The 111,290-nt window shown below is 41.8% G+C and overlaps 1 protein-coding gene across 1 annotated transcript; it reads right to left on the minus strand.

The window, feature by feature from the left end:
- Nucleotides 1-27,018: 27,018 nt before the first annotated feature.
- On the minus strand, nt 27,019-86,402 carry LOC144517448 (uncharacterized). The gene is made up of 4 exons (XM_078249579.1): nt 85,901-86,402; nt 46,119-46,148; nt 28,286-28,393; nt 27,019-27,100 (listed from the first exon to the last, which is right to left on the minus strand). The coding sequence occupies exons 1-4, from the start codon at nt 86,182-86,184 to the stop codon at nt 27,019-27,021; spliced, it is 504 nt and encodes a 167-aa protein (XP_078105705.1). The 5' UTR covers nt 86,185-86,402.
- Nucleotides 86,403-111,290: the final 24,888 nt, after the last annotated feature.

The following is a 111,290-nucleotide window of genomic DNA, read 5'->3' on the forward strand; positions in this document are numbered from 1 at the left end:
GATTCTGTAATATGAAAACAACTTCATCAGATTGATTCAGGTTGAAGGGAAAACAACGGAAGCAGGTGTTTGCAGGGAGGATATATCCATTACTCCTTTACAAAGAGAAGACAAGAAGGAATGTGTTTGTAGCCGTGTTCACAGCGATCAGTCAACAGATTGTATGGGCTTTAAATTGAAGCACGATTCACCAGTGGCCAAGGTCAATTGCAAGAACAGCATCATCTTGAGAGGATCTAATCCAGTTTGGCCTTGACTCCTGCCCTGTGGCACTCATGGACTCTTGGTGAGCGATGAGAAGCATCATTGCTTGCCCAGTAACCCTGTCAAACTATCAATCTGGCCTTAGAGGGTGCTCAGAGAACGAGGAATGGTCTTCTTTCATCCACGGATGAACCCTTCACCCCTCCACAGCCAGATGAGCACGGGTAAACAAGATAAGACACTACAATATGCTAAAACGCACCAGTATTACCACTTGTGTTTGCTTAACCCCAGGCCTTAAACAGTCATAGCTTAGCAACTGTTACTAGGCATGGCAGGCTTGTAAAGCTTTGGATTTCTCAACGTACTAAAGTGTTGTGCATAGTAAGAGCAATACTGAGGGCCAGATGTAACGCTTTTGCGCCCACTTCAGGCGTATTTGTTTCGCAACGTGCACGTAGAAGCATGGCGAGGTATGTACAAACAGGCCGCACTGAGGTAAAAGCGCAGACTGCCTGTCGCAGGAACTGAAAATGGCAAATTACGCTTTTCCGTGTCATGCATATGCATTCACAGGAGGCTGAAGGGGAAAGTGGGAGTTTCCCATAAAGTGATGGGAGGGGAAGCGTAAAGTGCGCCTAAATATGTATTCCGCGGTATGTAAAAAAACAGTCATAGCATCAGCAGTGGGGATATGGCAAATCCGAAAATACAAATAAAAAATCATTAAAATCATGAACTCAAGTGTCATTATGAAACAAATAAAACAAACACAATGACTGCGCTTTAACATCAGCAACATCCAATCCAATCACTCCTTCTCGTGGCTGCTTGCACTTAACATGAATTTCAAAACTCTGCACCAAAATTATTTATTATTTTTATTCAGAAACTCCTTCCTACATACATTGCAAAACGCTTTGTTTGCATCACGTAAAAACTGCACTAATCCAGGGGTATTTTCCTACCCAGTCCTGCCGGTACCTGCAGAGACGTTTTTCCTTTTTAGCTACATGTTCATCGGGTCCCGGGACACCAGCCTGAGCCTCAATTTCAACAATGAATGAATGAATGAATGAATGAATGAAAAATAGCGTGTTATCAAAAGTCGCGCCTAACAGCCTACGTAGGGCCTACGTACTGTTGCAGCCAATGAGCAGCCGACGGGAGCTGGCTGCAGGACGACAGTTTTTAATGTTCTATCAGACTATAACTACTCGTGAGTCTGCTCTTGAAACTTTGCTCTAATTTTCAGGACAATTAGGGCAGGATTCGGGATTCGGGACAACTGCTTGGATTTTGGGACTGTCCGGAATTTTTCGGGACGTCCAGTCACCCTAACTTCGTCCACAGCAATCCCACCAATCGGTCCCGAAAGGTCCCAGTTAGAGAGTTAATGCCGTAAACATATTCTTTGTAAATCTTTGCAATCATTCCCCGAAAGAACCAAGCAGGCCTGCCTTGCCGCACGGTCCAAATTTTCTTCAAAACGTGCAATTTTCAGCGTGTAGCTTGCTAGCTCGAAGATTGTTTTTTCCCGAAGACAACGGAGTTAAGCAACGGCAACAACATCACCAGCGGCTTTCTAGACTTTACAAATGTTAACCGGCCCGAAAGATTATTTCTGAAAGTGAAAGGAGTCATTTTTGCAGGGGGGTTGTGATGCTCAAAAAAATTTATCCACTGATTTACAGACGTCTTTTTCGCCATTTAAATCCATGGGGAAAAGTGTTTTTTGGGCCTTCCAAATATAGTAATTCAATAGTTCAATAGAAACCTGTGCTCAAACAAAAAGAGGTCTCACTATATGCATAATATTATAGCTGCTGTGGATCAAAACAAGTTATTTAGAAGTAGGTTAATGAATGCAGAACATTAGAAACAGTTTCCTCTTTTCCTCTCTGATTATTACTATAGATGTCAGAGCTGTGCTGGGAATGAACCAAGCACGCCATCATTTTGTTCGTCCTCTCTGCTCAAACAGAAACACACACATTGATGTATCTCCTCTGATTCATTATTTTATGCACTCCTAAACCAGACCATAAACAGTGTTATAAATCTGTGGGTAACTTCTGCATTCTTCTCTTGGACACTTCTGCAGCTCTCAGTAATCAGGCAAAGTAGCTCCCAAAATCCTCATATTGAAGAGATAATGCAATCAAAAGTCACAGCACACAGGCTTCTAACTTTAACACGTTTAATGAAAAAGATAGACACTTCAAAACGACAGACAAATCAAACCAGATTGCTTCTCTTGTCTGACCATTCACAACAACCCGTTCTCATTACCAACTCATCAAATAGTGACGCTTGTTCAGTGGCTCTCAGCATCAGATGCCGACGCAAAAATCACCCTTTAGCTTCTGTATGGAATGCACTGGGGATAACAGCAGCATAGACAGTTAAAAGAAAAAGGACCAACAGATCCTGTTGCTCTGGATGGAGACCACTGAAGTATATTGGAAACACTTTTCCGGTGATGGCTGAGCGTTACTGAGCAGCCTCCAACTGAGCTTGAAGACGTAGATGTGACGTGAGCAACCTGTCTGAAAGTTGGAAGTTTTCTGGTAGCTTCACGAACTAAATAAAACGTATTAAAAATAAAATATTAAAGTTAAAGTCACATTCCAATTTAAATAGTTTTATTAATAAATAATAATGTTCACAATTAAATAGGCCCTGCTGGACTGGCTGCCTGCACGTACCGATTACAGGTGGATTTAATTTAGCTGACGCGTTCATCCAAAGCGACTTCCAATAAGTGCAGTCAACGATGACAGTACAAACTCCACATCCTGTGGAATGTAGTAGGACCTATGTCATAGGTAACGTTAGCTTACACTAGCAGCTAGCATAAAGGGCTAAAGCATTAGTTCGGATTCACCAAAGTCACAATAACACAAACTAAACTTAGAGGCAGCGTTGGATTGGGCATTGAGAACCGATTCCTACTTGGAATCGTTTCAAAAATGACGATTCCAGTAGAATTGTTTCTTTATTGGAATCGTTTGGAATCGTTTATAGGATTTGGTTTCAAATCCGATCATTGCTTCCCACTTTAATATGCACAAGTTTTGGTTTCCGAAGCGGCCAAGAACTTGTTGTGTTGCACTTGCAGCCTTGGAGCACAGTAAGCAGCGCTTTAGTGTGACTTTATTTTCCACTGAAAAAGCCCTGTAAAACTGCAACCCACCATTGAATCAAAATAAAACTTTCCTCTTATTTGTGAAAATAGGCATGTGACCCGTTTCAACTCCACCCCTCAAAGAATCGGAATCGAGAATCGATCAGAACCGGAATTGAAAGGAAGCATTGGAATCAGAATTGTTAAAATCCAAACGATGCCCAACCCTAAGGCAGCGGTGGAGCAGCAACTCCTGTGTTCTGCATTATTAATTTTTTTTTAGATTTAGTCTGGTGGCTTTGTAGAGAGCTGCCCTGTATTTCACTGTTGGCTTGAAGGAGCATCTTAAGCAACAGGGAGAGCAGTTATCATCCCAGCACTCAGCCATAAGCGAGAATAACTGCTGACAGCCACTGTATTGTTTAACTGCAATGAACTGCTGAACAGCTGGGGTCTGTTGCTTGTCCAGACATCCCACAATGCAAAGCCTACATGATAAACTAATATTCCTCCAGAGAAAACAGTGTGCACAGTGTGTAGTGATAACGCAGTTATTATCCAAGTATTAGCATGACTGTGATGTCAATACATTTTCCATTGTACTACAGCCTAGATAGGGCTCGTTCTACTCATTGTATTCTGTTGAACTTTCTGTTTTTCTGTAAATTTCCAATGCTGTGAGCGCCACATACCAAGTTCTACCTCCATATGTATGTGTTGTGACAGAAATCTCTGCTTAAACATTACTTTAAAACTGCAGTGGTCAAAGCAAGTGGCTAATACGCCGATTTGGAAATTAAAACCTCCGCTAAGGACTTAAAGTAATTGCAAAGCTGCATTCATAATCATTCAACCAAGGTGGAAGTGGGCTGGAACATTTCGGAAAACTGCTCCGGCACCTGTGTAGTGCAGTGTTGAGTGTGAAGCTGATCAGAGGAGCGGTTCTCGACAAAGCTGCAAGCAGCAATCGTCCGACCCGCTCCAAACGGTCACAACCCGAAAGGAGACTGCACTAGTTATCAGAAAGATGGGACTAAAGGATCCGTGGCAAAACCGCGAGGTAGGAATAGAGCAAAGAGGCAAACCGCAGCTCAGAAACGTTCTGGAATTGGTTGCGCCCATGGTTGCGCCTTGAAAGGTCATTTGCAACTAGGTCAAAGTTGAAATAATTTGAAATATGAGCGCAGCGAACGGCAGCAATTCCACGGATGCGTGACGCAAAGAGTAGCGCTGTGCCTAGTTGGGCGGCACGGCTCTCTCCATAGGAAAACAACGGAACAGCCAGCGCAGAGCAGTTCATGTGTAGGCGGCTTAATGGTGCATTCCATTTGTACTCACAAGTTGGAATTTCCGAGTTTTTAGTCGAGATGGGAAATCGGAGAACCTCACAGTACCCTGAGAAAGCCGACCTCGAAATCCAACATGGCTGCTCCGTGCATCAACAGTAGTGAAAGCTGTAGTAATATACAGTTTATTAGCACTTCTATCTTATTTGTGTATCATTAAACCAGTCTTAAACACAGTCCTGTCCAACTTCTATCTGTGGACATGTTGTTATGCTGTTTGTATGCACAAAAAAACTGCCTAATGCGTTGTTATCAACTGGTATTGCTAACAATGGCTAACCTGGATAGAGCAAACCCCACAGTGAAATCTGACTTGATTTAATGGAACGTGATGTCATTCCCAGCTCCAGCTTCCAGCTTCCGAGGTAAATATAACGCACTATAAGAGGACCAATCCAGCCGGCAGGAGGGTACCTAAAGTGGTCTACTTTAAACAGGGGGACCAGAGTGTGGAAGCCACAAGAAAGTTCAGCTCAAGTGCAAACTCTCCACGTAACTTTCTTCACATCTCTGGCTTGCACTCCCCTACCTCCTCTCTCTCTCACACACATACACACACCTACACTATACCTGATGGCAGACTGCCAATACTGCTGTTTGGTACTCTGCTAACGGAGGGAACGATAGTATCTTCCAATAAGACTGAGGGTTCATTTTCATTCCATCACGCAGATAGCAAATTGAGGCCAGTGCGGGGCTAATATTGTACATTACCTGCCATGAAATGTGCTATTTACTTCTGCTCTATATCAGTCTTTCTCCAACAGCAGTCATTGTCTTTCACAAGTAATTTAATTTTAGATTAATTTCATGAGTCATTTTGGAAACACAATTTTTTATTGTGGTTAAGAATCTGCCGTGTCTCTTCTCTCTAGAATAGATATTATTGAATTTTAGACAATGGATTCACATTACAAAAGAAGGCCGTGGTTTGTATTTATATCTTATGAAATGAAAAATAAATTATATTGCCTATAGTGAGGCTGTGTGTGTGTTTATACAGGTGAGTACTTAAATTCAGACGATTTGTTCCTCCAACATCTGTAAATGAACACAAAACCAGACATACTGAATCACTGAATAAAATCAGCAACACGGTCTCCCTCCCAGCGCTTAAAAAAAAAAACGATGCTTGGTCAGGTGCTAATTTTTGACACTGGGTCGGGACCGATATGGTTTAATTTTTCAATTGGGACACAAACACCAGTGCCCTGGGTAAAAAGTCCTCTGTTGTTTGACTCATCCACCACCCCAACCTGCCTCCTTAAAGGTGCAGTAGGTAAGACTTACATTCTTACGTTCTGTCATATCTGCTGAAACTGACCCTATGTTCCAGTAGAACTACATGAAGCTGGTCAAAAAATCCAGCTCCTCTGGCTCCACCTACAGCCTGTAGTGGGATTTGTAAAAATCCACAGCTCCCTGTTCAGATGCACCAATCAGGGCCACGTGTCTGCGTGTCAATCACTGCTCATGCACACGCATTCATTCTCCCTTGTGGGGGGAGGGGCTTAGGAGACCGTTTTGGGCTTTAGCAGAAGAGGGACTGAGAAGTTGTTGATGTTCAAATGTTTTGGCTAAGTCCTGGATCTTCACAATCCTTCCTACAGCACCTTTAAGGCCAATTTATGCTTCTGCGTTAAATTGACGCTGTTGGTCCGTACGTAGGTACGTGGAGATACGGACCCTACGCCGGACCCTGCACCGTAGCCTGACATGCACATCTCAAAAAATGTAACACGTTGCGGCAACAAGTGCGATTGGTCCGCTTGGCCATGGCCCCCTACACAACTACACATCCCCCTACATTTCGGGTTCTCCTTCTCCATAAACAAGGAGAGGGTTACCTTTTCCTGCTACAGCTTTTTGAGACACTTTGTTTCTCTACCTATGACTATAGAGTCGCTCGTTGCCACGCCCTACCACACACTCCCCATGCACACACACATGCCAGCCCTGCTATTCTCTTAAGAGATAGGCTGGAAGGAAGCAGCCACACCAGTGCACAAGTATATACTTCAGGCCACTTACGTCGCTACATTGAAAGCTCTGACTAAAGCCCACGCAGAAGCATAAATCCGCCTTTATGCAGAGTATTTCATACTACTTGCTGCCGTTGTTGTTGACTACATCATCTTACAGCGCTGCAGTTGAGCTGCTGCTCTGCGAGGGGCATTGCATACAGACGCTAAAGGGTGATTTTAGAATGAAAACGGGTTGAAATCAGAGATGTGTGCAGTATATCAGAGGTCTGTAACCAAGCTTAATGTTCACTGCTTTTCCACATATACTGACGAAAAGGTGACCTGGCTAACGACAATGGACACATTACACATTTTTCTTTCCATTTCACTTCTGCACTGGAACATGCCCACACTTCTTGCAAGTCTCGAGAGTCTAGAGAAGAGCTTGGGGCTGAGAAACCAACCGTACAGTATGTGTGTGTGGTTACAGTTTGTCCAGAAGCTAGAGATGATTCCTCTCCCGACAGGGTGGGAACATGATGTTAATATTGCCCCCACACACATAGTACACACACACACAGCTCCTCAGCTGTGCCACTCTGCCTGCTGGACGCTTCACCCTTAATGCTGCTGAATCAAGTCTGCCGCACTCAAGCTCACAGCCTGTCATGTCAGGAGATGGTTAAAGGAACTTAAAACGTGTTGTTTTTTAAAAACATGATCCATTCCTCGCATGTTTGAAGCCTGCCTAAAATATGACGATGTTTTGGATATACTCACTCATAGGCGTAATTTACAGGGGGGGATAGGGGGGAGACATCTTAATGCTGACATTTTTCCCTCTTTCATTTGGAAATCCCAGACAGGATTACACGTGTGGTTATTGAATTAGAGGGACATGGCAATGACATTTTTGCTGCACTATACAAATCTATCACTACACCCTGTGCATTTAATGGATAAAGGTTGATAGCGTGAGAGCCTGAGAGCCTAAATGATGGGAAAGAAGAGGACTGAGGCAGATAAAGAGTGTGCCGTGGCAGCAGTACAGCAGCAGAGCAGAACTTCATCACATTCCTTCTCAGTTTTAATATGAAGTGAACATGGAAACCAGCTGTCAGACTGCCGGCAAGATTTTTGTTGTTGTCTGAACTCGACACTACAGTGACATCTCCGCTTTACACGTCACATCGTATTACGATTTCGCACTTAACCTGTTAAAGACAAATACATATAGCTATGTGATAAGAATATACTAATTTACCAGAAAGATAGTAAAGCAGTAGTACAGTATATGTGCCCAGAATAGTCTCGGGAAGGAACTCGTTTTGGTGGAACATTTGCACCCCGCAAAAGAAAACGCCACATACAATATTCAATGAAGTTAACTGATCAATACAGTAACGTGAGCTATTTAAATTACCAGACTGCTCTCATGAAGTGGCGTACGTATGACACGCCAATCCGTACGCCATTATTGGCGTGTTATCAAGACGCATACTGGCTTTATAGCGTGTTTATCAACGCTGTTTGGCCTCCATTGACTTACATTACCTTGCAAGTGTGTGTGAATTGATGCCGTAGCGAGTAGTGTGAAAGGGCGAAAATCCGCATAGAGAGGTTAGTCGGGGGGGAGGATGGGTCAAACACAGGACTTACACCCAGGAGACCGGGGGTCGTGTCCCGCGTGTCACAGTTCCTAAACTCAACCGTCACTTTGTTCTTTCACTAAAGCCAACCCCATTATTCTTTTCCTAAACCCAACCCAACCTGCGTGTGACGTTTCCTAAACTCAACCATCGCTTTGTTCTCGCGATAACACGCCACGTGGCGTTATGGTATGTTTACGTCCGCTGTATACAGCGTAAACACGCAGATCTGTATACAGCGTAGACATACACGCAGATAGCTCAAAATGCGTACAGATAACACGCCACTTGGCTTAAGAAAGTGGGCGTATGTTGTCAAGTTGAAATTAGCTTGATACATTAGCTTGTACTTCCATTAATCCAGACTAGCCCAGACCCTAACCCAACGCTTTTTAGCTTTTTTGTTGAAAACAGCTGCCTGCCGCAGCTGGAAACGAGGTTGACGAGAGCAATTACTGTTTAACCTTTATAAAAAAAATGAAAAATAACAAGATAAATAATAAATCAACCTTTGAGTTTTTTTTTTTGTGAAAATACAGTTCCTGGATTACCACATAGATTTAAAGAAAGTAAGTAAAGCATGTTTGAAGAAAGAGAAACAAGCCAAAAAAAAGAGTTAAAGCTGCAGGCAGGACACAAGACTTAATGTGACTATTATCTGGGTCTAGAGATAAATGTGAAATATTGATAAACATCCATTTCTTCAGTGTTGGACTTCAAATTAAATAGCAGCCGTTGCTCCTCAGGCTCTGCCAGCCCACCTGGGCTGAGCCGCTCTCTGGGAATGATCCACAGTAATGAAACTGTATTATTTAGTTTATAAAGAACTAATTGACTTGAAAAGTACAGTCTCACTCGCACTTTTCACTTACGCTGTACCAAAACCATGTTTGTTTTTTTTCATTTCATTTTCTGCTGCTTTATTAAAGGACTCATCATTACCTCACTGTTTCTACTCAACTTTATTTTTTCTGTCTCCATACTTGAGTTCTCAAACTACACTTACTTTCTGTAACCATGGCTACAACTGATCAAATATCCCAACATGGCAGTGATGGGGTTTTTAAACCACCCTCGGCACTAGCGCTTCAGGGGTTCATGCAATCTTTGCATGAATTTGGAAGACCGTAAAGATGTTCCCATTGCATGTTAGAGCCTAAACTAAGGCTACATTTACATTAAGAGTCTTTGATACAGACGTTCTTTGTAAATGTCAAATCATTTGCATTACACAGCTTGGATGTGGTGTGTGTTTACACACCCATGCAGTTATGTGACGCACATATACTGCCCACAGAGTAACCAAGGATGACATTTCAACAGACACACGCCAACATACAGCACAGTCAAAGAATGTAGATGTTGTTTTTGTTAAATAATGCGCTGGTTTATATTTAAAGCAATAAAACATTAATTTAATGCAAAACCGTACACACAAACAAGAAAAAAGCAGCATTTTTATGTTTCAGCTTATATTAGCCTACATCTATAGTATCTATATCCATAGTCTATATCGACAACGTTTCATTAACGGGATTGTTCCGGTGCTGCCGGAGGTTCCACAGGATGTTCCTAATTTTCGGCCAGATTCCCCTTACCTTCTGCTTTCTTTGAGTTGGCATTCTAAACCCCGGTTGATTCGGCAAACATCCTCAGAGCTAGAACCGACAATCAAATTCTATTTATCTTTTCTTTTGAGTAAAATTCTCATCACACAATTGACAGCCATTTTAATTCCAGAGCTTGCCTCCCTACGTGCACATGTTCCACCAAAAAAAGTCGAAAGCTATTCGAGGCTATTTCTCAGAGGCACCGTCGCTAAGGCCGCGACGCTGTAACTGCGCGCCCAAGACAATTGTGATTGGTTTAAAGAAATGCCAATAAACTAGCCAGACCCTCCTCTGCAGCACTGTGGAGGAAGGTCTGGCACTGCGTGACTAACCTGCTGCTGACTCTGCTAGCTAGCCAGCTGGTCGGTCAAGTTTTTAAATGTACACATCAGAGCAAACACAGATGATAAGGTGAAGATGGTTATCCGCTATCCGATGGCTAACCTATGGCTACCCGAAACCCAGAGAGAAATGTTTTGGGTATACTCACTCATAGGCGTAATTTACAGGGGGGGATAGGGGGGGAGACAACACCCCCCCCCCCCCCCAAAAAAACAAATCACAACTGGGCTTTTTCCCAAGTTGTTGTTGCTTTTTAAGATTTTCATTGCTTATTTCAACATTTTCATTGCTTTTTTGTCAGCTTTTCCTTATGTTTTTGTCGCTTTTTTCAATACATGCAGACAACCTCCCTCGATAGTTGGAGATCTCAACACCCCCAATGTTAAACCCAAAGTTACGCCCTTGTACACACTCAACACCATAATATCAAATGTACTTAACTAACCAACGTATGGTCTCATTGGCCAGAAACTGTGTGCTTTTAAACTTTATGTTAAATTGTATGTGATGGTGTTTGAATCACCTGTGATTTACCTGTATCTTTAGATCAATGGGATTGGATGATTTGATTGGTTGTTGAATAATTGGGACCCAACTTCCAGCTGTAGTAGTGGCACTGCCCTTGTATGTAAATAACTGAATGGACCCTGATTATTTCAAACCCTCTGAAAAAGGCTTTGTGCGGAAACGCGTAAGCGTTGATCTATTCTGATGTAAGCCTAATCAAACAAGTGAAATAAGAGTATTTTGTCCTCCTTAACTTGGAAAACCTGAGATGTGGTACCTTTTCTCCACTTTTTGGAACACGCTATTCAACTGTGACTCTTTTCCTGTGTGCCAATCTGTCGCAACATTCTGCTTTATAATGAATTATGCACTTGTTTAAGGAGCTGATGGGATTACATTTCACTGGAATTGTACCTCCTATGATTTCATGTGACAAATACAAATTGATTGATTGAAATAGTTGGGTCTACATAATATTTATGCAAACACAAGTCAGTTTTATTTCTGTAATTTTTCTAAGTAAATTTTTTAACATTTTGTTCCTTCATTTAAGAGTCCATTAAACCAATTGTAAGCCCCTTACTGTATTAACAATGACATGCAAATTCCTGACAGGGAAGCATGACTAGTGAAAGGCCTGTTGACAGTGAGTGAGTGAGTGGAGCAAACATGTGACGCTGCATGGTGGCGGTCAGTCATTAGCTGATTACAACTGCACCAGTTAATCTGATGCCATGCTAGGCCACTACCCCCTTTGGCATGAATTAACCTCCAGAGTTGTGGCAGAGGCATGGATCGATTAGATCTTGCACACACAATCACACAGATTACAAGGAAAAACTGAAAAAAGAAAAACGTGTACTGTGAATCGGTTCCAAGAAACTGAAGTCAACCCAGATCCACCAATCTCAGCATGCTTCCGTGTGTGTGTGTGTGTGTGTGTGTGTGTGTGTGTGTGTGTGTGTGTGTGTGTATGTATATGGCTGTGAATGCTTACTGTGTGTGTAGGAGGGGGGTGTATGTTGTTTTCCCTTAGGCACCAGAGGGGTGAACTATCAATCTATCAATTACAGCTTGATGCAGCCCCTTCTCTCCACCCTGGGGGCACAGCGAGGCACACTTTAGTGAGATCAACACCTCCTCTCCCAGAGATCTGAGGTGATTCCTGCCTTAAAACGCCTCCCGCGAATGGGAGGCGGGTGGAGCGCGTTACTGCTGCAGCTACAGCACATCAATATGTAAAGCCCAAGCAGCTGCTTGTTCGTTCTCTCCTCCCTCTGAAATATCCACGTCTTTTGTTGGGGAACAAAGTGTTGTTTTAATAAGATGCGAAAATGCAAAAATGCAAACGTGATAAATAGAATAACCTATATAGAGCTTCCTCTTGTACCTAAGATATACATTTTGAATGTGTACCCTTCAAAAATTAAGAAAGATATATACTGTTATAGGTATGTGCATCCCGCAAGCCAAAGGGCTTATTGCGCTTCATCGCACAAGTATTTTAATTACATAAAAATACTTTTCTTCCAATTTTAGTTCAATGAAAAGACTTGTGACGAAGGTCCAGAGAGGCCAAAACGTTACGTTTCTTCAATAAATGGAGATGCTGTAGCAAGAGAACAGTGTGGGAGTTTTCTTTTTTAAGTCTAAAGAAAATAAATCGACCAAGAATCAATGGGTTGGACAAACGTAATGGCATCATGTGTGGTATTGGAAAAGATAACTTATATATTGAGAAATGAACAGAAAGATTTTGAGGAAATCTGGAAACCCTTTATCACATTCCTCGAAAGTGCAGGCATCAGAGATACCCTAACATAAGGCCAATATCCTATTTTCTCTTTTATATAACCACCCTAGAGACGGGAATGGCTTTGGGAGTGCTGTTTTACTTTGACATTATTGTATTATTGTGATATTGCGAAGTGTCTATAGCACGTGTCAAACTCAAGGCGAGGGGCAAAATCGAGACCCTCGCAGATTTTGATCCGGCCCGCATATCAATTTAGGTTTTTTTCCCCACGTTTTTGCCACTTTTTTCAATGTTTCTGACGCTTTTTACGATTGCTTTCCAAAGTTTTTGTCATTTATTTTCTACCTTTTTGGCTAACAAACTTTTTTGCCGACTATTTTAGGGCTTTATGTTGACCACACTCTAAGTGAAAAGACTATATAAGACATGCAAAGATATTTGACTTTTTTCAAAATAAAAGCATGTCAATAAACTACACGTCTGGCTCTTAATGTGATTCTCATTTTCCAGTGTGGCCCTCAGTAAAACTGAGTTTGACACCCCTGGTCTATGGAGTGGGACGGGGGGGGGGGGATATGGTTCAATGTTGTTGTTGGTACTACTAATAAAACTAATAAACAGTGTTAACAAAAAAAAGATGATACAATGCAGGCTTCAGTGGCTCCATCATCTTGCAATGCAGATAGATCCTCATTAAAATGTGTGTGGAGGCCATAGGATGCAAGCATCTGAATGGTAATTCATAGCTAAGATTCTTCATGTTTTTTTTTCACTTTGAATAGAAACATTACTCCTACGTGCCAGGCGTTGGCGTCCTCTCTCCTGAGGGCCAGTTAGGCACGGGGCTCCATGTGACTGATACTGAGGGGATGCGCTGGCTGCCTCCCAGTCACTCGCCAGCTGTCTCTCATCCCACATCATCCACTAACACACACAGCCAAAAGGAAGACGCACCGTCCCTTCAGCCACTGGCTTTCCTGAGGGTGAAGGAGCAGACTACGGTCCTTTGTGAGTATTGGCCTTGTGAGGGAGCGTGGGTAAAAAATGCTGCCATAAAGAAATTAATTAAGCCTGCAATTATTTTTTTATTGTATTTTCATTGAATTGAGTTTTAGTTTGCATTTATTCTGTTTTATTTTCAACATAAATTGAGTTTTACTTTGCAGTTATTCTGTTTTATTTTCACCACAAATTGAGTTTAAGTGACCTGGTGAGGTTTCACTATAAGCCCCCGTTGGGATTCTGACCTCTCCAGCACACACTCTTTCTCTTTCCATGGTTGTGTTTTATGGTGTTTTGTTTTGTATTTTCATAAATGTAAGCAAATCAATAAATCAAATTGAGCGGCTGCGACCGCACATGGTGAGTAAGCAAGTAGCGGTGGGAATCCCCAGAGGAATGATTCAATATTACCACGATACTTATGTCACAATACGATATTATCACGATACTTATGTCACAATACGATAATACCATGATACTTATGTCACAATACGAAATTTCCACGATACTTAGGTCACAATACGATAATACCATGATACTTATGTCACAATACGATATTATCACGATACTTATGTAAGCAAGTAGCGGTGGGAATCCCCAGAGGAATGATACGATACTTATGTCACAAAATGATACTACCATGAAACTTATGTCACAGTACAATATTATCACGATACTTATGTCACAATACGAAATTATCGTGATACTTATGTTACAATATGGTACTACCATGATACTTATGTCACAATACGATATCACGTTACTTATGTCACAATACAATATTATCACGATACTTATGTCACAATACGAAATTATCGTTATACTTATGTTACAATATGATACTACCATGACACTTATGTCACAATACGATATCACGTTACTTATGTCACAATACAATATTATCACGATACTTATGTCACAATACGAAATTATCGTTATACTTATGTTACAATATGATACTACCATGATACTTATGTCACAATACAATATCACGTTACTTATGTCACAATACGATATTATCATGATACTTATGTCACATTACGTCCGTGTACGGACACAGTATTGCCACGGAAAATATTGCGATATTATGCTGTATTGATTTTCCTCACACCTCTGTAAGCCAGAGAGAGAAGTGTGTTTCTTCCAGGTCCAGAAAATTACGCAACATGCAGATACACAGACGTGCTATTGTACAGCATCACGGGTAAATCCCTACTCCTGGTAAGCACTTTTGAGTTTAATGAATCAGAAAGGACACAGGGGTTCATATTTGAAAGGAAATTACTTATTTTATCATCTGATGTGAGGCTGCCCATCCTACAACAGAGCCACAAAAGTTGCAATGAAGTGGTAATTAGAACCTTTGAGCAAATGTCAAATATTTATTTTTCTACTTTCTTTATGCACAGTGTAACGTAAAAGACTGTACAGGATCTAGGGGCTTGAAATGGAACTGGCCTCATCAGTGACAGCCAAAAGGACAAAAGGTCTGAGGCTTTGTAAAAAAAAAAAAAAGTTCCAACGCCCCAAAAACTATGGCCAAAGACAAAGGTGGATAAAGTCGTTCGGCCGTGTGGAAAAGGTCATTTTGGCAGGGGTTGGGTCTAATGTCAGATTTCATATTAAGAATTTTGTTCGGAGGGAGAAAGAGAATTGCTTTACTTTAATTCACAATGTGCCACGATGTGTTAAATTGCTCCCATGTCCGAAAATAACAGCCCTTCACACTGAAACACACACCCTTGTTATTAGGGCCGGCTCGTACTGAACCTAGGCATTTTCCGTCAGTAGGAGAGACGTGTGTGTACATCTGTGAGTGTGTGTGTGTGTGTGTGTGTGTGTGTGTGTGTGTGTGTGTGTGTGTGTGTGAGGGGGGTGGGGTTGGGAGTGAAGCTGTTTCAGGAACTATTGCACCCTTCCCTCCTGCTGATAAAAACAATCAATCACTAATTACTTTCGACACAAAGCAACACAACACAGATATGATCAAGCTCTATGACACCTAAATACAACTCTAGCTGAGGGAGATTTTGACTCGAGTTTGAGACTCGGACTCGAGTCACCCATAGTGACTTCAGACTTGACTTGAGACTCGTCCTCAAAAGACTTCGGACTCGACCTCGAGATGCGGGACTCGTGAACAATCTTAAATTTTTAGGAAACGTCTGATGAGCTGAATGTTATTCCCCTTCCTGCATAACCTATGACCTACCTACATAATACGTAACGTATCAGCTGTGCGCGGCCACACGTGAGAAAGAACAACAAATATGTCGACAGCAACGGCAGCCATTCATCAGAATCTTTGGCTTTAAAAACTTCATACAAAGCCCAAACAAAAGAAGCGCTGAACGCAAAATATGTGGACTCTATAGCTGAGAGACTTGAGACTTGACTTGGACTCTAGCGCAGAGATTTGAGACTTGACTTGGACTCTAGCTGAGAGACTCGGATTTGACTGGGACTTATGCGCAGATATTTTAGATTTTACTTGGACCCTAGCTCAGAGACTTGAGATTTTACATAGACTAGCTGAGGGACTTGACTTGGACTCTAGCGCAGAGACTTGAGACTTGACTTAGACTCTAGCTCAGAGATTTGAGACTTGACTTAGACTCTAGCTCAGAGATTTGAGATGTGACTTAGGCTCTGCTGCAGGCAGCTACGCATAACATAATAGGTGTTGGAAAAGGTGGAGCCCATGACCTTTTGTCAAAAAGGGCAGACAGCAGAGCAGCACCAGTAATACTATTAACCCTGAATTAACTAATGAACTTACCCCCATTGATGTCTCTCCATGTCGGCTGTTTCTTTCGGCTGCTCCGAGGGCAGCAATCAAGCTTTTATTTGCACATACACTAGTCCTGCTGCATGATTGCCTGATTCCATGGCAATGACTTTTCCACTGAGCATGCTTAGGTTCAATAGTCATTTATTTTTTATTTTTCAAGTGCATTTTATAGACAAGAATACCACTTTCTAATGATGCATTTTAACCTTCACAGCTACAAAACGACTTAACAAAATACAGACTGGCAGCTAAAGGCTTAATCAGCATTGTGTGAACTCGTTTAGCAAGGGCTCAAATGTAACAAACATTCATTTATACGTACATGTTCCGCAATCTGGTTTTAAAACAAGTTGATGATTGCCTGCAAAGTGAAAAAAAAAAAGAAGCAAAGTAAACCCCACCCCAGTGGCACAAAAGCTGTCGTCTTGGCAATAGCCTTGATTTATTACAACAATTAAACTAATGAGTACAAATTAACATGGTAATTTGTTGATGCTGAAATGTGACAAGTCGTACCTTAATGAATGTGTTAATTTGAAGCAGCCACTGCTGATGTTGTCAGTTACAAGGTGCCACCGTGGAAACAAGTTCAAAGAATACATCCTCAAAATGAGTGATTTGTATATTAATTACTCACCGATTCTCTGTTCACTGTGGAGGAATGCGACAATGACAACGTTTTCTTCATGAATTCAAGGCAACACTCGGTGAGTAAATAATATACAAATGGTCATTTTGAGGCTAAGGTATTCCTTTAATGACTTCCTTGCTTCATTGTTGGTGTTTTTAGAATAGGTATAGTTTTGTGAATTACGAGTTTTATTCCATATATGGCAACTGGCTGTATCTGAGACACTCACTCACATTCATCAACTTCAAAACTTGCAACTCTACACTACAGAGTTTAGGATCACTTGATCTCCAGCCAATCCCTCTCATGGGAAGAGCTGGCAGGGATGCAGCGAATGACCGCTATAAAGAAAAACAAAGCTTTTAATCAGTGCAACAATATTGTTCTCAGGTTCAATGTGGGTATAGTCAGAGTGAAGAAAGGAGACATTAGAGGAAACTTGCCTCTGTATATCTAGCTGACTGCTGGCTGCTATACGTTTTACACGCTATGTTTAGAGAAGGACTGGGGCTCGGGTTGTTGATGCTAACCACATTCAACAACAGCAAATACCACGCTGCATTTGGACAATCTCTGGCCATCCCCCAGCATCACAGAAAATAACACACAGAGAAATGCCTGCAGAAACATCCAATATGTTGTTCTGTTCCAAAAGCTGTGCTGAAACCGAGTAAGTGAATACTCTGGGATTACATTTCACCCTGTATCCTCCCAGATGGCACCTAATCTCAAATTACAAACTGCTTCCAGACAGCCGGGGAAATGAAAAGTCCCGGAACTTGGACTGATGCTGAGAGTAGTTCTCTTTACCCACCTTTAAGAATCACCATTGCCAAGAAACACTGAAAAACTTTCTTTTACAGTCTTCAAACCATATCAGTAAAAGACTGCCCTCATAATATCAGTCAAAGAGGCTCCTCCAGTTACAAGTACTCACTTAATTTCTATCTTTTGGGCTTCATAACGTGATATTCATTCTTTTATGTTGTCATTTTGTGTGTCTTGTGTGTTCTTTTTTGTATATGAATTCAACACACTCATAAACGGGTTCGTATGATATCATACGAAACGTGCCAAGGGACGACTGCAGTTTAAAAGCTACACTCTAGTACAGTGGATCAAATGGTGACATCTGTGTTTTAAACTGTGCATGGTCCCTTTTAAAGAAATAAAATAAGAATGAATGGATATTTCAGAGAGAACATTGCTTTCTCTATAACACCCATGTACAAAACAGAGCAGAAAACAGCAACACAAGTTCACAAGAAAGTAACCACCTCCGTCTAATCATCTTTTCAGTTAGTTATTGCCTTCATTGTCAGCTTCAAGGTAGTCTGGATCAACGGAAGTACATTTCCAGAATAAAGCCTGACATCCGGCGCTCGGCTCACACGCAGGATGTCCACTCTCTGCGTTTTGCCGTTCTCAAAATCCCCTCACCACGGGAAACAACAAGCTTTGAGCTAGCAAGCTACACGATTAAAAAAGCAAGTTTTACAGAACATTTGCAATCGAGGAACAAGGCAGGCCTGCTTGGTTCTTTCGGGGGAATGATTTTAAATATTTAAAAAGAATATGTTTACGGCATTTCCTCTCTAACTGGGAGGAGATTGCTGTGGACAAAGTACACGCGGCGATACACTGGTAAGATCAAATGAGGTCTAACCATGTATCAAGCTAATTTAAATAGCTCACGTTACTGTACTGTGTGATCAGTTAACTTCAGTTAATATTGTATTGGGATTGGTTTAAAGTAATGCAAACAACCCAGAGCGTTTTTTTCTCCTATCCCAGAATGCATTTGCGGTGTGGAGATTGGTCTGGCAATGCGAGACCAGCTTCACGGCAATAACTGTACAAACGAGGCAGCTAATTCACCGTGGGTGGTGAACATATTGTGACAGAAACACCAGCTGGGCGTTTGTAAAAAATCTAGTAAGCAACACATTGCGGCATTTGATTTCAACATGCTCTTTTGATGTGGAGCAGTTTCTAGCTCATCTGTTAGGTACTGATGAGGATAATTCAGGGGGATCAATGTCACTGCTGCTGCTGGCCAGCAGTGAAGCTCACTCTGCAAACACCCTCACATTTTTCAGCAATGCCAAGCCCTGGCCTAAAGAGCCTATTTCAACCCTGAGAACTCCCAAGAGGAGCGCAGAAAAACTATCCGGCAGAGCCAAATTCCCGATCGATTGGCTTCTGCACATCACAGAGACAGAGACAGAGCGAGGGTTAGGAGGAGGAGGCCAGACGGGACGGGAGCTGCTTGGTGGGCTTAACTGAAAGATGATCACAATGATGACGAGAAAGGGACTGATTCCATCCAGCACAAATCTGTATAATCGGGAGGATCACTTCAGGGGAGAAAACACACTCAAACCCAATCTCTCCGCTCACTTTCATCTCCTCTGAGTGATGGCTATCAACAAATGAGCTATTCAACGGAGCGTGTAAAACTTTGAACCATGGAACAATGCTTTAGTCGGGATCTGTAGTGATACTAAACTGTACAGGAAATTGGATTCTGCTGAGGTGAGTGCAAAAAATGACAAAAAAGCAGGACTTAGTATGAGTGAGCCCAAACTTTAGTTCACATGAGCATTCATTAAACAGAATTAAATCTCATGCAAAACACATCAACCAATAAGACATATGCAACCTCTGTTCATTGGAGCTTCTAAATGTAATGCAGTGAAGGTTCACAAAAGTCACTGTTCAGATCTGATCGCGGTTTTGAGTGATGGATCGGAGCTATTTTCGGATCAGCACAAAAAAGGAGGCGCAATATTTATTTTTTTGTTAAATGCTTTCCATTTGTTACTGAAAGAACTGTCATAAAACACAGCTCGTTCAAGCGGGGAAAACAAAGGACTTTTTTCTAAACTTAACTAGTCGTTTTGGTGCCTAAACTTAGCTGTCGTCGCCGCATAAAGCTCACTTTTTGTCACCTAAACTTAACCGTATTGTCCGCTGAAACGTGCGGCAGCTCGCAGTGCTCTGTACCCGCCTCGAAGCTCCGTATTCTCGGGTAACTCAACCACCAAACTGCCGCTGATACAACGGAGCTGTAGCCGGCGTCACGGCTTTTCAAAGTTCCTCCGCTCCTCCAGCAGCCATGACTGTCTCTATCAACTGATTTTAACCTGCTCCGTTCACGCGAACATACAACTGATTTTAACATGTTCACTTCAACAGAAAACTGCGTTTCCTGTATCTTTTAACGGCAACCCTCCATAGAGATTTATCAGCCTACTTTAAGTAACAGCAACAGTAAAAAATTATTTCACACTAATGTTATGGTTAAACTTTGCAATTGATACGCTGTTCACATGCATTCTGAATTGTGAGTGTTGATCCGTAGGGACCACGGCTCAACTATGGTCTGTTACACCACTAATGAAGGTTATGACAGCAGTATCTGCACAGCAAGCAATAGGGACTCAAACTAGCTAAACTAAACTAGTTTTTAAATATATATTTATTATATTTAATATAATAAAAATATATTATGAATGTTTAAAAAGAAAGGGCCTAGTACTTTTTCCAGTTTAGTACAAATACAGGGCCCAATTGCCTCTATTTGAGATTGAATGGTAAAAAATATTATTTTCTGATAAAAAAAGACTTGACAGAATAATCAAATAATCAACCATGAAGAATCAAGGGTCACATGGCCTTAAGCTTTGCATTCTTCTGCACAAGGACAAACACTGCATAGCCAATCTGTTGGTTTTCACAGATGAGTATACTGAAGTGCAATAAAAATAAATAAATAAATAAAATAGCCTGAATGGTGGTGTAGAGTGAAGTCCTGTGGAGTGTGGTTGTGAAACAAAGAGAAACATAGCTTTCATTCTTTGCAAAACTATTTTAGAGCCCCAGAAGTAGGCACAGAAAGAACCATTATGTAAATAATCTGGGCATTTATCTATGTGGATCCAGCTCTTAACGGAGCAGCAATATGTCCTCCAGAAACTCCCAGCGGGGTCCTGCTGGCAAGCACAGTCTCCCAGTGGGGCTGAGGATTGGACCTCACACATCCACACTCGGTAGGCTGCATCATGGGGCCGTCGGCCGAGCTCACACATACTCATGCGTTCTCTCATGGCCCATGGAAAGTTAATTGACTGCCTTTTGGAGGCGACAAGCCCGTGATAGTGATGAATTAGTGCTTCTTCCCATCATTGCCAGAGCGCTAAAGTCTGCTTGGTCCGTCACAAATCAAACCTGCTCCCATATAGGGAGGAGAGTACAGGATTTTGGAGATGTGGAGGGAAATTAACAGACAAGGAGCCAATAATTGAGGTAACACAAACAAACCCAATAGTGGAAATCAAGAATGCTTGTTAGTTTCTCTGACTTTAAGAGCCCAAACAAAGCAGCCGTTCCAGTGAGGATGTGGGGAGATAATGATGCAACTGCAACAGAGCAATTATCTAATATCCTTTATTTTATTCTGATGGAAAAAAACAGGAATCTTAGCTATACAAATGGGGGAACGGAGTTCGTTTACCTTTTGTCTGCTAAACTCAACTGCAACGGCCACTGAAAGGACAATCATCTCGAGGAGCCCTGTACCCGGCTCACAGTCACCTTCTCTCAGCAAGTTAACTCTACAGACCTACAGTTAGAAATGCAATAAACTTTGCAATGTCTTCAAAAATATAACTGAGATTCTGCATTTAGTTGCAATGGACGGGTCCCCAAGGAGTCCAGCTCCATCCCGGGCGGCGCGCACGATGACTAACAGCTGACGTTGCAAGAGGAAACAGAAGCGAGCATAAATGGCTTAACCCAGCGTCTTTCCTGCCAACGCCCACTCTCTTGTCAACAAGATGGACGACATGACACTGCTGATTGCCGACCACTGCATGGATAGCTGCGTTATGGTAGTCTCACATTGCCAGACTTCCTCCACAGTGCTGCTCAGGAAGGTCTGGCTAGTCTACACAGCATTCCGGGATGGGAGAAAAACGTGCTCTGGTTTATTGCCATTTCTTTAAACCAATCACAATGGTCCTGGAAGGCGCCGGACGCTGCAAAATAGCCTCAGAAAGGAGCTGGTTTTGGTGGAACATGTGTACGTTCTAGGGATGCACCGAATTCAGATTTTTAGGGTTCGGCCGAATACCGAGTCCACTGGTTAAGATTCTGCAGAATCTTCAGCTCGCGAGCTTCAGTTCCAATGAGACAACCTGTAGGGGGACCGAAGCTGGAAAAGTTGCACAGTATGCCTTTAAATGTAGTTTGATATTACTTTATATGTCTTCATACAAAAATAAAAACTTTTGCAACTAAAAACTGCAAAAGTGCCAAGCTTTGGCCAGCTTTCAAATACATTTAATGCAAGTATAAAACTGTTAAATAAAAAGAGCTTTTACATTTCGCTTTAAAGTGCTGTACTCAGATCAAACAAAAAAGAATGCTAAATGTGGTTTAAGGTTTAATACTTCAGCTACCAGGTTGACTGTTGAAATGTGAACTCGACTGGGCACATTGAACTTCCTAAAATTAGGCCCTTTCTTTTTAGAACTGTGGCAACTACAGTCCATTCAACAGAACTTTTGTGATGTGTCACAATCACATAATGGATACACATTTAGGTGTATGTGTGTGTGTGTGTGTGTGTGTGTGTGTGTGTAACCAGTTCATAGTCCACCACTGGCTGGAATCTGTACATTCTTTTGCAGAAACAGAAGCTGGTCTACGTGTTTTGGAGTGAGCATGCTCCGCTGTACAGTTACAATGTCTCCCGGCAGTTGAGAACACTCTCTGACGCAACGGTGGGAGTTTAGAGCACTGAAAGAGAGTGCGTTGGTTGACTGGCACGTTAGAAGGAGGTACTTTAGGTTGTTGTTCGTCGACGTCTTTAATGTTAATCTCTGGGTGATGCCGTACCATGTGAGTTCTCAAGTTTGTGGTGTTTCCAAAACACTTAACTTTCGCTTTGCAAAGCCTGCACATAGCATGATTATCTATCAAGTTCCGTCTTCCCCTCGAGGTTATGAAAGCCGAAATGTGTCCAAACTCTCGCCTTCAATGAGGATGGAGCGTTCTCTTAATACAGCCATGGGATGGAGCAGGTTGAATAATTCTTTCTGTGAGGTTTGCCATTGTTTGTGCCGACTAAACTACTTCTGCTGCACTCCTTCTTCTTCTGATTATGGCAAGAGTGCCCCAGTGTCAGTGTGAATTTGACGCAGCGCCATCTATGGGAATGGCGAGGTAATGTCATTTCAGGAAAATAGTGTAAAAAATATATATATATATATATATATATATATATATATATATATATATATATATATATATATATATATATATATAAATTGATTTTGGAATTCTATGAATCGATTTTGAATCTCGATTCACATTTGAATAGATTTTTTTGCTTACACCAAAACTCTTTAAAGTTGTTTTCATTTTCACATTGCTTAGATTAGAAAACAGTGTTGTGACTCAAAAACCAAGTACTGTAGGGAGTTAGGAAAATACCGTTGGTAAAGAAAACACAAGTGATGTCCTTTACCAGTGCTATAAAGTAGATGTGCTCAGTAAAAGCCACGCACTCTGGTGAAGGAGAACGTACTTCTGCCGACACCTGCTTGCGTTCAAATGAATGCAACTGGGGCAGAGTATTCAAGGAAATCTATAAATATTCCCCCAGCTCCTATGACTGGCATTGTGGTTATTTATAAATCCCATCCAGCTGAATGTGCCGAATGCTGCGTCACAATCCCAAACAATCATACAGATGCAACTAACAATCAGCAACCTTTTTTCAGCTCTAGCACCATGCAGAAAATTGAACATGATTTTAATTACAAACAAAACAATGGCTGCTTCCAAGACAGAAATGAGACAGTGTCTTCATAATCAGGCGCTGTTGGTGCAGAGACAACTAAATCTCAAGTCAAGTATTGTGAATGACTACAATGCAATCTCAGAGCAGGCCGGTAATGACACGTTTTTTTTTTTTTAAATGCAGGGATGACAAGTGTTGGTGCAACAGAGCTAGAGAAAGTACAGAATGGAAACATAAGCCACTGACAAGTTCAATGATGTAGGGCTACAATTTGGGAGGGGGCGGAAACATCAGTGAGCCAGTCGACATCAAAGTGTGCCGAGATGAAATGAAGGCACAGTCGACTGAGTGGTGTGAGGCTAACTTTGCCCCTACACAGCCTGCATGCTGATCACACAGACTGCCACTCCCATTCCATTTCAGAGGCAAAGCAGCGCAGCCATTTGTCAAGGGTATTGTGGTTTGAGTAAACCAGCCACTCACTATGCATCTCAGCACAAAATAATACCATCGTGAGCCAGGGGCAAATTAATATTTCGTTGCATCAGGCAGTCCGTGGACTGAATTAAGCAACTTTGGACTGACGGCAGGTTTTTTGTCTCTCGAAAAAGGCCGCCAAAAAAGGTGAAAAACTGCTTATTTCTTACTTTATCCTAATAAAGTCACAAGCTGACAGCACACTTATGAGCTTATGATCTTTTGCACCCTGAAACAGATGCAAAGTTATACCAAACCAAATCTAAGGAATAAGCAATTTGTTGGAAGCGTTCTTCATCCAACACTGTGCATATTTTACAATCATACAAAAGATATCTGAGACCTGAGAACAAATGCAGATATAATGGGAACAGAGCAATATGCATTGTCAATATGCACAAAGGCATCAATAACCATGCAGACTGGAAAACAATAAGCAGCTTATCCCCCTTTCTACACTCTTACTTCTCAAGACGTTTTGCAGAGGGCCAAAGAATAGCAGAATGAACAGATGAGGCAATTTAATTTCACCAACGTCATTGTAAAAGACCAATAACTGCATTAGAGGTTGGTGTTGTTGTGACTACCTTGGGCAACACCACAGACGTGGTCAGACTTCATTAAACATGCAAAGCTGACTCCCTCCAAGTCAAGAGCAAAGACAAACAGGAACAAATTAGCATATTTGCTTTTCTAAATTAACAACAGTACTGAGAGCGAGAGACGCAGATGTTGAGGGCCCAACTCAGATAAACATGGTTAACAAGAAGACATGGCTGTAGAACCTGTCAGACAAAGACGTTTTCCAGCTGAGGAAGAAAGTTCTGGCCTAGGGATTCAACTTTACAGGGGTATTTGAGGAGGTCTTCACGGGTCCACTCGGTCTTGAGGAACCGAGATCTGACCCAGGACCTGAATTGGAACCAAAGTCTCTCTATTAGAGTGTGTTTGTGTCAACTGCTTTTTAGATTGGGTCTAATTTTTCTCGGAAATATTTGGATCAGGATTCCCTTCCGATTGGGCCTCTCCCATCCCAGTATTTGATCAGCTGCTACATAATCAGTCATCCAAGACAACATCGATTGAGTATGTCATGAGAACTTACACAGAACACACATAATGTAAATATTACGTGGCAATAAAGTGACATATTTGGTTTTTTAAAACGAAACATACATGTTTTCTGAAGTGCTCTTTACTTATGAGGATCATAATACAACAACACGAAGGCTGCTGTCCGAAACAATAGACAGTACAGACGGCAAACTTTATTCCTACTTTTAACCTTGACAAAGGCAGCATTTACCAGAGACACTCTTTCCATAAAAGCCCTAGACATTTAACCTACCCTGCTTACTGTTTACCAGAGTAAATTAAAGTGTCGCATCCACACCTTTCTGACATCGGAATTGGATTTGCATTTGACAATATTGAAACATTCCGAAAGTGACAATGCAACAAATATTTTACTGTAAGTGTCTGGAACTTAGCGCCACCCAAGACGACTGTGCCTGCTATAAAGAAATGCAGACAACCCAGAGGATTTTTTCCCCCCTCCTATCCCAAACTGTATCTGTGGTGTAGCCAGACCTTACTCCACAGCGCTGGGGAGATAGGTCTGGCAGTGCGAGACTAGAATCACCATGAATCCTTTTCCTTAAAGTTCTATAAAAGTTGTTTTAAAGTGAACTGAGCAATGTAATAATGTCTAGTAAAAAGCAGGATCACCATGAATCTGCACGTACCTGATTATAAAGTCCAAAAGTGGAGAGTGTTCTTATCTCTTGCTGTTACCTTTTTCCTGCTGCTGACACATTTAATCTTATATCTGCCAAATATAAAAGCCCAATAATCTGTCTCCTAAGCGGCTTCAATGTACAGCGGCATATTGCTTCCCAGTGTGATTTTAGCTGCAGCAGTGTGTCACTTCCTCCTGTGCGTCTCAGGGGTTTAAACATAATTGCATTCATTATCCAATCTACACAACTACGGTACCTCCTATTGTAAGTTCCAGCGTGACCCAAACGTCATTCAGTACACAACTCCCTGGGCAACTGTAATTGACGTGCACTTGTTCTTCATGTTCTTTGGAAAATACTTCCTAATAGAGTTGGACAGCTCAAGACCTCACTGTAATCACAAGTGTTTTGCACTGGTTCTTTCTACTCTCTTTGTCTCCACAGCTAATTAGAAACAATAAACATGGTGAACAAACACTACTCATTAGGGCTTTCACTATATTCTTCCTCCCCTGGCTTTTAAAAGCCTATAGAGCGAGATTTTTGTATCTCTCTTCCCCCCACAAACCTGCCTTTAGCATTGCTCTCAAGCTCATTGCTGGATACTTGACAGATACAGTGAGCACGGCGTCAAGAATAAAAACTCCTTTGAAATTGCCATGAAGCTTTTGAAGCCTATGTCCCACTGCTCAACGCTCTCAGGGTTTTCATCTCTCCCCCATCTCTCCTCATTTGCAAAGGAGCTCTCAGGGCCTCGCGCTGTAATGAACTCCAAGGAAAGCGAATCCACAGAAAGGACATTGACAGCCAGGCAGGGCATTACTGTACTGTATGTGCCGCAAGTTGCTTTATGCAAACACACTGCTCGCAATAATCTACACAGTTATTGCAGTGCAGCAGGACTTGTTACTCATTTTCTAAGACTAGTGCAGTGCCTGCTCGGAAGGGGCCGATTGCTTGGTTCCCAGTAATTGTTTAGTATTTAGTTTTTCACTTTATCTAACTATAAGTGCGGCTCAATCACACGCAGCGCATCTAGAGATTAAGCATGTCGCCTTTTTTCATCTAGTTGTCACACATCCAGGTAGCGATGTGGCCCGGGCGGGGGAAGCAGGGAGCCGGGCTCAGCCTGCTGGGGAAGCCAATCCTAAACAGCGTGCAGAACGATCAGAGCGATGTGCACAACCGCCGGCAACAAAAAAACATGCTGGAGAGCCAAAGAGCTTGGGCGTTCATCTATCTCAGGGGTGTCAAACATACGGCCTGCCAAAGGGTCCAATCAGGCCCACTGGATGACGTTGCAAAGTGTGAAAATTGCAGAGAAGTAATGAATTCCAATTACAAATGTACCACTTTAATCTCAGAGAATATCCAAGTTCTTTTTCTGTAAATTTACGACTTTAATCTCCGAAATTCTGAGTTTTTTCTCAGAATATTACCCTTCTCTCCCGGGTCCGTAACATTAATTTTATTCCTACAATGGCCTTAGAACGCTGTCGGAGCAGAAACAACTTGCATTTGCCAACATCAAGCTGACAAGAAACTCTGTGGCAGATACAGTTTCTGATCTTTCTGGAGAGGTTTACTGGTCTGACCCACTTGAGATCAAATTAGGGGGATGTGTCCCATGAACTAAAATGAGTTTGACACCCCTGATCTAACATGTTTGTGTACGATTAATTTCATCATTTGCATGTAGGGTAAACAGCAATCAGTTTTTGGCAGATGACCGCCTTTTGGCACGATACCGGTAGCCGGTGAACCGCAATCAATGAGCTTTTTAGGGATGCAGCAAACTGCCCGCCCCCGCTGCTGTGCTGCGCCTGCGGGAGACACACACGCACGCATAGATTCCTTGATTTATAGTTATAGATATATACAGAATATAGATAGATATAGATATCCTTCAACTCTTTCACAACCAAGACAGTGGGAATTTGAAGGAAGAGATATGTCATCACGGGGGGGGGGGTGTTCTGCCAGCTCTATCCCAGAAAGTAGTCTGTTCCCATACTGTGTTTATACAGTACTTCATGTCTGTGGTTGGGATGAGTGTTGTTCATTTTCTATCTGAGTGGGTTTGGTGGCTGAGGAGGCCACCCACCAGCGTGTACACAGTAGGCGCTGGAAGTCTTCACGAGGAAAAGGAAAAGCTTGACAGACAAAGAAACACTCAACAAATTAGACGTTTTATCAGGCTTATAAACAGAGTGATACTGCAAACTAGCATCAGGACAGAACTGTTGTAATGAGATAGTCTGTCAGGAAATGGGCTTAGCAAGTTGTGGTCTGATGGAGAAAAGGTGACTTCAATAAAAACCCTTTGATTTACCCAAAAGATGCAGACTTCCATTTGCGACAGGGGTAACTTCTTCTATATGGAGGGGCAATAAGGTTTAGAGGGATCTCTGAGACTTCTACGGGCAATGAGGCGTGTCGCCTGCAACATAAAAAAAGAGAGGCACATTGAAGCGGTTCATAAAGCACATTTCATCACAGTTCAAGAAAACATAGTGGCATATTTTCATATGTGGTTGATAGACGATGATAGAGTGATGATAGACGATGTTTCTGTCGCAGCATGAAAGGCGCCGTACTGTATACCAGAGAGGGGGGGCGTTAGCATGCTAACTCCCACTGAGCTTAACGTTGCATTTGGCAGAAAGAGAGATTACTGTTGTCCACTGCCTGCAGCATTTAAATGCCTTTAAATCAGGGGCGGGAACTCATATATATGTGCATTATCACAACGGGCTGAATCAGCACACAGAGCTCAGTGCCAGGTAGGGAGCAGAGGGAGGACGAGGACGAGAGAAAGAGATGAGGGACATGATCAGAATGTACCAGGCTGAGTGCAATGTGAGACAACAACAGAGGCTGTGGAGAACAGATATGAACAGGAAGGAAACGCACGACAAGAGGAAGGAGATGAGAAATTGTTTTGGTTATCTAACTTGTTAGCATAATGACCTTCCCGAGTTCAAGTCTTTGAAACTCTGCAATGGCAAACAAGACATGGTCATCATTTAACAGGTAAATTATAGTGTTGCACAACTAGGGTTGGAAACCAAAACCCGGTTCTAAATGAGAACAGATTCCAAAATGCCAAGAACTGGGTATGCATAAAAACCGGACGGCGCTGCGCATTTAGCTGCGTCTTGTTTTTGAGTCAGACCCAACAATTAAAGCTGGGTACCTTCCTCCACAGCGCTGCGGAGGAAGGTCTGGCTAGTCCACACAGCATTCCGGGATGGGAGAAAAACGTGCTCTGGTGTATTGACATTTCTGTAAACCAATCACAATCGTCTTTTTGGTGGCGCCGAGCACCGGGCAGAGCCACGGTGCCGCTGCAAAATAGTCTCGAGAAGGAACTTGTTTTGGTTTAACATCGTGTACGTTCAAAGGTTGTTTTAGTATTGCAACAGAAAACTCAGATTGGACAGATAGTCCAGCTAGCCGTCTGGATTGAGATTGGATGACACACTTGACTGTCCTGCTGTTACAGACGTGAACTAACCACAGGCAGCTGCCTCCTTCATGGACTCACTTTTAGGACAACAATACAATATTTACTGACATCACAAAGTCTTTCACGATACAATTTCGATTCAATTCAATTGAGGAGCTTGCGACCGATATGACACGATACATAAGCCCATTTAACACAATCAGCTACATTTAAATACAGTATATGTACAAAAAGCAACTTAAATATGAATTGACAAAACACAATGGATATTTGCCGTTATTTTGTGCCATTAATAAAAACTATTTTTCTGGCCAGGCCTGTACAATTATAGGGGAAACTGTGTTAAATAAAGCACCTTGTCATTGAACCATCCTCACAGTGAGGACTGATGCCGACTGGTACACCAGATAATGTGCTGACTCCGGACGACTTTGGCCTCCTTGCAGAGCATCTTTCCCAACATTACTGAAGTGTTCTGTGTTCTTTTTAAGGGAGAAAAAAAGGCCGTCCTTGCAAAGTCATTCCCCTCTAATAGATTTTTATTTTTTTCAAACATGTTCTCTTCTAATAGCAGCAATGACAGCGCCTGTGTCTGATCGGCACGCAACAATCAAAACAATCACAGAGAAGACAGAGGCATTTTCTGCTATTATCAGAAGAGCTCTGCAGGCAGCAGAACTAACGGTAAATGTTCACTCAGATGATCACAACTGTCTGGGACTTCCCCGCTTGTCAACTGGGAATTAAGGAGCATTTAAGTCGGTCTTGATGAACTCATAAACCTTCAAGGTGGACAGCCCAGGGAGCATTAACTTCAAGAGGGTGGGTAAAGACGGATATAAAAACGAGCATGGAAGAGATCCCTCTAATTAGCCCGAGATAAGAACAAGACGGGACTGTAGTTGAGGGAAAAAAAACAAGGTTCTACCTCAAAGGGATGACGATTTTGGAGATGAATACATGACCCTCTCGCCATCAGGCAGTGGCACTTTGGCCAACCCATCCAAGAGGCCCCTAGTTATTTTAACATTTTGTGATTTATCAGGATAGTACAGGCTTTTTGGTTTTTTTACTACCACATCATATTTAGATTAAAAAGAGTTTCATGTTCCAGTGCTCCCTAGTGAACAACTTTAAAGTCATTATCTGCACCATTGTCCCATGAATAAATTGTTTTGCTCGACTACTTTCATAATCAAACACTGTATGAACTTAATAACAGGATCCAACACTTCCATAAATGGCTACAACCATATTTAGCTGCAATATGAATGTAGCCAAAGTAAATTAAAAAGCACAAGTGGCTCTCACTGATTAATATATTAAATATCAGTTTTGTTTTCATTATATTTCTATATCATTTTTTATATTGTATCATGGATCATATATTATAACTTTTTTAAACAGCTTCTTTTCGATATAAATATTAACATCCAAAAATAAAAGTATAAAAGTATGGGGAAGTGACCAGTGTAGTCTAATGTATACTATTATAGTGGGTGTACTGTAGCTTACTGTATATTTGCCAGAATCTGCCTTTGGGGGAGGAAGGGGGCATATCATAGTGGGGGGGCCTAGGTGTCTTCCCCCAGGAAAGTTTTAAGCATCAACGACTTCATTTCCTGCATTCTGATGCACTTTAATGCACCAATTTAAAATACCTTTATTCAGTCTATAGATGTTAAGAAAAAAGCACAGATGACAATTCAAAATGTATCAAAAATATAATGGAAATTAGCCTATGTTGTTACGTGTCATTGGTCATTTTTAAGTGGGTAGCCTATATAGAAATCCTGGAGCTTACTATCACGTAGACTACACCAATGGAAGTGATATTGATAAGATAAGCGTTGTGATTTACGTAAAACAGCGTCAGCTTTTTTTGCCAGCTTTCCTTCCTGCATTTTGCCTGTAAAATTGTGTCTGTGTTCTTCATATTTATGTAGAATTATAGTTTGCTCTTCTTATGTAAAATATGCGGCTCTGGTAGATGTTTGCGATTGGTCGTGCTGTGCAAACCCCGCCTCTTTTATGTGAACGCGCGCGTCGCTGGATTGGGAAACCCTGGGTTGACTGAACTAGTTGTTAACCACCGTCGTGACACAGCTGATGTGGGACCGCGGTTGTTAGGGTTAGTGAAGCCGGATAACTGAAAGAAATCCAGGGCACGTTGATCTTGATTCGTAGTACAGGCCTCTGAGGAACGGACATGCGTTTCCAAAGGTAAAAGTCTTTCGTTTGCGCGGGGAAGGCAGCTCCGCTCACTGGCTTGAAAGCGCTGTGTTTTATAACCCGCCCATCCACCCTGATCTCCTCCCTATGCAGTCCACAGCATTCTTATCAAGGGGGTAAGCTTCGCTTCAGAGCTCAAACCTCCTATGGCGCCATTTTGATGCTACCAAACGATCACCCGACGTTAGCATCCCATTGACTGCCATTCATTTTGGCGTCACTTTGACAGAGAATACCTTTACATCTGAAGCGTTTAAAGACTCTATTTGTCCGTTGTTTATTTCTAAAGAAACACGACAATGTACAAAAGGCTCCATTACCTTGTAGCTCACGTTATGGCTCCGTAGTAGACGTTTTTGTAAAAATAGGCTAACGTTTGTGTCATAACCACGAGACTTACTGTCTCATAGTAGAGGAATTACCGTATAGTACAGGAGAAGCTTGCAGGCAGTTTGGACTCACATTAGCTGTTTAAGTTTAATTACTAATGTTAAATATCATTTTAGTGATCAATAATTAGCCTGTGCCTATGTTATCTCCTTACATATACCTACGCTCTCCGTCTCTGCTAGATTGGGAATGATTGAGATTTCTCTTAGCACAGCTACCAGAAGACTTCCAACTTTCAGACAGGTTGCTCACGTCACATCTACGTCTTCAAGCTCAGTTGGAGGCTGCTCAGTAACGCTCAGCCATCACCGGAAAAGCAACGGGATCTGTTGGTTCATTATATACTGTCTATGATTCTTATACAGCAGCAGTCAATGTGGTGCATACTAAATATGTTTGAAATTAGTTAATGTCCCAAATATAAAAACATGATCTAACAACCAGGTCCTGTAGTTGCCCTCATAAACCCTTGAACTCATTGCAAAGTGATGCAGCTTGTGATGGGAAGACCCTGTGTCAAATGTAAATCTAACAGCAGCATGCCATATGGATAAACGTGCCCCGAGGACAAGTGGGTTGTGCTCTTTGGCGACCCAGAGCTGACAGTAATAATCTCTCATCCATGGAGGTTAAGTCCTGGGTGGAGAATTCCCGCTGCCTGCCTTATAAGCTTCCTGTTATCACTGGAGTGCAGGTTCTCTGCTTACATAATGCCAATCTCCAAACACTCTGGCTCACAAAACTTCTTAACTGTCAGAGGGCTGGCAAAGTGATTTCAAGGACTAATTGAGCTTAATAGTAGTGCTGGAAAACACACACGTACGCACACACACACACACACACACACACACACAAACAGACACAGACACACACGCACACAGGAAATGCCCACTGCTACAGAAATTTCTCACCTATACAAGTTCTCACCTATTATGCTTTTGTGTTTTTTCCCTTTCCTTGTGTTTTAGTTTTTTGTTCATTAAAAGGTCTGCAAAGTTAAAAAAAAGCACAAAGTCCATCCCAAAGGGAGTTGTCTCTCCCACAGAAAACACATTCTCCTGAACAGCCTGAACCCCTAGTTTGAATTCCAGCCTTATGTCCGTAATTTGTTTACGTCACTATGGGACACTTTGCAAAATGCTCACCTAGTGGCTAGTTTGGCACACTCTCAAACAAAGCTCTTCGGAGCGTAGGCCAGGACGAGTTTGTTTAGTGGTACCACTGTTCGAGCGTCTTCTCAACATGGGCATACAGCAGGATTCACTTCAAAACTGAAGCTCAGGATGGATCGATACCAGCTGTCTGTGACCCAACTTCAAACTTGGAAACTGTACGTTTTGCCACTTTCATGTTGTTTTACTGATTATTTTGGCAGGTTTGCCTGTTGAAGTTAACGTTAGCCGTTGCGCAGCTAATGTTTAGATTGTAGACCCACAGGCCGGAGAAATGTTTCAGCATTATGTAATACTGAGAGTAGTCTCACATTGCCAGACCTTCCTCCACAGCGAAGCAGAGGAGGGTCTGGCTGGTCCACACAGCATTCCGGGATGGGAGAAAAACGTTCTCTGGTTTATTGGCATTTCTTCAAACCAATCACAATCATCATGGGCGTTGCTAAGCTCCGTACGGAGCCCTGGTACCACTTGTTTTGGTGTAACATATGTGAGTTCAAAGGTTGTTTTAGTCGTGCAACAGAAAACTCAGATTGGACAGATAGTCTAGCTAGATTTACCCTGCAGAGATCTGAGGAGCAGTTAACCATAGTCTTCACAAATCCACCGGAGGTTAGAACGTGGCTAACTGTTTTTTCATGTTCCTTTTTGTGAAATGTTGTACTGCAGCAACAAAGACGCTGTTTTCAAGTTTTGGCTGCAATGATGTTACAGCAGTGTTATTTAATAAAGCATCAATAAAGTTACCGTTTATTACATCAATTGAATGTTTTAACATTTTATCTTTCCATTCTTTAACAGACTGACAATGTTAAAATCATGTTATGTTCTCTGTACGGAACGCCATCGATCGCCTGTACGGAACACAGTTAACCCCTCGGATCTTCTGTACACAGACGAATAAGTTAATTTCTCCCACTTTTCTCAAAAATGATTGGTCCACAAGACATTAATCAAAGTTTAAACCAATCAACGGTAGCGAGTAGTATGAAAGACGGAAGTCTGGAGGTTGGTTGGGGTGGTGGACGGGTCAAACAACACAGGACTTTCACCCAGGAGACCGGAGTTTGTGTCCCATTGTTGTGCCGCGTCACTTAAATGTACATTTTGTAATCCACAATCTTTCCCTAACCCTAACTGTCCTGCGTGTGACTTATACGTGCATATTTTTATTTTTTAAGATTTTTGTGTGGCATTTTTAAGCCTTTATTGTTGATAGGACAGCTTAGAATTGGAAGGGATGAGAGAGGGGAATGACATGCAGCAAAGGGCCGCAGGTTGGACCCGAATCTGCGGCCGCTGCGTAGAGGACCGAGCCTCTGCATATGGGCGCGCCCATAAACATAATTTTGTTTTAGCCCCACCCACAATGTTTCCCCACACTAAAGGGGTTTTACCCTGCACGTTCCCCAAGGGGTCTTAACCCAGAGCCTTAAAAAGTGACGCCAAAGGGGTCCTGACCCAAAAATTGCAAAAATGCAAATCCCCTGTTCTCCATACGTGGGCAATGGTACATGTATTTACTTGCAGTAACACTAATATGCATAAACTACACTGTGAAAGGAATGATTTTCCAAATAAAAACAAAATTAAAAAAGAAAAATGATGCCTTGTAGTCCCGACCAAGAGCGTGGACAAAATGACACCAAGGGCTCCTGATCGATCGTGAGTATTTGACGAGTTGGGAGTAAGAATGTGTTGCAAAAGCAGCTTCCAGAAGAGGAAGAGATAAACACAAACACAGGGAGTGTCTGCGCCACGCTACAACACACAGCACTAAGCTAGTGTCCCAGGGACAAAACACACACACACCTCTTTACTTCCTCCTGATGGATGAGTAGCGTGTACTTCCGTCAGTTATGTAACACAGAGTCTGCCGTGTACTGTGTTTCTCACAAAGCAGGGTAAAGCGCTTTCGCTTTATATGTAATGTCAAAATCCAAATCTTTCTCTTTCGGCTAAACAGGCTGCGTCGTGCCCCAGACCCTGCTCATGGTATAACTTAACCAAAGAGAGGGACATATTTGTCTAATGTTGGATATCCTAAGCTTCTCTTTTTCATATTAGTCTATTTTTTTTTCAACTAAGCCAGGAAAATTCAAGGAACAACGAGCCTTTGCTTTTGCACAAACAGAATTACAGGGCATTAACGAGTCCTGAAAGTTGTCGTGCACTGATTATGACAAGATCAAACCATTATTTTCTCCAAAGGAGAACATTAAACAATGACTTCAAAGTGGTAATCAGAGAGAATTGAACATTGCATGACATTATTATGTTGACAGAATCCAATTAACCTTTGCTGCTCCAGTGTGAGGCCTTTGGAAATCAGGGTCCCTCCCTCTATCCTCTATCATTCTCTCCATCTCATTTCTCTCATCAGCATCACATCAATGAAGACTAGAGCGAGAGATATTTATAGGCAGTAGTAAATACAAAGATTTCATTATTGATGCTCAGCTCTTACCATGTAATGAGGCTTGCTTAAAAAAAAGGAGACTAGCTCGCGATTAATTATTGCAGTTTTTCACACCTTTGAGTGCTGGCATTTGCATTACAGGGAAGGCTTTGTGTCATCGGGCCACTTTACCACGTTTTGCTGTGCATTATCACCACCACCACAGGCTTTGTGCTGATAGGCTCAATGAACAACTTCACAGTGCGTTCGTGGCCTATATCTCCTTATCCCCTAGGAGCAGATCAAGGAATGGAAAACAAACACAGGCCTTGTAACACATAAGCATAATCAGGAACGTGGGCCAATCTGGCTCTACATTTCCTAAAGGATAGGCTACCATCCTGTAAGGGAACGCTGAACAAAACAGGTTGTGGCATAGTCTCAATTGCCGATTCTTCTGTCGTCAACAAACTGCTAATTTGCATTTGAAGGACATGTAAATGCTGCATGGATTACAATCACTGGCAAGGTCTTTTTCACTCTAAGAATTAACATCCTTTGGGCTTAGTAACAACATTGTTCATAACAGTGACATGTTGAATGTAACAATGATGATTAGTGGATTCATCTGTGCAGAGTTCAGCTTTTGGTGATCTTTGACATGAATTTTGTGCAGCTGACCAATTGCAAACTGTTGAAATGGTTGTAAGGCAAGCAAGGGTTAGGTCATGTTATATGTATAACACCATCCTATTTTCTAAAAATCCAGCTCAGTTGGAGTACTCCAACTGCTCCACAAAAGAGATCCAAACATGGTTTGCAGTCAGTCATAAAACAGGAGGAAGGTTGTGGAGATTTTGAACACTAACAGGGTTTTTCCTGACTCAGATTGGGCCTGTGGCGGGGGAGGGGGGGGGACTACGCAAGACAGAAAGCATGCGGTTGTTTGGTAAATTGCTAATGAATATGAATTTCCGGCGACACCTGAACAATCCCGGAAGTGGAACGTCGTCGAAATAGACTAGGTGCTGGGCAACATACAATATTTTTTTCAGACCTTGTTTGCTGAAAAAGCTTCTTGCTGTGGCTGGAAACAAATTGATAAGAGCATTTGTGGACTATTAAACTAAAGCAATGAGCTAAAAGAGGGTAAAAGACTCTGTAGAAATGAGTGGCACAACCACAATGAGCTCCATCACACCATCTGGGTAGCTTCATTTCATAGTTAATGTCTGTTGCAGACACTTCTCTGACAGTGTGGTAAAACAATTAAAGAGGAGCCTGAATAGCTGGTGCACAGTAAAGCTGTCAATCTTACTCTATAATACCATTTAATTATCATTTTTGTGCTGGTGATTTTCCTTTGAGGGCTGGCTTAAACCTCTTTGAGGGGGCGCCTAAAATTTCAAATTAGAGCCTTGTTTTCATCAAATAGCTTCGGTATAGTACATTTAGAACCGTACGCAACTTATATGGACTTGTACCAAAACACCATCACAGCAGAGAGTACTCTTAAATGTAGGCAGGTTGTTATTAGATGGTAAGAGCAGCAGACAGCCAAGTGCTAAGAAATGAGCAGAAACACCTTTTTATTCCTCTCTGCTCCATCCAGCTCTCGCTGTATTTCCTCTTCACCGACGTGGCAGAGGGACGTCTGCGAATCGCAGACTGCAGTGTTTCAAGCTCCATCTTTTAGTATTGGGTCAGTGTGCTAGGTATTAAGGAACAAAATGATTGTAAAAATTTACCAAGAATATGTTTACTGCATTTCCTCTCTAACTGGGACGTTTTGGGACCAATTGGTGGGATCGCTGTGGACGAAGTACACACGGTGATACACTGGTAAGAGCAAATGAGGTTTAACCATGTATCCAGCTAAATTAAATGGCTCACGTTACTGTACTGTTTAAACAGTTTCATTTAATATTGTATGAGGCGTTTTCTTTTGCGGGGTGCAACTGTTCCACCAAAACAAGTTCCTTCCAGAGACTATTTAGCAGAGCCACCGTCGCTGCGTCCGGAGCTTAGCGCCACCCAAGACGATTGGGATTGGTTTAAAGAAATGCAAACAACCCAGAGCGTTTTTTTCTCCTATGCCAGAATGTATCTGTGGTGTAGCCAGACCTTGCTCCACAGCGCTGTGAAAGATAGGTCTGGCAATGGGAGACTTCTATGCAAATGAATGCAGTTCAGGGAATCTAACAAGGTCTTTGACTTGTAGTGAGAACCTTTAGTGTATAAGTTAGATGTTTCTATCATGTGTTGTTCTTGACTGCATCACCCTGATTAGCACTGAAACAGAGCAGAGTTAAATGCATCTTATTCTCGGTTAGCCCTGGGGAATTTTCTTACATAGGTATGTTGGTGCATATCACAACAGCCACATAACCACTGGCCGCTACAGACCAGTTAACCTTGGCATGCTCCTTCTCACAGAATGCCAGCACCGTAACATTACAGCTGGAATGGTTTAAAACGGGATGCAACCCAAATGTGGGTTGATGTGTTACAGCAGCCAACATGCCTGGTTCATCTCTCACCCGTGAGTCGAAAAGAGAGCAGGAGGCCAGAAGGGGAAGGGGAGGTGAAGGGTTGTCTGGTGAAGGCTCCTGGCCTAGTCACATTAAATGTATGCCCTTCATCTGATAATAAAGTTGTTCAATAATCAGTGTTCTTGATGTGTGTGTAATTTTCTTTTGATACATACAAAATGCCTATAGATTACAGTGACGTGATTATTTCCTGTAATATGCTGCCTGGAGAATGCCCCTTTTCAAGCCCCTGGAGGATTTTTAGGCACTTATCCCTCAAATTTCCAATTGCAAATGATATATTGCATCTTTTAAATTTTTGCATGTGTCTATAAAGAAACAAAAGGGTTAAAGCCCTGCCAAGCCCCAGCTAAATGACATACACAACTGATACTGTATTGTGGGCCCATATGTACAAAACTTCAACACACACACACACACACACCCTGTCTAGGGTTAAAGGTGCCCTGCCACACAAAACCGTTTTACTTGCATTTTTTTTAAATATGTTAGATCCATATGTGTTTGTGTTATGTCGTGAACGTGAAAATGAACTGCTACCTCCTCTGTCAGCTCTAGCCACTGAAAAGAAATAAACGGAGAAATCAGGCCAATCACAAAAGCTGGTCAGTCTGACGTGGTGTTGCCTGAGCTCATTACTATTCATGACCTCACCCAGTTGCGCTGGGTAAAGGATGCTGATAGCCAGGCTCTCATTGGCTAGCTGTTAACCAATCAGAGTCAAGCAGCTTAGCTTGGCTTAGTTGAATATTAATAAGAACTGGCACAAATCGAGCTGTCTTTTTGCAGGCTTTCTATACCACGCTAGAATGGCTTGAAACAAGGTAACCAAGGCAGTTTTTCCACAAAAAATGTTACAGAGTCCATGTTAGAACTTCAGACATTACCACAAAGTAATGAAATACATGTAGCAGGGCACCTTTAAACCAATATATTGATTTTCTGTTATGTTAGACCAATAGTCGTCTTACCACTTGTATCAGATATCGTATTGGCCAATCAGTGTTCTCATATATACAATCTGTTGGACATACGGCTGAAAATGAAAGACATCCGGCGGAATTTCCGGTGACACTTGAACAATCCCGGAAGTGGAACGTCGTCGAAATGCTGGGCAACATACAATATTTTTTATCAGACCTTGTTTGCTGAAAAAGCTTCTTGCTGTGGCTGGAAACAAATTGATAAGAGCATGTGTGGACTATTAAACTAAAACAATTAGCTAAAAGAGGGTAAAAGGCTCTGTAGAAATGAGTGGCACAACCACAATGAGCTCCATCACACCATCTGGGTAGCTTCATTTCATAGTTAATGTCTTTCACAGTTGCAGACTCGTCATAGACATAATTTGAAACTGGGAAAATTTGAAGTTGGAAAAAAGGTAATGAATTGCAATATATCGCAGAATATTGCAATATGTTTAAAATTGCAATGATATTGTATTGTGACATAAGTATCGTGATAATATCGTATCGTGAGGCCTCTGGTGATTCCCACCCCTAGCTAACAGTGGTCGATTAGCACAATGACATGTTAGAAAGCACAGTCCAAACGGTTTGTCATAAACTAAGTAACAATAGTGTTAGCTACGATGCTAACAGCATTAATAACTAAGCCAAATGGTAATAAGCAACCTGTTTCTTGCAGATTGTCACATTACTGAGAATACAGCTATTTGAAGGTAATATATGAAGTAGAAGCTAACTCTGACAGCTGTAGGGCAGCTAACATAAACTTTAGCTAGCTGTCTCCATGAAGCTCCCAGCTAAGCTAACGTTAGTATAACTCGCGATGCAGTTAGGAAACAAGAATGAGCTAACTAATGTTAACATAAGCACTTTGGCTCGGTGGATGTCGATTTTAAAGTCATGTTGAAACTATTTCCTGTCCTTCCGATATCCAGCCGAAGCCTGTCACTCCACCCTGTACTAACGTTACCCAGTACGTAACGTTAGCTTAGACCTCACAATGCCTTGTGTTTCTCACTACCGCTAACTTATTGTTCATAAGACGTGACATGAGTGACACATGCAGGTAGGCCAAGGCGAGAAGAGGGAGATTAGCTAATGTTAGCCAACATATTTATAAAAAAAATTCACATTTAAATAGTAATTTCAGCATTCGAATAGTATTGATTTTTTTACTATTCAAATTATATTCAACTTTCGGTATTCTTTCCAACAGCCCTAGTGCACAGTATATTATTGTTGTTGCTGGATATTAATGTTGTTTCTATACCTCATCATGTAAAAAACATTAAAAGTTTGGGAATACTAAACCATTTGACTGCAGGTCATAGGCCTCCTCACATGCATTATTAGTGAGCGTTGCTATTTTACATTCCCAACAAAGGCAACAAACAAAATTAGTTTGTTACTTGGGGCTCTCATTAAATAGCCATGAAGAGGTAGTAGGAGTTTTAGCGAGCCTTGTGTGAAAGCAATGAGAAAGGGAACAACAGCAAATGTCAAGATCAAAATGAAGGAATAAGGAGCAGCCTAATTTCCATACAGTGCATTACAGAAATTATGTAAAATGATAAAAAAACAATTTGTCTTTTTAAGAAATGTCACAACAAAAACCTGAAAAACAGACCAGAGACTTTGAATGGAAAGGAAAATCCTAGCAGTGTATTGCAAATACAACTAGCAGTGTTGGAAAGAGTACTGAAACCCTGTTAGTGTAGCGCGTGATCAAACCGCATATATGCATTTAATAAACCTTAAGGGGTATAGTTTTGTTGCTTCGGGTACCAAAATCCAAAACTACAGTAATTGATTTATTACAGAGCTGCGAAGATGAATCCATTAGTTCTCAACTATTAAACTAATCTGCAACTATTTTGATGATTGATTAATCGGTTTGAGACATTTTGTATTTAAAAAAAAAAAAAAAGTGCTTTGGCTAGCTAGCTACCTACCTAGCTACGTCCATGAAAACGCAGGTATTATCATACAATGACACAGTGTAAGCTGTAAGCCAACATACACAAATAAATCTTAAAACTAGGATTGTCATAGCCCACGCCATTTAATGTTGCAGTTCCAAAATTTTAATTGTTCTTTATTGTGGATGATATATTTCCCTCCTGCCCTGACTACTCCTGAATACCTATTCTGCACATGCCTGTATTGTCATAGAATAGCGTTTTGAACACCAAATAGAAAGGTTTTATCATAGACAGTATAAAAGAGTTTTATTCATCATTTATTTATACAAATATTTGCTATGTAAAGATATACAGCTTGTAGACATGCAAACAAAAAAATATGAGCATCATTTGCATGTTGATTAACTTAACTCTGCTGTACTGCTCTTTTTTATTTTTATTTTTAATACATACTGTGTATATATAGTTATAGTCATATTGTTTATATTCTAATACGATTTTCTTAACGTTCTTATATTTAGAGATTGTGTGACATGCACCTACAACACCAAAACAAATTCCTTGTACGTGTAAAAAAAAACGTACTTGGCAATAAAGCTTTTCTGATTCTGACTGATGTACAATTTTAATGTCAACATTACGAATGAAGCTTCAAACTATTCGGTACAGCCCTATGCCAGTATACTATATATTAAAAAAGTAGTTGGCTGGTGAAACTGTCACAGTGGCAGTTAGATTCTGTAATTTGCCAAGTTATGTAGCTAATGGACAAAAGAGTAATTTTTCTGTCAGCAGTTACCCCTCACTGAATTTAAAGCTTCAGTCTGGAGTCATCAGTATGCTGTTCTATAGTTTCAATTAAACACCACCGCAATAAAAATGATCTTGTCCAAGAGATCTCAGTTGCAGAGTCTGGGTGTCTCACACAGGGTTGAGCAGTGGAGTGGAAGAGTACAGCCAACAGTCATCTCTTTGGACCTAAGGGTGATTACTACCAGCTACCACACGCAGACCCCCCCACCCGACTCAATTCCCCACACTGTCCGCTCCTTAAGTGGGGCTACTGTTTAGAGCCAAGCTAATTCTATTTCTCCAGCACTATGAACGGTTTTTTCTGTTATTGCACTTCCATCCATATCCTTCCAAAACCAAAGCTCATGAGAGTTTATCCTTGACCTGATAAAGAGAGAGAGGTTTTACTTTGTCAACAATTCAATTCTTTAATTCTTTCATATTTCAGCGGCTGATGAATCTTTGGCTGTGGTTTCACAGTGCCTGTGTCTTCACAGAATTATGCTCTCTGCACAAGACCTTAAGTTACTGCTGGGTAAATGTACAGTAATATCACACACACTTCTGAATGACCACTAATATACCTTATCAAGCCAATATCATATATACAGTGATACCATAGACTGTAAGACTGTAATAAAGGAGGTAGCAGCCGTGATGTCACCCATTGATTTGTGGACTGCCGTTTTGAAGCCTTGAGTTTGGCAATTTGGCCGTCGCCATCTTGGTTTTTTGTTAGCCTACCTGACGTGACGATTATTGTCGAGAGGGTGGAGCAGGGGAGGATGACGCAGCCAAGCCAGTGTTGTTTATGGTTGCAATGGAGCTAAACTAAGTTAAACGGTAGAGAGGGAAGTTGCGACCCCTATTTGAAGCGAGTCATCCAGCAGGTCCATCAGCAAACCTTCCCTTAAGTTACCAGCTAACGCTAGCGGTAGCTTGCTAGCTTGGTTGACAGAACGCTGATATTTTTAAGGTTACCGAAATTTTCTAATTAACTTTGATAAAGTGTCAAAGGAAGTCAAAGTTTAAGATGAACACAAGAACAACAGCCAAAAACAAGTTCAGTTCTATGTTAATGTCCACAGTGCCATGGTTAGCTTTGCTAAGCCTCTGTCCTGATTGACAGGTCCTAAAGCATCCCCTGCTTTATCATTTATTTTAAAATAAATGGGACAATAATTTACTAAATGAACATCATGCTGTATTGAAGAAGACTTGAATCTAGCAATTGAGACCATAATCCCGTTAGGAAAATGTTTATTGAGGTAATAAATCAAGTGAGAAGTGTGGTCATTTCCCCATAGACTTCTATAGAAACGGACTTATTTTTTGAGCCAGTGGAGTCGCCCCCTGCTGGAAATGAGATAGAATGCAGGTTTAAAGGGGCTTCCACATTGGCTTCACTCTTCAGACCCAGAAGCTCCGTCCATTATTTTTACAGTCTATGATCAATAGACCGTTGGGGGCCAGTTGTTCGTTTCATTGGTTCTTTAAAACTACTTCTCTAGATAACAATTTCCATAAATGCAAAGACCAAACTGCTGTTTGCCATCTCCAGTTTTTCATTTGTCACTGATAAGTCCACTTTTATTTGCTATCAGGCCTGCCAGTTGAAGCATCTATCACTGTGATGAAAGTGTTGTTCTGTCCTGTGATTGACTTTGAAAGCACAAGGTGTCCACAGTATGTAACTCCAGTGTCTCCCAGGGACGGGCCTTCAATTCATCTCGACTCTGACATTTTTCACTTTGTCTCAGGACACATGTGGTGGTCAGAAGCAGAGCCAATGCCACACCAGTCTGCTATTACAGGGCTTGTCGTACAAAAACTATCATGATGGTTTTGCTGACTGAAATGGATTTGCAGATTCAGATCCCAGTGATCATATTCATTATGAATACGTCCTTTCCACCTGGCATTAACACCTGGATGATAGGATTGTAATCATACAAAGCGTAAACACATCAAATCCAGGTGCAAATGTGCCCATGATGCATTAGGGAGTTGGTTATGCAAACAATCACAACAAAGTCTGGTGCAGTGTATTTTTTTCTCCAGATATAAAAGCAAAATAACAAGAAATACAACTCCGAATGCAGATCTAACCATAGGACACAAGAAATCCAGAACCCCTTTCTGAACTTGTTTGTTACCTGTAGCCTGGACAGAAACATTATTCTCAAACTGACTGGTGAAATACTGCTACAGTATACAATCTGCTAAAGCGAGGCTACAATTCTGTTTTCCACAGATGCATTACCAGCTTCATTAGCTGTAGACACAGTCTAAATACAAGACATAACACATTGTGTATACTCGTATACGTCTACCTGTACTCTCTGCTCGGAGGAAGGAGGGCTCTTTGTTGTTCTGTATATTCATTCCGAAGGAAGCTTGGTGGAAAAAAGCTGGAAGAAACTTCCTGCTCGTGTCATGACATCAGATCTGTTTCCATCTTCAAATCCAGACTTAAGATCTGTCTTTTCAACACAGGTGTTTTATCGATACTGCTTTATGTTTCCTTTTAGAGCTGGGCGATATGGAGAAAATCAAATATCAAGATATTTTTGACCAAATATCTCGATATCGATATTGTGGTGATATTGTATGGTTGACATTTGGGGCTTTCACAAAATATTAACAAAATAAGATTTTTGATAAATACAATCTGGTAAGTTCAGAAAATGACATCACTTTACTGTAATGTAGCTTTTAAAACCAGGAAAGGACAACACAATATCCGAAATTAAGACAATATATTGCCCAGCCCTAATTCCTTTAAAATAAATGTGCAAGAAAATAATCAAGCATGAACATTTTTTAATAACTTTTTCTTGAACAGCAACAGCAATGTTTTGGAGAACCCTCACCATCTCCATAGAGTCAGGGTCCGAAATGAACCCTCGGCAAGCGCCAAATGCGGGTACATTTTAAGTTTGGCGAGGAAATCTCAGAGAGCTATCTGCCACATGGCTGGTTAATGTTTGTACCAAAATAGTTCTGTTTTTTTAGTCTTCATTTTGGTGAAGCTGCAGTTACTTTCTTCAGTTCCTCTGCTGTCTACACGTCAGAGCTTCGCTGGGCCGACACACACACATACACACAAATATATACTAACGCAAGCCGACACACGCACCCACCGGACAACCAACCACCATGTCACTTCTGTTTACGGATAGCTAGCGTTTTCTTCAGGCTAATTGATTGGCCAGTATGTGGTGATTTTTGACACGAGTAAGCCAGCAGCAACTTTGTCTCATCCAGAGACCAGACTCCCAAACGGGGGCTCTGTGTCTTTCAGAGGGTCTGAATGAGCAATAATTTAATGCACAGCAGACTATAGGACAGTTAGATCTTTTCGTTTTTTCTTTTCATGTAAGCTAGGTGCCTTAGTTCCACTTCAGGCAAATCTTAATGTAAAGTATACAATGATATTTTATACAACAATGTACTTCGCCCAACATCAATCGGCCGACTTCTCTAATAGGAGCAAAGGAAAGCCTTTCCAACATATTATAACATACACAGTGCCATATTAATATCCATGGTTTGGGAATGAGAAGTTCAATCACATATGGATATTGAGGTGTGTGCATACTTCTGGCGATAAAGTAAATCTATTGTATATATCCACCCATCTATCCATACCCAACACTATATATAAAGTTTACTATTATTATTATTATTGTTATACAGTCAACAGTGCATGACATCTATTAATGTTGCTCTCAGAGGCAATAGTTAAAATATAAGACTTTGAAAAAGAAAGAAAATGACAGATAATGGTGTGAAACAGACATTTTTAAGCTTTAATGATTCTCCACACAGCCCTGCCTCGTCTTATCAAGGCTTGCCTCTCGTAATTGAAGTCATGTAACGTAATAAGATAAGATAAGTACCCTTGACTGTGCAAAGTCAGTGTATTGTGACCTCACAACAAGACATGACCCCCCCGGTTGACAGCCCTGGAGAAAAACAAATACGGGAAAAAGGCATCGAGCAAAGATGAGAATCACAGAGGAGACACTGCAGGATGCTCTGTAAGGTATTGCAGCTTCCTGGTGGAAAACAATAATCTTATCTGGACAGGGAGGAACCGACGGGTGAGGGTGCACAGCAGCGGAAAACCAGAAGGGTATGGAGAAAGCTGATGAGATTTTGTTAGATGACGTGACTGAGAGTAGTGTGGAGAGAAACAATCAAGTCTACGACATGTTTACAGGCAGAAAAATGAGAAGGTGTGTGGAGAAATGTGGGCAGCACGTACCTGACACTTCTCGAACTTTCGCTTTCAGATCTGCAAATGACAAAGATATCCATCAGGAGACGGTAGGAAACCACAAATAGAATACTAAAAAAAACTTTTGCATCTGTTTTGTAGCCTGAATATTGTTGCCCTGTTGAAAAGAAACCTGAGTACAGTTACATACCACCAAAGTGAAATTCATGAAGCTGCACTTCTGAGCAGGTCAAAATGAAACATGAAACTGCATCGGCAGCATAAAAATTACATTTGGCTAAATAACTGTCTCATACATAAGTGAAGGCAGTTCAGCGCAAAAGCTAAGCTGCCAATTAATCTAGTAAAACTGCTTCCTTTGCTTTTCCAGACCAGCAGGTCTAGGACAGTTAAATCCCAGCGGCCGGCCGACCATTAGAATATTCAACACACAAGTTTCTACATTCACACATTTATTTTATAACTTTGCTTAACGCTCATTTAAAAGCAGTTTCAATTGTGCACAATGTTGACTTCAACTGTACCCAGTGGCGGTTTCTCTAGGAGGCCAAAGGAAGCCTGGTCTCCCCATAAAAATATAAAACATAATTTAAAATATATAAACTAAATTTATGATTCCCATGGTTGTGTCTTTTACTGATTTTGCCATTTCCCTTATCAAAACATTCCATTATCATTTTCTTCTTTAGCTGGTAGAGCGAAACAGCGCCCCCTCTGCCACTGTGTGCGCGGTGCAGTCCTGTCGGTGCTCTGTCTAGTGCTCAAAGGAGGCCAGCTGTTCGTGGCATCCCTAAGAGAAAGAAGTAAACCTTTTCAGCCAATCAGATTGTGGCCAGTTTTGACCAAGCTCGACCTTGAATGGTCAATTCACTTCTGGGATTGCTCCGTTGCCGACGGAAATTCCGCCAGATTTCACTCATTTAGGATGGATATCCTTTGCCTTGGGCTTCCTTTATTTCAGCATATAGTAACCTACTATCCGACTATAGTTAACTATTTCTCAGATCTCTGCAGGGTAAATCCAGACAGCTAGCTAGACTATCTGTCCAATCTGAGTTTTCTGTTGCACGACTAAAACTACTTTTGAACGTACACGTTCCACCAAAACAAGTTCCTTCCCGAGGCTATTTTGCAGCGGCACCGTGGCTTTTCCCGGTGCCTAGCAGTGCACCATCCAAGACGATTGTGAATGGTTTAAAAAAATTCCAATAACCAAATCATGTTTTTCTCAGATCCAGGAATGCTGTGTGGACTAGCCGGACCCTCCTCCTCCGCACCGCGGTGGAGGAAGGTCTGGAGAAGCGAGACTAGGTTGAACCTGGCTTCTCACCAATCGCATGCCTCAGACCAGATGCGTAACTTTGGTGACTACACATACGCACCCCTCACTCGCTCTACCACACACTCCCCATGCACACAAACACACACATGCCAGCCCTGCTATTTTCATAAAGAGATCGACGCACACACCAACGCACAACAGTAAACTTCAGGCCACTTATGTAGGCTATCCCGAAAGCTTGTGCGTGGAGCCTCCGCAGAACCATGAATCACGCTTAAGTTATAGCGGCAGGTTTTCACAATGGATGGCGATCTTGAGTATCTTGTAAAAAATTACTTCACTAAACTTGCTTTTGAGCTGTAACTGTTAAACCCACCCAATTAGGCTAATAAACTAATGATTAAAAAAACACAAATGCTTGATCAAGGGCCCCCACACACACACACCACTACACAGACACACATACAAGCAGCGATTTTTTTTAATTTTTGACCAATGATTCACCTAAATGTTTTCTGTTCATACGGTACCACGGACGGCTACTACATCATATCCGTTTTCTGACCGAAAACAGAAAATGCAGAAAACACGTAATGTACTTCTTAACGAATGAAATAAATGTCAGACCGACTGATTGACACGTGATGTGCATTCTTCTTAGAAAACTATTAGTTTTTAGAAATGTCTCATGATTTATTTGATCTAGTGTATTATTCAACTTCAACCAAAAGATCGCAATACTCATTATATCGAGTCGCAATACTATATATTGTATATACATATGTATGTATATACTATAATATAGCTTGCACATTACGTTTTGCATGTAAACTCTTGTTTTGTCTTTAATAAATGCAACATCTTTCCAAAAGTCAATAAGACATCAAGTTAAATAATCGTGATTTCAGTATTGACCAAAATAATTGTGATTATGACGTTTTCCATAATCAAGCAGCCCTTGTACGTCCTGGACTTTAACCTGTCCATTGCACAAACTATATCTCTTAAAGGCGCACTATGCGTTCCTGCATAGTTTCAGCGCGATTTCATTTTTGTCTCAAATCGTAGTCGTCTCTCCTTGATCCGCTAGCTGCCTGCCCCCTGAACACACCGTGAAAACGCCCGGTCTCGGGAGACAACACAGGGGTCATAAACGTCAAACACTAGAGGCTCAGGATAGGCACCAAAATACAACGAACCACGTTCCAGCCAATCACCGACAAGATGGTTGGGGGAGGGGGTGGGGGTTAGTGACAGTCAGTTAGTCATGACAGTTACAGAAACATGAGGGGAGGGGCGAGCTTGCTCTGTTTTGTTTGGAATTTACTTGGAACGTCAACAGAAGTGACGTCATGCAGGAACTCATAGTGCACCTTTAAACTCTTTGCACATCCTGCACTAAACCATAAATCCTTTTTTTTCTTATTGTTCTCATTATGTTACCGTTTCTTTTACATTTATTTCCTTTTAATATGTTTATGTATGCACCATCATAAAGTGATACTTTGCAATCAATCCATTTCTGATTCTTATTCTGTTTTAACCTACTGTATATCAAACCAAAACATTAAGCTGTTTCCCTCAGCTCCACATTTTCTGCTAATCCTAATCCATCTGAGTGGATTTTTTTTTTTTTTCCCAATATGAAATCAACAGCAGTTGGCAGATGCCTTTTTCCCGTATTTTTGTCTCAGTGCATCCGATTTTGTGGGAAACTGGCATATAAACCTCAGCTTAAAACACAGGAAATTACAAACTGGATGAAGCAAAAATGACCTATTTGGTTCTTTAACCCTGGGCAGATGTGCGGCCAGGCGTGTGTGTAATGACAGATGCCAGCATGACTGTGGGTCACCGCAGTTTCTAAAGAATGTCATGTCAGAGCCCAGCGGTCACATAACCGGACAGATCACTTCAATTCACTGGAAAAATGGAGGTGGAAAATCCCATCCGTGAAAGGGCAGGACACTCTGAGGGCAAACTGTCTCTGTCTCACTCAGGAAAATGAAAGGGACTCTATACTCTCTCAGCTGGTCCAACACCAGCTACATTGAATAACCAGCCTTAAGAGGTTTGACTGACACCTTCATTATGCCTATTTTGCAGCGCTACCTTCGCTGCGTCCGGAACTTAGTGCAGCCCAAGACGATTTATGCAAACAACCCAGAGCGATTTTTTTCTCCTGTCCCAGAATGTATCTGTGCTGTAGCCAGACCTTACTGGCCATGCGAGACTAATTATGCCCAGGTATTTAATAACCCAGCACATCCAGCTGATAAGGCTCTCGTCTCGTCTTTCCTTTCTCTCCTTTCAGCAGAAAGTGTCAGCTTTTTGGATCCCAGTGCTAAATACTCAACTAATGTAAGTTTAATCCATCAGCTGTATTGAATTCCGCTCTATCGAGATGGGTGAAACAGACACTGGCAGAGGTGGCGCTTTGTCACCTTCATCCATGCTGCGTTTGTCCAGACAAAGCTACCGAAGCGTAACAAATCCTTAATTAATGGCATAACGGTATCTTGCCTGTACAAAGCTGCTTTGATGATACACTTCTGAACTTTCAATGTTCGACGCTGTCATACGGCTTTCAGATGACACACAGAGCAAAGTGCTCGGGAGGGATGGGTGGAGGGGGGCCATCGGAAGGAGCAAAGTAAGCAAGAACTGATTGAAAACAAGACAACGTGCCCAAAGGAAATCATAAGCTGTCAGTGTGCGTCCAACAAAAAGATGAACCTGTCCTTTGTCAAAAGCAAAATCAATAGTGGATCATAAATAACGAGGCTGCAGCGGGGGGAGCTCGGACTGGAGGTCTTTGGTCCTGTCAGCAGCAACGGGGAGGGAAGGGGAGCATGAGACGCCCGGCAAACTAACCGGCAAAGATGAGCTAGGCACACGCACAGTTGCAGAGATTAAGATTGCTGGCCTGATAAAACCCAGTTAATGATATCATCTGATGATGCAAGATTGCTGAGCTTTTCCCCAGATATTTGGCTCCAGTTACAAAACAAGCCACATTAGGGCCGAAGTGCTGAGCCAGAGTTATCAGTGCTGGGCAATGATGGCAGCAGCTCCAGATGCGCTGTAAGTAGATGCATAAATGAGTTACTGTTAGAGATGGTCCAATATGATTTTGTCCTTCCCGATACTGATTCCAATACTTAAACTTGCGTATTGGCCGATCCCGAATACCAATACGATACTAGCATGTTAAAAAATAAATATATATTTATGATGTTACAAAGAATGAATGCCATCAAACTTTCTTTTATTATTCAGATTGTCAGTCAGTCAAAACGGAAAAATAAACTACTTTAAAGTAGATTTTCTTCGGGGCTAAATTACGTGATATCGGATTGGTGCATAAACTCGAGTACTTGCCGATACCGATAGCAGCATGTTGGGGTGGCAGTAGCTCAGTCTGTAGGGAGTTGGGTTGGGAACCGGAGGGCTGCTGTTGGTGGACTGGTAGCTGGAGAGGTGCCAGTTCACTGCCTGAGCACTGCCAAGGTGGCACCGAACCTCCAACTGCTCTGGGCGCCTGTCGATCGACAGCTGCAGCCCCCCCACTCTGACATCTCTCCATTAGTGCATGAATAGGTAATGAGCATGTATGTGTAATTCAGGCCTGTGTTTAATGTGTATAATAACAACAAAGTGAAAACATTGTAATTCCCCTTGCGGGTTTAACAAAAGTATAAATTATTATTATTATTTGTATGGGAGGCTTTTCCGATACTGGTATCGGAGCGTCTCTAGTTACCGTACATATTGAATGCTGTTGTCTCTAAAGAGTTGCTGTATAATTGTGAATTTATCAATAACAGTAGGACTGCTGGCATTAACTTCCCAGCCAGGTGTCATTAATCCATTGCATAGGAAAGGACAAAATGAGCTCAGCTAATTGAAAGAGCTCCAGTCAAACTTCAAACAATGGAAAACTGTGTAGAAAATATGATGGAAATATTACTACTTCTTTTTTTTAGCAACATTACATTCTCGTCATCTGTCCACACAGATCTGATGTTTTCATTTGCGTGGTGCTATTCTTCGTCTATTCAGCGGTGGCTAAAGCTTGAGTAACATTCAAGTGTGTAAGATTTCATTGCACTTTGTCACATTTCAAAAAAGAAATCTATACACCAACTTCCACCATAGCCAAGGGGAAAGAAGCTGTCTGACCAGTTCCATAGGGATGACTTGTTTGGTAGAAGTTAGCACCACCTTACATTACATTACATGTCATTTAGCTGACGCTTTTATCCAAAGCGACTTACAATTGCTATATATGTCAGAGGTCACACGTCTCTGGAGCAACTAGGGATTAAGTGTCTTGCTCAGGGACACATTGGTTGATGTATCGCAGTGGGAATAGAACCCAGGTCTTCCACAACAAAGGCATGTGTCATATCCACTGCGCCATCACCACCTTAAACTGTTGACAACAATGTCTGTGTATTATTCAGAGTAATGGGAACAGGACATTCATTTCATTTTCTGTCATTTGGTTTAGCCCACCCTTTGAAGTGCAAAGGTTAAAGGCCTCACAGAAGAGAATTCCTGAGACAATTCTTTCCAAAACCGTTACCACTCTTCAGGTTAGGTGACTAAACAGGAAGTACACCCAGTGGGCCCACTTATCCTCAGCCAAAAAAAAAACACTGAGTCACCAACAGCTACATTCCTGCTGTATCCTCCTTCCTGATGGATGGACCCTTATCACCTGACCCGTTTTGTTCAAGCTGAGAGAAGGAGCATGAAAAAGGGCAACCATTAGAGCATGAAAGCGCAGGATGTGACAAACAACGCCCACAACGCCTGACGGTAGTGAAGGGAAAAGGAGGAATCAAGCCATGTAGCCAGAGCAGATGCTTTTAACAGGAGCAAATTAAACAGTGTTAAGGAGTCTTTTGGTATGATATATTAACATAGCAGCTAATAAATCAGCTGTCAACTTGTGTCTAGGAATGTGTCTGAACAGCAAGAGGACACTAATACTAGAGATTAGCACACAACAAGGTTAAGGTCAACACAGATATATGGTTTAAAGCTGTATTAGTTGACTCTTTTTTTGGCCATTTGGGTGCTACAGAAGAAGCTATACACATATTATCACTATTATCAGTAGTAGTAGTCTGGATCGACAAAAGTATATTTCCAGGATTAAGTCATCCGGCGCAATGTCAGGCTTTACGAGCTAGCAAGCTACACGCTGAAATTTGGATTGTGCAACAAGGCAGGCCTGCTTGGTTCTTTTGGGGAATGATTTTAAAGATTTACAAAGAATATGTTTACGGCATTTTCTCTCTAACTGGGATGTTTTGGGACCGATTGGTGGGGATTGCTGTGGACAAAGTACAACAAGTGGATACCAACCCGTTTTCATTCCCAACTTGTCAAATACGGACGCTCGGTCAATGGCCCTTAGTGCAGATATACCGACACAAAAAGCAGAGCAGCATCACTGAAAGAGGCGCTGGAAAATGACATACTGTTAAGAGCGACAGCGATAGCGAGATGTATAAAAGACCGATCTGCGTAAGGAGGCAGGTTGGGGTGGTGGATGGGTCGAATAACACAATAAATAAATTGTGTCCCGTTCTTGTCCCACCCACGATCTTACACTAACCTTTACTAAGTGGTTTTACCCTGCACGTTGAAAAATGACGCCCACTTGCTTAAGCCAAGTGGCGTGTTATCTGTGCGCATTTTGAGCTCTCCACGTGTATGTCTACGCTGTATACAGCGGGCGTAAACATACACGCCACTTGGCCTGTTATCGCGAGAAAGCGACGGTTGACTTTAGGAAACGTGACACACGGGACATGAAGGAAACGTGACACCCCCGGTCTCCTGGGTGTAAGTCCTGTGCTTGACCCATCCTCCACCCCGACTAACCTTCCTATGCGGATTTTCGCTCTTTCATACTACTCGCTACGGCGTCAATTCACACGCAATCGCAAGGTAATGTAAGTAAATGGAGGCCAAACGGCGTTGATAAACACGCAAAAAAACGAGTATGCGTCTTGATAACACGCCAACAATGGCATACGAATTGGCATACATTGTCATACATATGCCACTTCATGAGATCGGTGTGCCAAATCGGTCCCGACCCAGAGCGTCAAAAAGTGACGCCAAGAGTCCCGACCAAGGGCGTCTGAGAAAAAATTACGCCACCTGACCACACGTTGTTTATTGACGCGCTGGTAGTGAGAATGTGTTGGCGATACACTAGTAAGAGAAAATGACGTTTAACCATGTATCAGTTAATTTAATTAGCTCAAACAGATAACTTCATTTAATATTGTATGTGGGGGGGGGGGGGTTTGCAAAAAAAACAAACCTGGTGAGGAATTAAATGTCTGTTTGTAGAAAAGCTGCATTACAAGTATATTACAGCAAATGTGGCTCCCTGACAATCAGCTGGGCTCCAGTAGCTGTCAGTCCAATCATAGCAAGGATTAGTATAATTAACATTTTCTAGACCCCCAGAGTTTTTTAATCAAGTATAAAGTTTTAATCATCACAGATGACTGCAGGGAATTATGGGTCACACGTGCTCAAGCACTTCTCCGGATTACCTTAACCCTCAATCTGGAAACACACTACATCTAGGTTTAAATTACCCACAGTCCATTCTCCGTTGATCTCAAGCTACAATAAAATAGAAGTCAATCAAAAAAAGCCATGAAAGCAAGTTTAAAACATACAGTATTGCATTGACTTGATCCTGGGCGAAGCAGGCAGAGTTACACTCGGACCAAATGTGGAGATTTCCCAGTAGCTGCAAAGGGAATGGCAGAAATCTTGGCTAGCAATGTGGGCAAATGCAAGCCAGGCATGCTGTGATGAACTGGCACGGGGCTGCAGCCAAGCCAATTAAATAATATCAGCCTGACAATAAGTGCTTTTCATTACACGACCTCAAAAAACCCACTGTAACCAAATGTAATCATCTCATAATGCACTGGTTGTAAGAAACCAGGGTCCAAAATTAACTTTTTAGTCTCAGATGTAAACTGAAAGACAACCAGCCAAAGTATTTTTCATAAAATATGTCATAAGAAAATCATAAGATACAATCTCATTGTTTTGGCGTTGCTGTCATAAAAAAAAATCCAATCTCTCTCTATCCCCTTTATCTGTGAAATGCCACTTCTCAGTGAATTTTCTTGTAACCGTGCTCGTTGATCTATACTCTAGCAATGTGCTGCCCAAACTAAAAGAAAGCCTAGCAACTTATTAGTGATCTTGTAGTACAGTACGTCCAGGTATGCAGGATGCCCTGAGGTGAAGTTAGGGCTGGACAATATATCGATATTGGAGGCTAGATATCGTCTTACATTTTGGAAATCATAATATCTTAATATGACACGTAAGCGTATTAATCGTTGTCTTTTCCTGGTTTTAAAGGCTACCGATGTATTTGGTCAAAATATCATGACATTTGATAATCACCCAGCTCTAGTGGAGGTCAGAGCTCTAACAAACCAAGCTGACTGTTGGCCACCGTTAGGATTGCTTTGAGGGTCTGTGACTGACCATCTTCTTTAGTTTTTGTGAGGCAGACATGCATGGTGCGTGTGTGTGTGTGTGTGTGTGTGTGTGTGTGTGTGTGTGTGTGTGTGTGTGTGTGTGTGGCGGTGACACTTCTTTGTGTCGCTGTGTGCGCAAACTGCACGCGGCTCATGTGTGCAGAAGACAACGAGCGGACTTGTTTTACGCGTAGGCGGTGCGCAAAATGCTTAGGCGCATGGAAAACCCTGAAATAATCATGAGAGGGGTTCCCTTTTTTTCGCTTGAGCACCCGCCCACCCCAAAATGTCTGTGCACGGTGCTGGGTAGGATATTTGTTGTGGGAGAAGAAATACAGAATACTGATTTTTATTTCCAATCACTCATAAGTAGAACATATGTCGGATGTCACCTTATTATATATACAGTGCATGCTTTAAGTACGTTCCTCAGTGTGATCACAGACAAGCTATAATGTTATACTTTCAGCACAATGACAGGTGACATAATAGCATATATATATATATACCCTTTTCATTTTCTGAGGTATTATAAAAGCCTGCGGCAGAATTGTCACGATTATGGGTTTCTGTTGTAGTTTTTTTTTCTGTTTTATTGTGTTTCCTTGTTTCACATCTCTTGTTTTCTGTCTTCTGTGTTTTTCCTTGTGTTTGTTTCATGCTTAGTTTCCTGTTTTATTTTGTAGTCTCTCTGTTCTTCCATGTTATGGCTCGTATTACTTCCTGTCATCTGCTTTCCCGCCTGTGTGATTACCTTTCCCCGCCCTTATGTGGTTCACCTGTCTCTCGTTGTCTCCCATCTTTTTGTATTTAAGTTCACTTGTACCTCACCTCTGTTTGAGATCGTCTGTTCCATTGTGTCAGCTTTTAAGCGTTTCCCTGTATTCCTTGTGTTCCTGTTTTTCTGATTCCCTGTGTTTTTGACCATTGCCTGTTTTTGGACTTCTCCTTCTGCCTGTCGTTTTGGATACTGTTACCCGTGAGTTTAATGTGACCATTGCCTGTTTTTGGACATCCCCTTGTCTGTTGTTTTTTAGGAAACTGTTGCTCGTGAGTTTTTGTTGGCGCTCCAAATAAAACTTTTGGAATCCTACTTACCGGAGTCGTGCATTGTGGGTCCACTACCTCTGTGAGCGTGACAGAACGACCTCACCACTAATGAACTCCGCCGACTAAAGTACGGTAAAGGTTTACGCTCCACGATCGCGAGGACAGAAGCTTCATCAGGTAGAAGTAGTTTTGTTCACAATCCAGCAGGAGATGCGTGGTATTTAATATGTGCCAGCATACTGCACAGATATTATTCCTCATTACATCTTTGTCCCCGGGGAAGTCATAACCACATGAAGGGAAAAAAAGATGTGTGGCGCTAGTGGCTGCTACATTAAAGAACACGGCTTATAAAAGTGGATGGATGATCTCAATCTATCATAGCCGTAGCCCACAGATGACTGCATCAACAAATCAACATCAGGCTGCCGGGGTAATGGCAGCAGCTTCACAGAGAGGAATGTGCACGAGACATCAGTTATCTTCTGGGTCTATTTTAATGCGTTTTGTAAGTTAAAAATAAGAGATGTTTGCAGCCGCTGAATTTTGTCATGCATTTTGTGCCATGATGCGCATAGTCTATATCCACGATGTTTCATTTGTGGGATTGCGCCGGTTCGCCGGAAATTGCGCCGGATGTCTGTCTTTTCAGCCGGATGTCCTTTACCTTCCTCTTTGTGTTGGCGTTCTAAACTCTGGTGGATTTCTGAGGACTATGGTTAACTGCTCCTCAGATCTCTGCAAGGTAAATCCAGACAGCTAGCTAGACTCTGTCCAATCTGAGTTTTCTGTTGCATGACTGAAACTACTTTTAAACGTACACATGTTCCACCAAAACAAGTTCCTTCCCGAGGCTATTTTGCAGAGGCACCATTGCTCCATCCAGTGCTTAGCGCTGCCCAAGACAATTGTGATTGGTTTGAAGAAATGACAATAAACCAGAGCATGTTTTTCTCCCATCCAGGAATGCTGTGTGGACTAACCAGACCTTCCTCCGCAGCGCTGTGGAGGAAGGTCTGGCAATGCAAGACTACATTTTAAATAACATACCTATATCACATTGTAACCTCTCCAGTTGGTTACTTACATTAAGACAATAATTCTTTTTAACTACAAGTTTTCTGAAATGTTCTGTTTAAATATGCTGTTACATAGAACACATACACATATAACAGTACGGACAATAAAAGTCAAGGAGAAAGACATGAGGGCATTTTGAATACTGAAAAGTTGCATAGCACACACAGATTTCCAAAAATCCAAAACATATCTCCAAACTGGATTTCTATTTTGCAGCTACATCTCAGTACACTGTGAGCTTGTTTGTTAATGTGTCCAGAGGGCTGGTTAATAATCTATGAAAGGTTTGATTCCTTTGGAGTCATTCAGAGACGCTCGTCTTTCTCTCTCCCCCCCTGCCTCCCCACGCAGCTGACACAAGTCAGAGTTGAGGCAGGATTTTCAAAGCAGTCTTTTCCTGTTGCCTTATCTCCATCTCCTCTCTCTTCCTGTCATTCAGACCCCTTCCAGAGTCACGCTGCAGCGCTGACCTCACTTACTCGGCCATTTCCTGCATTCTGCTTGAACCCTGGGGCACGTTCAGCCAGGACCAAACGTGACAAAACGTTTATTTAAACTGACACGGTAGTTGGAACACTTTTTATTACCACGAGTATACACACACGTCACTGCTGATTGGATAACCTCTCCGACACACCCACCTAACGAGAAAAAAACAGACCTCATAGCAGTGTTGTAGTACTCGAGTTCGGTCTTGCTCTTAAGACCGGTCTCGAGACCACTTTTTAAAAGGTCTCGGTCTCGTCTCGGAATCAACCATATTTTTATTTGGCCTCGTCGCGGATAACAAGGACTCCGGATTTTATTTCAAGACTGGTCAAGACCACGACTGCAGGGATATCACTAAATTGCGCGTTCTTTGTCTAATTCTATGTGTTAACATCATTGCTGTGATTGGAAGTAAAACCTCCTGCTTCAAATGCAACCAATAACTTGACTCATTTCTAATTCTAAATTTGTTACTTTTAACCCCCTCTCCCCGCCCCCCCTTAACGCGCGCTCCCAAGAAACTGAATGCGGAGACAGGAGAAGCTCTGGCTGTCTTGCACTGTTCTGGTCTTGGTCTTGACTCGTTCTCGTCCTGCCTTGGACTTGGTCTTGACTTGGTCTTGCCCTGCCTTGGTCTTGACTCGGTCTTGCCCTGCCTTGGTCTTGGTCTTGATTTGGTCTCAACCCCTTAAAGTCTTGGTCCAGACTTGGTCTAGATACACCCTGGTCTTGGTGATGACTTGGTCTCGGTTTAGGTGGTCTTGACTACAACAATGCCTCAATTAGGGATGCAGCGATTAGCCGATTTCACTATTAACCGCGCTTTAAAATGTCACGGTTAATTAATCGTAAAGGCTCTGCTACACCGAGTGTAAACTGACGGCAAGTTATGTGTAGCAGCGTGTGCAGTTCTTATTAAACCTCCTTGACAACATTAACGTTTGCATTTGCGTACACACACGTCACACAGACGCCATTCCGGTCACCGGGAGTTTTGACTGTCAGAGTGACAGTGGCTCTCCATGGTGGGATAACTTACTGCTGCAATTTATGACATTACATCAAGTTAGCAAACGGCAGGAAAACACGGAGCAGAGCCAGCCCCTGACCTCACAACAGCTGCAGCTGCAACGGGGAATTCAACCCAAGATGTTAAGCCTGCTAGCGACTTTATTGTTTGTTAACGTTGTTAAGCGTTTGTTAGCTTGTTAACGTCACCAATTAGCTAACGTTAGCCTGTTCAATGTTAACGGTAACGTTACAGTTAACAACCAACGAGTCAGAAGCCGACGTTTGCATTTACAGTGAGCGAGCTGACGACAGCATTACGTTCATAGTCAAAACTCCGCAACAGCTCAATCATGTCACTGACGTTACCACTTAACGTTACTTACTTACTCCTCTTAATCCCCTGTGGGACATAAGAGATCTCTCCATCACATTTATTCCTTGGCAACATGCTGCCAATCTCCCTGTGACAGGTGCATCTTGTCTAGCAGCTCCTTAAACTTTTAGACACACCAGCTAGTTTCTAGCCCAAAAAGGGCCAACTTCTTCTTAAGGACAGCACTGTCTTTGTTTGTGGTGTGACTGATTCACCTCTAGTCTCTAATCGTTTCAGATTAATTTAAATAAAAAGGTTGATTGATTAAAAAATCATTTTCAAAACATTCAAAACTGTTATTTGAATTAAATACTGTGTTATTTCTGTTTCTAAAGACAGCAATGAATACAGAACACATTCAAATCTAGAGTGTAATTTCATACATTAGCAGTGAATTATACCATCAAAATCTAGAATCGCTGCATCCCTTGCCTCAATGCTCGTTGTACACCGTTCCGAGGAAACATGCAATTCCTCCCGGAAAGCGTAGAAAACCGCTGCACCATGTCTTGAGATTGAACGTGCCCCTGCTGACTCTACGCCAGCACAGGTGATGTACTACATCAATGTGCAAAAACCTGACTCAGCTTGTTTTTATTCTTGTTTTCTTTTTGAAGTTGTGTCTATGTGTGGCTGAGTTACAATGTCAGCAAGACCAGAATGCACCAGTCATAATAAAAAACTGGCCTTCACAGACAAATATGTTCACAGGCGTGTCACATCTTATGAGCTTGGTGTTATATTGAGGTTCTCAAATGTTTGTGTGTCACAGACTCACAAACAGACATGAGTAAGGGTCAGAGACCTCCATTTAATAGGATTTTGTCTCAGTAAACTCTTTGTGGGGAGAATCCTGTTGGTATACAACAACTGAGAACTTTAACTTTACATATTATGTGGGAGTAAGCCAGTAAATATTGTGATGCAGAATGGATGTTGATGACTGACTACACCCACACTGAAAGCTTGTGTGAATACAAACATGAACACATTATTGTCCGTAACTGCTCATTTTATGAGGCTTCTGAAAAAGCTTCTGAACTCAATTAAAATCTTTTCCAAAGCTTCTTTATTACAAATCCATGATATCATTTTGTGTAAATCAACAAACAACAGCAGCATTAATTAGGCTTACACTGCCTTTCTTTAAAGCTGGCTTCATTAATGGTTTTGGCCATTTGGCGTCAGACAATCTCGAGACGTTAAAGAATACACAAAACTTGAATGTGTCTAAAATCACTCCTTCACTTGCCCACTATTCCCTTTTATAATAGACCGTCAATACTTAGCAGTAAATTGAGATTTCGGAAACGTATGAATCATTTTGCAGCAGCAAAACAGCACAACTGTAATTTCCACATCTATTAAATGTGATGCATTAATTAGTGGGATTGTTCCATTGTGGGATTTTTTGAGGACACCATGTGACTAAATTCTACACAGAGAATGTGAACACTCAAAATAAAAACTGGCAGAGTTGAATACAGTTACTTTCAGACACCACCATAGTTATTAGAGCAATTGTTAAAGGTCCCATGACATGGTGCTCTTTGGATGCTTTTATATAGGCCTTAGTGGTCCCCTAATACTGTATCTGAAGTCTCTTTTATATAGGTCTTAGTGGTCCCCTAATACTGTATCTGAAGTCTCTTTTATATAGGCCTTAGTGGTCCCCTAATACTGTATCTGAAGTCTCTTTTATATAGACCTTAGTGGTCCCCTAATACTGTATCTGAAGTCTCTTTTATATAGACCTTAGTGGTCCCCTAATACTGTATCTGAAGTCTCTTTTATATAGGCCTTAGTGGTCCCCTAATACTGTATCTGAAGTCTCTTTTATATAGACCTTAGTGGTCCCCTAATACTGTATTTGAAGTCTCTTTTATATAGGCCTTAGTGGTCCCCTAATACTGTATCTGAAGTCTCTTTCCCAAAATTCAGCCTTGGTGCAGAATTACAGCCACTAGAGCCAGTCCCACAATGAGCTTTCTTTAGGATGTGCCATTTCTGTGTCTGTAGCTATTGAGGAGGAGAGGGGGGGGGCAAGGTGGAGAGTGGGGGTGTGGCCTTGACCAACTGCCACTTTGCTCGTTTGCAAGCCATGATGTCTCTCTCTTTTTCATGGGGGGGCCAAATTCTCTGGGCGGGCAAAGCAGAGAAAGGGGAGGTAACCTTTCCCCTTATGACGTCATAAAGGGAAGATTCCAGATCGGCCCATCTGAGCTTTCATTTTCTCAAAGGCAGAGCAGGATACCCAGGGCTCGGTTTACACCTATCACCATTTCTAGCCACTGGGGGACCATAGGCAGGGTGGGGGAACTCATATTAATGTTAAAAAACCTCATAAAGTGACATTTTCATGACATGGGACCTTTAAAGGTCCCAATGCTCATTTTCAGGTTCATACTTCTACTAGAACATGTTTAAATGATTCAACGTTCAAAAAACATATTATTTTTGTCATACTTGTCTGTCTGAATATACCTGTATTCACCCTCTGCCTGAAACGCTCTGTTTTAGTGCCTGTCTCTTTAAGCCCCCCCTCCTGAAAAAGGCCGGTCTGCTCTGATTGGTCAGCGTTTCCCGGTCTTCTGCACCTGTCTCTCAGTAGGCTCGTTCGGGATGAGCCAGGTCTGCACAGAATCGATCACTGGCGATCTCCGCCCAATGCATGCCGGTAAGATTTGTGTCTGACTTGATCCCGACTTGCTCTGACGTCATGCACACGTGGGCAACGATAACCTCACGAGATCAAGGTGGCCGCAGTTCTGAGACGCAGGCACCGCAGTTGCTTTTCACCGACTGCAAGACCCAGGCGGACCCAGGGCATGCTGGGAATCGCTCGCCTCTCAGCTGATCTAACAGCTGATTGGTTCAGAATCAACTCAACTAGGGCTGAACGATTTTTGAAAATAATCGAATTGCGATTTTTTTTCAAAAATATTGCGATTGCAATTCAATATGCGATTATTTTTTAAGCTCTTTGTCTTCTGTATTATTCAACAAAGACAAGCAATAAATCATTGTATAGTATGAACAATACAAGATTCTTGTTCTTTCCTGTATGTGATGATGAAATTAGGTGATGCATGAATTTATATGAATGACTTGATTCATAATGAATGAATGATCTTTTATTTACCTACTTCAGTCCCAGTAGTATACTGAGCACTGACCAAGCCTGGTGTAAACATTCATATGAAAGTCAGAAACTAATCACACAAACTAAAGTGCAGATTGCAGAAACTAGACAGTTAAATAAGTAAAAATATAGTATATACAGTATATACAACGGTGTATTTTTTTTTTTACAGTGCACACAGAGGAGCTGCCTCCAGCCCTTCCCAGAGACAGAGAGGCTATCGTTACGTTAGCAGTAGCATGCTGCTGCTGGTCTTGCCCTGGGATTAACTGTACTAATAAAACCGTTGAAACAACGCAGCCACGCTGCTGTGAAAACTCCCCGAACGTCATCTAACAGAGTCTGGTTGTTACCCCTCCCCGCAGCAGTCTCCTCCACTCCATATCTTTATAATTGAGCTAGCTAACTGGGGCTAACCGCTAATCAGAGTTAATCGTTGCTAACCGAGCCTTCAGTTCTGCGTGCCTGTATCCATTAACTGCATGTATGGACTCAAGCCTGAATAAAACCCTTCATTTTATTAAAATGGCTGTAAAAGTTTTAAACTACAACTCAGAGTTGTTTGAATGACAGAAATCTTCTCAAGGTACGGTGTAGCGTTAGCGTGCTAAGTTGATGCTTTCTCTGCGGGTGCAGACTGATTTGCTCTTGCGAGTCACGTGACCAAATCGCAGCCTTTGCGATTAGGAAATCGCGTCTTAACATATCGCGATATCATCGCAAATGCGATTAATTGTTCAGCCCTAAAGTCAACATGATTATGTTTTATATAAACTTTTTATTGATTTTGAATTGGAGGGATTTTAACTGCTATTTGTCTGATTTAAAGGCTTATTCTGTACAGAACACATGTTGTGTGGCTGATAGTTACGTTTAGAAATCAGAGAGACTAAATCTGTTGAGATTACAGATCATCTACAGTGTGGTGTTAATTAAAATCAGCAACAGATCACATGTAGAGCAGTTTGACAGCTACTCTGCCATAATTAAAACAACTGGAGACTGTGTAGGAGCAGCTATATGGGTCTGATAACATTTTATTAAATCAGAATCGGACCATAGTGTTGAAGCCTGAAGGCTGCTGGAAACTGTCCAACTTGACAGCGGATTTTTGTCTCCGCCCCCTACTGCTGCTGCCTGCTCTCGTCCACTTAACAGGCGAGGCGCAGTTCATCTCGAACGAGCCTAGTGTCTCTGCGCCCACATTTCAGCTGGGGAATGACTGCAACGGCACTGTATCCACACTTTCTTCTAGGGCTGGGTTTCGTCAAGGACTTCCTGAATCGATTAGAAGGTCCCGATTCGATACAATAACAATTTTGCTTGAATATAAGAGATTCTCAAAGAACTCATGCAGTTAAGAACTGACCACATCCATGGTGAAAATGCATAATTTAAAAGATCAATTTCTGGATTTTATTAATAAGATATCAGATCACTCAAACAAAGAATCGATTATTTTAACCCAGCCCTACTTTCTACCTAATTATAGTATAGTCACAACCGTACGGGTGTCTTGACGCCTCATTTAAAGTTTCTGAATATGGGCTGTGTGCATTTCTCTGCAGATTGAGTGTTTAGATTTTTCTTTCACAGTATTTACATCGCACTTATGGGCTGCTGGCACTCTGCTGTGTGGCTGCCCACCGTCAGAGGGGAGGTGGGCCTTTGCACGGTCATTAGCAGGTATTCCAAGCAGACAGACAGTCCCAGTGTGAAGCTTTCCCTGAAAGCCTCAGATGAAATGGCACAAATAATGAGGTACATTATCAATCACAGGGAGGGGGCAGCTGGTTCAGTGTATAGGTGCTACACACACTCTCTCTATCTCTGACACGCACATACACACATAGCTTGCGGCGAAGAGAGTTGAGCAGAAGAAAGGCACAGTAGCCTCAGAGCGGAGCCCAGAGATCATTACCCGAGCAGCACTTTTATTCAGCTCATGGCTGCCCTATCAGATTGGAGTATTGAAACCATACGGTGTTCACCCAGAATTAAATAAAAGTAGGAAAAGGTCAATGTCATAGGGATGAATACAGGTGTCGAACCCTCACAGTCAAGAAACAAAGCAGGGTCAAAATGTAATGAGGCAACGCATTCTCATGAACGGGTTGACATACGTACGTACGTATGATATCGTACGAAAATGTATGCACACCAATTCGTATGATATCCTACGAAATAAGGCGAGCCGGCTGGTCACGTGACGCCGACTACAGAGCTCCGTAAGCTATGAGTCGTATCAGCGGCAATAGGTAGTTGAGTTTTACCCAAGAAAACGTTACTGTGGGCCGGCTACAGCGCACGTTGCTAGTTGAGTTTAGGCACCAAGGAAAAAGTTTAGGAAAAAGTAGTAGTAGTAGTTTGGATTAAAACACTCCCGGGAACAAACACGCGTTTCCTGGGTGAAAGTCTTTTGTTTTCCCCTGGAGGCGAACTTTGCTCCACGGCTTCATTTTTTATTTTATTTTTTTTTATTTCTGTGGGTCATCATAATTAGGTACCAGGAAGTACATCAAATAAGGGCGAAACAACAACAATGAAAAAAAGCACATTATTATTACACATACTATGCTTCCCTCAAAACTTATTGATTATACCGACCCACCCTTTCACCTAACCCACCCTACCATCCGCCCACCCCTCCCACCCCCGCCCCCATTTGCCCGCCCACCCCGCACATTGCTGGTCCTCATTCAAGATCCCACACACACACACACACACACACACACCCACACCCACATACACACACACACACACAAGACATGCTCTAGAGGGCATTATACATTTGGCTCCATTGGCTTTTTGTCCTCTGACATTGATCTTTCAATACACAGGTAATACTTCATTAAGGCCTTCCAGTTCTCTATTGAAGGTGCTTCCTTATTTTTCCAGTTTTGCAATATTAGTTTTTTAAAGATAAGAGAGGAAAAAAGTGTCTGTCAGCTAGTTGGATATCTTATTACCTCTATAGCTTGAAAAATACACATTCTTGGAGAGAACATGATTTTTCTGTTAGTATACTTGGATAACCAAATCTCTATGCGCTCCCAAATCTTCTTAATTCCTTTGCAGTACCAAAAGGCGTGCATGAGGGAGTCACCATATAGGTTACATTTTAAACATCTACCGTATCTGATGATGTGTTATCAAACTTTCTTATTTTATCTCTAGTATGATATATTCTTTTATATTTATATACTTATCTTAAACTGTATTAGTACTCCTACACGGTCCAGAGCGTTCTTATACAGCCAATGTGGTGCATACAGCAAAAAATGCGTTGGATACATACCAATTACAGTGCTTCCGTACTATATGTACGAATGTATCATGACAACAGCCTGAATGAGGTATACAAAAAGTGCTAAAATACATGGTTTGTGTGGTTGCAATTTTTACAAGATGCAGTAGTTCATAGATAAGCGTTTATTTAGAAGTGATATAAGTAAATTCCCATATCCAAATATGAGCAGGACATTGTATAAAATATGCCTCCACATTCCCCTGCAGTTTCATTATATTTCCAAGTTACAGGCGTGGACATCCAACAGTCCGAGACGTCTGTCAGTGGTTCCTAGTCAGTTACAGAGAGTGAAGCAGACAGAGGACGAGCAGGAGTGATGCTCTTTGGGATGAACTGAATCTTTAAAGATTGAATCTCTCTTCTCCACAGCAGCTTCAAGAAGGTTTAAAGGTCCAAAGCAGTCTCAAGACAGTCTTGCTCTTATCTTTGTGTCTACATAAGACAGCCTGACTGTACGTATAATATTTGAACAGTTGGCTGAAGATTTTCCTCTACCAAAGTTATGTATATTTCCCTGCCACACCTGTCAATCAAAGCCAGAGTGCCAGAGAGCTGTAATACTGTTATATCTGCTCCTCTGTGTTAAAGCCTGGACACACAGAGCCGATAATCGGCCGTTGGACAGTCTGGCGAGGTCAGTGACTCGAGTCTGTTCAGTGTGTTCCGTGCTGTCGTCCGTCTGAGGAGCCATCGGCCTTCATTTTGGCCGATTTGACTTGTTGAATCGGCGGGGCGGGCACTGCCGGCAGTCGGACTCAAATGACCAGTGAAGCCAATGCTGAAGTGCCTTAAAGCTGCATTCTATCTAATTTCCAGCAGGGGGCGACTCTAATGGCTCCAAAAAGAAGTCTGTTTCTATAGAAGTCTATGAGAAAATGAGCCTACTTCTCACTTGATTTATTACCTCAGTAAACATTTTCATAATAAGTTTATGGTCTCAATCGATAGTTTGAAGTCTTCTTCAATACTACATGATGTTCACTTTGTAAATTTTGTTCCCATTTATTTTAAATAGAGATGCACCGATTCCAATTTTCTAGGCCGATTCCAATTCCCGATTTTCTTTGAGTTAGGCCAGCCGATACCGATTTTAGCCGATTCCGATTTAATTTTTTCAAACCACTTTACAGCACACACAAGTATTTATTTTCTATCTTTTCTTTAATAGAACATTTTGCACGGAACATAGAACATTTTTTGAACAGATAATGGATCACTATAAAATAGAACTATATCAATGAGTCCTGGTGTGGGAAATTCACACACATCTAAAGTGCAACGTTAGAACCATTTCCTTCTTTTCACATCCAACATCCATGTTGCAGGTTAATTCACGAGGTTCCCTACATGTGCGAGAATAGCGCCGACACGCGCTTCACACCGCGAACGGGTACGCGCGACACACGACGGAAAAGTTGAGAAAGGGGAATAAGAGACTGTGCTGTCGCGTCCGTGTGTGCGTGCGTCCTTGAGAACTGTAACTCGTATAACTTCTGTTGTCTGTTAATTGTAGCGTTGACCGGCATGAAATCGGCATATGTCAGACTGACCTGCTGCTCGCCGGTCATGGCCGAGCACGTGAAAACCGGCCAATTCCGGTCACCGGCCGGTCTATCGGTGCATCTCTAATTTTAAAATAGAACGAAAAAGCAGGGGTTGCTTTAGGACCTGTCAATCAGGACAGAGGCTTAGCAATGCTAACCATGCTAACACTGTGGACATTAAATAGACCTGAACTTGTTTCTGGGTGTCCATATTTGCCTCTTAACCTTCTCACTGTGTGTTTTCACTTCATCAAAGTTAATTGGAACATTTTGGTCGCCTAGAAATGTCTTGTTCAGCATTATGCCAACCAAGCTGGCTAGCTACAGCTATCGCTAGCTGGTAAAGTAGCTTCAACCAGCTCGGTGTATTGCCGTACATGCTGACGAACGCCACCAGTACCCGGAGGTCTGCGTTTAACCGCCAGTAAAACTCCACTGGATGACACGCATCAGAAGGGTTGAAAATCGGTGACTGAATCCCTCTTTTGTGTTTAGCTTAGCACGGCACCATTAAAACCATAAAAAACACTGACTTAGACACGTCATCCTCCCAAGCTCCACCGTGGCTCCAGAATACCAACATGGTGACAGCCATAATGCAAACTCCTGGCTTAAAAATGGCACTCCACAAACATCCCTGATGCTACATCCATTTTTTTTCTAGAACCTGAATATGTACCGGTGCAATATTTCAAAAAACAATGTCTGTTTCGTTAAAAGAAAAAGCATACAGTAAGCAAAAATAAAAATGTAAGAGTAATGAGAAGCAAATTGTAATTCCTGAGCTGGCCGTAGCATTTTACCAACAACGTCACAGTATTATGCAACTGTAGCTGTAGGTGCTGCCATAATCCCATCCCTCTGACAGCTAGTGCCTAAATCTAGAGCAGCGGCCTGGACTTATAAGTTCACTGCAGTTCAGACTGGCCAAAGCAGCCCGCCTGTGGTGTGGCGTGGGTACCTTTGGGATTGAAGCCACATCTGTCAACAGAAAGACTGGGGATTGAATAAAACGCCTGACGTCATGACATGACAGGAGATTATAGGAAATGCCTTAGTGTTCTTTCATTTCCTCTCCAGTGTCAAACACATAGATATCCTTCCGCAGTCTGGCTGTGGCTGTAATATTAAAGATATGCAGGTTCTGCACAGTGACATACCGTAAGCAGTGATTTAGCAGAGTTATAAAAGAAAATGTAAATACTGATCAGGGGCGGATTCTTTTCTTTGACAACTATCATTTTTTTCCTAAATGATGTACAGATTTTCAGGCATTCTGTTATCAAATGGCAAATAGTGCATATAGCTACCGTAAAAGAAGCATTCCCCCGGACCCCCCAAGGTTTGGGCTAAGCCACGAATGTTTACAATGTCTGGCGCCGCCCCTGATACACGGTTGGATTTTGATACACAAACCTCCCTGCCACAATTTCAAAAGATCATTTACATTGATTACAGAATTAATGACAGTTGAGCACAACTCCTGGTGGATGTTTAATATGGACTGCTGGAAGTCAATGCTGCACTAAACAATGTTTTTTATTCCAAATGGGTCAAATGCTACATGTAATGCAAAAGGGGTTGTTGTTTTGCTTTTATGGCCTGCAGCTTTACTGTTTCGTGCCCCACTGTATGCTACTTGTCTCAGAACTAAAAAACAGCAGACCATTTTAGCTATTAGCTCAACAACAGAGTCACATTTTGCAGCTGACAGCCATATGTTTTCCTCAGGAGTTAATGGAGTCCGGAGTGAATAATGGACTAATGGGTCATCTGTTGAGTGGCCAGAAACACGACTCCAAATAAATGGTAATGTTGCTACATATCTGCTCGATGTGTAAATAGGGAACTGGTCATTAACACCTGCCATAATGGCTTTGTAAGTTAAATATAATAATATAATATGCAATATGTCATGTTGTGTTTACAGCAAAACAACCACCAAGTGTCCAGGTGTCCATAAGGTGACTAAGACTTCTTTAGATTGGTCAATGTTGAGAACTTGATTAAGTCAGTTTCATAAAGTTTTTTTAATTGCTGATGCAACAACCCACCCCCTTCCAGTCCAGGCTTCGGAAGCTTTCCGCTACTAACCTGAACAACATGTCTAAAATAGCAAACCAAGGCCTTCAATGTTTTTTTGTGTGGCATATAGGGGTGTCACGATTTGATTCTTACAATTTTAAAGGTCATGATTAAACTAAATTTTCAATTTAAACATTTTTTACAACAGGTAAGGCATTTCCAAAATTAGAGCAACTACACAGAGTTGGTACTTTAAAAAACAGTTTCAGTTTCTCAGTTGTTGTTTTTTGGAGGGGGCAGTTGAATGCACCATTACTTTAACGAGGTGTATATGAAGGCACAGTGGAGTCTCATCGGAGCCCACATGCTTTACCTTTGTTATTTGTTTCCATAACTCACTCACGGGGAAGGCAAAATGTTGCCAAACCGGTGACTTCAGGGAAGCAGGAGGGTTTTCCAGTTCTGTTGTTTCTTCGTCATCTCCGACTCCGGCGGAGACATTTTGTAAATAATCAATGCATGAGTGTAATATGTTATAAGCTGCTTGCTAACATTTCAGTCTCTAATGCCTTTTGGGTTAAAGTACCCACAGAATAGCTGAAAGCAAATGCTCAACAAGAGAGCAGAGAACTGACCCACCTTAAAATAATTGTTCAAATTGAAATTAGACCTTCATGTCATCACCACATAACTCTTTAAACCTAAAACATGGATAGTGAACAAGCAATATGGGGTTGATAATCCTCCTTTCTCAGGCTGTCAGATCTCCCTTGATAAATAGCACAGTGAACATAGCTCCATGGAGCGCTACACCATGGAGTCTGGCCTAAACCAAATGATACTCATTAATCAAAGGCTAATTTCACAATGACACAAACAGCAGTGTGGGTAATGTCCAGGATGTTGGGAGGCTAGCTTTTAACTTCATTCCACTAGTCCTGGGCTCAGACCCATCATTGGAAAGCCTCCAGGGACAAGCTTTGATCACATGGCTCCTTGACCTTTGGCTTAAAGAGGCTGTCACTGGTGCAGCTCATTTGCAAGCTGAAATTTACCAGCCAAGAACCGGAGACTAGTCGAAAACAAAGGGTGATTCAGTCCTTGTACCTGTAGGTATTTACTCTTGGTTTATGCTCTGGTATTTATGCCGGGTTTAAAATTAGGGGTGCAACTAACGATTATTACAACAACGATCAGTTGTTTTGATCTATAAAAATGTCAGAAAAAGGTGAAAACAGTTGATCAATGTTTTCCAAAGCCCAAGATGACGTCCTCAAATGATATTCAGTTTACTGTCACAGAGGAGTGAAGAAACTAGAAAATGTTCACATTTAAGAAGCTGCAATCAGATTTTTGGATAAAAAATGACCCAAACCGATTAATCAATTATCAAAACAGTTGGCAACCAATAGTTGACAACTAATAGATTCATGTTTGCAGCTCTAGTTTGGAAAACAGCAAAAATAGATTAATATCATCGCTACCACAGATTGAGGATTCAGGTTACGGTCTTGGTAAGCTGATATTCATGTGAATATTAGGATATTTCAACCACATTTACCTGCAATAGACACATATTATAGCAATCTGTCAATATAGAAAGAAAAATCCAATTAGGTATCACATCATATGTCTTTGAATGTATCCCATCAATTAAATATGTAATTTACAGTAGGCTATTTACGAATATGTTATGGTAATCATTGACACAGTCCTGTCAGCTTGTATCTCCCTCATTTGTATATACAAAATGTCCATGTAAGTATGGACCATTATAAAGTAAAGTATAAATTATAGTTACAGGTGTCAACCACAGCTTTTCATCACTGAGATTTAATTGGGAGCGAACAGCAAAGAAGAGATGAGTCACAGCGATCTTGCAGCCGGTAAAACAACCAATTGCATTCATCTGTCACAGAAAGCTGCGAGGAGCTTGTCGCCAATACATGGCATTCATTATCCTGAGAACGTATTCAAGACCTCTTCACCTACAAAGAAGCTGCAAAAGAAATCTGGGCTCTTGACACTCAGGGAGGTAAGGGTGCAGCTGGCAAAGACAGGACCCGGGAAGCGAGCAAATACGTGAAGTTTAAACTGCAGATGTTTGCTATAATAAAGCCGGCGTCACTGACTGCTTTGGAAGATGCCAATTATAACTCTTTAGAGGATGAAAACAAGAATTCTGTCGACCGTTGCTATTTAGCATTCGACTGAAGAATTTCTGGAAAGCGCTATAAATGCCTCCCCACATGTCTCGACTTTGTTAAAAAATAAAATAGATACTGCTTGATCTATTTCAGATAATTCTAACAGACTGGAGAGAGAAAAAGACAATCCAGGGACATTTAATCAATAAGAGAGTCCTTGGACTTTTGGAGAGTGTTTGAAATGTTCAGCTGGCTGCCTGCATGTTACATTGGATGGATGGCATGGATTACCCTATGCAGGGCAAGAGCAGGGCCTAATTAGTTTGCAGAGAAGCTTTTCCTATTAGCCTACCTCATGCTACATCTTGAGGCCTAGCAATGACTCATAATGGATGTGGTGACACACATCTAGGAAGACAAATATAATGTCTGGATGACACACATTTTGAGTGTATCATGACAAAGACATGAATGATTTAGGACAATGGCACGACAGCAATGGAACAGGAAAATGGATTAGTTACCCACTCATGTGAGTTTGAGGATTGAGGTTCACCCTTATTTGATTAGGCAGGCAACTGCAGATGGTTGCAAAGAGTTTAATCTCCAATTAGCTGGAATCCAGACATTCCGAATTTGCACTTTTGAGTCATGACCAAAAACCAGAAATAGCTAATGACATTGCTATCAGCCTTAAGCGTGATTCATGGTTCTGCGGAGGCTCCACGCACAGCTTTCACCGAAGCCTACGTAAGTGGCCTGAAGTTTATACTTAGCAGGGCCGGCATGTGTGTATGCGTGTGGGGAGTGTGTGGTAGAACGAGTGAGAGAGTGACGGTGATTAGCTACGGAGCGAATAGCGACTCTGGAGTCATAGTGAGAGAAACAAAGTGTCTCCCCTGTTCTTTCTGACCACAGTGGGAAATCTGTATCAGGAAACGTTAACCCTCTCCTTGATTTCATCTTGTTTATGGAAAAGGAGAACCAGGAAATGAGTACGGGGAAATGCAACGCTACCAAGCCACGGCTGAGCGACGTGCGTTGCCTCTATGTGTAGTTTAGAGTACATTTCTTTTCGAGAGGTGCACGTCAGGCTACTGCGTAGGGTCCGTGTCTCCACGTATCTAAGTACGTAACTATGATGTAGATTTAACGCAGAAGTATAAACCACGCTGTAGCTGTACTTTGTGTTGTTCAAGTCTAGGTAGTTCCACAATCAACCTTTGGGTAATTCCTTATTTTTCAAGCATTTTTCACGCAAACTAGAATAACTGCCTCGCCGTTGTATGCCTCCGCCAACTAGTCAAGTTGCAGTTGACATCCATGTTTGTCCAGACTCATACATGTAGTGACGACTTAAGGTACGTGATCTCTACGTTGTTTACGTTGATCTTAAATGAAGACGGCTTCAACAGCTGCATAGCTTATTTCTCGCATAAAATGTTTTCAGAAACACATTTCAGTTAACTATTTTCATAAAATAAGCAAAAGTTTCCAGACGAGCCATCATGTTGGACTGTTTGGAAATCCAGGAGCAGATAGCCCATAGATAGTGAAGTGTATGTCCAATTCCCACATTCCCTGCTAAACACCAGTATGATAACATCGTCACTGTGTGGCTGTTAGTATGTTCAACAAACACGTTTTTGTGTGTTTTAAAATGCATGGGATTAAGTAACAAAATAGTCAAATCATTCTGTGGTAATGTATGTATAAATATCCTATTAATGACATATTCACCTTAAAATGATGACACATGCGTGCCCCCTACATATTACATTAGTCATTTTTAAAAAGCATGAGTATTAGTAAAAATGACATAAAGAGACTTAAAGGAGCTGGTGTAATTTAAGCCACCCTTTACCAGATACTCAACCTCTGATAAAGCCTGAGAAAAACCCACAGGATCCCACTATAAGCTGAGTGGAAAATCTTTGCCTCCAGAGCAGCTCTAGTTTTCAGTCTGCAGGATGATGTGAAATGAAATGGAACTCATCTCTCTGTGTTATCGATACATCCATATTTGCTTCATGGCCCGGAGGATACTTTTGGCCCTAAACGCAAACTATGTAGATATCCAGGGGTGTCGGACTGGGGGGAAAAAGGGGACTGAGTACCCAGGGCCCTCATGTGAGGAGGGCCCAAAAAGATACTAGAATGAATAGCTGTGGATGCGGGGAGGGGCCCATAGAAAATGCCTTTCTACAGGGCCCAGAATTTAGTGCTACGCCCCTGTAGATATCATAAAATATTTGAAAAGCTTTTACTTTTTCACAAGTAGGTAATAGGTAACTTAAAAACGAATAGTCAGACAGCTTTCTGTGCCATTACCCATCCCCATAAAGACTGACAGACTGATGTATAATATCATATAAAAGACATGCCGTTGGTAGGACTCAAACACCTCAAACCACCATTAGACCTAGCCTCCATAACACACTGATTGAAAATGTCCAGATGAAAGACTCACGAGATCTCAGAGAGAGATTTAACAAAGTAACTGACCTCTAGATATTCTGAACTATACTACTATACTAGATAGTTAACACGTATCTGATAACAAACTCAAAAATGCACGTTAGTCTATGACAGTATTGCCACAGAGTCAGAGGGGCGTACCAACACTATGTGGCGCTACTCCTGCAATCTAAAAGGGGCACCCCAAACCCATCCATTTGGTTTCCTATTCGGTCATTATAACAATATCGGCATGTGCAGAATAGGTATTTAAGAAAAGTCAGGGCAGGTGGGAAACATATACAATGGTGCTGCAGGTAATGTAATGGGCAATCATTTAATGTAAATTAGGCTGAGTGCCACAGACAGAAAGTTATTAGAGACGGACAATGAAGGCCCGTCATTTGTTGATGCAACTTTGGTGAGAAACTAGGAGCACTTGATTTGATGCAGCAGATCTCCTTGCCTATGCAAAAGTGTCGGAATTATTGTCAAAGTGTCTGCGTAATGGGATTAATCTTGAAGCCCTACAAATATTGCAGGCCTCGGGCAGAGTGACAGCTGAGGTCTGGTGGTGCTGCGAGACATAGAGTCAACTGACAGGACAGAAACGTGCCAAGCGATGATCATAAAACAGCTTGTTCATGAGGAAACTTGGTTCTGTTCAATGATGACAGCTACTCTGACTCCTTTTAGTCAAAGTTCAAAACAGTTGCAAACAAAAGAGCTCATTTCTCTCATGGGAGAAGTGAGGGAGGGGAAGAAGAGGGAAACATCGGCATATGCCTGTGTTAACGCCTCAACATACATTCATCACCCTGTAGAACAGAAGCCTTGCCTCATTTGTTGGGTTCATGTTTTGTGTATAGAGCTCAACAGTGAATGCCCACTTTTTGAACGGCTCTGGTTCCAGCAGTGATTTTGCCTGTTCAATATCTCCGTATCTCCGACGTTTCAGAAATTACTTATATAAAGAGTTTCAAGCTTGGAACAAAGTCAACCAGCTACGAGAGGAATCATGACCATAAAACATTTGATAAAAAGGAAGAAGAAGCAAAGGTACAAGACTGTGTACAGAAACGACCATAGACTTCAATGGTAGCAGCTCGCTCTAAACGTTCTCGGGTTCGCCGGTGCGGTAAACATTTCCACGGTAACAGCGAGCTCCACCAATCAACGGCATCACTGTTAAGCTTGGGATTGTGGGTAGTGTAGTATTTCTCCGTGACATCGCGATTAAAACATGTTTTTCTAAAAAGAAAGTTGATTTCAAACAGACTTGTGGCTTTTACAGGAGCAGAAACTGTTGTTTCACAATCACGCAGCTTGTGGTAAGTCTACCCTGGATGGTTTAGACATTATGGCTAATAACCACAATACTTATGGAGAAAATTAATGAGATTTTCACTTCTGGAACCACACTGTTGAGCAATATATCATGTCCTCCACAAAATATCACCTGCAGCTTCATCATGTTAATGGAACACATGATCAAGAGAAAATGGAATCCCTGCTGACACAATCAACTTGCATTCCTCACTGGCCTGTGAAATAGGGATAGGTATCACCAATGATTTCCCAAATTGATTCGACTCCGATTCACAGTGACCTGATTGGATTACATTTCCAATTAGATTCAATATCAATTAGGATGGGGGAATATCAGTTACAGTACCAATTTGACTTGGATATAAAAGAGATTCTCATAGAACTTCTGCTGTTAATTGTACAAGCAAGAAGCAACCCTCAAATATTTCTTATAATGCACCAGGTTAATGTTTACATTAAGAATTGACCCTCAAAAGGTTTGTTTAAAGTAGTTTTTACTTATACATCCATGGTGAAAAGGCACGTATTAAAAGATCAATTTCTGGATGTTATGAATCGATATCATATCACTTAAACAAAGATTTTTAATTTGGATAATCGATTATTTTTGCCCAGTCCTAATGTGAACCCTACCATAACCTACATGTACATTACCTGTAGCTCCACGCCTGTGTCAATGATAACTGACTGACTGCGTTGGATGAAATTGCAATTCCAGGTTGTTCCATAATGAGCCTTTAGGTATCCAATATAATATAATAGATGAGCACTGGTCAAGCCACTCCAAAAGATAGGTCCTGCAGCTGGCAGAGAAATGGCTCCAGCTCAATGATAGATGGCTTCCATTTACACACTTGGTAAGATCATAGAGCAAAAATGTTATCATCTGCTCACACATGGGCGGTGCCAGGGGGTAGAATAGTTTGATCTCATCCCGCCCAGTGAATACCAATAATGTTCTACACAATTTTCGCTAACGGCAAGCAATTTATAGGTAATTGAACAGTGGTGCTTAATAAATTATAGATATAGAGTATAGAGTGGAAATCACAGGGTACCTCAAAATACGATACATGGCTCACGATACCAATAATATCATGATACAGCAATTCTGCGATAATATATTGTTAGACAATCCTATAATGATACATCACGGTTTCGGTCTAACTGTGAATACAAAATGCCCGTCTAAAGGTTAAGTGCAGGTTTTCTCTCTTTATCCAATGCAAGTCCAAACTGTTAGAAAACAGCACTATAGAGCTATAACTATAGAGCAACTATAGGTCCAGACTTAAACAAGGCTGGGGCATCTGTTATTTTTCTCAAACTGCTGTCCGCCATCTTCTCTCTTCCTCTTTGGCTCAATAACTTATGTTCGTGTGTTGAGCGCCACATCGAGGAGCCATGAACTAGCAACGCTGGGAGCAGGGAAATCTAATTGAAGCTAGAGTTTAGATTCTCTGCCCGAGCCGTGCCCTTGATCAAGCATTTGTGTTTTTTTTAATCATTACTTTATTAGCCTAATTGGGTGGGGAGAAAGCTATGCCATAATCTGAAATATTATCTATATAGGCTCGCCTTTTGACAGCAAATAAAACGGGGACTTGGATGATGAACAGACACATGAAGCAGGCTCGCCGTGGCAGAAAAGATGATAGTCAGCCTTCAACGTCCTCTTTTGTTACTTCTCCAAGCATGAGGGCGAAGCAAGCCCTCACAGAGAAATGCGTTGAGTTCAAACAACTCTGAATTGTAGTTGAGAACGTCAGTTATAACGGCCCACGGATTAAAAAAGTGTCGGGTTGAAATCGGGCTCGGGCTCATAATTCCAGTTAATGTGTCGGGCCGGGCCGGTCTCGGACACAACGTGCACGGGCTCGGGTTGGGTCGGGTCGATTTTTTGGGCCAGATCTAAGCTCTAATTGAAGCAGCTTACTTTATAAATTAAAATATCAACATTTGGTGCCAGCTTATTGATTCTGGTACCCCACGAAGAACGACAACGATATATTGCCATATCAATATTTTTTTGCCCTACCCTACACACAATACATAAGAAATGTTAACTGTACACAAAACAATACCCAACAACTCAGGGTAGCTTTAAACTCGTGCCTCATAGATCAACAACTTCTTGGCATGAGTTCAAAAAAATGAGCTCTAATTTGTACCGTTCTGCTGCAGTAGACAATATTCCATGCTCCCACTCTGCGACAAGATTATCAATAAGCACAGAGCAAGTGGCCCACTCTCACACTCTCTGTGTGTGTGTTGTAATTGGAGCTTCTCTGTGCTAGTGCATGTAAAAAAGTAGGTATTTCACGTATTGAGGACAGTCTCTGAGAGCAATCCCATTTTTTTTTTCAGTATTTCAAGTACAACTCTTTCTATCCTATTTAATATGTTTTCTTAAATAATTGGACAGGGCAGTTTCAATGTTTCCAATGTTGCAAACATTGCACTTTCTCAGTACATGCGTAGAAGGCGCAGACTTCTCCAATGTCTCCAAAGCTCTGCAAAATGTATGCTGAATTGTCCATTTTAAAAGTATTAGTTGTGCTTTATGTGGTTGACATTTGACGGTGATGGCATGTGGCTATGATCAACTTGCCATTCTCCTGCTGACTCTGCTAACCCGGTCGGTCAAGTTTTCAAATGTCAACATCAGAGTACACAACAGAGGGAAAAGTGAAGATGGCTATCAGCTACGACCTGAAAGGATGAAGCCTTGAGTCCAGGTCTGAAAACAATATCTCTTGGTATGGTTTGTTCTAGGTCTATTTGTGATTGTGTCCACTGTGATGGAGAGCTGCCTGAGCAAGAAGTGCACAGTTCAGCTTATTCAGTATGACTTAAATGCTCCACAACAGCTACTGTATATGCTCCAGAAAGCTTCTCACTGCTCTTTTTATGTAATGTAAGGTAACACAGGAGCACTTTGTTCTGATACACCTCACATGAGTGAATAAAGGATGACAAAAAAGTAAAAGTAATGCTACAAATGTATGTATGTATTTTTACAAATTGTGAGCTGCCCGGTCCTATTGGCCACATAGTAGGGCTGAGGGAGTTGCATATTTTTTAAGTGCTTTGGGGGCCTTTTGTGAGTTATTTCAGGGTACAATGATTCAGAATAGTAACATAATTTAATGTGTTTCATATCTAATCGTATCTAACTAATAAATGTAAAGCTGTTTGGGGACATTTAAGTGAGGGGATTCAGGCAATCTTTATATCACAAACTGCCCTCACTAACTACTAGGCTGCTGCCTATACCGCGGCTGGATTACCAAACAGGAAAACTCTACAAGCACCAGGTTTTCTGTGTGACTACTGGTTTTTGATTAATGGCAAATTGTGTGGGACAAAGTACAGTATCAAGTACGGCGAGACTTATTTTAGTATATGTTAAACAACAAACAATATTTTGGATATTGTCTAATCAAATTAGCACAACCTAAATGACAGAAATCCTGAAGTCAGTTAGAATTACTCTAGCACAGGAGTACTGGTTGCTTTCTGGGTGTCTGGGCTTATAATAAAGCCGACATATATAGTCTGCTGTGTACATTGTGGAGACAAGAGAGTACATACATTTGCACAGAGGGTGGAAGGTGGGGGGGGGGGGGTCAATAGGGGCCCAACACCAAACGTTTGCCCTGGTCCCCCTAAATAGTTAATCCAGCCAAGCCAACAAATGGTGCGTTTTGATTTCACAGACCCCAGTCTTTAGCGTTATAGCATGAAACTCAGTAATCATGAACACTAATGATGCAAATGTTTTCAAACCAAACTGCCAAAGGAATCTTTTACATTGCACTGTTCCAGGCTCTATATCTACCAACACACACATTCAGTCTGACCTTGATAAGAGCTGTGTGAGTTTGTGTCAGTTGTGAACTTTAACAGCCAAATAAAGCACAGAGTAAACACAGAATAGCAGACCTACCACAGTGGCTTAGCTCATAAAGCACACTGGTGGTGGCAACAACATTCCACTTTATCAAAGCAGAAACGCTACTCTTAAATCTACTCAAATCTCTGAGCAGCCTTCTCTCACTCACTTACCTGACTACCCGGTGTAACAGGGTGACCTGTCTCGCTGCGTGGTGATAGACTAACATTATAATGTGTGTGTATGTGTGCGTGTCAGAGGGCCTGGGAGGAACAAAGCTCCCCAATTGGCCCTCAAGTCAAGGCCAGGGCTGTGTGCTGACTGCGGTCAACACAAAAAGAACAGCTGACGTGGCCCAACTGTTGACAGAACACAAGGGACAGGACTTCCTCTCAGCTGTGTGTGTGTGTGTGTGTGTGTGTGTGTGTGTGTGTGTGTGTGTGTGTGTGTGTGCAGAGGAATTGCTTTTAACTAAAAAATATTTGCTTGATTCTTAACCACAGCGACAAACCATGTTATTTATTATTACATTCATTAATTTATTGTATCTGATTAGGACACTGCACATTAATCAACATTTCTGTAAATGCGCCAGTGTTAGCAGGACGGTTAATTTTCAACTGTCAGACAAATTCAAACACAAATCTAGGTGCTTTGCCATTCAGGTGTTTAAGGGTCACACTAGGATGGAAAATCCAGAGAGACAAGCTCCCAGCCTCTGCTCCGCACTGAAAACTATTTATAGCCCTGTACAAACGGTGAGTGAGCAAATATGATAATGATGTCATAGGTTAAAAAGGCCTTACAGTAGTGCACTCGGCACAAATAAACAGAACCAGGCAATTGCTGTACATGCATCTTTGCTGAGCAAGAATACATTTTGTGAAGGCAGTAATTTCAGCATCAGCGTAACTGGTGGCGTCACAACTTGCGCTGGGATCATCAAAACCATCCGTTAAGACTGTAGAGCTAATCACTCACCACCGGAGATGATGCAATTTCATACTCACTAAGGCAGGCAGGCAGGAGGAGGATGGAGGGAGTGAAGGGAACTACGGCACAGGCACAGCATGGGTACACACTTAAGACGATAGAAATGTGTCAAACGTAAGAGATTTTGCCAGATCGTTTATCCCTCTAATATCTCTGGTATTGGACCAGTGCAGGCAATGCAGGACAGTTTTATGGCAATGGTGGAGTTAAGGGCATCAATGTGATAAAGTACTTTAATTTATAAAGGTCCCATATTGTAAAAAAGTGAGATGTCTTTTTTCATTATAAAGCATGTCGAGGTGCTATATTTATACTGTTAAAGTACCAAACGAGCCATCAGGACTTCCGTACCATTGTGATGTCACAGCTATACTATATATAGGTAGAAAGTGGCGCTACGGTGCTGTTAATAGTGCAACGGAAAACCCAGATTGGACAGATAGTCTAGCTAGCTGGCTGGCTGGTAATCACAGTCCTCATTAGGCATGGGCCGGTTACCGGTTTTAAGGTATGCCACGGTATTAAAAAGTCACGGTTTCAAAACCACTAACATTTTCCGTTATATATGCGGTATGAGCTGTTTTTATTTTTATTTTTTTTAACCTTTATTTATCCAGGTAAGTCGATTGAGAACAAATTCTCATTTGCAACGACGACCTGATCACATTCACACAGTTCCACATTCATACCTGGAAGCTGCCCAGTACAACCACAGTCTGATCTGCTGGCCACTGAGCAGCTCCACTGGAGAGGTTGGGAGGTTAAGGGCCTTGCTCAAGGGCACCTCAGTGGTGGTGATGAGGGAGGGACTAGCGCTGCTCTTTGACTTTCCCCACCCAGATTTTATCCTGTCGGTCTGGGGATTGAACCGACGACCTCCCTTCTTTAACCTTTAGGCCACTACTGCCCATATAAGTTTTACTGTAAGTCGTCGCGGACAGAAAGTGCCGGTCAGAAATCCCTCTGCCTGCCAATGTGCAGCGTAAGGTATCACAGCCCTCCCCTCCTGTTGTTAGTGCGAGCAGACCTGTGCATGATGGCTGCAGGAGATGAAACCTCCGAACTCTTCCTGCACGTCTAAAAAGACTAGGGCTGTAACGATATGCGATATGAAACCGAAATCGCAACACTCAGAACCATGAACCTGTGTCACGGAGTGAGAAGGCAGAATCGCGACACACGTTATCGACCTCGGGCCAATAAGGAGTCATTTTGTTAAATGGGCGTAAAGTGGTCTCCCCATGGATGAAATGGTCTTCCTCACATTTCCGAAGAGAATAAACGTAGCGGTTGAATTAGTAACCAAGCTAAATGAACTTTAACAAATTACAACCCAGCGGCAAGACAAACTTAGAACGAGCTCCGCTCACTTGTCTCATCCATCTCGTGTCGTGAGCAATGCTGAAGAAACTGGCCGCCACTTCTTGAACTGAGCTCGGACTGATAGCTAGCTAACTAGCTAACTGGTGAGGCACAGCAATGCCGCTCAGACCAAGTTGTCTAAACCCAAAGCGGGTTAAGTCTACCGCGAGCTCACGATACAGTGAGGAAATTACACCAGAAAGCTGACAGTTAACCTAGCTTTGAGCTTCTTTTTTAGTTAGCTGTCAGCCGTGCTAACTGAGAAACACTGCAGTGTTAACGTTAGCTTTAACCTAGCTTTGAGCTTCTATTTTAGTGAGCTGTCAGCTGTGCTAACTGATAAACACTCTAGCTAGCTCTTAGCTAACGTTAGCTACGTTAGCTTTGTTAGAGATAACTTACTGAGCAAAGTGCAAAGCTGATTGCAAAGGGCCTCATGCATCCAGAACAAGTAATTTCACAACTCAATATGACAGTGAGCTAGACTGAGACTGAATTGGTTTACTGTGTGGATTCAGCATGTTTGTTTGTGTCAAAAATGCTGCACTATTCTGCACATCATTTAATTGTCTCTGTTCAACTTATGTTCATGTATGTTAACGTATTTCCTGCAGCTGCGAACTCATATAATGAAAATGTACTATGCACCTAACACTTCTGAATCAAATCAATAATGATTTGGCTGTACTCACTGCTGTACTCTCAGCGCCTGTGTTAACGTGAGCTTGTTGCCCCGTGTGCGCTGATACGCTCATCTGTTGACATTTCCGAATGCCTTCCTACAGTTGCTTAATAAAAGCTTTCCACGTAAACAAACGTACATGTGTCATTAGTATGAGGAAAAAAACGAGATTTTAACTGTGTCGGGCTCGGGTCGGTCTCGGACATAAATATCTTAATGCCTGTCGGGCTCGGGTCGGGTTTGGTTACTGCTCTGTCGGACGCGGGCCGGGCTCGGACAGAAAAATGCGGCCCGATCAGCACTCTAACGTTTATGTGTGTGCCCAAAGTAAACACACATACACACACACACACACACACACACACACACACACACACACACTCTCTCTCCATATATTTTTACATAAAAGCAATAAGATCATGTAATATTTAGTTTAATGTTAAATCCAGTGCTATATTACCAAAAGGACACACATTTTTAGACCAGAGTTAACTGTCAGTACAGATTCTGAAACCGTGGTATTTTTGCTGAAGGTTATCATACCGTTAGAACCTCATACCGGCCCATGCCTAGTCCTCATGAATCCACCGGAGTTTAAAATGCCAACACAAAGATAGCGGAAGGAAACGGACATTGAAAAGAGAGACATCCGGCGGATTTTCCAGTGGCACCGGAGCAATCCTGGAAGTGGAAAGTCGTGGATATAGATTAATTAAAATAATCCTTAGATGCAGCCCTAATCCCAATAGAAATCAATTATCTCTCTCTCTCTCTCTCTCTCTCTCTCTCTCTCTCTCTCTCCTCTTCCCCCCCCAGCCAGTCGCCAGGTTCTGTCCGAGGTTGCTGCCTGTTAAAAGGGAGTTTTTCCTCGCCGCTGTCGAACCAAATGCTTGCTCTTGGGGGGAAATGTTTGGGTTTCTGTAAATTACAGAGTGTGGTCTAGACCTACTCTATGTGTAAAGGGTCCTGAGATAACTCCTGTTATGATTTGACACTCTAAATAAAATTGAATCGGATTGAATACAATTTGTGTTAGGAAGAATGTTTAGAAGATGAACTCACTGGATGGTAGAAAATCTTCTCAGGGACCTATAATCTTGGGGGAAAACAATGTCAAGCGGAGGAAAAGTAACACAAAAACACAACTGTTTGCGGTAGAAATGGTCTTTTCCGTTAAAATCAATACAAACCAAAAAAAAAGATGGTAACAATTCCCTTCTCGCTCACCTACTGGTGGGATGCTGAGTAGCCAAGTGCTCAGTATTGCTGCTGATGAGCATTGTTGATTTTTCATTGTTTGTACTGACTTCAATAGGAGTCAATACAGACTGTCAGAATAGATCTGGTTTTGTGTTAGTTTGCAGCCACCTGTAGTCATTTTTTTCACAGCTTGTAGATGTCCATACCATCCAGTGAGTTTGTACGTTCAACATTCTTGGCCATGCACATAGCTGCATTTGTGTGTGTGTGTGTGTGTGTGTGTGTGTGTGGCAGGGGGGATTGTTGGGTCTCTGTAAATTATAGAGAGTGGTCTAGACCTACTCTATCTGTAAAGTGTCCCAAGATAACTTCTGTTATGATTTGACATTCTAAATATAAATGGAATGGAATTGAATAATGTAATCTGACTAGTGTATATCGAGGACGTTCCACTTCCGGGATTGCTGCGGTGCCGCCGGAAATTCCGCTGGATGTCGCCGATATCTATCCAGTCTGAGTTTTCTGTTAAACAAGTTTCTTCCCAAGGCTATTTTGCTGCGGCACCTTGGCTCCGCTCGGCGCGTAGCGCCGCCCATGACGATTGGGATTGGTTTAAAGAAAATGCCAATAAACCAGAGCACGTTTTTCTCCCATCCCGGAATGCTGTGTGGACTAGCCAGACCCTCCTCCACAGCGCTGTGGAGGAAGGTCTGGCTATGGGAGACTAACATCTGACCAACAGTCTGAAACCCAAACAGATTCAACTGACATCAAAATAAAACTGAGAAAAGCAGCTAATCCTCCGGAGCTGGAGGACCAGAAAGTGTTTGATAAATTACATTATCCTGTATCAGGGCAAATCAATATATAATATGATTGTATCCATATGGCCTACTACAGGATTTCTGCTAATGCTCTAAACATGGAATACTGTATGTTTATGAGAATATCAAAAAAATAACATGTATACTGTACTGAAGTGCCATGGTGATTGTTGGCTAGTTAAAACATCATATTTTATAAACTGCATGTGTTTTGTGTGCAAAAATCTTAATGTGTAAAGTAACTAAAGCTGTAACAGATGAATGTAGTGGAGTAAAAAGTACAATATTTCTATCTGAAATGTAACGGAGTAGAAGTAGAAAGTGGCATGAAAAGACTCAAGTAAAGTACCTCAACATTTGTATTCAAGTACAGTACTTGAGTAAATGTACTTAGTTACATTCCACCACTGGTGTAAAGCTGCTTTCAAGCAGTCTGCTTGCTTTTGCGGATAAAACATTAAACAATACCACAATGAGGAACCGATGTGATCCAAAAGCTTTATAATGTTCTGTTTACGTGCAGTAGAACATTACTGCATGTTCTTGCGTGGATACTTTCCTTTATTAAACAATTAACCTTACATGTTTTGGCAGCCTTGATGGAACATTTCTGAATCAACTCTGATAGTAGCGCTCGGCTGCTCTCCAATGCAACTACGTTGTTTCAAATTAAAAAGCTCTTGAGGAAAACAAGACAAAGTCAACGCGGCTGTACTTATTGACTGTACATCAAATCATTATTCCCTGGCAATGTCTTCAGAAAATATCCAGCGTATACTTGTCATGCACGGAGTATGCCAAAATGGGCCCCTGGACACATGTTAGAGCCCCCCGTCCCTGTCTACAAAGGAACAAGACACCCAATTTAGACTACTTTTAGTCATTTTGTGACTTTGTGTTTGCTTTGAATCTATTTTTACTCGTTTTGCATCTTTTTGTGGTGGTATTGCATCTATTTTTCCTCGGTTTGTGTGTCTTTGAGGTCATTATGGGTCGTTTGTAGATGTTAAATGTACATTTTCTCGGGTCGTTTTGTGTATATTTTCATTTAGCATCTCTGCAGTCATTTTGGGTCATTTGGAATCGTTTTGTGTAGCCTACGTTTGTGGTCATTTAGCATCTCTTTGGAATCGTTTTTTAGCAGCAACAAAAAAATTGAGACAAGGCACCTGACCCAAGGGGCCCCTGGACACAGACATATTATAGTATATTGTTCCATCCTGTCTACAGAGGAACAAGACACCCAATGTAGAGTCTCCAAGAGTCTATGTTTAGTCATTTTGTGACTTTGTGTTTGCTTTGAATCAACTTTTTACTCGTTTTGCGTCTTTTTGTGGTGGTTGTGCATTTATGTTCACTCGGTTTGTGTGTCTTTGGGGTCACTTGGGGTCATTTGTAGATGTTAAATGTAATTGTTTTGCTTGTGTTGTGTATATTTTCTATCATTCATCTCTGTAGTCATTTTGGGTAATTTGGAATCGTTTTGTGTAGCCTACGTTCGTGGTTATTTTTTGAGGCAGGGCCCCTGACCTATAACTCTGCCCTATAGGCCCGTTCAGCTACCCACCCATAGTATGTGTCGCCCCAAGAAGTCACCCGGACCAAAAGATGCGTAACACTGTTTTCTTACAACGCCACAGCTGGTGCGATTATCTCCCCTGTCACAACACAACCAAAGTCACACCCACTGGTCCGGACTTTTACCGTGATGACCTGATAGAATATAAAAATCATGCTTTGGCATAGGCTTTACTCCAGAGTGCTCCTAACGGGATCTGTATTGCGCGACAGTCGTGTGAAGCGTGCGTATTCTGTGTGCGAGACTGAAAATAATCCCTGACGACATAGAAATTACACGGATAATTGAAAAAAATGTATGCATCTGATTTGCTTGCGTGGTTTCCACCTGACGGGGATGAATGACACGTATACTGTAGGCTACACACGGATCTCTCCAGTCACGAAGTAAACAAATGTGGTGGTCACAAAGGAGAGATCTATAGCCTTGACAGCGCCCTGCTTAAAACACCACACACAAAAAAGACCATGTGGCACAGATTAACAACTAGAACTTACTTTTCCTGCGTGACATTCTCCTTGATGGCTCCCAGCAGGGCGGAGTGGTTCCCCTGCTGGAGTCTGCAGGTGGCCAGGTGCCGGTGGTGCTGATCTTTCAGACAGACGTTTTCCTTGCACAGCTCCGTCACCTGGAGCTCCAGCTCTTCGATCCGGACCCTCTGCTTCTCCAGGAGCCCCTGCTGGGTCTTGATGATTTTATTCAGCTCCTTTAGATATTCCGCCGCCTTGCTGGGGTTCTCTGCCGGGTTCTCCATCTCGTAAAAGCCCCGTTGCCCGTCCATGGAGGCGATATATCCACACAACCAAACAAAAAAAAAAAGCAGCCCTCTCCCTCACACACACACACACATAGCCTAACACACACACACTCGCGCTCAGTAGGAGTAAGCGCTGTCAAATCCATATCCAGAGATCCTCCTTCGCTCCGACATGGCTGATTTGTGGTGTAGTAGCCTAGTGGCAGCTTTGTTGTGAAGTTGGCCGGGTTTGGGTGCGCTGCTGTACGCCGCTGCCGCTGCCGCTACCGCTGCCGCCGCTACCGCTGCCGCCGCGCCGCAACCTCCAGTAGCCGCTCCGTACATTGGGGGAAAAGGAAAACCGTTTAACTCTTGCAGAACTGGAGATTCAGCGAGAGAGCGAGAGAGAGAGAGAGAGAGAGAGAGAGAGAGAGAGAGACGCCGAGTTTGTTGAACGCATGTGCATATACTCAACAGGTAGGCTACGTCGAGTTTCTGTAGCGCCAAAATACGCACTCACGCTCACCTCGACGACCACGCACATTCATGCATAGTGTCAGCGGTGTGTTTATTCATGCATGAGGTAGTACTAGTCCCCTCCCTCCACCAGCATGCACCACAACTGCAGGTCGATATAGCCTGATATATCCTGGGGGTGAGGGGCCTGTTCTGTTAAGTTAAGCTGAAGAGATGGGTTGATAGTTTACTAATTATACAAAACTTTACTTAAAACTTATATTTTAAAACTTTACGCTTTCAGTTTTTCGTAGAACTCATTTTGAAAAGCTTGTTAACATGACTCTGTGGGCTACTATTTGATGGTGCTGTCAGGAGCCCTTCAAGCATGGCTGGACTGAACTGCTTGCAGGACGAGGTAAAAATGAGCTGCTGGGCCCCAATTAACCCCAAATAAATGAAACCCCAATAATTTAGGAATATGCACCATATACATGTATCTTGGTTTGTTTGTTTTTTGGCAACTTGAAGGCAGCAAAGTGCTGAACAAAAAAAAAAAATCATTTGTTTTACTATAGGTGAAAACTCAAACGCAACACGCTCTTAGTTAAAGTCACAGTACCTTCCTCCACGGCGCTGCAAAGGAAGGTCTGACTAGTCCACACAGCATTCTGGGATGGGAGAAAAACGTCCTCTGGTTTATTGGCATTTCTTTAAACCAATCACAATCGTCTTGGGCGGCGCTAAGTGCCGGAGGGAGACACGGTGCTTCAGAAAAATAGCCTCGGGAAGGAACTTGTTTTGGTGGAAGATGTGTACGTTCAAAAGTTGTAGCTTTAGTCGTGCAGATTGGACAGATAGTCTAGCTAGCTGTCTGGATTTACCCTGCAGAGATCTGAGGAGTTAACCGTAGTCCTCAGAAATCCACCAGAGGTTAGAACGCCAACACAAAGAAAGAGGAAGGTGACGGACATCCGGCCGAAAAGAGGGACATCCGGCGGAATTTCCGGCGGCACCGTAGCAATCCCAGAAGTGGAAGGTCATGAATATAGACTAAAGTCACAGTGGAGAGAGAGAGAGAGAGAGAGAGAGAGAGAGAGAGAGAGTGACGGACAGACAGCAGCAGATGATGGAGAGGTGTAATGCAGTGGTACACCAGCGCTGCAGTCAGAGCTGAGCTCCAGATAGTCTGTGTTTAATACTGTTTATTGTTGATTATATTTTGTATTAATAATCTGAATCGGCAAAGTAACTAAAGCGTCCAATAAATGTACTGGAATAAAAGTACAATATTTCCCTCTGAGATGTAGGAGTAAGAAGTATAAAGTAGCATGATATGGAAAGTATCTCAAAGTTGTTCTTAAGTACCAGACCCGGATTGCTGTGGACGAAGTACACACGGCGATACACTGGTAAGAGCAAATTACGTTTTAACCACGTATCCAGCTCATTTAATGCTATAGTGCGTAACTTTTTGATATTAATGAACGTCCGTTACATTCAAGCTAATTAAGACTATCAGCGCCACAAAACTCTCTCTGTATTTCTCAGTATGGCTATGTTTAGAAGATTGTGGCGTCCGGCGACTTTGCCGCGCAGAAGCTCGAGTGAAGATAACGACCTCTTCTGAAGAGTCCATCATGTTTTTTTTAATCCTCCGTGTCCTCCTTGGCTACTAGCAATTGCGTGGCGGAGGGGTGGCTTGTATCATGTGGACACGCCGACAGCGTTGTTGTCATTACTTAGAATTCCTCATGTTGGCGACAGAAACTACGCACTATAGCTTTAAATAGCTCATGTTACCGTATTGTGGGAACAGTTAACTTCTTAATACGTGGCGTTTTCTTTTGCGGGGTGCAAATGTTCCACCAAAACAAGTTCCAGAGCCACCGTTGCAAAGCCACTGTACCATCTTCGAGGTGATAACCGTACAAACGTGGTGCAAAGTGCAGCATTGAACAGAAAGGGAGTGGGCAATACGAGACTAGTAGAGAAAGCTGAAATGTGTGGAGACAGCGGTGGAATTGCATGAATCCCAAGTCAGGACTGGGGAATGTTGCAACTACATGGTCAGCGTCTTAAACCCCTATAGCCCTCCAGGATGCCCTAAAACGTACATGTTTATACTGTACCTCCATACATCCCATCATTGTTGTAATGTAGCTTCCTCTTCTGTCTGAAATCATTTCTGTAGATATTCTGGGTAGACACAAGATGTGATTTTCTGTGAATGTGCAATTTAACCCAGGGCTATTCTGACATGTGGCTCGCACTGTGATCTACATATCTTTTAGATAAAGTGTTCCTTACATCATGGTGCATCACAAGCTATCTGCAGCGCACTCTGTCAGATAATATAAATATGCATCTATTCAGCAGGTTTAGCCTATGAATCCTTGGACACAGGGAATAAACCCACTGCCACTATAGCAATCTAGCATCACTGGACATCATTTAGACACCAGAACACTTTGTCTTAATATTAATAAGAGTAGGCTGAATTTACTGTACGATAACAATGTAGATACTTTAGTTTTCCAGAGACGGAGGGAGAAATGTGGTCCTTTTCACTGTGTCTGAGATAAAACCAGGTTTCTGTGCACTCATGTTGCACACTGGGATGTATTCACATACAGAGAAAAACAAGCAGAGAGGCAGACCATGTATGAAGCCTGTCATTATCCCCCACACTCACACGCTGTAGCTGCTGGATGGTTCTTTCACACAGTGATTGCCCTCTAGTGGTTCTCTGTGTTCAGAACATCAGTCAACAGTGATGGGGGCTGGTGGTGTCTTTGAATCAATTTTTCTAGCTAAATATCTGACTTGTAAAGCAATGATATGAGGTAATGTGCACCGCATTAAGGCACAGAATTATTCTAGTCCCATCTGGTGAATGCAGGACTGAGGAGGAGATGCTCTGTGGCTAGAAGGGATACCAGCGCTGGAAGTAAAAGCACTAATACCACACTGTAAAAATACTCTGTTACAAGTACAAGTCCTGCATTGAAAAGGTTACTAAAGTCAAAGTATGTAAGTATCATCAGGAAAATGTACTGAAAGTATTAAAAGTAAAAGTACTCGATGCAGAAAAATCCTCACGTTTTAGAAACTGGAAACAATCATAACAGCTCCGTCAAGCATGTGTTTAATGGTCTAATCATTTCAGCTGGACCTGGAGGCCGTTATATTGTTGGGTAGTTCAATTTATAATAAAACATCAGATTTTGTAATCATCATAATCATCATAATCATAATACATGTGTTTTGTGTGCAAAACATTTAATTTGTAAAGTAACAAAAGCTGTCAGAGTAATATTTCTCTCTGAAATGTAGTGGAGTAGAAGTAGAAAGTCGCATGAAAAGAAAAGACTCAAGTCAAGTACAAGTACCTCAACAGTTGTACTTAAGTACAGTACTTGAGTAAATGTCTAATAAAATAATATCATTTTCTTACTTTTACCCAGGAAATGTGGAAGCGTTTCCAGGCAAAATAGAATAGGAATATATGTTTATATGTCATTTTGACACTAATACATATTAATAAATGACATGTTGATGTTTGAAAGTCTCGAGGTTTTGACATAAATGCAGATATCAATGTAATTTAAAAAAAATTATAAGAAATAATTATCGATTTTTAAATATTGCACCTGTCATACGTACATGTCATACAGAACGAAATATTCTGTAGCCTATAAATCCTCACTGCCATCATCTGTCAACAACTTAGATGCATTGCACCACATCTCCGAGGAGAAAATGTGGAAAGATAATGTGCATAATTCACCGAAAAGATTTTATGACCTTTCGCTTGTAGAAATCTTCCAAGCATGGAAGAGAGTAGAGGGACAGCGAATAGTAGAAAAGGGACATTTTCACCCGTTTTTCAGGAGTTATATTTAGCCTCTGAGGGTGCTTTCACACCTATAGTTGGTTAGAGTCGGGGTGCGATTTGGGGTGAAGTTGCAACATTGTCGCATTTGTCATTTGGCTCGGTTTGCGTTCACACTGCACTTTGTGAAACGCACCGAACATTGTAAACAAATGCCAAACGGTTGAAAGGGTTGCTCGTTTATTGGACAGAATGTCTGAGTGAAACTCCCTGACACTTCCAAAGCTGTATAAGTCTTTGGTTTTCTGGTTTTGCTTTAGTGTTTCTAGTATTTTAGAAGAGGGCGAACAATGAGAGCAGCTGACAGACAGCGAGCGAAGGAGAGGGCGGCCCTGATGAGAGAGAGAGAGAGAGATTATGTTGTCACACAGACAGATGTGTGCTCATAATAGGTTATGGATTTGAAGGCAATCTTCCCTTAAATCACACGTCCGTAAATTGTGTGCAAGACTAAAATCGCAGGCTAGTAAATGCAGTATTTTTTTTTGGGGTTCAATTCCTATATTTGGGTCGGACCAGAGTTTGGTTGTTTGGTCCGCAGCAGAGTTGGAATGAGCTTTCACACCACCCCAATCGAACCGGACTATTCCACAAAACGCTCCAGGGTTCAGTTATAACGGACCAAACTGCTCAGGTTTGAATGCAACCTAAGGGTATTATTTCCCCTCCTGATGCAATAGCTCTGTCTTGCAGCGGTGCTGTACGGCCAAAGCAAAGTACACGTGTCGTTTTCAGCTGTGTGCAGTTCCCAGCTAGTCCAGGGAGTATTTTCTACAGCTTTGGCTGTCTTTGAACTTTCAGCTTTATGTGAGAATTCGAGTTCCATCTCACAAAAGGCCAATGTATCAAAGGTTGCTACAGTAACAGTGACAGCAGCAGGTGTAATGCTAGATCCCATATGTCCCCCAAGATGAAAGAAAAAGAAAGACAGACTGGAGACTCATAATCCGCAGACGTCGATAAAGCAAAACTCGGGCCAAGTGAGTTGGAAAACACACGCGGGAGTGTCTGTGAATCGAGTTGTCTGCTGTGAGATGCTATCTTTCTTCATGGTTTAAGACACAGAGATGGACTTATTTTTATTTTTATTTTTATTTTTTTTTACAAAACCTCAGTGGAGTGCTTCCTTCTCTCACAGTAACAACAAAGTTGCTGCCAGAGAGGAGGCTGTTTTATTTCTCCAATAGCTGAGTTCAGACGTTTTTACGGCCCCTCGAGTGGCTAGTAAGCATTTAATATCCACCACATCGCTGTTGTTTTATCCAGTTCCTGAAAAACAACATGGAGTTATGGACCTTGAACTTCTTAGGAAAGATCTGGGGAAATTTAGAAGGTTTTTAGGTCATTTATACTTTTGTCAGTGATGCTGTAGACACATTTGAGTCTTGTCTTGTTTTGAAAAATGTCTCCAGCAAATTCCTATATGCCTATATTATCACCATTATCACAATGTGCTTGTCTGTAGTGAGGGAAAACCCTTATGGTTAAGGCATACATGTATACCACATAGCAACGTCCATGGTTCAACTTCCACCTGAAGGACCTCTGTTGCATGTGTACCGACGTTTCCTGTCACTCTCTAAACTAACTGTCCAAATAAAGGCAAAATGTCTTGGCCTTCGTCCACAGAAATCCCCACCAATCTGTTACAAAACGTCCCAGTTAGATAGTAAATGCCGTAAACATATTCTTTGTAAATCTTTACAATCATTCCCTGAAATAACAAAGCAGGCCTACCTCGTTGCACGATCCAAATTTCCTTCAAAACTTGCCATTTTCAGCTTGTAGTCTGCTAGCTGTTTGTTGTTCTTTCCCGTATTGAAGGGATTTTGAGAACAGCTTTATCCTGGAAATGTGCTTCCGTTGTTCCAGACTAAGGCAGACTGAACTCTGAATCGAGGGACTGTAGTAAATTAAAAGCCTAATGCCTAACAAATAAGATGAATTAATCCCATCATGTCAATTGACGCCACATTCAATTTCAATCTTCAATTTTGAATGCTGGATTAAATGTTTATTAGCTTTCCCCTAGTCTTGCATAGCCAGACCTTCCTCCACAGCACTGCGGAGGAAGGTCTGGCGAGTCCACACAGCAATCCTGGATAGGACAAAAACATGCTCTGGTTTATTGGCATTTATTTAAACCAATCACAATCATCATGGGCGGTGCTAAGCGCCAAGCGTCGCCACGGTGCCGCTGCAAAATAGCCTAAGGAAGGAACTTGTTTTGGTGAAACGTGTACGTTCAAAGGTTTTTTTGTCGTGCAACAAAAAACTCAGATTGGACAGATAGTCTAGCTAGCTGTCTGGATTTACCCTGCAGAGATCTGAGGAGCAGTTAACCATAGTCCTCATGAATCCACCGGAGTTTAAAATTACAACACAAAGAAAGCGGAAGGGGACGGACATCCGAAAATGGACATCCGAAAAGAGCGTCATCCGGCAGAATTTCCAGCAGAACGAGAGCAATCCCAGAAGTGGAACCTCGTGTATTTAGACCAGCTTTCCCCTAACTCAACAACTCACACTATTGCATGGTTTTTAGGGGAGTCTTGGGACTAGTGAGTTTGACAGTTTGGCCAGTTAGATCAGGGATTCGTAGGGGCAGGGCTGTGACTGGTCTCTGCTTCACTCAGACCAAACACTCATCAGCATTACAGTGTGCCTTTTTGTTCGCACTAATGGGCCATCATGCCACAGGTCTTCCTGCCCCCTCTGGCATCTCCATATCTCCATTTTTCCAATTCCAAAACTTCTCATTGATTAATTATGCTCCCCCTTCTGTACCTTGCTTATAACACTGTAATTGTAGTGCTCCTTTTTCATCTATGCTTTTATTACTATATTCATATATTCATATTCATACTGATAGTGTAGCCCAAAGATTGTTTTTGCTGTGTTTACAAAAAAGAATTACATTTCAATTCTCTTTTATTTATGGTGTCAAAAGATAACAGACATTATCTCAGGACACTTTACAGATGGAGTAGGTCTAGACCCCACTATAATTTACAGAGACCCAACAATTCCCCCCAGAGAGCAACCATTTGGTGTGACAGCGGCGAGGAAAAACTTCCTTTTTAACAGGCAGAAACATTGGTTAGAACCTGACTCTTGGTGGGCGGCCATCTGATGCAAGTGGTTGGGGGGGTAGTAGAGAGAGAGAGAGAGAGAGAGAGAGAGAGAGAGTGTGTAATACCTGATAACCATAAATACAGAAAAAAGCATTGACATTTTGCAAAACATATCCATTGCATACCTATATGTGACTGGTGTAATTGTGAGAAATAGTCGTTGGCATATTAGATTTTTCAATAGCTATCGACCATCTTTAGATATACAATGGACAACAGGACTACAATGCATATTGGAAAGGCATGTATTTTCTTTGTCTGCCGGACAAAGCTCTGTGTCCTCAGCTGAATCCGCTGAAATTCTGTTTCTGTCCAGTATGATATCAGCACTCCTCATCGTCTGCCTCTGTTAGATGGGCAGCGAGTTGAAGCCAGCAGGGTTAACACTGACATGCGTTCTAGCATCAGACATCTGTGGTGGGTTTGTCAACACGATAAAGACAGGTGCTGGGGCACGCTCTGTCAGTCAAACAGAGAAGACAAGGCTGCTTTCACTGCCTTATGCCACGTGTGTAGTGTATTGAATTTTGTTTCAGAATAATGTTGTTTGTCCCAAAAGCAGTATCCCCTTTAACCGATGTCTAAATGGTTTAACACAGTGTCTTTAAAGGTGTGATCAGATGGATCATGATTGAAAAATCAATGCAAGCGTGAGTGGACATCCATGCCAATTTGTCCTTGATGGTGCAAATAAAAGCAAAGCCATGTATATGCAAGCTGAACATTTTTCACTTATCCTGATGCTTCACAACTCCAGTTGCCATGGCGTCAGTGAGTGCGGCAGCCATCGTACCTGCTCCGTCTGTTTGTTGTTTTTGTTTTTTTACTAAACCTACTAACCTCACCTGTGCTATGTCACTTACATATGACAAAAGACACTTAAATATAGGGGACTCATGCCACATCACTGAAAGTTTCCCTCCCGGTCCAACCTGGCCCGACGCAACGTGACATCATGACTTCGCGTAAACATACACACCCACTTTCGTAAGCCAACACGGCGTGTTATCTGTACGCATTTTGAGCTTTTTTTCTCTACGCTGTACACAGCGGACCCTAAACATACACGGCACTTTCTACAAGTGGCATGTTAGCGCGTAAACATACACGCCACAAACACGGCGTGTTATCTGTACGCATTTTGAGCGCCGTATACAGCGGATGGGTTGGGTTTAGGAAAAGAAGAACCAGTTGGGTTTAGGAAAAGAAGAACGGTTATGTAAGTCAATGGAGGCCAAACAGCGTTGATAAACACGCTAAAAAGCGAGTATGTGTCATGATAACACGCCAATAATGGCATACGAATTGGCGTGTCATACATACGCCACTTCATGAGATCAGTCTACCCAGCGAGATCGTGTGGAGAGCTGACAATAGCAAGAACAATGGACGCGCTAGCAACAGAGAAGGCCTAGGGGTAAACAAGTTGGGAAACGAGCTGGGAAACGAGCTGGGATTGTACTTCATTTTCGGTCGAATGTCCCTCACCACTCGCTTTCTTGGTGTTGGCATTCTAAACTCCAGTCGATTCGGGAAAACATCCTCTGAGTTAGAACCTACAATCAAATTATATTTATCTTGTTTTGACTTAGCGCCGCCCAAGACGATTGTGATTGGTTTAAAGAAATGCCAATAAACCAGAGCACGTTTTTCTCCAATACCGGAATGTTGTGTGGACTAGCCGGACCCTCCTCCGCAGTGCTGTGGAGGAAGGTCTGGCTATGCGAGACTACCTAGATAGTGGCTGCTGAGGAGGGGAAAGTTGGTTTTCGCTCTTGTTGTCCACATAGATTAAGTGTAAAGAAAATATTCTGTGTTGGTGAGGAGCGATTAGTTTTCTAAGAGACACATTAGGGGAGACTATTAGAGTCAGTGTAATCCAATAATGCCTGCAAGTCAACAGTGGGCTTCCAGGCGAGAGCAGGAATGAGAGTTGTTCTGATTTTCCATTACATCCCCAGCTGATAGTAACACCCAAACACACACATGCTCATTTAATTCATTACTAGAGCCTCAGCATAGACCGGCATTCACAAATAGTGTGGGGTTGTTTAATGGTGTCGCACTGAACCATGGCACAATGTGCAAACAGCTAATGGCTTAAGCAGCATGTAGTCCTCTAAAGTTTGATCACATAAGAGATTGGATTTCTACCTCTGTTGCATGCTGATTGCAAGATGCTCATTTCCTGGCAAACCTTTATTGTAAAATGTGTTAGATACGGTTAAACTGTTTAGATACTATCAAACAAATTGGTCTTATCTTACTTGCCTATGTTCATTCATAGAGAAAAACATGTTAAATCAGATAAATTGTGATCAATGGCTGCCTACAGAGACGCTGAGGATGCAGGCGTCTCTCAGCTTGTGGCCCAGTGTACTGTTGCTGACCTGCTGGCGTCCTGCAGATGCTCCCCGCTCCAGCTTGAACTCCTGCCGCCTGCCTCTCCCTGCACACGTACATACAGCACATTAGGCCTCTGATGAGCTGTGACCCACCACCAAACAAAGCAATAAAATCAGTTAAGAGCTGGACATGCATGGCAGGCTGATCTTGCCGACAGTTTCAGGTTGGAGCTCCCATTTCACTATCTGGCATATTGATTTTACTTAGCACAGGAGACGTTCCTTCCCTGCTTATCAGAAGGCACGAGGAACAAATGATCGTCTAAGAATGAATAAATCCAATACACTATTATGATGGTGTATAGGGCAGCAATGTTTAAAGTGTATGTTCAAAATCGTGACACACACGTTCTCTGGTTTAGATATGAGGTCGTATTTCCTGCCACTTCTAGGGGCGCTCATTTATTAAAATGTTCCTGTGGGTCATAGAAGAGAGTAGGAACCAGCGGTGGATTCAGATCCTTTACTTAAGTAAAAGTAGTAATACCACACTGTAAAAATACTCGGTTACAAGTAAAAGTCCTGCATTGAAAATGTCACTTAAGTAAACGTATGTAAGTACCATCAGGAAAATGTACTTAAAGTATTAAAAGAAAATACTTTAAAAAATCCTCACATTTTAGTTACTGTAAACGATCCAAACAGTTCTGTGTTTAATGGTCTTTTCAGCTGTACTTGTAGGCCGTTATATTGTTGGGTAGTTTAATTTATAATAAAACATTGTATTTTATAAACTACATGTGTTTTGTGTGCAAAAATCTTAAATTGTAAAGTAACTAGTAACTAAAGCTGTCAGATGAATGTAGTGGAGTAAAAAGTACAATATTTCTCTCTGAAATGTAGCGGAGTAGAAGTAGAAAGTGGCATTAAAAGAAAAGACTCAAGTAAAGTACAAGTACCTCAAATGTGTACTTAAGTACAGTGCTTACACCTACATTGTGTAATTTTTCGGGTTGATTCTTAGGAAAAACCCCTTTGTTCTTTCACAAACGTGCTCATTCATATGTAATTACTTCCACCAACTAATCAAAGTATTCTCCTAAGCGTAGAATCTGACATTCAGAATCTATTGGCACCGTGATGAATGCCAGGGGGAGATTACTCGCCAGGGAAGCGAAAACGAGAATTAAAACGACAACGCGACAGGCAAAGCAACAAGACCAAAGTTAATACTGGAGTGGCTAGAACAGCTGCGTGGAAACGATGGAGATACTAAGAGATCATTTCGGGTTCGGCCACCGTAGGAGGAAGGGCTAAAAAAGTAATATTCAGTTGGTTGTCATATACAATTTCACCGCTAGATGGGAGAAATTCTCACACAATGGAGCTTTAAGTACAGAACAAACAACCCATATCGTTGGTTTGGAGGACGTGTTGGGAGATGTCATACAGAACAGCAGGGACTTGATCAGTAAACAGGAAAGACAATATTAGGATAAGAAAATGTATTAGGTAATACATTTTCCTCTACAACATCCAAACCCATTAAACCTAAGGATCTGATGGTGCAAAGAAAGATACACTACTGTGTGTCAAGCAGCACAGTTGGAAGGTACATACTTCTGTAGCACTCCTATCGGACCTACAGGGATTTAGATTAGATTAGAAAACTGTTTTACTCCCCAACGGAGAAACTCATTTGCCACCAAATCAACTCATACATACAACAAACAATATAGACATTACATTCACAACACACAACAAATACATTTATTACCCATACATATGGCTTTCTGGTACAAAAGCTAGCTCCAAAGTGTCCTGTAAATACAACGAGTGTGAAAACACAGAGGTCTCTTGTGGATAATGCACTGGCATTTTGAATCATACAGTACGCCTCCGGTATTTAATGACATTAAGAAGGGTCATTCAGTTGTCATTATAAACTGGGACGAGAGGCTTTTCACTCCCAGTAAATGGCACCAGATATAACATTTGCTTTGAAATAAACAAACAAATGAAAATAAGAGTATATGCTGCATATCTGTGCTTGCACCGGCAACATCTGTGTTGCACCGGCTATTTTTTGTTACTTTATACCGTTTTTGTCCCGCCTTGGTTGCACCGGATTGTTGTGGTCTGCAGAAGCGCAGAGAACTTTCTCTTTTTTATCTATATGCTGCATGCATTTGTATGCTAATCAGTGTGAGAGGTCAACACGTTATCGCAACAGTAAGTAGCAAGTGAAGACTATACATGATTATTTTACTGTATGGCTTAACTCACATTAGGCCTAAAACCTAATTTTAAAATATATATTTGTTTTGACTAAACTGCTGTATTTTTTTCTAGAAAGGCTTATGGGATGAGAATAGTAATAAAACAACTATAATTACATTATGAAATGAAATTATGTTTTGCTTCCTTGTCATCTTTGCTAGTTAACAGTTAGATAGCTAATTATTTCATTCCCTTCGCCAATCAAAGGCTACTGCAGGCCAGACTGATCTCATGAAGTGGCGTACGTATGACACGCCATTACGGGCGTGTTATCAAGACACATACTCGCTTTTTATCAACGCCGTTTGGCCGCCATTGACTTGCGATTGAGTGTGAATTGTCACTGTAGCGAGTAGTGTGAAAGGGCGAAAGGGACCAACCTCCCTACGCGGGAGTTGGGTCAAACACAGGACTTTCACCCAGGAGACCGGGGATCGTGTCCCGCGTGTCACGTTTCCTTCGTGTCCCGCGCGTGACATTTCCTTTCCACGTTTGTTCTTTTCCTAAACCCAACCCGCGTGTCACGTTTCCTATTCCCGACCGTAGCCTCGCGATAACACGTAGCCTCGCGATAACACGCCACGTGGCTTTAGAAAGTGGCGTGTATGTTTACGCTGTGACGATGCAGAGTGCTGTCTGTTGTATACAGCGTATAGCTCAAAATGCGTACAGATAACACGCCACTCGGCTTAAAGTGCCCATATTATGAAAAAAACACATTTTCTGGGATTTGGGGTGTTCTTTTGTGTCTCTGGCGCTTCCACACGCATACCAACTTTGAAAAAAATCCATCCATGCTGTTTTGATTGAGATCCGGTTTCTGAATGTGTCCTGCCTTCAGTCTCCGGGTGAGCTGTTCAAAATCGGCACGGCTTGTGACGTCACAAGCCGAAACGTGCTGGCTAACCGCAACCGTTAGCTCGTAGCGTTAGCACGCTAACGCTAACGCTAGCATGCTACCTCGTTCTCAATAGCAAAGCACTGCTACAACACACACAAGTTCACCATAATCTACAAAAGAACTACTTCCATGTGCGCCCTCATTTAGAAGTCTCCCGGCTAATCCTGCCTTGTAACTGACCGAAGTTGGAGAAACAGCCTTTCTTTTACTGTCTATGGAGCTAGCTAGCTGACATGATCTACATCTGAGCTACTGAGCATGTGCGAGTGCAATCAAAGATAGTACAGAAGAAGAAGAAGAAGAAAAGAGGTCTCACTCTGTAGCTAAAACAGAGACCAGGTGAAAAGAGGATCTGCAGCAGTGAGAGAGAGCTGTGCAGTACAACAAAAATATGGTGTTTTTTGAAAATTAAACCATGTAAACCTATTCTGGTACAACCTTAAAATCCAATTATGAACCTGAAAATGAGCATAATATGGGCGCTTTAAGAAAGTGGGCGTGTATGTTTACGAGAAGTCATGATGTCACGTTGCGCAGGCAGCTAATGGCAACTTTTAAGGAGGAATGTTTTCTTGCATGTTACTCAATAAATGAGTTGACGCCGTGAATCAATTTGACAACTTTGACCATTCCATTTGTTTTTATTCTCTCTCTTGCATGACATATATATTTATATGAAGAGTGAGATTTATGCTCTATGCAGTGCACTTATAATGTCTCTGCTCAGGATGCCATTTCTCCACTGTCTTTACATAGCAAATATTCCTTTGCTGCTATATTAATGTGTTGAATGTTTCAGAAACATCAGCTTCTTACTATTTATGACATTAATATTTTGCAAATATGTCTTTTTATATACAAGATACACTCAAGTGAAGGGAATATTCCCGACCATTTCAAAACTTACTTTAAAGTCAACTCACAGGTTCACTCTCACCTAACTCGTCAATCATCAAATCTTCATCTCCCTAAATCTCTGACCTGCAGAAGTCACTTTTCCATACCATATAGGGGAACTAAATTATGGAATAACTTTTCCTATCTGACAAAAAAACTGTTCATCTATAAATTTTTTACAAAAGATGCCTAAAAGACCAATTAACTGGTGTTTAACAATTGTTTGTCACCAAGTACTTTTGTATTCATGCCACTTTTGTTCATACAGATAAATGAATAGCTTATAGCTAATAGTTTTTAATTCAATACCTTTATTCCCACATTTTTTTGCTGTTTCTTTATATTTGTATGTATTTTTATTTTATTGGTTTGTACCAATTTTATGTTGTCTTATAAAACGATCAAGGTGGAGGCTTCAAATAAGTCCACTGGGTTTTTCCCTGTCTTTCCTTGCACTGTATTTGTTTGTTATCTTTGTCACTCTATTTATTTGAAATTGTGCAAATAAACCTAAACCTAAACCTACTGAACCTAGAAGTAAAAGACTTCTTCCCCCACTGATTCCGATTCCTACATTTTGACCTATCTATGGTTGGAGTACTCACCTGTGACCAGATGTTCAGTTGTGACTGTGACTCAGCTGAATCGTCTTTCAATTAAAGGGGAAGGAGTGCATTTGTGTGTGTGTGTGTGTGTGTGTGTGTGTGTGTGTGTGTGTGTGTGTGTGGGTGTTTAGTTGAACAGAACTGAATTTCTCTAAAACTCTGGCTTAGTGCAGCTCATTCTATATGCAGTAGAGGATGGCGGCATGCAAAGAGTGAACACGACACCAGTCCACAGAATGGTACACACATTTCACTTCATCAGTCACACAGCGGGCTCAAAACAAAAAACACTATTAATCACGGCACGGTCCTGGACAAAATGGTCAATGAGTGATGAATGGAGGAGGGGGAATGTTAGCAGGGAGCTCAGCCATTTTATGGATTATTTCAAACAACAATAACACTTTGCCACAGTGGCAAGCTTCAGCCTCGTTGATTATTTTTTGTGTTTCGTTTTCATTGTTCATTTTCAGGTTTATGTCATACTGACGCCCTGTGGCTCGGTAAAATCTCTTTACATACTACAGCTGTCAATCTTCCTCTATAATACCATTCAAATTGCGTTTTTTTATATTCAAATTATGTTAGCACATTTACTGTCCAAATTCAGCCTTTTATTAATATTTACTACACTACTATGGCTTATGCATTGCCAATGCCAATATCAACATGTGGTTGTTGTTATACATTCTGTCCACTAGTGGGACTTCATACATTAGCCTCGAAGGGGCGCCTGCATCATGGCTAGGGTGACCAGATGTCCCGGTTTGACCGGGACAGTCCCCATTTTCAGTTGCGTGTCCCGAGTCCCGACAAAAGCCTGTCGGGACGCTAAAATGTACATTACATTACATACACCATCCACTATGAAATTGTCCCGGTTGTCAGTGATTACATAGCCGACGTGGTCTTCTTATAGCCCGATCATTAACTAAACCCATGTAGAAAGACTAATAAAGCGTCCAGCGTATGATTTTAACAATGTGTGTGTGTGTCAGTCAATCGTAGCGGTGTGCATCTGCATAATCCGTGCAGCCAACATTACAATGTATATTTGTAACCATTGTTGCAATGCCTCTTATTATCTGTCTCGTTTTAAACATAGACAGTGAAAGAAATGGACACAGCGACGCTGGGTGGAAATGTTCGCGCATTTCAAAAGCAGGGAGAGTCCGTTCAAAAATGTAGGTCTCCTTTGTCAGTTCGCCATGGGTCTACCGGGCACAAATGCTCCCGTTGAGCAGATCTTTTCGCTCATGAACAACACATGGACTGACGAGAGGAACCGCATGACCATTCCCACCTTAAAGGCGCCACTATTCACAGTAGGCTTTCAGCCAACTAATTGATTCTTGAGCAAATTCACTCCTCTAACAAATATACGGAATGAATGTTTCCAATAGGGAAGCTATCTGCTCTATCAAATGAGATTACATTTGTGTGTGTTTCGTTGGTTAGAATAACACTGGTAACACTTTACGGTAAGGGTACATGAATTATCATGAAATGTGGTCATCACTGCTCAAATTCTTATTTGAATATATTACCTAATGCTTTAGTTGTTGTGTTGTTCATGCATGTGCATGAGGTCATGAATGAGAGGCTATGAACTCATATCAATTCCTGATGATTCATAAGATATAAAGGAATGAAGTAATGCACAAATCATGAGTTAATTCATGCATGAATTCATAATTCATGTACCCTTACCGCAAAGTGTTACCATAACTTTAGTTTAAGCCTTTGGCAGCAGTTCTAAATAACTCATGCAGTGCCATGCAATGAAAAATACCTTTTCACAAAGTTTTTCACAAGTTCAGTGGGTGCATTTTCCAAAAGAATGCTTTAATTCTGAAAAATAAAGTTGGTCCCACACGAAACTCACTCAATGTCTTTTAATATTATTTCTTAGATATGTAGGCTACATACCAAGAAAATTCATGCATATTAACTGAGATACCCCATTATGTTGTGAGCAGTAGGCCTACGTGTGCTGTTGGCAAAATTGTGTCTAATCTGTCTGTGTCTAAGTCTGACCTGGGCTGGCACATGTTCACGTTAACGAGCCGAAGCGTGTACGTGCACGAGCACTACGGTCACGTGCAAAGTGTCTCGGTTTTAGTTCCGGGAAATCTGGTCACCCTAATCATGGCACATTCCATTTCTTGCACGCCGCTTTGTTTACATTCATTTTCAACCACAAGCACACAGCAACAAACCCGAATCAACAGAGAACGCTGTAATGAAACATTATCTAACACGTGTAGTGAAGCGGCTCTGTTGTAAAGGCTAACGGTGCCCGGTTAGCACAATGACAGCATGTTATATATAAGCGGAGTAACAATAGTGTTAGCCACCATGCTAACGGCATAGATAACTAAGCCAAACGATGCTGTCACTACTTTATTTAGTGGTTTATACACAATTTGTTTCTTGCAGATTTTCACGTTAACTGCTACTAGAAGTTAAAGGAGCAATATGTAATACTGACAGCTAGCATTTAATATGGGTACTGCAGTCAAAATACTGGAGGGAGTCTTCTCCCCCCAGCCCCTCCTCCACAGACTCGAAGCTCACGCGGGTTGCCAGGTTAAGAATGCTGAACCCAACTTCACATGACGTAAATGTTAGCTAGATGCTAGCTATGTTGACAGTCAAAAAATACCCTGACCTCGCGGTGGTCTGTACACGGCTGACAGTCCCCTTTTGTCAGCTAAACTTAACTGCAACAGCCACTGAAAAGACTGTGACCTTAACGGTGCTTGGAACCCTGGTCACAGTCAGCGTTTGTCGGCTAAACTTAAGTGCCGCGGCCGCTGAACAGAAAGCAGGGGAGAATTTTGTTGGGGGGGGGGGGGAGACTGAAACATCTGTTTTACTACTTTCCAGACCCTGTTAACAAAATAATAATACAAAATTAAATAAACATGCACCCTTTCTTCCCTTTGTCTGAGTTTATGTGTAGATTCATGAAAATATTTTCACTAAAAGTAGCTTGTCTATACACTGTCCAGCATTTTATTACCGTGAAGCTGGCGATGGTAACGTTAGCCTCAAGAATATTCCATAACATGACGTACCATACACTGACCTGTAGAAAACGTTAATTTGGCTACATGGTTGTTTTGCCAAAGTTAAATGGCATGTTTTCATTATGAGGAAGTCAAACTTGCAGTTTCTTTCATATGTCTGTCATGGTGGTTGTTGCTGAGATAGTAAACAGCTGTGGCCCGCCCGTTGTTCCTCTGGTAACGTTAGCAGTTTGCGTGTGTTAGCATGATGCCGTTAGCCAGCACCAGTCACTGGCTGGGTGTCACAATTTTTTGGCGAGTAACTAACTTGAGTAGCCTATTCTATAATAATTAAATGTGAGTGTCCGAATGTTGAAATGCCCGTCCCTTCTAGTCACCTTGATAAATTAGTGAAGCTTAATGCTTACCTGTTCTGGACGAAATTAGCCAACTCAGCATCCGTTTTAAAGTCCTTTTGGGCTCCAAACTGTCTCCATCTTTCAAATGCATCTCCTACATTTACTCTTGTTTTACCATGTCTCTGGTTCATGCAACTGTTTAGAAAGATGCAGAGGTTTTTTAGGTTGGGTACAATCTATCTCTGTTGACCCAGTTCGTTTGGTTGCTGCTTCCATGGATGCAGCACGCTGTGTTTGTTTCATATCTTGCAACTGGACGTGGGTGTCAAAATGTGCAGTGGACGACAACACAGACCAAAACAAAAACTGGCATTCTGGACCGGAATTTCAAAGGAGAACATACTGGCTGTAGCATAGTTGTCAAAGAAGAAATTATTTCAACTTAGCATGTTTCCTTAATATCTGATGACATATCATGGCCATTTTATGATTGAATACAATTCAATTAAATTTTATTTATAGTATCAAATCATAACAAGAGTTATCTCAGAACACTTACACATAGAGTAGGTCTAGACCACACTCTATAATTTACAAAGACCCAACAATTCCAGTATTTCCCCCAAGAGCAAGCATTTAGTGCGACAGTGGCGAGGAAAAACTCCTTTTAGGGAGAAACCTCGGCAGACCCAGGCTCTTGGTAGGCGGTGTCTGACGGTGCCGGTTGGGGGTGTGATGAACAGTGGCAATAATAGTCACAATAAAGATACTGGAAAAATCACCAGAAATAATAGTTGTAGTAGTTCCTGGCATAGCAGGGCACTGCAAGGAACACCGGAGGCTTAATACTCTTTTAGCCGGAGCTATCTTTTATTGAGCACATACAGTTGTCAGAAGTATATCAACATTAACTCGCGATAACCTGCAAGACTATGGTGAGATCTCACTCATTCACTGTGTTACCGTAAAACCCATAGTAATGAACAGGCACATTACACATTATTATATGACACATCCTTCCTTTATGTCTACTATTTGTATGTGAAACACAGCAGTGGTGCATCCACTATTTCTACTGTGGGTCAAAGTATAATGCATTTCAGGTCTGCAACGACTATGATACACACTTTCCGAACCTACTCTTCAAATAAATGGCTACAGAGCGGTGTCTCATTCTACTGTAGTCCACTTCCACACACTCCTGTCAAGTGTGTGAGTGTTCTGGTGACGTGGGAGCAGCTGTCAGATGTGTGGCTGGATAAAAGGAGTCGGGTTGCATGCTGTGACAGCCCATTGAAGTCCATGCTGTGGACCCACCGCTCCCTGCCACGGCTCCATCGCATATTCTCTGTCAGGACCATTGTGCTGTGAGTGGCAGTAATGAAGGACACAGGAGGTACAGTAGCATGCTGGACACACCATTTAAACCCCAGGATTTTGACAATGTGCATGTTGCAGCATGTTGTCAGTCTATTAAAAATTAAATTCAAAGTCAGTTGTTTTTACAGCTACACTAAGCAAATCAACACATCGGTAAGCCTGGGATGTGTGTCCCATGTACTAGCTGTCATTTATGATGAAACACTTCCTCACACAAGGTTTTTTTCTCATTTTTAGATTTTACAGTCATGATAGAACCATGCAGAATCATTACATACAAATAATAGTTTTCAGTGTCCCGTGAATTCAAGTATACACACGTTTCAGTCAGGAACACGAACATGGACTGTTACAAAAGCATTTGCCAGACGAAGCATTGATTTCAGACGCAACCTAAGGTAATATACATGGACAAAAAGCCACCTGTTGTATTATAATCCTCATAGAAAGTAATGTTCTGTGTGAAAGTACTTGTGACAAAAACAACCATTCAAAACAATATATTATATATATATATTACTCGCACAAAAAATAAATGTTAAATATTCTGCCCCGACAGCTGGTTCCAACCTTCTTTTTACAGTCCCTGGTTCCAACATACATCACGTTAAAGCTATAGTGCGTAGTTTCTGTCGCCCCCATGAGGAATTCTAAGTAATGACAACAAAACTGTTGGCGTGTCCACATGATACAAGCCTTCCGTGATTGCGCACCACCCCCACCCCTCCTCCACGCAGTTGCTAGTAGCCAAGGAAGACACGGGGGATTTAAAAGAACATGATGGACTCTTCAGAAGAGGTCATTTTCTTCACTTGAGTTTCTGCGTCCGAAAGTCGCCGGACGCCACAATCTTCTGAACATAGCCATACTGAGAAATACAGAGAGACTCGTATGGAGCTGATAGTCTTAATTAGCTTTGTAGTAACTCATTTGGCAATGGCTTGAATGTAACAGACCTTCATTAATATAAAAAAGTTACGCACTAAAGCTTTAAAGTTGCACTAGTTTTTAGTCTGTTTTTCTTGGCCACATGTAGGTAGAACTCTACAACAAGCTAAATCACACGTTTTAATGCCCTGACATGACTGACTAATATGGTGATATGGATAACTTGTTGGCTCTATTACAATTTTTTTAATAACTTAAACATCCTGCTGACATGTATTAATATTAGCATTCACTTGGAGACATGTTTCTAGCAACCCGAAGAATGTTTTTTGCCCTGTTTTGATCTAAACTCTTGGAGGGAACTGCAAAGTCAGGTGATAACTTTCTGGGTTTGTCACCACGAGTGACACCTTTTAACAGTACACACAGTCATTTGACCCACTATTATAAAAACATATGCATTAGTGCTGCTTTAAGGATGAAATACCATGGAAATATTTACAGCAACTATGTGTAGAATTTCTAAAATTCTAACTTGGGCGCCCCCCAGTAGTAGTAATAAAAAAGATTGGATTTGACTCAAGGACACACCTAGGGCTAGACGATATGGAAAAAAATCAGATACCACGATATTCTTGACCAAATACCTAGATGTCGATATTGTGACGATATTGTAGGGTTGACAATTGGTGCTTTAACAAAATATTTTCACAATTAGAATTTAGATAAATAATCATAATGTGGGTGTAATAACTCAGGTTGAAGGTAAATAATAAAACAGAACAGTTAAACAGATGAGTTTAGAAAATGACATCACTTTACTGTAATGTGGCCTGTAAAACCAGGAAAAGACTAAACTTATGCTATAATGACGTTATCCAGAATCTAAGAAGATATCTAGTCTCCTCTCACAATATCAATATAATATCAATATACTGCCCAGCCCTACATTGACAGGCCAATTTTGACTGTGATTGTCTCGTTCTACAAACACAAACGTAAGGCATCTGAATGATTGTTAGAAGACATAATATAATCCTCACATATTTGCTTTAATCGAATCAGAGAGTAAATAAAATCCCTTTATAGTTTAGGCTCCCTCCTGTAATTGTGACTGCTAACACCCTGTGATCTTTGAAGCCATGAAACCTATCGTTAAATGAAAATACAGCTCACTTTAAAGCTCGTTGTCATTGATCGTTGGCCGTATGCCTCAATGTGGCAAATGTACAGTGCCTGAGCCTGACTTTAACTAGTCTCCAGCTTTAAACTTGGTTTTTGATCAGATTCCATTTGCGATCTACAGCCAGAAAAATAGGGAGACTAGTCAGTATCCTGATAATCTGTTTACTGCATGAGGCTGGGTTTGGCACCTAAAGCAACCACAGCAAGGCTGGCAGGATGGCAAGGCAAACATCCATAAAAGCAGGGGTTCATGAGATCACTGCCTGGCTCTGGAAATCAGATGAGCAGATGGAAAACTGAGAGGCATTGTTTGAGTGAAAAGCCAATTCAAAGTCTGTCAGCCCTGGGTCTTCCAGCTAGCAGCCCAAACATCTGAAGCCCTATAGGATTTAAACACATGGCTCGATTGTCAGTCAAAATAATGCAAGCATAGCAAGCACTATATTTGCTTTAAACTCTGAAATGTGAGTGAGCCATTCTGTACTGCCCCCCCCCCCCACATGCAACAACAGAGATCTGAATAAAACTAAAGTCTAAACCGTCATGTTGTCTTCCCGTCAATCATGAACCCCAACGGTTTTGTCGCTTTTTCCGATTGCTTTTTTTTAATTCATAGTCAACAGACCTAATTGATGATATTATACCTCATTTATGAGTTTTAAAAAAAGCAGAAATTATGATTTATTTTGACTTGATAATCCTTAAAGCTACATTGTGTAAGAATTTCTCCCATCTAGCGGTGAAATTGTGTATGACAACCAACTGAATATTACTTTCTAGCCCCTCCCATTCCGAGCGCGTATTAACTCCTACGGTGGCTGAACCCGAAATGATCTCTTAGTATCTCCATTGTTTACACGCAGCTGTTCTAGCCACTCCAATATTAACTTTGGTCTTGTTGCTTTGCCACACGGCAACATGGCGGCCGTCATTCCAGCGACTCGCTCGTATGTATTCTGAATGATTTTAAATGGCAGATTCTTCCGGCTGCAACCCGGTCTCACGCCAGTTCGTGAAATGGTCACGTTATTTTGATTTATTGATTCGTGTAGAGGTCACGATTTTCGAACGTTACCATTTCACGAACTGCCATGACACTGGGCTGCTCTGGGGGACGCAACAACGGGGAAATGAAACGCCACACACTGGCGACAACAACAGGACGGACCGCCACACAGGGACGCGATCCCCGGGCGCAGGGACACGATCCGCGGTCTCTGTGGCACGCAACAACTGGGACATGAAACGCCACACGCGGGCAACAACAACGGGACGGTTGAGGTTAGGAAAAGAAGATACTGGGAAAGGAACCATCACACACAGGACACGCCGAAAACAACGGGACGGTTGTGGTTCAAATCCCATCCACCCCCCCGACCAATCTCCCTGCGCAGATTTTCTGCTTTTCATACTACTCCCTACCGTTGTCGTGCTGTGATCACAAAATATGGTTCCCATTTAAATCAATCAATAGATTCAATAACGTAACCATTTCACGAACTGCCATGAGACTGGGCTGGATTCTACGCGTACGAGAATACTTTGATTAGTTGGTGGAAGTAATTACACATGAATGAGCACATATTTGTGAAAGGACAAAGTTTTTTTTTTTTTTGCTAAGAATCAACTCAAAAAATGACACAATCTAGGCTTAAAATCAGAGGATGTTGAGTAGATCCCAGACTGGTTTATGTCAAAGTTTAGTCAGTTTAGTCTGTTTAGAAACTATTTACATTTTATTTTTCAAATGCTCTAAAATTGAATAAAACACCCAAAGTTCAATGAAAGTAAGCACATCCATGCACCTATGTTATTTTTGGGCAATTTGCTTGAAATAAACCCATATTTCTGATATAAAAAAACCCATTGAAAACAGGTCATATCTGACCCGCAGACAACACAAGGGTTAAAGCTATAGGATCAAACTCCCTGTTGGTATATTAAGATTTGGGGGCCTGACATAACTCTCAGCATAGCATTACCAGCGCAGACGTTAATCAGCTCCACCTCAACCAGCTACATTACAGTGCTGCGTTCATGCTAATACATCATAATACTATTAAAGTGACTACATCTGAGACGTCCATGGGCAGCCCAGTCTCATGGCAGTTCGTGAAATGGTCACGTTACTAAATCTATTGATTTGTGTACTGAACACGTTAATGTCGTTATTTTCGTGTGGTGAGCACAAATTTTAAAGTAATGTATTTCAATGGGAAGCATATTTCGTGATCACAGAACGATTACGGTAGCGAGTAGTATTGATAAGGCGAAATTCCGCGCAGGGAGGGTCAAACAACACAGGACTTTCACCCCGGATCGCGTCCCGTGTGTTGCAGTTCCTTTCCGCGTTATTCTCTTCCTAACAACAACCGTCCCGTTGTTGTCGGCGTCTCCTGCATGTGATGGTTCCTTTCCCCGTTCTTCTTTTCCTAACCACAACCGTCCCGTTGTTGTGGCCGGCGTCCGGTGTGTGTGGCGTTTCATTTCCCCGTTGTTGAGGCCCAGTGTCATGGCAGTTCGTGAAATGGTCACGTTCGAAAATCGTGACCTGTACACGAATCAATAAATCAAAATAACGTCACCATTTTACGAACTGGCGTGAGACCGGGTTGCCATGGGTGCACTAAAAAACAGGGATCTCTGCTATTTTAAGAGAAAACCACATCCTTATATCAACCCTCTGAGAACAGGACATAGGACTGGGGAAAGCTCGCTCTCTACTTTTAAAATGAAACTATAGACTAATCTTTTTAATCTGGCTTTTAATTTGGAGTATTGTTATTGCATTATTTTATAGTGTTAACCCTTGTGTTGTCCTCCCGGGTCAAAATTAACAGGTTTCTTTTGCCGCTTATTTCAACATTTTTGGCACTTCCCCCCCCCCCCCCTTGACCACCAGTATTTTCACCTCTAGAACCAACTTATTATAACTAGTTTTATACTTATTTACGGAGTTCCTGGCCAATAAACCTCATTTATATGACATTATCTAATTTTTGTGTTACAAAAAAACAGAAATTATGAATGATTTTGATTAAAAGTTAAGATCAGAGGAATGAAGGTAATGGATAATCACAGATATGTCAGCGTTTAGTCTGGATAATGCTATAAAATTGAATAAAACACTCAAAAGTCAATGAAAGTAAAAGATCTGATCCTTAATTTCACTTGGGAAGAGCGTTGTATGGAACCATCCATGTTATTGTGGGGCAATTTCGTCGAACATGAGGGTTAATAACTAAAAAACCCCGGTGTTTTTATTAGGTTGGTTTTTAACATTTTATGACTCGTTTTTTATTTTGTGATTTTGTTCTGTGAAGCATTTTGGGCTGCATGCTTGCATGAAATGTGCTATATAAATATATAAAAGTTAAAGTTTTATCTGCACTGGGGAGCATGGCATCCAAAACCCGGTCCATCAGCACTGGCGCCCCACAGGGGTGTGTCCTCTCCCCGCTGCTCTTCTCCCTCTACACTAATGACTGCATCTCAAAGAACCCGTCTGTAAAACTCCTGAAGTTTGCAGATGACACCACCGTCATTGGTTTGATCCTGGATGGTAATGAGTCTGCTTACAGACAGGAGGTGGAACAGCTGGTCCAACGGTGCAGTCAGAACCACCTGGAGTTAAACCCCAAAAAGACTGTGGAGATGACAGTGGACTTTAGGAGAAGTCCCCCCCCCTCACCATCCAGAATGACACAATGTCCACTGTGGATTCCTTTAGGTTCCTGGGATCAACCATTTCACAGGACCTAAAATGGTCTCCCCACATTGACTCTGTCCAGAAAAAGGCCCAGCAGAGGAATACT

This window comes from Sander vitreus, chromosome 4 (assembly GCF_031162955.1).
Source record: "Sander vitreus isolate 19-12246 chromosome 4, sanVit1, whole genome shotgun sequence".
Lineage (NCBI taxonomy): Eukaryota > Metazoa > Chordata > Actinopteri > Perciformes > Percidae > Sander > Sander vitreus.

Excerpts from the sequence above, each read along its gene's own strand:
- LOC144517448 (XM_078249579.1), bottom strand. The coding sequence starts at position 86,184 with ATGGACGGGCAACGGGGCTTTTACGAGATGGAGAACCCGGCAGAGAAC. Across the intron at positions 46,149-85,900 it reads GAGAATGTCACGCAGGAAAA|ATCTGAAAGCGAAAGTTCGA; the intron begins GTAAGTTCTAGT and ends TGTCATTTGCAG. Across the intron at positions 28,394-46,118 it reads GAAAGTTCGAGAAGTGTCAG|GCGACACGCCTCATTGCCCG; the intron begins GTACGTGCTGCC and ends TTTATGTTGCAG.